Source organism: Petromyzon marinus, chromosome 2 (assembly GCF_048934315.1).
Source record: "Petromyzon marinus isolate PM22_M1 ecotype Great Lakes invasive population chromosome 2, UKy_Petmar_22M1.pri1.0, whole genome shotgun sequence".
Lineage (NCBI taxonomy): Eukaryota > Metazoa > Chordata > Hyperoartia > Petromyzontiformes > Petromyzontidae > Petromyzon > Petromyzon marinus.
Genome location: NC_133668.1, coordinates 20,941,263 through 21,085,441, shown reverse-complemented (window position 1 = coordinate 21,085,441; position 144,179 = coordinate 20,941,263). Strand labels below are relative to the sequence as shown.

Genomic DNA, 144,179 nt, shown 5'->3' with positions numbered 1-144,179 from the left:
AAGATGTTACATTAGGTGGGTGCACGTTTCGAAAGCCTAGAGAAGGGAGGGAATTACCGTGGCTGAGAAGACCTGGAGCTTCATGCGGAGCGAGAGACCAGGTAGCTTCCACACAGCATAACACAGCCGATGAAAAGATAATGGTGCTCAACTGACTTGGAGTGAGACCTCTGCTGTAAAACCGGAGCCGGTCATGAGCACACTGGGCAGGTATGGGAATCTCTGCAATCTCTCCACAACTGCTGCATCACCAATTGTGAGTTGTGGGGGTGGATTGTCTGATGGTATAAAATACCCAGGCAGGTGCTTAGTTTTGATGGGGCTGATGGTAAGGCCCAACCTCTTAGTGCCAAGCTCCAGGTTCAGCAGCAGTGCCTCCAACTCCTCCTCTGAGTGAGCAGCAATCACCAGAGCATCGGCATACAAAACATGGTTGATCAAAAGGGAGCCATCTCTTGACCGCACCTGGGCATCAATCAGCCTCCCGTTGTATCTGTAGCATATGGTAATTCCTCCGGTACAGCCATTGAAGGCTTCACAAACTACGTGGTCAAAAAATATGTTAAATAATGTGGGAGGCAGAGGACATCCCTGTCGCACCCCAAGGTGTAGAGGGAATGGCTCTGAATGATGGGCACGTAGTTTGACTTGGGGCCGCTCACCATCAGGAAGGTCCTTAAGGATCGTGAGCAAAGGGTGAGGGACTCCGAAAGCATGAAGAACAACCCAGAGACCAGGCCCTACTTATGGTACCATAGGCCTTGACCAGGTCAATAAAGCACATACATTCACTCACACGCACACATGGACCTACAGACACGCAAAGAAATGGACTGACTCACATGGAGCCACGCACACAAAGCGACAAACACAAACGCCCATGGACTGACACACACAGACATATCGACTCACACACACAAACACATGGACTTACACATACACATATGGACTCACACATGCATAGATATCCACTTTAGATACACACACATGGAGTTACACACATATATCGACGTACACACATACAGCGACTCACACACAGACATACGTGGACTAACACACATTGACGTAAACACACATATGTACTTACACACACCTATCGACTAAGACAAACACACATGGACTTAAACACACATACATAGACTGACACGCACATCGGCCTACAAATACACATATGGACTGTGACACACAGACATCTACTTTAGATACACACACATGGATAAACACACACATATCGAATCACACATACACATTGACTTACACACATCGAGTGACACACACATGTATGGACTTACACACACGTGGACTAAGACACACACATATATGGACTGACACACACATACACATCGACGTACACACACACATCGACTGCCACACATAGACACACAAACGAACATTGACTTACACACTCAGATGGAGCCATGCACACACATCAACTAACACACACCCATGGACTAACACACACACAGCGACTGATACGCACACAAATGGACTGACATGCACACTTGGACTGACACACAAACACAATCACTTGGACGTACACACACACATCGGGCGTTGTTCAATCGAAAAAGAGAGACACACACATGGACTTAAACACACGTATGGACCTATACGCACACACATATGGACTCAAACACAGACACACACATCAACGTGCACAGCAATCCCCGAAGATGGCAAAGCTATCAGTATGGCAGTACTCCGTATGAGTAAATAGCATGACATGAGCAATGGAAACAATGGAAATGCATTGAAGAAATAAGCAGAAAGTGTCAATTAAAGAGCAGCAGTACGCACAGGTAAGTTAAGAAGCAGGCTACAGTTTAGATTATAGACTGCCAGTACGCCGACTCAATGACATAAGCATTGCTACAGTCGACAAAAAGCGTCAATACGGGCAGCAGATGAAAAAGCAGAATACAGTCGACATGAAAGGCTGGCAGTACACTGAGTGAGGTAAAATTAGCAGTGTAGATAATAGATTGGTAGTGCACTGACGTCAAATAATCAGCACGCAGCAAACCACATGACAGACTGGCAGTAGACCGTCGCAGCGTGATAAAAGTATAGCTAAAAAAGGGAATATTTATCAAGCTAATAATGAAAATGTTGTTTTGTGCACACAAACATCATTATTGTAATATCTGGCAACGTATTTGTTTCATAATAGTAAACAATGAACCTGGGTTGTTATCTGCACACAAACATAATTATTGTAATATGTGGCAACTTATAAGTTTCATAATAGTAAACAATGAACGTGAATTCTTATCTGCACACAAACATTTATTTATATCTGGCAAGTTATTAGTTTCAGAATAGTAAACAATGAAGTAGAGTTCGTATATGCACACAAAAATTATTGTAATATCTGGCAACGTATTAGTTTCTTAATAGTAAACAATGAACGTGAGTTCTTATCTGCACACAAACATTATGACAGTAATCTTTGCCAACTTATTAGTTTCATAATAGTAAACAATGAAGCCGAGTTATCTGCACACAAACAAAATTATTGTAATTGTGGTGCCACAACAGCGAAGCCGCTCCGTCGAAACCGGGGCAGTCGCTGTGCTGCTGCGACCGAGAAGCCACCCGGCTCCCATCACAGCACTTCCCCCGCCACCTAAACACACACACATTCAAGTAGGGCCTCATGGGGAGGGGAGAGGGGGGGCACCTGCCCTGAGTTTTTACCCGAGAGGCCCCCTCGTGGGGGTGCTCCACGGTTTCTCAGGGTCAGGGAATTGGCAGGCCCCCCCCCCCCCCCCCCAGGCCAAATGGCACTGTGGCGCCGTGGCTTAACTTAGAATTAAATGACCACGGCGAACTCACTGAGAACCGCAGTGAGGAGATGCCCAGGACACACGCGGACCAGCAGACAGGTGGGGAGCGGGGCAGCGCGGGTTAAGCGTCTCTACCCATGGTGCACCGCGGGTTAGCGTCTCTACCCATGATGCACCGCGGATTAACGGCCCTACCCATGATGCACCGCGGATTAACAGCTCTACCCATGATGCACCGCGGATTAACGGCCTGACCCGTGATGCACCGCGGATGGGCGGTGCGAGGGCTTTGAAAGGAGCATTAAAAGGGACGCTTTGGGGAAGCACGGGGCCATTTTTATTTGACTGGAGATCAACAGGAGGGAGGGATCGAGGAGCCGTCACCTGACTGTTACTCGGTCGGTGGCACGCAATAAGTAAATAATTTAAAAAAGAATGCCACAAATTTGTTAATTAAACTACTTTAAAGTTTAGGGATGAGAAAACGGAATAGCCTACACCCACCCCGGGGCTTAGGGCGTGCTGCCTGGAAATTTTTTTGGATGTCAAGCCCATCGTCGGAGAGCCAAATCCATTGCAACCACGCATGCGCGGAAACTTTTTTTTATATAAGATGTTATTAGTTTGAAAACAACTGAAATCACATCCACCAACCTTGTGCTTTTAGAAAAAAATATTTTCACAATTTTAACTCCCATTCAAAACCCGAAAAAAGTAATAGGATAGCCCAAATAAAGCTCATTACAAAAGGAGAAAATTAATAACAGCGTAACTTCAGGAACTCTCAGCATCTATTTTAATGTTACTAGAATTTTGGCAGACCTGCTGCATGGCCACCTTATTGCAGCTCCTGCGGAGAGCTTTTCGTCAACTGATCCTTATGGCGGTACCCCGGGGTACCAAATAATAAAAAATGGCCGAGGCAATTAAATATTTAATTTCTGGGACACTATTTTTCCCAGGAGTGTACTTCACTCCGCGACTGGGGTACCAATCCAAAATCAGCGGTACTCCGTGATGTCGAAACGCAGCGAGGACGATTGCGCTGAAACCCTGAACGCTCGCGTATGCACCGTAGTGCATTGTGTACAGCTCGTCGAGATGAGTCGATTGTCGCATCGCCGACCATCGACAGACTAAAAATGACTGCATCACGGACATTATGCGAGAGCCGGGGTACTCAGCGACTGCGGCAACGAGAGACGTCAAGGCACGACTGCTCCACGTGGCACCAACATCACGAGCTCCCTGTTTGGCTTCCCCCTCGCCCTCGTCGACTATGCGGCACTGGTTGCGGCGGCGGTTCTGGCCTGCGGCCGCGGCTCCCACGGCTCCCGTCACTCAGTGGTCGCAGCGCCATCGTCGAGAAGCCGGAGCAGCGCCTGGGAGCCGTGGACACCCTCCACATTTACAAGACACCGGGCATCTGGGTGCAAGCTAGCTCTAGCTCCACACCTGGATAATGCCACCGCTCCACTCCACCGCCGACTTCCACTCAATCAATAACCACCTTCATTTGGACTGCATTGACATTCACTGAGAAACTGGACTAATTCGCCATCCGCTTCACAGAGGCACTGGTCGTATGTTCAATTACAATTACTCAACCCCAAACTCCATTCTATCCATCTGGTCCTGTTTGCGCACCACAACTTCCTCAATACGTCATCACAACATACGACACGTGCACCTAACCAATCTCCACCCATCCCTCGGTCCTCTCAATTCACCACGAAGCAAAGTCACTTGAAACTGGCTTTGCGCAACACCCGCTCACTAAACAATAAAAGCCTCATTTTTAATTAATTCATTATTGACAATAACCTAGATTTTCTCTGTATCACTGAAACTTGGCATAAACCTATGGACTAATTCGCACTCAACCAGACTACACCTACAGGATATACATACATGGACAAACCTCGATCTGAGGAGCGGGGAGGTGGTGTCGCTGCAGTGTACAGAAAGGACATTAAAAGATCCACCATCTCCATCCCTGCTGTTCAGCCCTTTGAACACATCACTTTCAAACTCTCTGGTCCCACTCCTCTGGTCACTGCCATAATCTACCGACCCCCCAAACCAAATCCTTCCTTTCTCTCTGACTTTTCTGACTTTTTAACTCAGTTATCTGCCATCTCACCTTCTGTTCTGCTCCTGGGAGATTTCAACATCCACATTGACACTGACTGTAAATTTGCTACTGAATTCCTGGAACTGCTACACTGCTTCAATTTCACCCAACATGTCAACTTTCCAACCCACAGCCGTGGTCACATTTCGGATCTGGTCTGCTCTACTGGTCTCACCATACCGCTCCTCGAGTCACACAACCTCAACATCTCTGACCACCTGGCAATCACCATGAACATTGATCTCCCTATTTCTACAACCAAGGACAAAAGGACAATTTATGTCAGAAATCTTTTTTCCATCTCTAGTCCTGCCCTTTCAGCCTCTCTTGCCAGCAAAATATCCTCCTCCCCCCCCCCACCCGTGACTGACAACCCTTCCGACCTCATCAACTACTACAATGAAACACTCTCCACCAGTCTTGATCATCTGGCTCCCATCAAAATTAAAACTGTCTCATTCACTCACTCTGCTCCCTGGTACACTCCTATTCTGCACAAAATGAGATCCCGTAAGCGTCAGCTTGAAAGACACCATAAGAAAACTGGTTTAACTGTTCATCTACAAGCTTACACAGATTACCTTCAGCAGTATAAGGAAGCTCTTAACACTACCTGGTCCACCTACTACTCACACCTCATACATTCTGGTTCTACCAACCCGAAGGCACTTTTCTACACGGTAAATAATCTTCTCAAACCCAGTGACAATATCGTCAACTCATTCACAACTGATAAATGCAACACCTTTCTATCATTCTTTCAGACCAAAATTGACACCATTTACACCAACCTGTCCTCTTCTTCTGCCACCACTGTCTGCTCTGTCATTCCATCATTTGTTCTCCCCCCCTACACCTCTCAGCCACTGTCTCAGTTCTCCCAAGTGTCGCCGGGGGAGCTGTCTAAAATATTGACAGGGATGAAAACATCAACATGTGTCCTGGACCCCATCCCATCCAACCTCATTAAAGACTGTTTACCAGCTATCTCCACACTCATCACAAAAATCATTAACTCCTCTCTCAGCTCTGCCTCAATCCCACGTTCACTCAAACTGGCTGCTGTCACCCCCATTCTCAAAAAACCTGGACTTGACCCCAACATTATGTCAAACTTTCGGCCCATTTCCAATCTCCCCTTTCTGTCTAAGATACTGGAACGCACTGTTGCCAAACAACTCAAAACCCACCTCTCCTCAAATGACCTGTTCAAACCATTTCAATCCGACTTCCGTTCACAACACAGCACTGAAACAGCCCTCCTCAGAGTTACCAACGACATCCTCCTCTCCGCAGACTCTGGTCACCTCAGCATCCTCATCCTCCTGGACCTCACTTCAGCTTTTGACACTATCAACCACACCATTCTGCTCTCTAGCCTCAAATCTTCCCTCAGCATCACTGGCACCGCCCTCTCCTGGCTCCAATCAAATCTCACCGACAGACATCAGTTCATCCACATCAACAACTGCACCTCCTCCACCGCTCCGTTGTCCCAAGGTGTCCACCAGGGCTCGGTGCTTGGTCCTTTGCTCTTCATGCTATACCTGCTTCTCCTTGGCAACGTCATTCGCCACCATGGTCTTAACTTTCACTGCTATGCCGATGATGTCCAGCTCTAAATCTCCACCAAATCTATCACCTCCGCCACCCACTCCACTCTCTCTAACTGCCTCGCTGGCATTAAATCGTGGATGCACACCAATTTCCTTAAACTTAACTGCGACAAAACAGATATGATCATCATCGGCCCCAAATCTATCACTAAATCCATTCGCAGTTTCTCCGTCACTGTCGACACCTACACCCTGTCTCCATCCCTTCAAAGTCGCAACCTTGGAGTCATTTTTGACAATAACCTCTCCTTTGAACACCACATAAAACAAATCACCAGAACTGCCTTTTTCACCTCAAAAACATCTCCAGACTTCGCCCATCACTATTTCTCCGCTGCAGAAACCCTCATCCACGCCTCCATCACCTCCAGAATCTACTACTGCAACAGCATCCTATACAGCACCTCAACCAAAACATTAAATAAACTCCAGTACATCCAGAACTCTGCTGCTCGTCTGCTCACTCACACCTGCACCGGTGACCACATTACTCCTGTCCTCCAGAACCTCAATTGGCTCCCGGTCCCACAACGAATTAAATTCAAAATCCTCCTCCTCACACATAAAGCCCTTCATAACCGGGCCCCTTCCAACCTCACTGACCTGCTCCACCGCCACAACCCATCCCATAGCCTTCGCTCATCTGACGCCAACCTCCTGACTCCACCTCTCAGGACCAAGCATCGAACCTGGGGCGACAGAGCCTTCTCTATAGCTGCCCCCTCACTTTGGAACTCTCTCCCAAAACAAATCCGTGACTGCACCGACCTTCCAGCGTTCAAATCATTGACTAAAACTCACCTTTTTAAAATTGCTTTTAATGTTTAGCTAAGTTTGATGTGTTTTTAGTGTTTTTACCATTTGATGTTGTTTTTGCTGCTTTTATGATTTTATGTAAAGTGTCTTTGAGTATTCTGAAAAGCGCTAACAAATAAAATGCATTATTATTATATATGCTTACAAAATTCATTTCTTTGTTTGTGGGGAGGGGGAATGACATTTCTTTGGGGGGTCAATAATTATTGTAAACCTGTTTAATCAACGTTTTACCCCCACATCTGAGGGGGGGGGGGTCCATTCTCTAGAACTTTTTGATTCAGGCTCTCTTAAAGGCTCTTATAGTTTAGTTGAAGGACAAATGGAACGCCGGGCTTTTATATTATAGATGCTTTTCATAGCCATTAAGCATTAAGGATGACATGTACACTACATGCTAATGAGAATAAAAAAACTAAGTCGATCTACCAGGGTGACTTACAATGCAATGCAAATTCAAAGCTCCTTTTTCTGAAACATATGTACATTAATATATATGGATATCTGCAGTCTTCACATCGACAATGACCATCATATCTCCTGCATAAGCCACCTGTCACTCACAAAGGAATTACCAGCATCTCTACCAAACCTTCTCAATATGCACATTCTGTGAGGGCAGCAGTCCCTTTGGTGCCCAATTATACATCTATACGTCTATACTTTTAAGTAAAAATGTAGGCTTTTAAAACGTTCTAATATTTGAGCCACAAACCATTTATATATAAAAGGCAAAGTTGTGAATATGTGTGTCTGTTCAAACTGTTTTGCGTACTTCCCGACATGCAACTAACTGGAAATTTGCCAAGTGGGTACTTTCCAGACTGTACACCATGCAAAAATTCAAAAAATACACTGTTTTTTTTTTGGGGGGGGGGGAGCTCAATAATGAATATATCTTTTTTGCACGGCAAGTGAGCTGTGACGTCAAATCTGTCACGTGACCCGCGCACGTGGAAGCGTAACGCATTGTAGTGTAGTGGTTAGCGCGCTGTGTATGTGTCTGTGTGTGTGTGTCTGTCTGTGTGTCTGTGTGTGTGTGTGGAAGTGTAACGCATTGTAGTGTAGTGGTTAGCGCGGTGCGCTATGAACCCGGCGACCCGAGTTCGATTCCGCTCACGGCCACCACTGGTGACGATTATTTCAACCGGTCCTGGGCCTCTCCTAGGTCAACTCAGCCTCAAACGAGTAACTGCTGTGGTGTGTGAATATTGCCACTGGGGAGACAAAGGCGGCCGGGCGTGGTGGATCCAAGTCCTGGGCGAAGCCGGGTAGTACAGCGAGTTCACATATAAAAGTTCGGGGTGACTGGGTGTTTTCCAGAATTTAGATAAAGTTGCTGTGCTACTGACCAGCTCTGTCAAAGGCAACGTATGTCTATTTTAAAGGAATTTTGATTTTACAAATGCAGTTCTTTAAGTCACCTTCCCAGGGGTGGAGGAGAGAAAGCTAGGAAGGGCAGAATCCTTCACATTTTCGCATCCACAATGCAACATGAAATGTTATATATTTATTTTATTTGCTCAAATATTTCACATGGAAACTCCCTTGAGATGGAACGCATCGTTTGAAACGGTGCCCAGTGGGTGATGAATTTACTCGTATGAAGTGGTTAAATGAATAGAGATGATTTGGAGAACAGTGGAACAAATGCGATGAGGTAAATAGCCTTGTTTTGTAAAACACTTTTACCGGGACGTATATTTTCTAGTGAATTGATTTCATGGGGATTAAACCTTCCAATACATTAAGCAGTTGAGTAAAAAAACAACCTACAGTAAAACCATGCCTTGTAGCAGTTCAAGTATTGAATTATTTGCGTGTTATTTTCCAATATTTACCCAAGTGGTTTTACCAAAATGTATAACGTTTTGAATTTTTGTTAAAATCCTGACAGGAAAGAATATTGTTGAATCAGAAAGGCATCACTATACTACAGTATTCGATTTAGATTTGTTTGTTGTAACAATCGTATAAATTTTTCAATTTAAAAAGTTTTAAACATGTTAATTGTTTACAGGATTACATGTTATTTCCATGCGACTGCATAGGGGTGTCAGATGTGGCCTTATTTTATTACTTAGAGAAGCAGTCTGTATTGTGCTTTCTCGAGTGACTTTACTGTATTAAGGAAATATATTGCAGACATGAATGTGCATTTGCTGAAGGACACGTGCATTCCAAAAAGCAAAAAACATAGTATTTTTAATGGTCAAGAACTAATGTGTGACTCATGATAATATATCTATACAGAATAACAATTGATCGCATTTGACATTGCACTACATGACTTAAAATGCTTTTGTACATCAGTTCTAATGTATACAACAAACCATTTATAAAGAACCGGCGATAACTTGGTCTAACAATTTAAAGGTTTTATGATAATTCACTATATTCTGTGATGACAGAGAATTCTGAAGGTTGCTATGTCCACATCTCCATTGTAAAAAAGCAGCATTCACACCACATATACCTCAACATATAATATTTGGCCAAAAACTAAATTTATTAGATTCAGAGCCACTGCTGGATTTAAGAGCATCCTTTCATTGAATAATCAACTGCAGTAATTTTTATTACATTATCCTATACTTGTAACACAATGATTTGCATCTACAAACTATTTTTAAATATGTTCATCCTCATTAACAACAAAGACACTGGGTAGAAAAGTGGTTAGCAATGAATTCTCCCAAATCCCACTTACTCGTTTATCCTTCAATATTAGGCATCCCTTAATGTCCACTATTCTAGCTTAGAATAATATAGCAAACCATTCTTGAAAGATGGCTGATAACTTTTGGAAGAAGGCACCTCTGTGCCAATTATTGCCTGGAGGCAGTTTTGGCCGAAAACCAATCATCAGGTTACATTTTAAAATGGTGGCAGCCGTTGTGGGCATTATTCAAGAGTCGAGACATGATCTTACTTGCAATAGCGGCACTGACTGCATACAGGACTACACTATCAGGATATCCCTCTGATAAATAATGTAGTGGAGTGACACGCTTTTACCCTACAGGAGCATAATGAACCCTTTATTAGTTAATTATCTTGCACAGTCTCTATTCCACAGCCTGCGCACTGCCTCCCGGCCCTCATGAAAGGCTTTTACACCCCCAAATATTTAGGTTAATGTAAATCGATTTGATGTGGTCAGGTTTTCTTGATTGCCTATTCCTACTCTAATAAACACTTTAACATGTAGGCTTTCGCGACCAATATTATCCATAATAGAAGTTTTTGGGTTGGATCGCGTAAATATATACATTTGTCGTTAAAACCCGCCGCCAACCGACACAGCCAACTAGTAAGGGTTGTCACGTAAACAGAACATGCCAATTCGTCACTAGTACAGCACACCGGTGTGTTAGAGAGCCAAGCCACAACATTTACAAACTGAATACGATGTTTCGCCAGTAATTACAACTAGCTTCATCAGGCGACAGCCAGATTTGTGGAGAAGTCTTACTGCTTCGTTCCTTATGTAGAGGCGTAGATATGTTGACCACTCTTCTGCAATATTGCACAATTGTGGGGGGGATTACTGAGGCAACGCACATTATGCATGTGCATTATGCGAGCCCTTTGAACTTGTCGTTGCTGTCTATTGTGTGTATTAAAATAGCCCTACCAACGGTAATACGCTGCCCTTTGTAGGCATGCATTTAAATAATGTATTACTTGATTATTCGCTTCCACGCAGCACTAAGAGGGTAGCTATCCGAACGGTTAAAGCTATTTAGATTTCTTTAAATTTCGATAGATTATCTAATTAGTCTTGGCCAGTAGTAGCTAGTTTTGCACAAAACTTCAACATTATCAAAATCAATTGAGTGTCCTTGTTGGCACGCGTGTTCTGCTACTGATGACAGTTGCATTTGGGAGAATTCAATATTTCTCTGATGTTCTTTTAGTCTCGTACTGATCATTCGTCCTATTTGTCCAACATAACATTTACCACACGTGCAGTTAATCCTGGACACACCTTCTGTTGATAGCTTCAGTAATACATCTTTTGTACCAGATATTAATTTCTGTATTTTATGTACCATGCCAAATCTGACTCGGATGTTTTGTTTTTCCAAACATCTGGCTAGTTTATCAGTTACTCCCACAATGTACGGTATTTTGATTGTTATAATTACTTGGGCAGTTTCAATGCTCTTGTTATTTGATTTGGTTTTGGTATTCAATGCCCTGTTGATGTGTGCATCATTGTAACCGTTCATTTGTAGCGCTCCTTTAACATGTTGAATTTCACTTCTCAGACTGTCACCATCTGACATTTCTTAGCACGATGAATGAGCGTCTTGATAAGAGCAGATTTCTGTGCGGGGTGATGGTGTGACTATGCATCGAGATAGGCGTCAGTATGCGTTTTCTTTCGGTAAACACTGTGTTGTTTTACCATTTCGACCCCGTCCGAGCAGAATATCCAGAAATGGTAGAGTTCTGTCAGCTTCCACTTCCATGGTGAACTGGATGGATGGGTATTGCGAATTGAGATGATTTAGAAATGCGTTCAGTGTATCTTTGCCGTGTGGCCAGACCACCAATGTGTCATCCACATATCTAAACCAAGCAAATGGTTTTGGTGTGCTTGAAGCTATTGCTTTTGTTTCAAAATCTTCCATGTACAAATTCGCTATCACAGGAGACAAAGGAAATCCCATTGCTGCACCTTCCTTTTGTTTATAGAAGTCACCTTGTCACCAGAAGGAGGAGTTCTTTCGACAGTGTTCAGCTCGTCTTGAGATATATTAGGCTAAACCGTTGTTCGTTACTGGAATGTCGAGTAATTGAATTGACTCGTTGACCTGAACCCTCGTGAACAGAGAGGTCACATCAAAATTTACGAGAATATCATTAGGATTAAGCTTAATATCTTTAATTTTATTCTTTGGGTTTTTCGGTAAAGCCACACAGATAGAAAAAAATTCACGGTTTTTTTATATTTACGTGGCTTTACCGAAAGACGCAAAGAATATGAATTCCTGTAGTCACAAAAGCTTTAAGTCAATCTTTAATTATATTTACGAGATGTTCAGAGTTTTGATGAACGAAGAGGTCCTACCGATGTAGGGCTGTATTGTTTCGTTACGTATTGTGCTAATCTGTACGTGGCAGAGGCTATTGTACTAACTATGGGTCTTAATGGGACATCAGGTTTGTGAATTTTTGGTAGCCCATAAAGTAATGTTTTTATGCCCTTGGTTTGATCAGGTGTTGCTCTTCCTTGGGAATTGATGACTTGGCAATGATTGCACCAGTGTGCTGTACTAGTGACGAATTGGCATGTTCTGTTTACGTGACAACCCTTACTAGTTGGCTGCGTCGGGTGGTGGCGGGTTTTATATATTTACGTGATCTACACCAAAAACTTCTATTATGTCTCATAAACACTGTTCGTTTGTCAAATACAGTATCTATTGTTTCTTAGGGCCATGGTGTAAACCGTAATAACCAACTTATAAGTTAGTCCATCTTCTTACCCCTGCTGATTCCCTTCTGAAGTAGGGTCGCTGCCTAAAACGTTTGGCATATCCTACATTTCACTGGTATAGCCAGTGTTAATCACCATTTACATGGGCGCTATTCCTTCCACCATTTGTGTGGGCTCAAGTTCCATAGGTTCAATCCCCATCACGCCCCAAAATTCCTGCCCATTCCCATGAGTGTCCTTCAGTTATGCCCATTCCCATTTTGCTAAAATGTTACTTCCCATTCCCCATTGATATTCCCGTGGAGAGCCTTGGGGCTTGCAAGGAATCCATCGTAATGTCACTCTCTAACCATTTCTATATTTTTGCGTGGTTCCATTTTAGTGTTATCGATCTAGGGGCATAGAATATGGCACATCGATCATTGCAGGTAATCTGATCGAAACTCTTCAAATTCATATTTTCACTCTCGTAACCTCGTCTGTTCACTAAATCACAGATACTGTCAAAATCATTATCTTTATTTATCCTGGAGAAATCACGGATACTCTATTAGCTTCCAAGCATCATGACATGTGTTAATAGGCACAATATCACTTAATATGGTTAGGATGTATAACTACAGGATGATTAAAGCCATTATTGTATATTACTAAAAGTCGTATTGAAATTGTAAAAAAATAATCGCAATCCTGAATCTTAATCAAATAATTGGGCACAGTTTAGGCAACGATATACACTTAGCCCCCCCCCACGGCCCTTCCTGGCTCCTCCCCCCTCTTAACCTGTATATAATCTCGGGTATCTTAGAGCTCTCTTCGCTTGATACAGCAATTTTGCTGTGACGGTTTCCACCTGAAGACGGAAGCTTGTGTTGCCTCCGAAACGTCGTGATTTAATTTAGTTTTCATTTATTTTACCCACGTGACTTTACCGAAAAAAACAAAGAGTAACGAATATACAATCATGAAATATAATGCAAGACAAGTATAATGATTCAATGTCAAGCCAATTTCATTGTTATGTATCAGGATCACGATTTAATGCAATGATTAATAATCTTACATTACAGTAAGTGTCGTGCCTTCTCATGGAACGTATGGGTCAGGTCAGTGGTTCTTAACCTGGGTTCGATCGAACCCCAGGGGTTCGGTGAGTCGATCTCAGGGGTTCGGCAGAGCCCCCGCCACGGAGGTCCGGACACACTTGAATTATTGTGTAAATTTGTGATGACACACACAGCCCGCTTGGCCATCACTGGCTGCAGATGATCATGCTACACTGCTTGGCCAATCAGCGCTGCGGGGAATTTAGTGCGTACTCAGTAGTCAACGTGTGACTGTTGTTGTCGTACGTCGTGTGATTTATTTAATATTTTATCCATACTAACTATGTCGGGCAAAAGAAGAAAGTGGTCGGACGAATATGTACAACATGGATTCTCATGTATCACGGAACGTGATGGGAGTGAGCGTCCTATCTGCATGATTTGCAACGCCAAGTTGAGCAACTCTAGTCTTGCACCGGCAAAACTAAAGGAACACTTCTTGAAGCTGCATGGAGACGGGGAATACAAGAACACAACACTTGCTGAATTCAGGGTGAAGAGAGCCAGATTCGATGAAAGGGCCACTCTGCCTGCTCTTGGATTTGTACCTGTTAACAAACCGATCCTGACAGCATCGTACGAAGTTGCTTACCTGATCGCAAAGCAGGGCAAGCCACACACCATTGGTGAAACACTTGTGAAACCAGCTGCATTAAAGATGGCGAATCTGATACTCGGAACAGCGGCCGAAGGTAAATTATCCCAAATTCCCCTTTCAAATGACACCGTCAGTGACAGAATAGAAGACATGAGTAAAGACATCTTGGCTCAAGTAGTCGCGGATCTGATTTCAAGCCCGGCAAAATTCAGCCTTCAACTCGACGAAACCACAGACGTTTCTGATCTAAGCCAGCTTGCTGTTTTTGTACGCTATGTGAAAGACGACATGATAAAAGAAGAGTTTTTATTTTGTAAGCCTCTTACAACAACAACGAAGGCAGCCGATGTGAAGAAGCTTGTGGATGACTTCTTCAGAGACAACAATCTTTCATGGGATATGGTTTCTGCAGTTTGTACGGACGGAGCTCCAGTCATGCTGGGAAGAAAGTCTGGTTTTGGTGCGCTAGTAAAGGCCGATGCACCACACATCATTGTGACGCATTGTATTCTGCACAGGCATGCGTTGGCAACAAAAACCTTACCTCCAAAAATGGCAGAAGTATTAAAAACTGTGGTGGAATGTGTGAACTATGTGTGAAAAAGTACTCTGAGGCACCGCATCTTCAGTGAGCTGTGTAAAGAAATGGGCTCTGAATTTGAGGTACTTCTGCTCCATTCTAATATTCGGTGGTTATCCCGGGGACAGGTGCTGAATCGTGTTTTTGCCATGCGTGTGGAATTAGCCCTGTTTTTGCAAGAGCACCAACACTGCCATGCAGATTGCTTCAAAAATCCTGAGTTCATTCTCATTTTAGCGTACATGGCTGATATATTCGCAGCTCTCAATCATCTCAATCGGCAGATGCAGGGTGGTGGAGTCAATATCATGGAAGCGGAAGAACACCTGAAGGCTTTTCAAAAAAAGCTACCGTTATGGAAACGACGAACAGAGAACAATAACTTCGCAAACTTCCCGCTTCTGGACGACTGTGCAAGTAAGATCGAAGATGTGTCTGGAATCGGAGATATTTCTGTATCCACGGAACTGAAGCAAACAATTGCCACGCACTTAGATGAGCTTGCAAAGTCTCTCGACGGATATTTCCCTACAAGAGAGTCATATCCAGCATGGGTGAGACAGCCGTTCACGTTTGCTGTTGAAACAGCAGATGTCAATGATGAATTCCTCGACGAAATCATTGAAATTCAGCAGAGCCAGGTTCAACAGCAACTCTTCAGAACAACAACGCTCTCAACGTTTTGGTGTCGACAAATGAACAAGTATCCAGTTATTGCTAAGAAAGCCCTGGATTTTTTTATACCATTTGTTACAACATATCTTTGTGAGCAATCCTTTTCGAGGATGCTGGACATAAAAACGAAGAAAAGGAACAGACTTTGCTGTGAAAATGACATGAGAGTGGCACTTGCCAAGGTGAAGCCACGCATATCTGAACTGATCTCTCAAAGGCAACAGCAGAAGTCACATTGATTTCCAGGTATGTAATTTGTTGTGAGTTTATGTATTGTGTTGGTTTTATTCTTTGAACAAGGTAATGTTCATGCACGGCTCATTTTGTGTACCAGTAAAATACATATCTATGTCTTGAATTTGAAAAAAATCACATTTTATTTTTCACTAAAGAGGGGTTCGGTGAATGCGCATATGAAACTGGTGGGGTTCGGTACCTCCAACAAGGTTAAGAACCACTGGGTCAGGTGAACCCATTACAACATTTCTGAATCGAAAGACGTTGTGAGACGAGAGAATCCAGATTAAATGACGAATCGGGGCATCGGTAGACCCTTATGACACATATGCCCTTGATTACTGGATGCAACATAAACCTTGACGTTCACTGGCTAATTAGGTTGTGACATCATATTATTGATATAACTTCCCACTAATCCTCCACGTACCTAAATGCTGTATATTGTACAGTGGTTGTAATTTTAGTAGGCTCCCTTTGCGATGATGATACAAACAATGACTGCAGACATACATCTTGCACTGGTTAATCACACACACCCTCGCTACACAGAGTGAATCACACGTCCGAAACCTTCCGTAACATCGACTTACCTGAAACCAAATTGCTTAGACACAGTGAATTGTGGTTTCATACTTATGACTAGGTAATATGTAGTTACAACTCCTATAGGTCATACTGCAATTGCAATGGACATATTAAGAATGTAACGTGGGAAAATTCTAGGGGTTCTTACCGTGCAACATATGCAGAACTCAGTTTTTCCTTCTCATTGGGTACTAATTTTAAATGAACGATGGATTAGTTAATTACATTTTTATATTCTTAGCTCTTTCGGTAAAGTCACGTTGAAGGGAATATATTTTATTGTTATATATATATTTTTATTATTTTATTGTTTCCCTTCAAAGTGACTTTACCGAAAGAGCTAAGAATATGAATTACTGCAGTCACGAAAACTTTAAATCAAAATTTACATTTTTATAATTAAATTGTTGTTCTGCAGAGGTTCACATGTTAATCACAGCCAAACAAAATTGTATCGGGCAGCAGCAATTTTTATTTATAATTAAGCATTATATCACATGCAATAATCTCGTACATTGTGTTATTTTTAACACACAAGCTGCTAATCTCGCCAAAGCCTACCGTGGTGAGGAGCCAGTTGTAGCAACAAAGATGTTAAAATGTCTAAATGCTCTTCTTTTCCAAGGGCCGATACAATTAGATCATGTGTTTCGCAATGCTGATGGCAAAGATGGATTATGCTTTTGTGTCCTACTTAAACGCATGGTCTAAGAAGCTACTCACATTGTTCTGTTCACCCAGCAGCATTGACAATGCATCTGAAATGACTCCGGACTCGAACTTTAGAGGTTTCTTTTATTTCACTTAACGTAGCTTAGGACCCCGTCATTAGATAATTCCGACGTGGAGATCGTATGACCGAGCAGACCGCGCATGTGACTTGAAGACAGTGATGACGTGAAGACAGCTACGGCGTGAAGACAGGGACGATGGCCCGAGTCCCTCTCCACCGACCCCGAACATCCCTTTTTTGTCCTGCTTTTATCCTCGTGGATTATCCGGGGGAATTTCCCGAGCTGTCTCTTTTGGACACTCTGGGGAATTCCCCAACCAAGATCCTCCAGACTCGCTGGCACCTTGTCTTTGCATCAAGCCTCGCTGACACCCTGTTTTCACCTCGAGACTTACTGACACAGTCTTTACACATTTGCACACCGAAAAAAATACCCGAATCAAGTGTTCATTATTTGAGAAACAAAAATACAATATTTTAAAGGACTCACAATTGCTCATACACAAGTCAATTGCTGTCCTACACAGTCAATAGCAAACGCTTTTACAACTATATATACAAAAAAGGTGAACATATTTAATGCAGGAGTTTGGTTTGAGTCAATGAGGCTTTTCACGTGTGCAGTTTTTTTTATGTCTGCATAAACGTGTTGACACCTCTGTCACTGTAATTTCTGTGTTAAGAGGATTGTGTCGATCGACATCAGCGCTAAAATATCGGCACTGTAAGAGCCATAAGACTGAAAGTGAATGTATTATTTCTGGGTATACATTTGATGTACATCTATCATACATTGGTTGACAGGCGGGGCATACTTGACTTGGAATATTCTGTTTAGAACCCCCCTGTGGTTAGACACTCCATTGGTTGAACCCATGACATCACTTCCGGTCTGACAGTATAAACGGGAAGCCAGGAGAAGAGCCAATCAGGAGCGAATGGACACAGTCTTTGACCGTGTGATAACGTGATCAGGGGCCGTCCATAAATTACGTCACACGATTTTGGCCGATTTTTGATCCCCTCCCCCCTCGTCACATGGCGTCACAAAAAGTCAGACTAAAATATGACGTCACAAAGCTCTGCCCCCCCCCCCAAAACCATATTTCCATTTTGAAAATAAAACGTGCTTCAAATCACTTAAAACTATTGTCATTGTAGTGCGTATTTAATGTGGCGCTGCACTCTGATGTTGTAGGAGAAAACATGTATTAAAAAGGAGGCGTTGGAAAGCTGAAATTTAGCATACAATTCACTTGCAAATATTCAACGTCTAAAGCTGCAGATGTTCAGAATATTATATGGAAATTCTCTTATAATGCAAAAATATTAAAAGCAATTATAACTATAACAATACTTGAAACTTTGTAGTAGAACGAAGCAAAATGGAGAGTACAATTATAATAATCACATATTCATTCCACAGAATGAAAAGCCCTGGTAGAATCATAAAAATCAAAATGTTTAATAACAATCATTCAAAAAATTTAGAAAATGTATGCTTCTCCATTCTCACATGGAGAAGCAAAATGCTCCTTCATGGAATAAATAAAAGGTGACCTTAGTAAATTTAAATAATCAAATAGTTAATAATGAAAATTTATCAAAATTAGTGTTTTTATAACAAATATATTGTTATTCTTAGTTCTTTGGGTAAAGTCACTTAGATTATTTTATTGTTTCCCTTCTACGTGACATTACCGAAAGAACCAAGAATATTAATCCCTGCAGTCAAGAAAGCTTTAAATCAAAATTATATTTTAATATTTATTTAAAGGTGCGCATTTTGATGTGACGTCACATTTCTCAAACCCCCCCTCCCCCCCTCGTCACACATCGTCACAAATCTCTGACCCCCTCCCCCCCCCCTAGGTGTGTGACGTCATTTATGGACGGCCCCTAAAGTACGTGGACAGGCGAAGATATAACTTTGGAAATCGCTCGTTTGTGTGCAACTAAGAAATAAAGAAACAGTTTGATTTAAGACACGTCAAACACGCATCAGACTTATTGCTCCCAAAGGTTAAGGCGTGGCTTATTTTTTGGTACAAGAAAGCTGCGCCTACAGGCACCTGTGCCAATCTCATAACCACAATTTCGAGAAAACGTCCACCTAAGAGATGGCCTATCTCTCTTTACCTATCTCACTCTACTCCTCTCTGTGTACACTTTTTTACTCACTGCCTTCGCTGTGGCTGTGAAACTCAAACTCAATCTCCACGCTGTGGGAGGTGGATGTCTCCTATGATGCCCATGGTTGTCAGCACTGCTGATTCACTCCTCCCTTTTAAGTCCAGACCTGATACCTTATCTTGTCTGCCATTGCCGAGGTAGATCCTAATATCTCTATCGCCCCTTCAATCTCCATTCAAAGGGTCACCCCTCTCAGTCTTCCACTAGTTGCATAAATTACAAATGTTGTGTTAATTGCATATAACGGTACCATTCACCATCTGTATAGGGTTATGGTGGTTGACAGAAGCTGTGCACACTGTGTCGCACCACTGCTCTGTCTGCCTCGTGCACTTGTTTTGATCTGTTTTAGCTGAATTTACTGGTCACACTTGTGTTGCTTGTTCTGTACAGGGTTTGTGAGATGTATTTAGATACTATATGAATGCAAATTATCGTGGATGTGCATCACGCTTCATAATCATAAAAACACTGAGACAATTTCAACCGAGAAGATTGATTCTGGCTTAGCAATCATTGGAAGGATTTGATAAACCATTTCGGGTCTTAATTGATTGTTCACGCTTACGGTGGCTTTCAGACCGCATCCATTATTTTCGTCTCCCCCCTCTTCTTTTCCGAACATAGATGGACTCGTCCATCTGAATAACTGCCAAATCGCTCTCCATGGTGCTAACGTAAAAAAAAATCACTTTTTTCAAATTTTCTTGTTGTGGTTTTCACACCTGATGGTGATTTCTTGTTTTGCAGTCGAAACGTCGTGATAATTTAATTGTTTTATATTTTTATTATTTTATTGTTTCCCTTTTACGTGACTTTACCAAAAGAACCAAGAACATAAAAACATAATTAGTCATCCTCACAATATATATGGTAATACTAATATTTTAGTGAGTCTAAATCCCATTGCAATACCAAATTATCTTGTGTGATTGTGTAATGTATCTCATTAAACAAGAGTGTGGGGGCTAATGCCCCCCTCCCCACTCCCCATTAGGTGGGGGCTGATCTCCCCCTCCCTCACCACGAGCAGGGGGGGGGCGCCACGTCTACTTGGTGGGGGCTGATGCCCCCCCTTCACTCCCCATTAGGTGGGGGCTGATGCCCTCCCCCCCACCTGCCATAGGGGGGGGGGGTCCATCACCTCCTCCCCCTCCTCCCCCTCCTCGCGCGGGGGGGGGGTGGCATTTGCCTCCCACCCCCATCCCCTCCGCGTTTGTGTCGCTCGTGCCCCCCCCCCGCCCCATCGAGCGGGTGACCGCCCCCCCCCCCCGTCCCAGGGTCCTCTCGGACCAACATAGCCAGCGGCTGGCCGACACCGCCTAGGGGTTCATTACGCGCGTGCCCTCCCCCACTCGCGTGTCCTAACCGCGTGGATTACGTAATGGTTTGACTCGCCGCTGTGTGGGGTTTAATTAATAATCAACAAGGCGAACGCTACCGCGCGGTCCGGATATTAATAAATTAAACAGCGCTCGCGCGGCCCCCCACCCACCCACCCACGCGTGTCTCACCGTTAACACTGTGGTGCACACACAGACACTAGTGGCACGTGTGTCTCACCGTTAACACTGCGGTGCACACACAGACACACGTGACACCCACGTGTGTCTCACCGTTAACACTGTGGTGCACACACAGACACTAGTGACACTCACGTGTGTCTCACCGTTAACACTGTGGTGCACACACAGACACACTAGTGACACTCGCGTGTGTCTCACCGTTAACACTGTGGTGCACACACAGACACTAGTGACACTCGCGAGTGTCTCACCGTTAACACTGTGGTGCACGCACAGACACACTAGTGACACTCGCGCGTGTCTCACCGTTAACACTGTGGTGCACGCACAGACACACTAGTGACACTCACGTGTGTCTCACCGTTAACACTGTGGTGCACACACAGACACACTAGTGACACTCGCGTGTGTCTCACCGTTAACACTGCGGTGCACGCACAGACACTAGTGACACTCACGTGTGTCTCACCGTTAACACTGTGGTGCACACACAGACACTAGTGACACTCGCGTGTGTCTCACCGTTAACACTGTGGTGCACACACAGACACACTAGTGACACTCGCGTGTGTCTCACCGTTAACACTGTGGTGCACGTACAGACACACTAGTGACACTCGCGTGTCTCACCGTTAACACTGTGGTGCACACACAGACACACGTGACACTCGCGTGTGTCTCACCGTGAACACTGTGGTGCACGTACAGACACACTAGTGACACTCGCGTGTGTCTCACCGTTAACACTGTGGTGCACACACAGACACTAGTGACACTCACGTGTGTCTCACCGTTAACACTGTGGTGCACACACAGACACACTAGTGACACTCACGTGTGTCTCACCGTTAACACTGTGGTGCACACACAGACACACTAGTGACACTCGCGTGTGTCTCACCGTTAACACCGCGGTGCGCGTATAGACACACTAGTGACACTCACGTGTGTCTCACCGTTAACACCGTGGTGCACGTACAGACACACTAGTGACACTCGCGTGTGTCTCACCGTTAACACTGTGGTGCACGCACAGACACTAGTGACACTCACGTGTGTCTCACCGTTAACACTGTGGTGCACACACAGACACTAGTGACACTCACGTGTGTCTCACCGTTAACACTGTGGTGCACACACAGACACTAGTGACACTCACGTGTGTCTCACCGTTAACACTGTGGTGCACGCACAGACACACGTGACACTCGCGAGTGTCTCACCGTTAACACTGTGGTGCACACACAGACACTAGTGACACTCACGTGTGTCTCACCGTTAACACTGTGGTGCACGCACAGACACACGTGACACTCACGTGTGTCTCACCGTTAACACTGTGGTGCACACACAGACACTAGTGACACTCGCGTGTGTCTCACCGTTAACACCGCGGTGCGCGTATAGACACACTAGTGACACTCACGTGTGTCTCACCGTTAACACTGTGGTGCACACACAGACACTAGTGACACTCACGTGTGTCTCACCGTTAACACTGTGGTGCACACACAGACACTAGTGACACTCACGTGTGTCTCACCGTTAACACTGTGGTGCACACACAGACACTAGTGACACTCGCGAGTGTCTCACCGTTAACACTGTGGTGCACACACAGACACACTAGTGACACTCGCGCGTGTCTCACCGTTAACACTGTGGTGCACACATAGACACACTAGTGACACTCACGTGTGTCTCACCGTTAACACTGTGGTGCACGCACAGACACACTAGTGACACTCGCGTGTGTCTCACCGTTAACACTGTGGTGCACACACAGACACTAGTGACACTCGCGTGTGTCTCACCGTTAACACTGTGGTGCACACACAGACACACTAGTGACACTCGCGCGTGTCTCACCGTTAACACTGCGGTGCACACATAGACACACTAGTGACACTCGCGTGTGTCTCACCGTTAACACTGTGGTGCACGCACAGACACACGTGACACTCGCGCGTGTCTCACCGTTAACACCGCGGTGTGCACGCATAGACACTAGTGACACTCGCGCGTGTCTCACTGTTAACACTGTGGTGCACGCACAGACACACTAGTGACACTCGCGCGTGTCTCACTGTTAACACTGTGGTGCACGCACAGACACACGTGACACTCGCGCGTGTCTCACCGTTAACACCGCGGTGTGCACGCATAGACACTAGTGACACTCGCGTGTGTCTCACCGTTAACACTGTGGTGCACGCACAGACACACTAGTGACACTCGCGTGTGTCTCACCGTTAACACTGTGGTGCACACACAGACACACGTGGGCGATGGGAAACCGTCGGTATTTGAATATGCGCGCGCGTCACACCCACACTGATTTATAGTCACCCACACACCGTCGTACGCCGATCGCTGTCCCACCGCTCTTCACACGCACACATGCACCACGCGTCACAACGTCAGTCTGTGCTAAGATTGATTTCCCGGAGCGAATAGGGGACCCCCTGTTTATGGCCCCCTCCAGCCAGCACCCTTCGGACAGCGCCTAACCTCCTATCACCTGGCCGTCGCAGAGTGTGTCTATCCCCCAAGCTCGAGCTGACTGCGAGCTGGGCTGAATTGGCCCCCTTTCCCGTACCTACTCACCTCTTCAGCTGCCCGATGGAGGGCTGGGGAAGATGCTCGCCTTGGGGACTTTTTCTGGCAGGTAATTTCCAGCTCCACCCTGCATGCGTTGCACGGACGCTGAGGACGGCTGGTCTCTCCCGCCGCTCCGGCCCCCTTATGTCCTCAAAGCCCCTTAACCCCCGGGTCATATGACGTCATTCTGCGCATTCAATCGAATCCTCTTTGCGGCCGTTTTGAGCGCTCTGGCCGTTGGGGGGGGGGTCACGTCATCCCCCCCCTTCCCATTGTCTCTGTACCTGCGTCTCTCGCCGTTGACTCATCGATAATCCCCTCGCTCCCTCCAACTTAAATCAACTCTTATCTGCCTAGGGGCTTTTCCCTCCCACCCCACTTTTTACCTTGCCGCTGGGTGCTGGCTGAAGGTCCCATCCCCCCGTGTTGTGTATGCTTCATCGCGGCCGGCCTATAAAGCTCTATGCCCCCCTTTTTGGGGGGGGGGGCCGCCATGTAATCCGGTCTGGGGGGCACAGCCAATGTCCTGGTCCGGGGAAACCGTGGAACGTCCCTGCTGGTGGGGTCCTCGGGTGAAAACCCATCGTACCAGATGATCCCTCCTCGAGACCCTACGGGGGTGCATGTGAGTGTTGAGTGGGGCGTGCGTGCGTTCGTGGCGGGGGGGGGTGCAAGGAGAGGGTAGCGTCGGCCGAGCTGCTCCACTGCGGTGGCACCACAAGAGCGTGTACTCTATACTATATTACATTGACTGAAAATATTCACATAAATCGGAGCCTAACTTCAAATCAAGTGCCTTTTTGATCTAATATAAGGTGTGCACATCTAAACTAGTAGCTGTGAGCAAGCGATGGACATTCTACATTTTTATGGCAGAGGCCATGTCAATAGTACATTCATTATACTCACAAAGTTGAAGAGGTATGGTTAGTTAAACTTAGTTCAATACTTTGCACCAAGAGGCATATAAACACTTGCGAAACCAATGTGGCTTCATGCAGTGCTCTTAAAAAGGATGAAATGCTGAAAGAGATCACTTTAAGGTCATGTTGCTATGTACGTGCATTTGACCGAATACAGAAATGTTAAGCCTCAGTCCTAACCCACTTTCTTTACAATTAAACGTGAGTTATTTTGATCGTCACTGCTGAGGAAACGGACACTATAGGTTCAATAAAAAAAAATCTAAGTCAACGACAGGCAATAGGTAAGTTCATGTTGAAGGCCCTGCCATGTGAATGTAGAATTTCTAAAGTTGGCGTAGGGCTACTGTCGCAAAAGAGCACTACGCCACGTGCATTTTAGCAGCAACATAGATTGACTGGAAAGAGAGACAGCTCATGAAATAAATTCCGTACATTTTGTAAATTTGAATAAACCAGCAAATCATACGTTAAATGGTAGATCGTTTAATTAAGAGTTATAAGGACACTACCGACATTGATTTCAAATAATTGGATAACATTTAAAAATATAATTTAATCTGCAGCAAAACGTGTAATGCACCACTAACCAGTACAAATGAATAAAGTTTAATTCATATGTAACTAAAAGGTGACATCAAAATAAAAATAATACATAATTTAGCATGCGGGTTTGGTACATGATCTGTCTTAACGTATTCGCATTAATACACCTTTCAATTCAACAGGTTCGTGTAATGATTAAACAATATAAAACAATATACATTTTCAACAAAATTGCGACAGATTCTTTATTGTTGCATTAATGTCATGTATGTACATTTACGTCTTACTAGTGAAATGTAGATGGTTTGCCATATTCAAAACGCCTTTGTACATTAACATAGGGAAACACATTTGCAATTGCAGCACGAGAAGAATATCGACATTATAATTGGTACTTTTGGGCAATAAATGCAAAAACACATGGACAAACATCAAGGGCTGTTAGAAATTAGTCACCAACTTAACACACAGTACACACTGTATCTTTCTATATATGTCATTTGGATCACTGAAGCTCACTTATTGTACATATAAGTTAGTTGTTTTCCCTGCACCTCTAAAACATGGCCAGCAAAACGTTCAGATTTCCAAGACAGCAACAGTCAAGTTAATATGGTGATGCGGGTCTACGCTCGCCTGTTCGCTGCTTTGTTGCAGAGGTTCATGGTTTGAATCCGGCAGGCCACCCTGTTTAGTAATGTGGGTATATTAAGCATGCAAATACCTGTCGTCTGTTTCTAGTGGATGTTAAAAAATCCCCTGACGTAATTCAAAATGAGTAGGCCCTTTTGCGCTGGCGCCATGGTTCAAATTTGGTAAATTACCCACCAATTATTCAATTGCGATTACACATTGCAACATCGCCCCCTACTTGCAGACTACACCCATCCGTGAAATGTACTACCTTCGTGACGGCACCTGTGCTCAGAACGGTGCAAATACCAAATGTGTTTAATTTATAATAATGATTACTAATAATGATTATTAGTTAGTATCATTGTTTTATATATAATAGTTTTAATTACAGCCCTGGGATCTGTCCACGTATTTAATATAGGTTTTGAGCCATTTTAGAGCTGTATATCTCAAGAGTAATATTCTTCATCCATAGCACTGCGTTTGCCAAAGTCCATCCAGCCGATGTAATCCCGGTCTGTGAGCCTGTGACCCACGTCGCGGGGAGGAACCCTCACTGGCACCAGCTGAGCCGCCCCTGTAAAGCAAAACACATGGCAATAAAAAATAAGCTGGTTGGTGCATGTGTACTTACGGAGATAATTTAAACAGAATTTAAAAGTGCAACTCGTGTATTTGCCATATATCTCATGAGTGGGAATTTAAGCTCAGCATTATATGTGGTTCCTTGTTGCTGCAGTAACCGAGATAGAGTATTAATTACGTGCATGTACTGTTTCGTGACACTGGATTCAATGTTCTCTTTGTTACAAGTCCCATTGCAATATCACAGTGAACAAGTGAATTTCAATAATGACAAACATAATTAACTCGATAAATAACAATCATGGGGGTGATAAAGCCACAATTTGATAAGGATTATGCTCACATCGGCATCCTTGCTGGAGGTAAATGATGATGCCTTGCTGCGGGTAGATGATGATGATGATGAAGATAATAACCTTGTTAAAAGTTAGTAATAATATTGATGACACCTTGCTGCAGGCATACACTATACACTACACTACTACACAATACGCTACAATACATTATACACTACACCACTATACTAAATTTTTAACTAATTTCTTTAGAACAGTTTTTTTGTTTTTCCTCACGGCAGATGTGGGGGTGTATGTAAACAGGAATTTCCTGTTTTGAGGTTGAGTTTTGTCACATGAACAGGAAGATTAGATTTAAGATTCCCTCTCAACCACGCGGGTGTCAGCCATTACACAGAGTACAAAATGGAGGTACAAATAACGTCTCGGTGAACACAGGTGCATCTGTTCATTGTGGGACTTTAAGAAGCATTGTCTGTAAGTTCGTTTATGATCTTATAATACTGGAAATGCTGTTATAATGTTAGAATGACCGTTATAATGCTGTAAAGGCCTTTATTATGCTGTTAAATTGTTATGATAAATATAAGGCCTAGTTAACAACGAAGCCTGCCACTTGCCTTATTGTGAATGTTACTTGTAATTGAATAAGTCGAGTCAGACTTGTACCCATGTAACTTTAATGCGATCTTGAGAGCAAGGATGACGAAATATATCATCCACAGTTCATTGTTATGTGTAGTGCTGTACGTTTAGGCTGCAGCATGGTGATAACACGATGTGCCCTTAGATCCATCCAAGATCTATTGTTGAGTTCATGTTATCTAAGACAATGTTAAGATGCTGTAGTGTTCATTAATTGTATTGATATTACCAACTATTAACAGATGCTGTATTTGTGCTGTGTTTTTTCCATCAGTTTTACCTCTTTCAGTTCATTAAATACGTTTGGAGTCGGATGTTCACCCTGGCTCTGAAGGTTTATTGAATGCGAGGTTATCTACTCGGATAGTGGTGCAATGCAGCGCACAGCGAGGCCGAGACATTTTTTGTGTTCATTATATTTTGTTATTTCGGAAAAGTAACGCAGATATAAAAAGAATAATACAAAATAAAGTGAATAAAAAAATGTGTTTGTTATGTTGTCCTTCCCCCGCACCTCCGATTAGCACTGTGCGAAATAAGTCCTACATACATACAGGTACTATAGATGATGATGATGGTGGTGATGATGATGATGAGCAAGATCACCTTGCTGCAGGTAGGCACGCATGCGGTCACGCAGCAGACGGAACTGCGGGGAGTTGTCAGACTCCTGCAGAGGATCCTGGGCAGCCAGGCTCAGCGATTGTCGCAAGGGCAGGAAGTGGCGCTCCCCAGCCTCCTCCGTCTCGTCCGCCAGGTGCACGAGTGCACCGGGCATGGGCATGTCGTCTCTCGCCAGCTCCGCGTGGAGCCTCTCGCGCTCCCTCGGAGCCCCCGAGCGGATCATGGGCAGCGCCAGACAGCCAGAGATGCTCAGGGCGGCCAGCAGCAGCCAGCCCAGGTAGAGAGAGTTGCGCATGGCTGGAGATGGTGGTGGTGGTGGTGGTCGAGTGGGTAGGTGTTAGTGATCGGTGATGGGGTGTGCCCCGTACGCAATTCTATACAGTACAGGCTGGTTCAGATTTATTGTGACTCCAATTTAATTATCTGCAACGCAATATATTTACAAGGTTTATTTAAAACAGTCATGAATATGCAAAGATAAAAATGTTGGGTCAATTAAGTAGGGTCACAAGATATCTAGACCACCCCGTACATCACATGGTTAGCACCTTTCGCTAACTGATTAGCACGGTTGGCTACGTACGGTGCGGAAGAAGTTCAGCATACATGATTGTGATAGATCAGGCAGGCTCGTGATCATACAGTGATGAGTTTATATCCTGAGCACAGCTGACAGGGTGGTGCCACGTGCTTGTGGTCCAAAAACTTGGAGGTGGGTTTAACAGATTTGCACCATAGCAGGGGCCGGCAACCTCTGGCCCCGGGGGCTGCATTATGGCTCTTTAGGGACTGCTTTGTGACATCATACCGACTATAATCACCCAGGAATGTCTCTCCTTAAGGCTTGTGGCATCACTCCACATCGACCAGCCCCCTCATTAATATTCATGAGCAGGTGACGTCCTCCAAATGGACACCCCCCTCATTAATAATAATTTGCGGCTGACGTCACTCCACATGGGGGGCCGAGGCGCCTCCTCCCCCCTCCTCTGCGTCAACTTAAAACCCTCACTACAAAGGCAGAACCCTCACGTCACGCGATCTCCGTAATGCTATTGAGACATCAGAGTAAAAAAGACGTCATGATGAATAAGGGATTATAACCTTAAAATAAAATAGGTCTGTGTCACATGCGCCCTTACAAATTGCACACGCATCCATGCAATGAATATCACATCGTGGTCTGCTTTTCGCTTGCAAGTTTCAGATTACTGCAATACACTCTTTCTTGGACGGGCAAAAGGCTAGTTTATTAAGGACCACCGTCTTGTATCCACATGCATTACGCCTCTTGAAATGTTGAAGGTTTTTCTATTTTACTGAATTCTAAAAATGGCTCCTCTTGTTATTTTCATTTCCGACCCCTGCACTATAGTGAGCACAACATACAGTGACTCATGTATAATCTCATTCATATTCAAACTTAAATTATAAAATGTTGCTGGCACATTGCATGGTCAGACAGCTTATTCTTGTAAGAACGTTGAGTCCCCAAAGCAATCCATTCGTTTCAATTAAAATATTTTAACTGCCCTACATTTCAGAGGCAGAGAAGTCTGATACGTAAAATGGTGAAAGGGGACGACGACACATGACGCTAACATAAATAAGATGGCACGGAAAATGGATAAGGTTTGTCTAGCACTCAATAATAATGTTTGGAAAGGTCATTCTAAGTATTGTAGTCATTGTGACTCATAGTGAATACATTTTTTATTGAAGGCCATTGCTAGATGTGTATTTTTTTATATACGCTATTGAACGGATAATGATTGTGACATACAACCTTGAGTTTTTTGTATTGGCAGGAAAGAACAAGTTAATCGTTTTGACTTAAAGCTCGCCAACAGATTCACCGACTTTTTCATCTCGGGCACATCTATTGATTATTTTTATACGTACGTGACTTTACTGAAAGAACCACAGAGTATAGAGGATAGGCTGATTAGACATCTTAATTCGCATATCACTCTGGATTGTGAGCCTGCATGCGGCTCACAATCCAATGGTTCTAAGATCATATCATTTCAGTCTCGATATCAGTACCACTCTGTGGGGAACTCGACAGTGGTTGTACTGTGGAAAGATTACTTTTACTGTTATTTTTATTTTTCCAGGTAAGGTCCACTGAGGTATATAGCTCTTTTCAGAAGGCACCTGGCCACAAATGATAGCTCAACGAAGTTGTTTATCATCATGTGGTAATTTATATCAGTCAAATAATCTTAAACGCATGTTTATAAATGAGGAGGGGGAAACCGGAGGACCCGGACAAAAATCTATGCAACCACGGGGAGAATGTACAAGCTCCAAATATACAGGTGTCATGGTCAGGATCAAACCCACTACGTCCTTTATACCAGGCGAGGTAGTTAACATCTCGCCACCGTGGTACCCAATTTGGGAATTTTCACCACTGGCTCAGCCCTGTAAACATGAGATGAGTGCTAATTCAATGCTCATTTGAACAATAAAACACTTTCAATATAGTATGGCTGCATGACTTGTTTGTTTTATTTGCTCAAATATTTTCCAATTGTGCTTTCAACATCACGATATGAGGAAATTCCCATTTCAAACTTGTGTTGCGAGCAGTGGACCATGCCGTGTTAGAGAATGATCCCTGGGACATGATGTCACAGAACTACGTATGAAGGGTAACATTTTTTTAAAGCATTCAGCACCATTCATCTACAGCATGAAGTTATTCCATCCCTACTGCAAATGTCTAGGATTGCCATTAAATACAATGCAGCTGCTGAGGCTGCAGACGAAATTAACGACTGGGAAATTACATTGGTAGTATTCACGGTGTCTGTATCAACATCGCATTGCTATGGAGCACTTATGGCATTGAGGTACATGTTGTGTAATAACCAGACTGCAGACTTAAATTACAGTCTATTAAACTAAAAATGTCGTCAATACTAATATTTGCCCATCATTGAGAGGAAAGGAAGAATGTTTATTGGCTTATTGGCCTTCTTTAGTTTGGTGGACGAGCATTTAATAAAGTGTTCATTTTGATGAATTACTGTGTTGTATATCAAATACGTGTATTTAACATCAAGGTATGCACATAATTGCACATATTTAAGGTGTCCAGGTATAGCTTATAGAAAAAAATGCCAATCTGAAAGTCAAATTGTGTTGCTTCAGTGAAGTAACATAATAAATACCACATTCATCTAAATACTGTAGCAGTTTAACTGATTTTCCTGCACAAGCCGCTTCAGCTTGAATATCAATATTTTCTAGATACCGCTCACCACTGATGATAGCCGTGGCCAGGAATTGAACTCAGGTCACAAGGTTCATCTCGCAGTGTGATAATTACTGCATCACCACTCCACCTCTATTTTGTGTAAATGTTAACCATAATAATTATACTTATCCACATTACATGAAAAAACTTGCTGCATCTCAAATTGTGTTAATCCAATGACAAACAATACAAGTGTAGTGACACAGCGACGACTGCTGTTCAGCAGCGGCAACTGCGGTGGACAGCGCACACGCCGTTGAGCATATACACGGGTGTGTCGGCAGAGCGGAGGAACTGGGGCAAGGGTCACAGAAGACCTCATCGGGAAGCCTCTGGAACCCGCTCGTGGGTTCGAGAAGGGCGGCGTGGCCAGGGCAGAACCAGGCCACGCCGAGTAGAATAAAAGAAGCGGAGAGCGAGAGCTCGGGGCTGCCGGCTGTGGGAGTGGACTCATCTCGCCGTCGCTGTCGTCTACGCTGCCTTCGTCGCTTCCGCCTTCACTCGATAATTGCGTGGCCAGACAGTTGTTGGCTGTGTCGGTCGACGCCGTCGGTGTAACGCGGTTAGGGTTATGTCTAGGCTGGGCCGTACGCCAACGAGAATTTAGGAGGCGAGCCTGTGCGTGAACCTAAAGAGTGTTACAATAAAGAAGGTGCCTCCTGCAACTACCTCGTCTCCGACTTGTGTTACACTACACAAGCACTATGCAATGCCTCTGCCAACATCGATTTTATTTCATGTGTAAGCCTTGGCTGTTCATTGTGGCTATAGCTGTGGACTGATAAGGCTCAAGAGTGAAGTTGTTGCTTCTCTCAATCAAATTATAAGCACCAATACAATTGTATTGGTGAAAATATCAATGCAAACTTAACCCGTGGTGAGTGTAGACCAGGGGTCAACAACCTGCGGCTCTGGAGCCGCATGCGGCTATTTTCGTGACGTTATTTATTAAGGACCACCACCTCGTATTCACCATGTACATTGCGGCTCTTTAAATATAGATTTTTTTTTCGTGCCGAATTCGAACGAAAAATTGTTCTTGTTATTTTGGCTGCCTACCCCTGGTCGAGAGCAAAGTTTCTTAACCGTTGTTTTGGCCCCAGGACCACTGAGCCAATGCAACATTTCTGTGGACCACCCAGCTCCCCCCCGTCGCCCCCAACCCTGGTGAAAAAACGCATTCACTTCTCTCTCTAATTACCAGTTATACAAAAATATTAATATTACCGGAACGTAAAAAAGGTTTTTTTTACGCAGCTATACTTTTTTTAGGGGTGGCATTTAGATCTGAGGGTTAGGGTAGTTTAATTATTGTATTTTGCCTAACTTCATTTTTTTATTAATTATCATGAGCAAAATATTAATTCATGTCCGAAACAGAAGGTTATTGTCATTATTTCCTGATCAACCTGCATTTGCATGAAAGCCCGTGGACCACCTGGAGGTCCATTGCGCACTACTGGTGGTCCAGGGCCCACACTTTCAGAACCACTGATAGGCAACACAAGTGCCCCCTTTCTGTGAGGTTCAACAACAGAAGCGGCGTTTAAGCAGCTTTTGTATACGTATTTCCCATTCTCTTTCATATTAAAAATAAATACGTTTCACCTGCAGTCTGACATACCTACAGTATAAAGTGAAAAGCAGAATTCAGGGATAAAAATCGATATACATATAATTTATCCGCATACACCGTCCGTTAATATATATTTGTTAAGTGTATTGTGAAGTTTCATTACCTCTGCTTAGCACTGTGCGAAAGAAGTTCAACATACATTTGTTTACCGCATTGCTATAATGTATTGCACTTGTGCTTCCTTTGTGCTGTATTTGTTTTAACCTACGGTCTCCCTTAAAAAGTAACTATTAGTCTGAGCAAGTGCTTACCTTGTTATAAATAAAGCTCGTTATCTTTAATATGTGAGAATAGGTTTTCCTCTTTTTTTCTGGCAACAAAACAGGTGTTAAGATGTTAAAACACAAAACTGAAACCTTTTACAAGGAATCATGTCTACATTAGCCACAATACTTAATGGTCAGAATGTAAACACAAAAACATACTCTGATAATATATGCATTGTATTTTGAACTGATTGGTCCACACCAGAGACAGCTTTCTTTTGAGCCTAGTCTCAAATGGTGTTAGACAAGAGGACGCCATTTCCATCCATGATTGAATCCGTTAAACAGCTCGAACCTCGCAGCACTTGTCTCAATTGTTTTCAGTAAATTGAGTCACTGCGTTGGTGGATATTGTTTTTTTTTAAAGCTGTAATCAGATAACCGGAAGAATGCAGGATCCGTAATGTTCAGGGTAAAGCGTTTACTACTTTCTGCCCAGAAAAACTCGATCGTTCGGATCCGTCAAATATGGTCTTCCAGGGTTAGTTTTTATTTTGATATACTTTGGTTAAGGAGTAGTAATTATTTATTGGCTTAACATATACGTATTTTATAATACCTCCAATAACTGTACGTGCAGTGGATAAATTGTAAAAACAAAAGTTTGAGAATATGGTTTGTGTCCTGAGCGATACAGATGTCAATTTGGTGTATAACAAATAAAGCTTCCTGACATTTTGATTTAAAGCACTTGTACTCACATGGGACAGTATTTGACTTCTATACAGTCCATTACATAAGCTACAATAGGTATCTCCATCTGAACGCTTACAGAATATAAATTGGATAATTACATTTCATTTGGCCACAGTTAATTTTTAATCACAATATTTTTTTAAAAAATATCGTGTGTGGTATTTGAATGCGAATATTTTAGAGACCTCTAGTAATCTTTCTTATTAATAAATAAGAAAGTGATTCTTTACACGAAGAAACAACTGCTGGAAGGAGGTACGTTCGTTACGATACCTGACTGTCTTACCACAAATTGGTACAAATTTTAATAACCCCAAATAGATGATGGTTCAGGTCAGTGCCTTTAATGTTTTTACTTTTTTGTGGAAATATATCCGTCTAATCCAAGACTAAAATAAAATTGTCTATTGAGAAATTTGGTTTTGGATGCGCTCGTTTAAACAAAATAGGTAGTTTTAAATGGCTTTACAGTCTCTAATTAAAATATAAATGTTCCACTATATATCCATAATGCTAACATTGTTAACGTACATATTGTGCAAAAAGTTAAATATTCCTATCTGCACAAGTGATATATCATGAATGCTATAATGACAGTGCATGTGTCTACGGTGGGAAAACAGACTGTTTCACACCCTAGTGGCTAATTAATATGCATTAATCTAAAATAAACGAGTGGATATGCTGTTATCACGTCTTAACACAATACCCGTGAGCGGTGAACATCAAGGTTAAAATGTGTTCGACCTTTTAGAATAGGCATTCCAATGAATGTGTTAAATGTTATATACTTTTACATAATATTGTTGTATATTTATCCTGGCAAAATTACAGTATATATAATTGTAAATGTTTGTAAGTGGTTGTGCATAACAGATTATAATTTGTTTATTTGCAATTGATGTAACTGAAAAATGTGTCTGTGTGTGTGGTGTGAAGTCATACAATCTTTACACAAAGTAAAATGCATACCAAGGATATTTATTTTCTGCGTGGATATATTCATAGCACAGTGGGGTTTAATTAAAAAAGTACAAATTTCTGCATTTATTTTAGAGATGTCTATCAAAAGCAGCACAGCGGTTAGTATCTCATATTAACGCGACCCTGGTGCACACAGCGAAAGTAATACAATCGAAATCTTACAGCTATGGAGGTTAAAAACTGAACCCAAGTGGAAATATATATCTCGCTGCTCAAGTGCGCAATAGGGTAACCCCCAATTGCTCGCTATGTAAACTAATATGTTATACGAAGAAATAACCAAGGTGTATCAAATTAAATAAGATAAACTTTTTAAATGCAGGCTCTGTTCGAGTCGGGCAGCAAGAACTTTAGGATACATTTCAGTCCAATTTAGAAAATGAGGAATTGCATTAAACTAACTTAGCAAGGCAAATAATGCGCACAGACATTAATGCATTTAGTAGCACCGGCGACGGCTTACCTCGTCTGAGGCTCTTGCCAAGTCCTGGACACAGACAGCTTATTTGCTGTCAGCCACTCGCCTGCACTACTCCTGTCCTGTGGCACAAGCGGTTTATATAGTCGATCATCATTGGGACGGGGTGGGTGGGTCGATGGATGGGTGCGGTAACGCCAGATTGTCCCCTGCGTCTGAAATAGGTGCAAGTCAGTGTTGAGGGTGCAAGGGGCAGGGTGTGAGGGGGTGGGGGTCACCTTTTGAGTGATTGTGTGCGTGTTTGTGTACAGGATGTAGGCTAAGGCTGATGTGCGTGGGCATTGAGAGCTCCGATACGGGTGGGAGTTAAGAAAATAGAAAATGTGTGTCATTGCTGATGAAGCCAGAATTCGGCTGAAATTCTGAGGCGCATACGGAGGAGGCAAAATACACATTTGTCAATGCGTACAACTAACGGCGTAGATGTTTAGGTTCTTGCTGCTGAAGAAAGCGACTGAGAGTTCGATATTTTGCTCTTTTTAACAAGCCCTGCAACCTGAATCGCAACGCAAGACAGCTGGTTCAACGTGGATGGACACCCGAGTCAAACATTTTATTTATCACCAATTAGTGCCCATGAATGACGATTATGTTGTTGAATATGCTGCAATGTGTAATTACATATGTCTGTTTATAACGTGAGGGTAAAGTTTCGGTGAGTTAGTAATAGAAAAAACATATTTCGTATTTAAGATAACACACACGCATAATTAATTTGCTTCTACCGATATTCATCCATGTCCATTCACTTTCCCCAGTCAGCACTCAGGCAGCAGCAGCAGCAGCAGCAGCCAGTTGCCACCTGTCCCGCTCTGAGCTCTCGGGCTGGACGAGGTACGGGATCATGGGGTCAAGTCTCGGGACTATTGCACGAGATTCAATATCAGAGCGGTGGGGGTCTGAAAGTCTTCCACAAAAGGCGGAAGCGAAGTGATGGTTGGTGTGGTTGCACTGCGAGTATTCACCGCTGAAATACAATTTGCAGGTTCCTACACTAATATAAGCGGTATCAATCACGCATTATTTGTAAGATTGAAGACACATTTGGCAATGCTGTAGTAAGGCAATAATAATGCTCATTAATAAATACCGCATATATTCATAATATCATTTCTTAATAACCATCTGAGAAGCCATTGAGACTAAAGTTACGTTTCAAGGGAGACCTCAGTAAATACGGATCACCAATAATACATTTCAAAATTACTAAAAGGACGATTGCTTGTCTAACAATAAAGGGTATAACATCGAAGCTTCACATCAAAACAGAACAGATTATTAAAATGAATATATGTATAAGTAAATAATTAAACTGAAAGTACAAGTCAGGTATAAACGACAGAGGCCAAAATTAAGAAAAGATTACAACAATTGTATATATGGTATAGTAATAATAAGGCAGTAATGTGCATGAAAGGTTAATAGCCAGGTGCAAACATTTGACGTGCAATTTAAAAGCAACTGTGTACATTTATCATACCGTACTCGTGACAATACAGTATATGAGAATAGGTTTTCCCCTTTTTTTCTGGCAACAAAACAGCTGTGTTAAGATGTTAAAACACCAAACTGAAACCTTTTACAAGGAATCATGCCTGCATTAATCACAATACTTGTGGTTAAAATGCAAACAAAAAACACACTGATAGTATATGCATTGTCTTTGAAACTGATTGGTCCACACCAGAGACAGCTTTCCTTTGAGCCTAGTCTCAAAACGGTGTTAGACCAGAGGACGCCAAACGGCGTAAAGCACAAAGACAAGCAATACAGTTCATGTAAATTACATGTCATAACATTGCACCAAAATTAAACAACACGCCCCTGGCTAAATTGCTAGAATACACCAAGATCTCGTCAAATCTCAGAAGCTCGGCAGCTTTGATCCTGGAGAGGCAAGTCAGTTAATTGTAGGCTGCTGCAGTAGACAGCAGAGGGTGGTGCATCGAAATCCATCGTTGCACCGTGTATAGTATATTCTATGCTCCCACAAAATGTTATTCTTGCCTTCACTAAACCACACTGACCAGCGTGGTGAAGTATGATCGAAATAATCCCACGACCCATACGGCATGGGGAATTGCTCATCGAGCAGGGGCTTGACAAAAGTGATGTTCAAAAAAAGAATGCACGCATAATAAGGTGGTGCGATTGCGAATTAAATTCATTAGAAACCATCCACTGGCAGTGCCACTGACAGCGGCTAGCTCTTGAGCGAGCACAGCGCAGGAGTACCTGCTGTGTAGGCACATTCGACAGCACGGATGTCTTCTCGCACAATAGTTTTATTTTTTTTTCCAGCGCGGTAACAAAAGCTGTAGGTAGGTGGGAGATTTCAAATGATATCACTCCGGCTGAGCGAGTTTACAGAGCGAGCACCTGAACGTGAAGACGAGTTTTTTTTCGAGTCGGTATTGAAACGCAACAATATGTATCGGCTTTAGTTTACCATGCCTAGATTCCAACATCTGAATGTGCTTTGTTCCATTCGTGCGAGATATACCTTCGTGCAGCTTATGGACCGCATAAGAGTTACATTTGCAAAACTGAAGTAATGTAATGGGTTGTGGTTGCTCCCAGTCTGCTTTTTCCTGATAATTACCATGCCGATAATTGCACGATAACGTCATTTTGCAAAATTGATATATATAAATGCGGTGCCCATTTCAACTTTGGTGAATGTTTTTCTTTCAACGTCAAGTATTATCAATACTCAATATAGAAAAGGCATGAACACACATCGTGTCATCAACCTTGATATATATATTAATTTGCAATGTAATACAACAATGTGTTTTTTTTATACATTGGCTGCACAAAAGTTTAATTAAGTTAATTGTGTACAATGTTAATTAAACCATACAAACAGCTTTTACATCACTAACATTTTCCATCAAGAGCAAGCTTTTGTTTGTCATTTTTCGCAAATGACCATGAAAATTTGCAAAGCATGATTTAAAACAGATTTTTGGAATTGTGTTTACAAATAGTTTGAGGTTCGTGGCTTTTTAAAAGCATTACAATAATCTTATTACATACATTGCTTGCTTTAGCTGTGCATGGAAATGGCACACATTCCAATATTTTAATGTTTACATTTATTTAAATAAATAACCAATATAGCCACGCATTATTTAAGTTGCAAACAGTAACCTGGGTCATAACGAATTCAAAAACGTAAGGAAGACGCAACACAAGAAAATTAAGAGCTCCATTATTGAAGATCAATACCTTGACTGTGCATCCCAGGTGAGCCAACCACAAGTTGAAAACTTATTTGGTCAGGAAAAGAAACACTCAAATGTATGTATACAATGTTTCTTTACAGAATGTCTGTATATACCTCCATCTGAAGATACCGTACAAAACAGGGTGAAATGGGCATCACGGGGGAAATGTCGAATGATTTATTTTATAAAAGATAAAGAGCCAAAGATGTTGAGGCTGCCCTTGAACAGGGGTAAGGGAGTCTACAGCAGAGAGGGTGGGTGAAAAGGAGTTCCAGGCCCAGGGGGGCAGCAGATGAGAACGAGTGACCTTCCACTAAGTGAATGTTTTAAGTGATATTCAACAGAGCTGAGGGTGCACATAGAGTTGTTGTGCATGATACAACAGGGGGTATGTAGGTTACAGTGAGTTCATATAGGATCTTCAAACGGTATGACCTTGAAGTTTATCTGGGATTGGATTGGGAGCGAGTGGAGAGAGGAGTAGTCTGTTTCAGGCCTTTATTATTGGAGAGTAAAAATACATAGACGTTCGTGGTTGGGGATTTGTCATGGTATGTAAACAGACTGTTTCCTTGACACGTTATATATGCACCCTCTTCTTCTATCTGTATCGATCCTCAGAAATTTACGTTTTTACCGCTTCAGTCTGGGTTGCCTAGTTTCTGCTTACTGATTCCGAATTCAGCCCTACGTTCTGAAAGACAATTAGTTTGCAACTCGTTTAAATATAAACACTCGTCAGAATGCAGAATGAGTCTGCCTCATATTTGGATCGTGGTGAGTAGGGGTTTTGTAACACTGACCGCGCCTCTTAATCGCTTAAGAAAAGCAACTTGTACTTATTGATCCACAACCCATCTCATCCATCACATGCAGTAATAATGACCTGTGCCATCACATGCAGCAATACATTACATTATAGCTACACGTTATACAATAGTTAACCTGCAATCAAAGATCCATGTGAACAGTTTGACATAACCACTAACATTTCTAACCATTAAGATTCTAAATAATAACAAAATAAACAATTGCCACAATGTATTTGTGGTTTCACTGTACATTTTTTGTTCGTGATTTTGATTACGTTTAGAAACATGTTTAATTTACTTTCACGATTTCCATCTTGTGATAGGTCACTGCCATCTAGTGGACAAATGTGATCACACTGAAAATCATCATTTATAAGGAGAGTAATTCCAATGAAGTGGCATAACAAGCCATAAAAAAGCCTCGAAAATGTTTTCAGATGAGACAGCTATAAATATGGTTTAACTACTGGTCGCGAAGAAGTCGTTGTGATGGCATTTTCTGAGGAAGTTCCCTGACACAAGGTGATGCAACTCTTGTCCCCTTTCCAAATGGAAATGTCCTTTTTATCGTGTAAATAATGTAAATCTCCCAAACGTTTCATGAGTGCATTTCACTGTCACACGACTTCAAACCAGCACGTAACAGAGTGCATGTTTGCATTGCTTGGGAGAGCAGTAATATAGGCCAATGTAAATAAGAGCTGCACTCCATGCAGCTCCGAGTATATTATAACAGTTCCTCCAGCACCTGTCACCAGATTGTGTGTGAACTGCATATTGACGAGCATAAAGGTCCGAGCTGCCACAAAGTGACTAATTTGGCTGTCTGCGCATATTGTATCTGCTACGATGTATGAGCATACATGTGAGCATTCAAGTGAGCATGTTTGCAGAGCAAGGTTACATTCTTGAGACGTGAAGTCTTATTCCCTGGAAACAATGGCAGCTGCCCGTGTTCGTGGTGCGATCAGCGGTGTCCTCAATAGTAGTAGTGGCATCAGTTCTACGTAAATAAACGTGGACACATTATCAAAGTAGTCGATTAGCACCGCCGACAGAGTGAGTAAAATGTGAACTGCAGCGGAAAGGAGGAAACAAACCGTGCGATAGCAGAAACACATGTCTAGTGGCATAGAATCGTGAGTCCAGCACTCCTGGCATTACATTAATATTAATGCCTGGTGGTCCGAGGCTATCTGATGCACTCGTCGATCAATGTTGGTGCAGTGTATGTATCAGTATCACTGCGTATCAAATGATTGTGGGGGTAAATAATCTCAGTGAACCTGACATGCTCATAACTTCTTTTAAAATCATCTGGTGTAGTCACTTAAGATGATTATTCAGTATTGACAATACACATCATGCTGTATACAGACACTTGCTTCGAATCCATTATCATTCCCTCCATCATATGATCTTAAGTGTGCATATACTGTACTGCTATTGGAAATGCCAGAGGCATTGAAGCTTAGAGCTTCAGCAAGGCGAGCAGCAATTCAAGCATTTTTATACGAATTCATAAAGCCCGTCTTCGCCAGACATTTTCAAAGTTTAATTAGTTATCGCCAAATATCAGTCAATAAAGATTTGTATAAAAAAAATGTTGAAATACAAAAAGTAGTTCATGTTTAAGTAACATTCCACTAAATAAATCTGACAGAGTATTGTATATATTGCATTGCATAAATGTACCATATAGTGAGAGCTGTATTAAACTTTTAAGATGTTTTAAATAGGCTCCTGCACATTTTTAAAAATATAAATATGAATCGTACACTTATCTACGGTCTACGATCAGACACTAACGACTCCAAAAATTAAATTGTTGACGACTTAATTCCACTTATATTTAAAGACGTACCCATCGAAACCCGCTCAATTTAAAGATTCCATTGTCTATTAGAAAGAATAAAACAAACTGAACGTAATACTCTGAGAGGAAGCTCCTATCTTTTACCGTTTCCGAAATATTCAGATTTGAACGTCATAAAATGTGTACTGTTTTCGTTTAAACCCACTTTAATCGGAAATATATTAAAAAAACAAGAAAAGCTAAAACAATGGTTCTCGCTTTAATTTCATTCGCTGTTTAACGCTCTATCAAACGAAACAATCAGAATTACACGCACAAACATGTTTATGGGGCACTTAAAATCGAGATTTAGGGGCGAAAAATCTCAAGATTGTTCCTGTTGTTTGTGTCCTAAAATCTAAATACCAAATTTCAGCTTTCTAACTTGTCGGGAAGTACCCTAGAAGTTTTGAGACATATATACAGATTAAGGTCTTTATTTACATATATACTGTATATATAAAGGAACAAGCCCCTTTGTGTGCTTGTGTGAAATACTGTACATAACTGTGGTGGAGGCACGAAAGCCCACGTTTACACTGTAATATGCACTTGGTTTATTTTGACACATTGTTTGTGGGGGTTGTAGTACCACTTCGCGGGGAGGTTAACGGTGGTTGTCCTATTGATAAACTCACCGCCGCCATACGAATGTGTAATTTCAATCACTAGCCTCCGGGCTATCAAGAAGAATTGAGCACCAGGTCAGTGCTCATTTGAGTAGGAAGTCACTTTTGGGGTTTTCGACTTGAACGTAAAATCCAAGTGTCCTGTTGGCCTGAAGACGTCCTCTAACTGCAACATTTCCATGGCCACTGGGAAGCGAGACGGCTTGGATCGTGGACCGATCAACTGCGTTCGGGTCAGATTCTCAAGGCAGTCTTATCGAGCTGACTGGACTCGGGTGCTAAGCCCACTTGTCCACGTGTATAACCGCACACGTTTACCCGACCCGCCGCCGGTAACAGTAGTGGCATAATAGGGTCAATGTGCAAGAATAATATCAGGCATGCAACGATTTGACTTTCTAGAAATGTTCTGAATTGCCAATTTGCGGTTGTGATTCGATTTAACATCTGGACTATTTCTGCCCCTCCTACCCCCTTACATAATTCACCAATCTGAATTGATAATTGGAGAAGTATGTATGATCAATGTATGTATGATTAACCCCAATAGCCATAATTGACAAAGGGATCCAAATTCGTTTTATTATTGTTGTTCTTGTATATGGGATAGCTCACACTGATGCCCACCAATGGATATTCCAGTCTTGATAAGAAGCTCTGCCCTTTCGGTGGGCTCGGGAGATTGGGAAGGCCCTCTCCATCTCTGGAGCATCACCTGTGTGTGCACGTTACAGCCACTGGGCAGCAGAGGGCGCCCTTCACTTTGCCATTGCCCTACACCCCAAGGTCTAACACGTCGCCCCTAACATGCTTATTTGTACTTTTCTCAACAGTCAACATTGTCTTAAAACTAATCAGTGTGTTCCTCTTTCCGTGTGTCGTCTCGGTCGTGGGTCTTTGATAGGACTGTTTTTAAAACGTGGAATATAGACCAATACGGTCTCTTCTTTCGTATGGCTGGAGGGAAAAGCAAGTTTTTGAAACGTATTATAGTGCATTTTTTTCCAACCAATCCAAGAAGGCAGTAAACGCTGTGCGGATTGCAGCGACACCGCCCGGATGGTGAATGCATGGCGCAGTCGACAGTAAGTATAGTATGTACTGCACTGCATACAACGTATTTACTGAACGTAAATATTTAATTAAGGGTAAAAAAACAATAAATCAGACGGTAAACATTAGACGAATACGTACCTATCCATGCACTTATGACATTTTACGAATTTGGAGTTACAGTACAGTGTTGTACATGTTAGGATAACGTAACTTACTCTTTGCAAATCTATATTGACTGTTTAATGCTCTTCTAGTTTTTACTTTTTTCCAATGTAGTTTCTGCATAATGCAAAGGTTTTGATGCTTATTTTACACGTTTGGTGTGATTGGATGCTCCTGCCTACGATTTGCAGATGCTGATCTTAAAACGTATAGTCTTGCAATATGGATCGTGACTTCAATAAATTATTATTTTAATTCCGATCAGTTCTGATTGTTGAAACTGTGAATTCGATCTCCTGCACTGTCAGATGGGGTGGTCTGGAAATAATGCATTCTGGTCTTGGTTCTTTTGGTAAAGTCACGTAGAAGGGAAACAATAAAATAATAAAAATATAAAACAATAAATTCTCACGACGTTTCGACTGCAACACAAGCAATCATCATCAGGTGTTAAAACCACAGCAATATATTTTTTTCAAATTTTCTTGCTGTGGTTTTCACACCTGATGATGCTTGCTTGTGTTGCAGTCGAAGCGTCGTGAGAATTTTATTGTTTTATATTGTTATTATTTTATTGTTTCCGTTCTACGTGACTTTACCGAAAGAACCAAGAACATGAATCCCTGCAGTCACGAAAGCTTTAAATCAAAATCTAATGCATTCTGGTCATAATTTTCACCAGTCATGATCTGCCATGAACCAAATACACATAGAGATGGGACAATTAGTCGATTAAAAGTTGTAATCAAATAATGTTTGCGGTCATTTATTCAGACGTTCTGCCTCCAGAAGTTGGGAAACCCCTTTAAACCCACGCCCACCAGAATGCGGCCGACGATACTCGTGGCGTCTCACAAGCCTCGCTCATCACCCCCCGTCCAATGGCACCCATGGCAAGCGAGGTGAGATACATTTTACAAACTATTTTCGTGTTATCTGATAATTCGAACTAAACCGATGAGCGATAGCGCAGTCATCCATTACTCGCGTAATCGGATATCCCAGGTTTACTTCCCAGAGCAACTTACCAACGTAGCTTACAGATATGTTTTAGGGACGCATTAATAACTAGATTATGGTTGTGAAATCGATGCAGTAATTAAAACTCACACTTCAAGACCTAAATACAGTAATTAGAATACCGCATATTCACATGGCACAAGACAGAGCAAAGTGGAAACAAACTACGAAATGTGAAGTGGACACCTACGGGTTATTTGCCCATGGATCGTGACGATGATGCTATTCCATGACAGTAAATTGTAAATGTTGTGGGTTTACTCTCCAACACAACGGGGTGCTGAAGTAGTAACTAAATAATGGCACGTTTTGTTTAGGTGATAACCCTTACTAATTGGCCTTGGTGGGTTAACGACAACATTACATTTACGCCAACCCCAAACAATCCTTGATTATGAATATGAAAACAACAATAGGTTTTACCCTTTTTGAGAATAAAACAGGTGTTAAGATGTTCAAACACCGGATATAAACATTTCGCAAGGAATCACGTCTGCATTAACCACACGTACTTGTTGGTGAACATGAACACGTTTACTGTTCACCTTGTGGCGTTCTCTGGCCTGACACTGGTGAGACTAGGCTCTAAAGAGGACTGCTGTCTCTGGCGTAGCCCAATCAGTTTCAAAGACAAGTAAATATATTATCAGAGCATGATTGTTCGCATGTTCACCAAAAGTACGTGTAGTTAATGCAGACGTGATTCCTTGCAAAATGTTTCTATTTGGTTTGAACATCTTGACAACTGTTTTATTCTTGATTTGAAGCTTTCGTGACTGCGGGAATCCATACTCTTTGGTTCTTTCGGTAAAGTCACGTAGGTAGAAAAAATATAATAGATCACGACGTTTCGATCGCCTCACAAATCACACGAGCAATCGTCCTCGGGACGATTGCTCGTCCTCGGGACGATTGCTTGTGTGGCGATCGAAACGTCGTGATCTCAAATATGACGTCACAAAGCTCTGCCCCCCCCCTCCCCCCCCCCCCAAAAAAATAAAACATGCTTCAAATCGCTTTAAACTATTGTCATTGTAGTGCGTATTTAATGTGGCGCTGCACTCTGATGTTGTAGGAGAAAACATTTAATAAAAAATCTATTTAATTAAGTAGAACGTGTTGTCTATATTTATTTAAAGTTGCGCATTTTGATGTGACGTCACATTTCTCAACCCCTCCCCTCGTCACACATCGTCACAAATGTCTGATCCCCCCCCCTCCCCCCCTAGGTGCGTGACGTCATTTTTGGACGGCCCTTAAAGGGTAAAACCTATTTTTTCATACTTTTATACTGGCAAAAAGGTCCCATTATGAATAATATTGAACGCGAAAGCTTATGTGTTAAACTCACACGACCGGAGTTCGTGATGCCACAAAGGAAACTTTGGACCAATCAGAGACACGAATCCTATGGTCCGCGTGCAACCCTTTTGACCAATCGCGTCACCCGATGGATTGTCGCTCATTATGACGTGCTTATCTCCGACAAACCGGCGTCCAACCGCGAGCGGGAATTACGGTCACGTGTCCACCTCATTCGCGCGCCAATCGGTGCCGGATGCGGGGGAGTTGGAGGGGGCTGAAGAGGAGGGGAGGGGGGTTCGGGGACAAAGGTGGTTGGGGGGAGGGTTGTGGTGGGGGGGGGGGTTGGGGGGAGGGTTTTGGTGGAGGGGGGGGTTGGGGAGGGGTTGGGGGGAAGGTTTTGGTGGAGGGGGGGTTGGGGGGAGGGTTTTGGTGGAGGGGGGGTTGGGGAGGGGTTGGGGGGAGGGTTTTGGTGGAGGGGGGGGTTGGGGAGGGGTTGGGGGGAAGGTTTTGGTGGAGGGGGGGTTGGGGGGAGGGTTTTGGTGGAGGGGGGTTGGGGAGGGGTTGGGGGGAGGGTTTTGGTGGAGGGGGGGTTGGGGGGGGGTTGGGGGGAGGGTTGTGATGGGGGGGGAGGGGTTGGGGGGAGGGTTGTGGTGGAGGGGGGTTGGGGGGGTTAGGGGGAGGGTTTTGGTGGAGGGGGGGTTGGGGGGGAGGGTTTTGGTGGGGGGGAGGGGTTGGGTGGAGGGTTGTGGTGGAGGGGGGGTTGAGGGGGGGTTGTAGTGGAGGGGGGGTTGGGGGGGGAGGGTTGTGGTGGAGGGTTGTAGTGGAGGGGGGGGTTGGGGGGAGGGTTGTAGTGGAGGGGGGGGGTTGGGGGGGAGGGGTTGGGGGGAGGGTTGTGGTGGAGGGTTGTAGTGGAGGGGGGGGGTTGGGGGGGGTTGGGGGGAGGGTTGTAGTGGGGGGGGGTTGGTGGGGGAGGGGTGGGGTGCAACCCGAAACCAAACGTCGCACGTGGACGAATCATCGCGATCCTACGGAGCTCGTCACGACGCGAATTTTTCACAACGCTAATCGTCACGGCAAATGGGGTTTGCTTAGTTCGAGTGAATTCTAACGACACATCATCTGTGACCAACTGGAAATATAAGAGCTTTAAATAGCTCGCCGGATTACCTCCGATAGAGGCACATATTCTCACTCGTTCTCACGTAGTTTTTTTCTCTCATGCCCACTCTCAACCCACACCCCGCCGCACAAAGCCCGCTCCTCCTACGACAAAGGCCCGGATGCGATGACATCACCACGGCAAAGCGTCCCCGCCCCTCCCCCCGGGCCGCAATTGCATTTCCTAGAGCGCCCGTGGCGACTCCGCGCTCGGCGATTGGGTCCGGGGGCAGGGGGGGCGGGGTTCGGGGCGGGTCGGGGGGGGGGTGTGGGGGCGCGGGTCGGGGGGGGTGTGGGGGCGGGTCGGGGGGGGTGTGGGGGCGCGGGTCGGGGGGGGTGTGGGGGCGGGTCGGGGGGGGGGTGTGGGGGCGGGTCGCGGGGCGGGGGGGGGCGGGTCGCGGGGGGGGGTGTGGGGGCGGGTCGCGGGGCGGGGGGGGTGTGGGGGCGGGTCGCGGGGCGGGGGGGGTGTGGGGGCGGGTCGCGGGGCGGGGGGGGGCGGGTCGCGGGGCGGGGGGGGTGTGGGGGCGGGTCGCGGGGCGGGGGCTCCGCGGGTGGGGGGGGGGTCTGGGGGAGGGGAGACGGGGATCCGGTGGCGGGGGATCCGGGGGCGGGGGGATCCGGGGGCGGGCCACGTGACCGGCGGTTCGGGTCCTCGTCGCCTCCGACGAGCGGCGGTCGTGGCCCCCGCGTCTCGCGTTGCTGGCAAGGGGGGGGCGGCGGCGCGCGATCGCTCGCGTTAGCGTCGGCGGTGTCTTTCGCGTCTCGCTCTCTCGCCTCCCGCCCGCTGCTTCGCTACCTTTGGGTGAGGTGAGTTGAGTGTGCGCTCACAGGGTTCGTTGATTCGTGTAGGTCGTTTGCTGCGCGGAGCCGAGCGCGGCGGGCGGGGGGGAGACGAGAAGGGGGAGATCTTGGAGCAAACAAGGGGAGGGAGGGAGGCGAGGAGACACGAGCGTGGGTAGGAGACGCTGATACAGCAACACGTGCACTGCAGGCGCAGGGCCACCAGCAACACGTGCACTGCGGACACGGGGACACTGACAACACGTGCACTGCGGACACGGGGACACTGACAACACGTGTACTGCGGGCACGGGGACACTGACAACACGTGTCGTACACGGACTGATTCACACCGATGCACATGGACACTTTAAACGCGCTTCAAGCGCAGGGATACCGATACAGACACTGTTGCTCGCGCACACACGGGCAGTGTCAAATGTTGGCACGTGTATACACGTAGCGTATACGAATTATACCTGTAGTGCCACAGTCACTCTTGCACCTGCACCCTCCTTCGAGAGAGTTGATTCTGCACAGTATTCAATGAGTACTCGTTCACACACCGAGATGCTACTGCCTGCACCGGTACAGTACGCTCATTACAAACTACTGTACCTGCATAATAATAGGGTTTTTTTTTCTCTGGCAACAAAACTGAAACCTTCATACAAGGATTCGTGTCTGCATTAACCACAATACCTGCAGTCAAAATGCAAACAAAAAAACATACTATGATAATATATGATGCATTGTCCTTGAAACTGATTGGTCCACACCAAGGGACGGCTTTCTTTTGAGCCTATTATTATATTTTGGTACTGGCAAAGGAGGTCTGATGATACTGTACCTGCACTTTGCAATCACAAATGCACACGTACAAGTCGAAATAATATGCATCCTCACTTGCATTAATTCACGATGCATACACGTTGAAAATATGCCCAATTTATGTGACACTTCATCAGAGTGCGCTCTTCCCCCCTTGTGAATAGCTTTAACCAAAAAAAAACCCATTTAAGATGTGTAACGTTCCAACTCTGAGTGGAAAAAAAACCCAAAAGCTATGCACAGTAATTGCTGCTTAAATACATTGGCGGGATATCGCCCTTGCTGAGTGGAAGGGAAAGGTTACGTTTTCGAGGGCAGGACATTAATGGCACTGCTTTTACACTGGCTGTGTCGGCACACGACCTTCTAATGTTATGTGTTTGTGTGCCGGTTGTCCCCCATACAATCGTGAACGCATTGGGTAACTTTAAAAGTCACCGCAGTATACACTGGAGTGGCCCGGCCATCATCACCTTACCTGGTTACCTTATGCCGAGGGCCGATGTTCACACTGCAGCAGTTACGCCTTCATTACTTAAATATCTCATCATTACAGACATGTTATTCATAACGTGTTCGCTTGCAAGGATGTTGTTACTCAAGTAGATTAAATTACCTTGATAATTAGCATTTGATTATTTCAGCTTCAGTTGGCTCAAAGAATGAATGTATATAAATGTTTATTTTTAAGTGCTGAAATAATTGAGAGGTTTATAATTATCTTTGAAAATAAATGTCCTTCATATTCAGTTTCATTTACGAAAGGCCTACATTTATTGCACAACATGTATGAGGTATTTAAGTTCCAATAAATTAAATGTATTATTGCATAATGTAGCGAGCTATAGCCCTATATTGTGGTAACACGACTATACTGATCCTGTACCTAGAAACAGTGAAACTGACCTCCAGGTGACTTTTTAACATCACCGTTAAGGCTCAGAGGTTTAATTCCAAGCTGCATCACCATGAGACACATGGATAATCCATTTGCTTTCAGGACTACATAGTTTGTCTCCCAATTCTTGTGCTGAGGAATACAAGGCATTTTCCCGACTGTGCTCATTTTGTAGATTGCAACACAGTTGCTTGAAGCTTATGAGTTGGAGTGGTTCCTGGGTAAAATATACTCTTATATAATCGCGCAACTTTTATCTATCTGTGATGAACGCTGCACTTTCCATCGTTTTCATGCAGGGGGCTCTGCAAACCTACGCGCCCCCTGCATGAACGACGTTAGGCGCTGGGACAGACGTTCGATTACGTTGGCATCGATCTGCAGACGGCGGTCTTCTCGCACGGCCAGCTCCGTGTCGCCTTATCTCGATCCCGCAATCCCAAACAGGTGAAAGTCCGCATCGAACCGAACCCCCAGCAAGGCCATCTACTTAACGACGAGAGAAAATTCACACGAAATGTCGTTTTCAATTAAGTCTTCCAGATGTAAAATGATATGAGCTTTTAACGAAGAAATACAATTATCTAATTCAAAACATAATACAATTCTAAGATGTTTCATTTTAAAACTTCAAAACGGAGCATCGGGTGCTTGCATGAATGCGTCGTTCGTGTTAAAATTTTTGTGACTTTCCTGGCCGAAGGCCGTAAATGGTTGTGAGGGGGCACCATGGGCGCCCCCAAACAACCCCTAGTACTATATTCTTAGTTCTTCAACGTGACTTTACCGAAAGAACTAAGAATATGAATTACTGCAGTCACGAAAGCTTTAAATCAAAATTTAACCCCTAGTACTCTTATATTTGCGCGTAACTTTACCTGTGATGAACGCTGCACTTTCCATCGTTTTTATGAAAGGGGCGCTGCAAAGCTACACGCCCCCTGCATGAACGATGGAGACGCAGGGACAGACGTTCGATTACGTTGGAATAGATCTGCAGACGGCGTTCTTCTCGCACGGCCAGCTCTATGTCGCCTTATCTTGATCCCGCAATACCAAACAGGTAAAAGTTCGCATCGAACCGAACCCCCCTACATAACGAGAGAAAATTCACACGAAATGTCGTTTTCAATTAAGTCTTCCAGATGTAAAATTATATTAACTTTTAATGAAGAGTTATCTAATTCAAAAACATAATACAATTCAAAGATATTCTTGGTTCTTTCGGTAAAGTCACGTAAAAGGGAAACAATAAAATAACAAAATATAAAACAAAATTCTCACGACGTTTCGACTGCAACACAAGCAATCATCATCAGGTGTGAAAACCACAAGACAATTGTCTTGATGATGATTGCTTGCATTGCAGTTGAAACGTCGTGATAATTTTATTGTTTAATATTTTTATTATTTCCCTTCTACGTGACTTTACCGAAAGAACCAAGAATATGAATCCCTGCAGTCACGAAAGCTTTAAATCAAAATTCAATTCAAAGATGTTTCATTTTAAAACTTCAAAACGGAGCATCGGGTGTTTGCGTGAATGCGTAGTTCGTGTGCAATTTTTTTCGTGACTTTCCTGGCCGAAGGCCATAAATGGTTGAGTGAGCGCCGCAGGCACCCCCGAACAACCCCTAGTGTCTTATTATTGGATCTTCTGCACATAAACTCTTGACCGATTGCATTGCACAATTTTCCACGTGCAAGCAAAGACAAACAACTGAACGGAAAATCACGATCTAAAACCTCACAGTATTGTTGTAAATCAGTCTTAACTGGCCGTTTGGTCCAGGCAAGCAATATATGAAAAAATAATATATTTTATATACAGTAATGTGTTACAAATGTGCAAAAATTGCAAATGTCACATTCCTGAAGTTGAATATACCTTTTAGAAACAAATGCATTGCCCTTATATTTCCTTGTCAAAATTGAATGATTGCTTCGCCAGAGCCACAATAATTGAATGTTGCTTAAACATGGCAAGCAAAATATGCAGACCATCGCTCTTATGGCTATAACAGTGCTTCCGAGACACCCATAAAAATATTACCATTTCTATGAAGACACACCACCTCCATTGCAAATGTTTCAGGTCTGAAGCTTGGTAGGAAATAAGTCATGAGTTATATGTTCATACTTATTACAGTCCATATTGTGTATTTTATTTCATAATTCCTGATGAGTAGAATGCTTTTTTATGTATTTAGTTCACTGTCCTTGCATTAGCCTGTTTTCAGTCATCTGACGTGCTGGAGAATGTGCTAAATCCAGATTAGTGTTGCGTGTCAAGCAAATGTTACCAGGCTGTTAGACCAGATATAATTTCATCCTTCCTTTTGGTTATCATTAGCTGCATTGTAGGGGGCATGTATAGCTAATAGATGTTGTACACGCTGTACATTTTCTGTTGCTTATTTTGTTTAATGAATGAGTATATAATATGCATATAGTTCAATCTTGATTTGAAGCTTTCGTGACCACAGGAATCCATACTCTTTGGTTCTTTCGGTAAAGTCACGTAGGTAGAAAAATAATAGATCACGACGTTTCGATCGCAACACAAGCAATCGTCATCAGGTGGGACAACCACAGCAAGAAGACAGACGACTAAAAATGCCCTACCAGTATTGACCTCAGCTAGCAGTGTTTTGAGCCAAATGTTCCATGCTGACTTAGATCAGTATTACTGGTAAAACGTTCTGCACTTGAAGTCCATTTTTCTATTTATTTTTGCATTATATGTAGTGGATGAATATATCATGCATCACGTCCAGCCCTTTTGTCAAATGTCAAAAAGTAAATACCTTTATTGGTAGGTCCACCTGTTAAACTCTCGCAATGCACATTGTGCAAATCCTTGAAGTTGTTCATCCTGAGCTCTTGTTCTCTTCATGTATTCTCAGCCATGCAAAACCCCAGAGCTCGGTCTGCTCTGCATCAGCCACATCCACCATTTCTTTACCAAAGTTGTTGCTGAGACTTCCATCAGACTTTGTCGCCGCCCCTAATCAATCTTAGTTTAGTGAGAGGTTGCTCATTTTCATGTGCTGCCCTCATAGTCTGGAACACACTTCCCTCCCAACATCATGTGCTGTTGATTCCTTACCCATATTAATGTGCAGGCTCAGGATACAGGTATTATGTTTTACTATGCTGTGTTTTTTTCAGAATTTCTTGTGTTGTTGCATTTGTATGGATACAAATTATAGTTTATAGCATACTTGCTGACTAATATTAATTTGCATTTTAATCCTTAAAATGCATGTAAAGGCAATTCATTGCTCACAAACCAGATGATGCAATACGATGCAATAAGGTTAATTCATAATACATACAGTGAGGGAAAAAAGTATTTGATCCTCTGCTGATTTTGTATGTTTGCCCACTGGCAAAGAAATGATCAGTCTAGAATTTAATGGTAGGTTTATTTGAACAGTGAGAGACAGAATAACAAGAACGCATGTCAAAAAAAATAAAAACGCATGTCAACAATGTTATAAATTGATTGGCATTTTAATAAGGGAAATAAGTATTTGACCCCCTCTTAATCAGAAAGGTTTCTGGCTCCCAGGTGTCTTTTATACAGGTAACGAGCCGAGATTAGGAGCATACTCTTAAAGGGAGTGCTCCGAATCTCAGCTTGTTACCTGTATAAAAGACACCTGTCCACAGAAGCAATCAATCAATCAGATTCCAAACTCTCCACCATGGCCAAGACCAAAGAGCTCTCCAATGATGTCAGGGACAAGATTATAGACCTACACAAGCCTGGAATGGGCTACAAGACCATTGCCAAGCAGCTTGGTGAGAAGGTGACAACAGTTGGTGCGATTATTCGCAAATAGAAGAAACACAAAAGAACTGTCAATCTCCCTCGTCCTGGGGCTCCTTGCAAGGTCTCACCTCGTGGAGTTGCAATGATCATGAGAACGATGAGGAATCAGCCCAGAACTACACGGGAGGATCTTGTCAATGATCTCAAGGCAGCTGGGACCATAGTCACCAAGAAAACAATTGGTAACACACTACACCGTGAAGGACTGAAATCCTGCAGCGCCCTCAAGGTCCCCCTGCTCAAGAAAGCACATATACATGCCCATCTGAAGTTTGCCAATGAACATCTGAATGATTCAGAGGACAACTGGGTGAAAGTGTTGTGGTCAGATGAGTCCAAAATGGAGCTGTTTGGCATCAATTCAACTCTCCGTGTTTGGAGGAGGAGGAATGCTGCCTATGACCCCAAGAACACCATCCCCACCGTCAAACATGGAGGTGTAAACATGCTTTGGGGGTGTTTTTCTGCTAAGGGGACAGGACAACTTCACCGCATCAAAGGGACGATGGAGGGGCCATGTACCGTCAAATCTTGGGTGAGAACCTCCTTCCCTCAGCCAGGACATTGAAAATTGGTCGTGGATGGGTATTCCAGCATGACAATGACCCAAAACACACGGCCAAGGCAACAAAAAGGAGTGGCTCAAGAAGAAGCACATTAAGGTCCTGGAGTGGCCTAGCCAGTCTCCAGACCTTAATCCCATAGAAAATCTGTGGAGGGAGCTGAAGGTTCGAGTTGCCAAACGTCAGCCTCGAAACCTTGACTTGGAGAAGATCTGCAAAGAGGAGTGGGACAAAATCCCTCCTGAGATGTGTGCAAACCTGGTGGCCAACTACAAGAAACGTCTGACCTCTGTGATTGCCAACAAGGGTTTTGCCACCAAGTACTAAGTCATGTTTTGCAGAGGGGTCAAATACTTATTTCCCTCATTAAAATGCAAATCAATTTATAACATTTTTGACATGCGTTTTTCTGGATTTTGTTGTTGTTATTCTGTCTCTCACTGTTCAAATAAACCTACCATTAAAATTATAGACAAATCCTTTCTTTGTCGGTGGGCAAACGTACAAAATCAGCAGGGGATCAAATACTCTTTTCCCTCACTGTATCTCAGTCCGATTAGCTTTACACTTAGACATGTGTTTATGCATCAGTCAAAATTTATTCCAATGCTCATGCATACAATCTATATATATAAAAGGGAAATTTGCGAATTTGTGTCTGTTCGAAATGTTTAGCATACTTCCTGACATGCAACAAACTTGAAATTTGGCATGTGGGTAGCTTCCAGACTGAACACAATGCAAAAGTATAAAAAATAGACTTTTGTATTTTGGGGGGGGGGGCGCAATAATCGTTATATTTTGCACGGCAAGTGAGCGGTGACGTCACAACTGTGATGTCACACGCATGCGGTAGCGTTACACAGTGTGCCTGTTGATGTCACGCATCCCCCCCACCAACCCTCCGCATAGGCCTGTGTTTCCCGCACAAATGCGCGGCGTAGCTGTCTCGATTTTCTAAGTCTACGCGACTATTTTCAGCTCGCTCTTCAATATAAAGCAGAAAATACATCTGTTTGTGTGAAGCAGCAAAAACTCGAATGCTGAGCTCTGATGTCATGAAATTTGCACAGCTTAACGCTGTCTGGAATTTCAAAGGGAACGTGACTATTTTCAGCTCGCCACGTCATTCCCTTCCCCAGTTGCCTTGCTTAAGGTTCAATTTCCTTAAGTGAAAAACATCCGATTTAGTTAAATTGATTTGTTTCGGATTTTTTCTTTCTTGCAAGCATCAATTTTTTTCAGGGTTTTCCCACTCAAATATAAGGGCATATTCAATTAATCCAAGGCAAGAATCCAAGTCCCGGGCAAAGCCGGGTAGAAATGCTAGTTTACTATAAATAATTAATCGTTCTCAATGTATGCAAACGCTATGTTCATGTTGTGATGCTACATTCAGAATATAAGAGCATAACCAAGAATGGAATGTTACACAATGCAATCGCACCTTGATTTATGAAAATTCACATTACAGTTAGAAGAGAGTGATTGAATAATTAAACAACTTGGTTTCTTAACTGCTCAATCACTCACAATTACGTGTACAACATATGCATTACTACGTTTGTAGAGGTTAACTTGATTTTCTTAGAGTGTAATTATACACATGAGTAATTATACTTATGAGTAAATCACTGAGTTATATAGCATTGTGGGGACTGAGAGTTATTCATGGTATGTTTATGTCTGTTCCAATGGCAGGCCATAACAAGTTTATGCTTTGACCTTTATGGAGTTTGGAAAGAAGCATTTCTGTTGATATTGACAGTGTACCACACTTGAGTTGCTCTTGGAGTTGGTGAGCTTATACCAAAGCACTTTTTTGCAAGAGGGTAATTTAATTTATTTCAGGAAAGGACAAAAATGTAAAACTATCACCTGAAATAAAACGCACACCTTTTGCGTTCAACGCTGAGCTTTTTATACATTCCTTTCATGGCCTTTTTAATCTTAGTGTTCTCAGTTCTGCCACTAAACAGAGATAAGTGCCATTTTTATTTGTGGCTTTTTTATGATCTCCCTGTTCTTACCATCTTTCCCCCTTGACCAGTGCACTGCTGCCTTTGTTTTACTTGATTTAAAAGTTTGAATGTAAAGCAGTGGAATAGTCTCCCTCTTGTTCTGACGTGCTCATTTGTGTGTCAAGTGCTCGCTTCTGTACCTCAGTGGCCTTTCTCTTGCCTTCCTTGCACAGAATTGTACTTCAGTGTTCAACATGCTGTGGATGCTCTCACCCCTTTGACCGGATAGTCTGGGGCAACAAATCACATCACAATTATTGCCGCGTTTGTAGTTTTTCTTGTCAGTCTTATGAAATTCCAAAGGTGGGTTTAGAGATGTACAACGAGCATATGTTTGCATGTTGTACTTTTTTTACGCCGTACGTAGCCAACTGTGCTAATTGAAGGCAATCATCATTTCTAGATTTAAAGCTTTCGTGTGACTGCAAGGATCCATACTCTTTGGTTCTATTCGGTAAAGTTACGTAGGTAAAAAATAAAACAACAAAAATCACGACGTTTTGGCCACAACACAAGCGGCCTTCATCAGGTGAAGGGACCAGACTGTCTCGAGGACAGCGCTGGAGTGAAACACAGCCACGCTCAGACCGCGACCTTTAAGCTGTGTGCGAGGAAACAAGGTGCCTTGACAAAGGAATTAGCATAAAAATTAGCATTTCATTGGCCGACTTAACATGATGTCATCAGCCATGTTCAAGCGACTTTTTGATAAAGGCTGTCACCTAAATTTCTCAGGATTTCATATTCCACCTAGTCCCTGCTCATTAACTGATTTCATCACTTCATCTCTTTGGAGACTGTCCTCTCGGATGCATTCTGTTCCTTGGTTGCAACACACTGCTTTTTGTCCAATTGTGTTGGTATATCCCACGAAAATTCACTTTGCTCAGGTTAATCTAAAGTTTATATTCTTCCAGCTGTGTGGTCGATGTTGCTCATTAAGTTGTCTGGTCTGCACCAAGTTAACTTCAAAAGCCCTGTAATATTATTGACAAAAGATGTCCATTGTGTGCCAGTAGCATGGAGCATCTGTGTCAGATTAAAAAATGAGTGTGCGGAACAGTTACATTTTAAATGATTCCCCTGTGGGGACCTCACATTCGTATTATTGGGACATATGAGTGTATTTCTACTGCAAAAAACATTTATTTATCTTTAAGATTAATACAAATGACAACTATTTATGAAATTGCCCCTATAAATAAGTATATTGTGTACCAGAAATGGCATGTTCACTGAATGGCTCAATGCTGTGCTGACTTAAGTTACAAGAATTTGTCAGCTGTGCAGGGTGAGGAGTTTGTTTGGAATGCATTGGCTTCTTTGGAGTATGGAAGGCCTGTGGATTTATAAATGAGTCGTGGAGTATCCAGGAAGCAGCTGCCTTTTGAAGTTGTGTTGTTTTATTGTTACTCTCGATATACCAATTGCTGCCCCGCAGCAGTTTCAACCTCAAGGGATTCCTCCTCCTAAGCCCATCATGGTTAGCGTGTTGTTCTACGAACCCGGCGCCCCGAGTTCACTACCCACTCATGGCCAACACCATTTACGATTATCTTAGCCAGTCCTGGGCCTCCCCTAGGTTGACTCAACCACATGAGTACCTGGTGCGATGAATAAAAACATTTCCACAAGGGAAATAGCCAACCTGGCATGGTGTTGGCCACCCACCCCCTCATGTATCGTTCCGGCCTTCATAGGTGCTCGCTAACAGCACTTGCCCCAACAGTCTGTTAAGGCTATACTGTTGGATCTTTGTCTTTGGAGCTCACAAATCCTTGAAAAATCTGGACGCATTCAATGAGCTCCTCCAGCTGGCAAGGCTGTGTTGTCTGGGTCATGTGGCCCGCATTCCCAGCTACCGCATGCCCAAGCAGCTTCTGTTTGGCCAGATAGAGGGGGCTAAACGGGCACGTCACGGGCTGGAGAAGAAATAGACTCATGCGGTACGGGAGAATGTGGAGCGGAGTGGACTTGCTGAACACTGGTACCAGCGGTGTCACGATTGACTTCTATGGAGGAGGCTCGTAAAGGATGCTACTGGGTGGTTGGAGGCAGTCGCCATCCAACAACAATGGAGAGCAGAGGAGCGATGCTCACAATAATAAGCAGAAAGCTGGGTGGTTAAATTGCAGCAGGTTGGCATTGTAGGCGACGCAGGTTATGCATCTGCCCGTCATCTCAGTCAACCCATAGCACCTCGGTCTGTCCCGTGACCTCCTGTCAGCGATCCTTCGACACTTCACGTGGCCTCGGAGTGCACCTGGCCTGGCTCAAGCGCCTTTGTGACGTCACCGCTACTTAGTGGCGATTGGCAGCTGTTATACCCCAAATAACATAGGATTCCCAGAATTAAAGAGATGGGTTTCTCTTTAACATAATTGGTTTTCATGAAGGAGTATTAGTGCAGCACTATTCATGACACCTTGACAGACAGTCTTTAGTGGTGAGAACAATGGGTTATATGCACTCTGGATTGCATGAGTCACCCATCTGTTGATGTGTATTTCGGTTGCTTTGTGTGTTCCACAGCATCATTAATCAGTGCTCGGGTTTCAAATTAAACCTTTGTGTGTGTCCTGCTGAGCAGGCCAGAAGGTGTTGTATTCCTTGATAGATGAGAGGCATGGCATAATTATAATCGTTTGCGTAAAGATTTGGGTTATGATAAACGGTTGTGAATGAACTCTTCTGATAATAATTTACCTAATAATTTATCTCCGTTTTTATTTCATTGTGTCTTGTTACAGTGCTATCCATTTGGGTGGTGCTATTTATATCGTGCTCGACCTATATTCAGAAATTCAGGAGTTCAGTCACGGCCATGGGTAGGGCACACCGGTATTGTCTGATGTTAATAATTTAAGTACTCATTGATGGGATGTCAATAATAGTCAACTCTAGGATAGACTGGCCCCTGTCGTTTATGTACAGTTTATCCTGCTGGCTCAGAGCCATAGAGAGAGAGATGAGCACCAACAAATCTGAATTTGAGCATTGCAACTCTTTGACTTGACGTATTATTCTTTAACAAGTTAGATTTCTGATTTACAATACACTCTAAATGTTGGTGTGTAAAATTAAGTGCACTTATTGCTCACGGTAAATATTTTTTTTTGGTTAGATAGCATAATTATAAATGTCGTTAACCCCCCTGGTTGTAATCACCAGCGAAACGTACTCAATTGTAAATATTGTGGATTTACTTGCCATTACACCAGTGTGATGAAGTAATAGCTAATTGGTACATTTTGTTCACGTGACAAACCTTCCTAATTGCCTGTCGGGTGTTGATGGGTCAATAACACATTTATATTTACGCGATTTTACTCAAAAACCTGTATTATGAATAATATTGGTTGCAAAAGCCTACGTATCAAAATAGCATTTTGATATTTTATAGGAATTAAAGTAAAGCAATGTATTGCGAATGCACAAAGGGCGTTGACTCTGTTTTGTTAGTCTGTGTTGAATATCTTGACTTAAAGCTTTCGTGACTGCAGGAATTCATATTTTTTGGGTCTTTCTGTAAAGCCACGTAAATAGAAAAAATAATAAAAAATATATATCACGACGTTTTGATCACAAAACAAGTAATCATCATCAGGTGAAAAAATAGCGGGAGAGCTGCTGAGGCAGGTGTTATAAAGGTTTGAGATGGGTGTATCCCAAGGGTCATAAGCGAAGTGGGCGGGGCTAGTGGTGAAATTTGCATGTCAATGTAAGATCGGGTAAATCGGAGAGCCACCTCCACGACGACGAAGCTGCGGAGGTGGCCATTGTATTGTGAGAGGTTAGCATGTCAATGTAAGATTGTAGAGCCACCGCCACATCGAGGAAAACGAGCAACGGTAGCTGTGTTAGTGAGACATTTAACCTGTTAATGTAAAGAAATTTGACCTGTTAATGTAACACCAGAGAGTCGAAAATAACTACTAACATTGGCAGGTAGGATGGAAACATCACAGCCAATTATGAATTAAAATGGTTAATAACGTCCTTCCAATGATTGCTCAGTTTGTACCCATCTTCTCGGTTTAAATTGTATCTGCTTATATATCTGAACTAGCTTGACTACTCGGCATCGCCCGAGACTTGGATTCTTGTCTTGGATTAATACACGGCCCAGTAAGAGGGTGGGGGGGGGGGATGCGTGACGTCAGCATGCACACTGCATAATGCTGCCGCATGCGGGTGACATCACAGATGTGACGTCACCGCTCACTTGCCGAGCAAAATATATAAATATATGCATTATTGCGCCCCCCCAAAATACAAAAGTATATTTTTTATACTTTTTGCATTGTGTACAGTCTGGAAGCAACCAACATGCCAAATTTCAAGTTTGTTGCATGTCGGGAAGTATGCTAAACATTTTGAACAGACACACATTCACAAATTTCCCTTTTATATATATCTGGCTTCATGAACAAATCTTTGCTGACAGCCAGTGGGTTTGCAGAGTACCTTTGTCGTGGAAAAATAAATTTTGTGTGTGCCCACAGCGTTAAAACAATGATCAGCCACGGCTGAGGTATTGGTCCTACCGTGTTTCAGATCTTCCTTATGTTCACGCACACTGTCCGAGATATGGAACTACTGCCGCAGACACAGCTTAGTTTGTAGAGGTCGGGGTATTGCATGTCAGGGATCACATCTTTCACAGATGGGATCAGATCGCACATTTTATGTCCTGTGTTGAATCGAACCTGGATCTTGTGTTTGCTCATGATTTTGGAAATCTTTTTTGTGACCCCTGCTATGTATGGCAAGGTGATGGTTTTGATTGTGATGTTTCCATCCTACCTGCCGATGTTCGTAGTTATTTTCGACTCTTTGGTGTTACATTAACAGGTTAAATGCCTTTACATTAACAGGTTAAATGTCTCACTAACACCATTGCTCGTTTTCTTCGATGTGGCGGTGGCTCTACGATCTTCCATTGACATGCTAACCTCTCACAATACAATGGCCACCTCCGCAGCTTCGTCGTCGTGGAGGTGGCTCTCCGATTTACCCAATCTTACATTGACATGCAAATTTAATCACTAGCCGAGCCCACTTCGCTTATGACCCTTGGGTTACACCCATCTCAAACCTTTATTATACCCTGCCTCAGCAGCTCTCCCGCTATTTTTTCACCTGATGACGTTTGCTTGTGTTGCGATCGAAACGTCGTGATATTTGTATTCTTTTTTTCAATCTACGTGGCTTTACCGAAAGACCCAAAGAATGTGTTGAATATGTCAATTGATGTAGTTTTCTTGGATTCTGTGGATACGCCTGACCTATAAATCTGGTACCAATGCTTGCTTGCAGTCACGCACAGCTGCCCAGCCCTGCTTTCTGTCCAGCTGTTGGCTCTGGAAAAACGAGTAAATCTTTTTATTATGTGCTGTCTCGATGGTGGGTCACACGATTAGATTATCTTGCTTTTTCCTGTCCCATTTATATTGTCTCTCATTCATTATTTTGCGTCAAAGCTCACCTTTACATTCGTGTATAATTATAATTAAAAATGATTATAAGATTTTCAATTTAATCCAGATATTGCGAATGTATTCATTTTATTCAATGGCTCATCCCAACAACTAATAGCCACACATGCTGCTGTGTTGGTAATATGCATATTAAGGGACAATACAGCTATGTAGCAGTTGTCAATGTCAACCTATCATTGCTGTGTGTTCTGACAGTTACCCCTTAATCTTTAAGGCACCTCTATTATTTATGAGTTAGATAATAATTTGTAAGCCTTGGCAGTAGTGCTGAGCTACAGTGTTGGGTAGGCTGCAATAACAGGATTTTGGACCTCCAAATCCATGATTGCTTATTGTATAAGCAGAAATCACATACCTGCGTCCTGTGGGTTTTCGTAATGCAACTGTCTCATAGGTTTAGGCTTATGGGACTTAAAGGGGTCTTACTGCTCATTGCATTATAGTGAATTATCCTCCATGTACAGTGCAGTTTGTCTGCATTTCCTTCAAAAAATGCGTATTGGTGATTGAAATTATCTTAATTTTATATGAACATCAATATAACAAGAAGGCTGCTTAGTAGTAGTGCAATTTTAAAGAGGCTCCTGCATTATGATGATTCCTCAGTGAATTTGACGCAATTATGTCATGTTATATAGTCTACACTACAGCATTCTCAAATACACCCATCTGTTTTGAAGCAATATTAATTTAATTGTAACACTGCGGCAAAATTCTGTTGTATGATTGGTAATTTATTTTCATAAATATAACTTAAAATAATGGTCAATCATCTATAGTGAACACCATTACCTCATGGACCAAACATCGTGTATAGAAATATCGGGTTTTATTTAGCAGCTGAATTCTGAGCTTATTTTTCTGTTACCTATAATGTTGGTGTTAAATAACTTTTGAATTATTCTAAGCTCCTTACGACAAATTGTGTCAGCGTCTACTGAAGTTAATTATAGCTCAACACGCATGAAAGAGATAAATCTTCACTTCCATCTCAAAAGGATGAATAATGCAGGATGCAGCTGTTACATGGCATTGAGCTATTGTCTTAGTTCAATTAACTCATCAAGCCGTACTGTAATAGGGCGGCACTCATTTATGATGGCATCCCTGAGCCAGCTCGGACACATTCCCATGCCGAGGACATACATCTTCATAGGATGACATGGACTTCTCACAAAGCGATATAAATGTTTATAGACCGTGGGAATGATGGGCTGAGTTGACTCATCAGCAGTGACTTATCTCAACAACCTTCCGATTGTTAACTGCTCCAACCACAGCTGCACCCAGCTGAACAACGAGTTGTGTACATACAAATGATGATCGTAGTGTACAAATTACCATGATCAAAATCTATTTTTTTGTACAATGTATGGTTGTAATATTGTTATGAACTGAAACGGTGTGCAAGTAGGTAAAAATGCAGTATTAGTATACAATTTAAACAATTAATTTTACCTAAAAAAGGGAAATTTTGTAGTTGCATTATACAAATGATGTACACACATGATGGAAACTAACATTTTTGCGATTTTTCTAGTGGTGCAAAATTGCAATTGTGCTATCAACATCATGTCTCTTAAGCACTCCAGATCAGTGCAGCATGTGGAATATATCAGACTTCTGACACCCTTTCAAGTGAATTTGTTTTGTTTACCCACACAGTGGGGGGGGGGGGGGCTTTTCCACATGCCCTGTTACAGAGAAATGTTTGTCAACATGTTTTACTGATCTAGTCCAGGGTATCAGTGGTTCTGGCTCAGTGCTCCGATGACCCCTGAGCAACCTGACCACCTCCCACTTATTCTTGGTTCTTTCGGTAAAGTCACGTATGTGACTTTACCGAAAGAACTGAGAATATGAATCCCTGCAGTCACGAAAGCTTTAAATCAAAATTTCACCTCCCACTTATTCATACATTTCAAAAGGTCTTTTAAGAACCCAGAATGCAGTGGGAATATCAAAAGGAGGGAGGAACGTGTAACAGGCCCAGGCGTAGTGCACCCTCGCAATTAGCGAACGGACAAGGGCATCCGGGCTAACTGCCCTACCATTTAAGGGGGGAGGGGGAAAAAGGGGGTATATACTTTTTTTAAAATCAACCTTGAACGCAGAAATGAGTGCCACACTTAAAGTGTTTCCTTTAGCATTTGCGTTTTCAAATGCGCTTATAATAAATTGCTTTGAGAAAAAGTGTTAAAGGTAAATGGGCCCTCAGAGATTATTTGCTGAATTACCATTTAGATGGAAAAGAAGCTACCTTCTCTTGATTTTCTTGGAGCAAAACAGGGATTTATTGGCTTGGCTAGTAGTACTCGACTTGATTGCAACGTCAAAGACAACAACAGCTATATGAATACAATTGTGGTGTTTGCTTCATGCAAAACTCTGATTTACTTGGTATCAAATGGCAGCCTTTCAGATCAGGCATTCGCCTGTGGAGATGTTAATGAGCATCCATTATGTATTAACATGAAATAGCAGGACTGTTAACACTTGGCACTGAGATACAATCTCTCCGTTGCTCATTCAAATATCAGGCTTGTCCAGATTCCACCTGCCTGGCTAATTGTCAACTATACATTTCACCTTGTTGAGACATGGCCGAGTCTGCATTTTTATGAAAGCATCTATGCAAAATAAGCATATTCAAACTGAGAAAGTATGACCTTTAATCAACATTTATTTTTTCACGGAAATGTGGATTGAAGGTCAAGCCAGAATGTACTTGAAGTAGAACTGAAAATCTGTTGGGATCATTCCAACTAGGCTGAATCCTGTTACAAATGTACCTTCAGGTGTTGGCACAATGTAATGTTGAATGTGTGAAATATCAACATTTTGCTTTTATATATAGACTAGCTTTACTACCCGGCTTCACCCGGGACTTGGATTCACCACGCCCGGCAGCCTTTGTCTCCTCAGTGGTGATGTTCACACACCACACCACTTATTCGTTTGAGGCTGAGTCGACCTAGGGGAGGCCCGGGACCGGTTCAAATAATCGTCACTGGTGGTGGCCGTGAGCGGAAAACAAACTCGGGTTGCTGGGTTCATAGTGCAGCGCGCTAACCACCACTACCGCTCCCCACACACACAGAAGCGCGCGCGTCCATAGGTACACATACACGCGCTTGCTGCAGACACACACACAACTGTCAGGATGCGTACGGCAGTAAACGACTCAAATAATAAACCAATGCTGCGCGAAGAACGCCTTAGACCTGCAACACATTTGTATGGCACTTTACTCGCGGAGGGTTGGTGGGGGGATGCGTGACATCAGCAGACACACTGCGTAACGTTTCCGCATGCGGGTAACATTACAGATGTGACGTCACAGCTCACTTGCCATGCAAAATATATCCATTATTGTGCCCCTCCCCCCTCAAAAAATACAAAAGTCTATTTTTATACTTTTTGCATGGTGTACAGTCTGGAAACTACCCACATGCCAAATTTAAAGTTTGTTGCATTTTGAGAAGTATGCGAAACATTTCGAACAGACACATTTTCACAAATTTCCATTTTATATATATAGATATGTGGAAATGATTGTCCACACAAGAACTAAAATTACTTGACTTATCTTCACAAAATTAGATCCGCAATGCTATTGGGAGAGAAAAGGCTTAATTGGATGTAATTTAAATTGGATATCTTTCCAATTCCATGAACCACATGTTTATCTGCATAACACTTCACCGGTAAACCCTCTCAGCATTGAAGGTTGGGCAGGCAGGGTGGAGCTTTGGCACAACATGCTCTTATTCGGATATGCAAGGGCATTTTCAAAGCAGTAGGCTGTGTGGCTGACTACACTTATCGGTTCATGTGATGCAATTGTCATTTGAATGGAATATAACAGACATTGGTACGGTTTTTTGCTTTTCTAATGACCTTGTCTCCATTATTACGTTTCAGTATGATTTTAGTCATGGCTAATGTCACCCCTAAAAAGAGTAACAAAACATTACCATGTAAGCACGTATATAATTATAAATTATATTTTCATTCTCTTTGGTTCTATTGGGTAAAGTCACGTAGGTAAAAAATAAAATAACAAAAATCACTAGAATATATTTTCATTCTAAACTATTGTTTGCATTGTAACAATCCAGTGTATCATTAGCATGGCAATGCTGATAGGAGCATGCTTTCAATACAAATAAAATTCGAACATTTTCTGCTAACACGTGACCGTGTGTTATCGTGCACAGCCGTTAAGAATTTATTTTAATTTGACAAGACACACGCCACAGTATATACTGCTGATTTTTCTTCATTCTCGGTTTCTCAGCAATGTCCCATTTCATTGTCAGACAGAATACCAATGCCCAATGTTGTATTATGTTGCAGTATTATTATTTTTCTATCTACGTGGCTTTATCAAAAGACCCAAAGAATATGAATTCCTGCAGTCACGAAAGCTTTAAGTCAAGATATTCAACATAGACTAACAAAACAGAGTCAACGCCCTTTGTGCATTCGCAATACATTGCTTTACTCTCATTCCTATAAAATATCAAAATGCTATTTTGATACGTAGGCTTTTGCAACCAATATTATTCATAAAACAGGTTTTTTTAATGGCTTACCAAAAATCCATAAAGAAGGTATACCACTCCGTCCTATCGTCTCCACCATTATCTCGCCCACCTACAAACTGGCCCGATTTCTGTCTGAGACCTTGCAACCATTCACTGGTAAGACCACCTCAGCTGTACTTAACTCAGCTCACTTGATATGTTCAATGAAGGACATCTCACTATCTCCAGGTGATTTGCTTGTCAGTTTAGATGTGGTATCTTTGTTTACCAAAGTCCCTGTGCCTGACACCATTGCAATCATTGAAGATTTGGTCCAACAAGGACTGAATGCTGATGTACCGGCCCTGGTTAGACACTGCCTCATCAACACTTACTTTACCTGGAATGGAACATTCTACAAACAAGTTGAAGGTACCCCAATGGGTTCTCCCTTATCTCCAGTTGTAGCCAATGTTTTCATGGATAAATTTGAGACCGATGCCAGGCATCCACCCTATGTTCTTCCTTGTGGAAGAGATATGTAGATGATATGTTAATCATCTGGCCACATGGCCTACCAGCTCTGGGCCAATTATTCAACCACATCAATTCCATACACCCAGTCATCAAATTCACCATGGAGGTGGAAAAGGATGGCAAGTTACCATTCTTGGATGTTTTAATTGAAAAGAGACCTGATGGCTCAATGGGATGCTGTCTACAGGAAAGCCACCCATATGGATGCCTACCTAAAACCTGACTCCCACCACCATCCATCCCAGAAGAATTCCTCATCAAAACTCTCTATCATAGAGCTCGTATTTACAACCATCACCACCTAGCCAGTGAACTGGAGCATCTACACCAAGCCCTCAAGATGAATGGATATTCAGACTACACAATCCATAAAGCTATCACCCCAACCTTTGGGAAATAACCATCTGAGGACCCAATCAAAACCATCACCTTGCCATACATAGCATGGGTCACCAAAAATATTTCCAAAATCATGAGCAAACACAAGATCCAGGTACGATTCAACACAGTACATACAATTTGTGATTTGATCCCAACTGTGAAGGATGTGATCCTTGACATGCAGTACCCTGGTGTCTTCAAACTAACTGTGTCTGCGGCAGCAGTTACATTGGGGAAACTCAGCGACATGTCTTAGACCGGGTTCGTGAACATAAGGCAGATCTGAAACACGGTATGGCCAATGCCTCAGCCGTGGCTGATCATTATTGTAATGCTGTGGGCACACACGAAATTGATTTTGCCAAGACGAAGGTACTCTGCAAACCCACTGGCTATCAGCAAAGATTCGTCCATGAAGCCATCCAGATATATAAACACAGACACAATTTCAACCGAGAAGATGGGTACAAACTCAGCAATCATTGGAAGGACGTTATAAACCAGTTTAGATCATAACTTGCTGTGTTGTTCCCTTCCTACCTACCTATGTTAGCAGTTATTTTCGACTCTCTGAGTTACATTCACGAACACAGCCACCGTTAGCTTTGTTAGTAAATGGCGGCTTGCCATCCATTTCTACCTCGATGTGGCGATGTTCCTTTCTGAGCTCTCTCTAGCTTACATTTACAAGCAAATTTCTTACATTGACATGCTAATCTCTCACAATACAATGACCACCCCCACAGGGGCTTGCCATCCTTTTCCACCTCCGTGGCTATGTTTCTTTCCGAGCTCTAGCTTACATTTACAAGCAAATTTTTTACATTGACATACTAATCTCTCACAATACAATGGCCACCCCCACAGCTTCTTTTATCAAGATTTCTCCTATCTTACATGTACATGCAAATGTAATCTCTAGCTCCGTCCACTGACCCTTGGGCTACACCCATCTCAAACCTTTATAACTCCCTGCCTTAGCAGCGCTCCCGCTATATATTTTTTTCCTGCTTCAGCAGCTCTCACTTGATGACGATTGCTTGTGTTGCGATCGAAACGTCGTGATATTGTGATTATTTTTATTATTTTTAAAAATGATTTTTCTATCTACATGGCTTTACCGAAAGACCCAAAGAATATGTTTCAGTATTGCGATAGCATGCAATATAAATGTTGACTTAAAGCTTTCGTGACTTCAGGAATTCATATTCTTTGGGTCTTTCGGTAAAGTCACGTAGATGCTTAAAAAAAAATAACAAAAAACTACGACTTTTCGATCACAACATAAGCGATCGTCATCATGAGGAGTTTTTTGTTATTTTCTTTAAACCATCTACATGACTTTACCAAAAGATCCAAAGAATATAGCATGCAGAATAGATTAAATGATGATGCAACTGTTTATGTAACAGCATGTTGTACAATTGACTGCTCAATAATGAAAATGTATAACACGCACAATGGAAGAGTTGTTTTTCTAAGCTGTGTTTAATAGTGCCAATAGATTAATCATGGCCATGCCTATGAAGTGTTATGTTCATCCATCCATTTATCTGAAGACATTTTACATGTGTTCGTGAAAATGACAAAATCCATGCACTATTTACAATAAATTTTTGAATGTTTATACATGGATGTCATCATTCTTGTACATGAGCATTAGCTCGTTGGTTAGTGTGTGTGTTTTAAGCTTGTGTAAAGACGACTTGATACTTGTCTTGAGATGGTTTCTTTATTGAAGACGCGTTCACTTGAACAGGCGGAGACCCCACTGCAACTGCCCCAAGTCTCCCGCGCATCTCCCTTATGTAAAGACCGAGGCCACGCCCCCCTTCCTGAACCTTCTCGCTGACTCTGGAAGCTCGCTCCACCAGCAGACTCTACCCTCCTCTTCCGTCACCTGACCACGCTCCCTTCTCGATCATTCCCGTTGCCACCAGTCCCTTCGTACTCACAGCTAGCACCCCTCTCTTTACCTCCCGTGGCCACTAGTGCATTCGCACCAGCAACGCGAAGAGTACCGCTGACTTGGTTTACCATTGTGCACAACAAATTATTCATAGTGCACAACAACTGGTATTGGTTCAGATGTACGTATTGCCATGTATTTTCAATGAATTGAGTGACTTATGTTTTACATTGGCAATGTGGAATTATAATTATTACACCTCTGCCAGTCATGTGAAAATATGTACGTGCCATTTTTACTCGCACAATGAGTCTATAGCGTATGTGGCAACATACTGTCTTTACATTTTGAATCATCCACGTTCAAAGAGAAGTAGAAGTCTCTTCGTGTATTGTGCTTGCATTCATTGTGCTGTGTGTGGAATATGAAATACGACACTTCTTAGAATGTGCATTCCACACATGATAGCTTTAAAAGCACTGAGCGTTCGTTGTTAGTCTAGCAGATAATCTGGGTGGAAATATTTAAATGTTGAAATGGTAAGATTCCATTCACGAATATGGCATCGCAAGCAGATGCGGTGATTTTGTTTGGAAATGCTGTGGCATTCCATTGTCCATGCCAAGGCCACATACTCATTTCTTGTGGTAAACATATATTGAATCCACCTAGAATTGCTTTGCCATATACTGTTGCCTTTATTTTTATGGTTTGTGATGGGCAAATTAAATGCACCAGTTGCCCATATTACCCTTGTCTTTTTCCTTGTGCTGTAATAGAGGCTACTGCAGTGACTAGTGTTTCCAAGGGGACTTGCAGAATCAATCGGTGATCACGCCCCCACAGGCCTTCAAGTGATGAATGTAGCACCATCAAAAGGTCTTGAAAATTACAAGCTGTAATCCCACTTCTGACAACATTGTCGGGGATGCTGCCCTCCGTCTCCCCGCTCCCTTGAGATCCGAGGCTCTCCGCTCCCGTACTCGGGGGAGGGTTACTGCCCTCCTGCTCTCCTACCCTCACCGTTGCTGCTCGAGGCATGGTCCGCGGCTGGCGCTTAGCCACCGGGGTCAGTCCACACACGTGTACTCAACGTAACCAGGCACCAAGAAATCCAACGTCGCTACCTGCCCGGCGCCGCACACCAATTGCACGCGCGGGACTCGGGGGTCAGAGGGCAGGGGCGTCCCCCGTGCGCGCGCACAGCCGACTGGAGGAGGTACCCCGGAGCCGATTTAAAGGCCGCGTAAAGAACCGCGCGTGCGCGCCGCCCGTGCCCCCCTCGCTAACCACGAGCTACACCGTCAATCTTGCGTACGCGATGTTCGTCTACCTCGCATACACGTTAGCTACGAGTCTCACGTAGCGGCGAGCGTACCCAAACGGGTAGAATACCCGCTGGTGCGCGAACACAGGGCACTCCACCGAACAGTTGGGTGTAAATACAGTGCACCCCGGCAACCTGACTCATGACACCCCAACCTCCTCTTCGCACACACACACAGAGAGACCACACGACACGGTTTATACTCTACTGACAATTTATTCCCCGCGAATAAAAAACTAAACTACGCGTGTCAGTGTGGGCCAGCAGAGCAGGTATAGCCTATCCCCCCGGTGGTCTGGGACTCAGTCAATCTTGCCTCTCGCTCCACTTACTCTCCCCTAACTTGTTAAGCCCAAACTCACCTCTCTCTTACGTATTCGCGGCTCTACTCCCGTTTGTGCAGGAAGCCGTGGAAGGGCAATGCTGCACGTAGTCTTCGTGGGGAACGGGGCCTGGCTGCGCTGGGACTCGTTTCACGGACGATCCAGTGGCTGGCGCGATCACTCCTCCGATCTTGACCCCTTGAAGAACACCACTGATCCTCACTACCTGGTCCGCCCCTTTTATTGACCTTATATCAAAGGCAATGCGCCGCTGATCCCCTGGCCTCTCGTCCAATCAGGAGCCCCGGATTTTCCGCTCTTTTGATAATCGGATTAGTGCTTTCTCCGACGTCCGTTTTTTGCCCCTTTGAACAAGCGCATACGTCCTACACGGAGAGGAGGGCCCCATGTCTTCCCCGCCGCTCGTTACTCTGCCCAACCCTCTACCTGCCTGCTGACCCGTGTTGAGTGTGGATGTTTTCTATCCGTGGTGGCTCAGCAGCCCCCGTCGTGACCACGTGATTACAACCCAGGTAACGGCGCCGCGGTGCACGTTAGCCTCGGGGTAGGTCACCCAATTCTCTGGTCGCAGGAAACCATGAAGCTTGGTCCCATGAGGGGCTTCTGGGTGAAAACCTGCCTGCCAGGTGACCTCCCCTCGGGGCTCTATGTGGAGGGTATGCGTGTGTTCAGGTGGGGGTTGGTGACAGACGAGCAGCGTCGGCCCCGTCACTCGGAGGTGGCGGCGTCTCGGCCACTGGGTCAGCAGAACGGCTTTGCTGCTGCGGCATCACAGCGGCGGGCCCGGCCTCGGCGGAGCGGCTTCGCTGCCGTGGCACCACATAGCCCCCCGAGGTGCCAGTCCCCGTCCCGGGTTGACTGGAGCACCTCGCCTGGGTTGCCCCCACGAGGTAGTGCCGTGGGGTCCGCGGGACTCGCCCGGCCCTCGTGGCCGGCCTCGGGGGTGGTGGCTCCGTCTCCGGGGGTTCCGGCGGCAGTCTCCTCCTACACTCCCAACGGCTCTCCTTGGCCCTCGGAACCTGCGGGCTGGGGGACGAACTCAGAGGCAGCAGGGTTTAAGGGCCGTCGTCCCCGTCCCCCCCGGCCCGGGCTGTGACCCCTCGGGGTCCGGGGCCCCGTGGGGCCCATATACCGTGCGAGGCCCCCGAGTATGGGGGGTGGGGGGACCCCGGGATTTCGGGGTACTCGAACGGCGGGGTTCCCCCCCGCGGGAGCTGCCCTCCATGGTTTTAATCAGCGGACGTTGACCACCATCTCCCGGCCCCTCTCTCCTCCCTGAATCAGCACCGTCCAGGGGGAGATCTGCCATCCCACGGTCCAAGGTCCCCGCCAGTAGGTGGTCAGTTTCCCCACCTGGCCGGCCCCGACGCGAGGAGTGTGCAGCCACACCTTAGAGCCCGCCGAGTAGAAGGGGGGCTACATACGGGGTCGGGCGCCCTGTTCTTGCCGCTGGTGTGCGGCCTCTCCTTGCGGGTAGTCCCGGCCCCGGGCCCCTCACAGAGTCTCCATCAGGTGTTCCACGGGGCGGCTCCCCTCCTCCCGTTGCAGCGGGGGGACACCGAACAGCAGATCTGCGGGTAGACGAGCCTCACGGCCACACATCATTAGGAACGGGGTCTGTCCCGTAGATGTGTGTACCGTGGTAGTGTAGGTGAACAGGGCGTAGGGGAGGTATTCGTCCCAGTCCTGCTGATATGCGGCCGCCATGCGTTTGAGCTTCCCGGCTAGGGTCTGGTTCATCCGCTCCACCATACCGTTCGCTTGGGGGTGGTACGCCTTGGTTCGGTCCTTCTGGATTCCGAACTCGCGGCACAGCGCCTGAAACAGCTCGGCCTCGAACTCACTCCCTCGGTCGGTAATGACCCGTTCGGGGATCCCGTGCTTAAGTACGTAGTGCTCCACGAACGCTCGGGCTACCACAAGGGCTGTCTTATCGGGGATTGCCACCGCTACGGGATAGCGCGTGAAGTACTCTACCGCCACGAGAATATATCGGTTGCCACGGTGGGATCGCGGGAATGGCCCTTGTAGGTCGATCCCAAGCAGCTGGTTCGTTGGACTGACGCGGAACGGTCTCAGGGGTACCTGATATCGCGCCGGTTTCGGCCCGCATTGCTGACACGTGCGGCAGCCCTGTACCGAGGCGGCCACGTCTTGTGCTAATTTGGGCCAGATATACTGGCGACGCAGGGTCTTCCGAGTGCGCCGTTCCCCGTCATGGCCCTCGAGCGGGTGGTCGTGCACCAGTCTCAGCAGCTGGGGTCGCACCTGGGCGGGAACACAGATGCACCCCGGCTGGCCGGCTTCGGTTAGCTCTCGTACCACCCCGTTCTGCACGCACAACCGGGTATACAAACCACTCCAGGGTCCCGGTAGGGCGCTCTTCTTCTCTCTTAGGGCCGCTGCCACCGCTGCCAGATCCGCGTCCCGCTGCTGGGTCAGTCTCAGCTGTTCGTCGTCCAGGCCCGGGAAGGCGCAGCCGACGTCCCCTTGGATCCGCCCGGTCAGGGTGGGGTGGTCTGTTGGGTCCCCTGCTCCTTCTGCCGGGGTCTTTGTGGCGCATATCGCACTCTCTCGGGGGAGGGGGTTTAGTTTCAGCGCGCTCCCGGGGGCCCGCCGCCTGTCGGCAACGTCCCCCTGTGAAGCACGGGCAGGCTTCCTCCGCCCTCGTCTCGGCGCACACCGCAGGCCGCCTCGACAAGGTGTCCGCGTTAGCGTGCGTCCGCCTTGCTCGGTACTCGATCTGCAGGTTGTACTCCTGAAACTGCGCCAGCCATCGGGCCATCTGCCCTCGCGGTTCCTTGAATGTAAGGAGGAACTGCAGGGCATAATGGTCAGTGCGTACCCGACATTTCCTGCCGTACAAATACGGCCGGAACTGTTTACACGCGAAGATCACGGCATACAGTTCTTGACGGGTCACGCAATAGTTCAGCTCAGCCCCGCTCAGAGTCCGACTGGCGTATGCGATGACCTGCTCCGTCCCACTCTGCCTGTTAGAACTTAGGGAATTGAGTTGTAGAAACAGCAACAGTAATCGAGGCTTTGCAGAGTGCGATTAAATATATTTTGACACGTTTCTAAAAACAAAAACCTAGAAAATGTCGTGGACGATAGAAACAGAAATTGATTCTTGCACTGTGCTCCTTTTACTGTTATCTTTGCAGGTACAGTGGTGAAGGAACTCATTTACTGATTTCACAAAGCAAATAACAGGAAGAATAATGCAATAAATGACCCAGCTGGCCTTTAATAGATCACAGGAATTTTAAATGAAATGGCTCTAGATAAGACCCATTACAATGAGGTAACTGTTTTACAATTGTAATTAAGTTTTATCACATCCAATATAACCTTTGAAATCTTTTTATGGTCTCTTTTATAGTAAACAAATAATTCCCATCACAAACAATAGCTAACCAAAAATAGTATCCATCTGCTCTTAACCATCATGACCTCTTCCACAAGGGTATGCGACATCACAGGAAGCAGCATATAAATTACTGCAGCAGCAATGGTCAGCCACTACTGGTTGGTTACTGTATATACCAATTAGTGTGGAGGTCAGTTATGCTTAGGTGGTTACTATACACGGAACCTATTAAATGAGCTTTGAATGTAAATAGGTGAAAACTGTTTTTTTTCTTTGTTTAAATTTTTTTTCATCCCATGGGGATGTGGATGTCAATGAAGGAAGCGGGAATGTTTCACCCTTTCATCTGTCGTGCCTTCTGCCTGCCTTTTTTTTTAAACAGCCCTATTATTTGTACAATTATTTCACAGCTATGAGCAACACACATTGTCATCCCTGCTGCCAGTCCTGCTGTGCAGAGCAATCTTCCTGCCTAAATAACACATACCAATAATGATTACAAAATCATCCTCTCGATATAGAAGGTCATGAGTTCAAATCCTGCTCAAAAGTAGATTTGCTTCATCATTCTTCTGGAATCAATAATATAATGACCGATCTTTTGTAACATCAGCAATCATCCTTTGGCTAGACAGGACCGAGTCATAATAATGCGGAGCTTTCGCATCAAGATTAGGACTGCCAACGAATCTGAGAACAATCAAACGTCCTTTTGAGCTTTGAGTCACATTGCCATTAAAAATTAACGTATTAAAATACCTTTATCTGGCTAAAAAACGATTACACTTTTTCAAATTATAGAGCCCATCACAGTGAACGAATTAAGTCACAGTGTTTTGTGCTGAGCAAGTAACACAACACGATAATTCTAGCTAGGTCTATTCGTCTATTTTCGGAGCCCTGTTTTGCTTATTTTCACAAAGCTGCTCGGTGTGTTTTCCACACAACCACCGTAACACACAAATGTCTCTCGTAGGTGGAAATAGAAGTGGACTGTATCGTATTACTTTTAGCCGTTGCACCGGTTGGTCTGGTGCAGTGGCCGCTGTCGCCTCTGTAATTTGAGTTGCGTGCACACACATCAGGAAACTGAAATGCTAAGCAGCATCTGCCGATGTTCACGCTAATGCGCTCTGAATGACCTAGGCTCACGACAGTGGCTTTCCCGGAGTTTAAATGGCACAGCGCTTGGAAAAAATCCATGGCATTTCGGGTACTGTACATCTGCTGGAGAATATTTATCATTCGTAAAAGTGATTTACACGTATATGTACATGTACCGCCCGTTATTGTCAATCCAATGTTGGATGGGCCCTGAGGGTTATTTGACTTTACTTCACCACACAGAGAAGTGTGAATTTGTGAATATAGGAGTAGAGAGAGTGCATTTTCTCCACTTTTGCCAACTTCCCACAAAGCCTATTACACCTGTATTTTTGCACATGGTGGTGGTTACTCATCAAAACACTATCCAGGCTCAAAGCTTACTTATCTTTTAAGGTATGATGGGATTGGGTCGTTCCAGACGATTTTGTAATCATCTTTCACTTCCATGGGTTGTGAATGTTATTGTTGCATAATTTATATAAGTCTGGTTTTGTATGCATACATTTTTTTCAAGACTTGTTAAAAGTAGTTTTTGTTTTAATGTAATCAATTTCTTTATTTAGAAATGTTACATTTAAGTGAATGTAGAACTTTAAAAAATCCCATTCACACCAAGGAGAATAATCAAATATCCAGAAGAAGCCGACTCATCAACTGCTTGCTGTACTTCCAGCGAGATAGTGATAATATGTATTTGAAGCTGCCTTAATACCAATACATGATGCAGGTGCCTACCACCTTTGTCCTTGCTGCGTGGCCTTGTTATCCCATGCATGTATAACATCAGGGACCTGCAGACCACGCACGGATGCATGTGAACACCATGTATTATTAAAAACACCTGATTTGTATGTTGTGGAAATGGCTTTTGCTAATTATCTCTCCATAAAAAGAAAACAATATACCAACATAACAGAATGTATATGTGATTTGGCCATTTTCACATCGTTTTTCAATATGTGTGCTTACACGTGAATAACCAACGTCTTGATAAATACGTGAATTAATTATGTAATTCAATCATTATTTGCACGTACATTCGTACACAAATGTTTCATATATATGATCTGTTCACATTGTACTTTAGATGGACAAAATGGAGGGGCCATTGTGTTACGAGGGGAATGATGAGCAGGAGTCAAAGAGATGGACACTAGTGCCCCATCTGCGTACTGAGGGGGGAATTCATTATCGCGCGCCGTTAATCTCGGGTTTTGGCTGCCGTAAGGGACCCCTGGTGCCATTTAGTCCCATGTGCCTTGTGCATTCTTGTGTTTGGTTGTGTGTGCATGCATGCTTGATATATGTGTACAGTGTTTGAAATGTTAAGTGTAACTGAATCTAATTTGAATTTCAGGGGGTGGGGGGGGGTGGACAATATAAGTAATGATTGACAACTTTTAGAAGTTGAAAAATTACTTAACTTGGAATGATCATTCGTATCATGACAGAAATACTGAACTTTTTTGTGCATCATGGCAAATAAAGGTAGTATATATACATGATTAGATATGTATATCAATTATGCGGTATAGGTTAGAGTACACTGATATTTGTGTACATGCTTTGCCGCAGGACATTTGTGACATTTGCATCCTTGCTTGCAAATCCTTACCTGTAAATAAAAATATCTGCCAATGTCTTGCTTTTAACCATGTGTTTCAGTATAGAATATAAAAAAAAAATCCTACATTTGGAGGAATTGAGAGATGGGTAGGGTGTTAATTACTGATTAGTTTCTCAGAGTAACCCTCAAGTTAATGTGTTTAATCCTCTCATTAGCTTTACAACTGTAAACATTTTCTCGTAGAACTGTCCCATGATTCAGGCCTACAACTAAAAGTAATTGCAATTAGTGGAATGTCACATGGCAAAAAATGGTAATGATAGTTCATCATTTAAAGTGATGATCACCATTATTTCCAAATTCCAACCACAACCCTGTCGTGCTGTCTTTGTGTCTCTGTGGGTCACAGTGAGGCAGGCAGCTGTGATGGTGTGATGTGGCCTGGGGGGGCGCTTGCTGATGAACGTACGCGAGAAGCGTCAGGTGTTGCTGTGATTGACGCGGAGTTCTCGTAACAAGTTCCATCTTGTTGTCTGTGCCAGCACCGGAGCCTCGTGCATGCCCGACTCGGCAGGGGCCGGAATGCCAGCACTGTCGGCCACGCCAAGGAACGGAGGTTAGCCGAGCAGAGCGGTCGTTTTTGAGATCTTTTAGTCATTGCAAGACTTATTTAGTTCATTTAGTTTGTGAACTCAATTGGCCCAATTCATCTGTTAGCTGTTGATCCATTATCTGGATAAAATGGACAAATCTACAAAACTATATATACCAAACATCTGCTGGTACATTGTGATGTAAATACATTTTAAATAATTACATGTTTAGGAGCCTGGTCAGATTTACTTCAAATGGGCTTTCACCTACCCTGCGAGGTGAGAACATGGATGTGCATGTTTTGTTCATTGTTCCCCCAGCGATGAGCGACGTCCTGGCCACCCTCCCATCGCAACTTCAGGAGCACGGGGGCAGCCCGGAGGACATGACCTTCTTACGGGATATCTGTGGAGATGCCAGCCTGCAGTCCCTCGTGAAGGCACTGCTTCACCTCTACCAAACACACCCTCATCAGCGTAGTGCCCTCCTATAAGCTGACTGATACTCTTCTCTAGACAAGTAACCATCACAGCCATTCATGACTTGGTTGTCACTCTTAGCCGCACCTGTGACCTTTTAGAAACCCTATACCCCAGTTTGCACACCTAACCTCAGTTCCTACATAACCTTGCAGCCCACGTTATTTTTAATCGATGTTCCATGAACACTCAAACCTTTAACTATGACCTTTTCTACACCCACTACATACCGGGATCTGCAAACTCAACTTACATAACATTTACTACATCGCATTTTGAAAAGTTGTTAAAAAAAGCATTTCCTTTGCAACTCATTTGTGAATAAATCAAACATTTCAGTAAATTCGTTCTTGAAGAAAAACATACGATATACAATGCAGTAATTGTAAATCGATGTCAAGTGTTTGTGCGGTGGGTCTTAGAATTTTGGGCCACGTAGAAAATTTGCTTTCATCCTTTATTGCACCATAAAAATTTTTATTGTGTTTCATCAGTTAGCTGACTTAAAGCTGAGAAAGCCAATACAAATACAGTATAGCTTTTTAAAATCACGGATCGTTGTATTTGCATTTCCTGTTATCCATGGGGAAGGGGTAGCTGATCTGAAATCCTTCCTGTTGTTTTCAGACCACTTGGGTTGTCATTGTTGAGCTTTGTGAACAATGGCCTGAAATGCTGGCCACCTCTGTCTTGGAAAACATTTCTGCAAACAAATGCAAAATGTTTTCCTCTTCCTGCTTTATTTAAGGAAGATTCCTTTTCTCTTTCAACAATTAATTTGTTTAGATCCTGGGTCTTTTTTTAAACTCTTTAAGAGTGGCACAGACTGCACAATATTAGATAACCGTAACTAATAAATACATGTGGAAGCATTCACAGAGTATTTTTTTTAATTCTTTATCTAAAAATAAATGTGTGCATATTTAGTTTGTATGTACAGTGAGGGAAAAAAAGTATTTGATCCCCTGCTGATTTTGTACGTTTGCCCACTGACAAAGAAATTATCAGTCTATAATTTTAATGGTAGGTTTATTTGAACAGTGAGAGACAGAATAACAACAAAAAAATCCAGAAAAACGCATGTCAAAAATGTTATAACTTGATTTGCATTTTAATGAGGGACATAAGTATTTGACCCCTCTGCAAAACATGACTTAGTACTTGGTGACAAAACCCTTGTTGGCAATCACAGAGGTCAGACGTTTGTTGTAGTTGGCCACCAGGTTTGCACACATCTCAGGAGGGATTTTGTCCCACTCCTCTTTGCAGATCTTCTCCAAGTCATTAAGGTTTCCAGGCTGACGTTTGGCAACTCGAACCTTCAGCTCCCTCCACAGATTTTCTATGGGATTAAGGTCTGGAGACTGGCTAGGCCACTCCAGGACCTTAATGTGCTTCTTCTTGAGCCACTCCTTTGTTGCCTTGGCCATGTGTTTTGGGTCATTGTCATGCTGGAATACCCATCCACGACCCATTTTCAATGCCCTGGCTGAGGGAAGGAGGTTCACACCCAAGATTTGATGGTACATGTCCCCGTCCATCGTCCCTTTGATGCGGTGAAGTTGTCCTGTCCCCTTAGCAGAAAAACACCCCCAAAGCATAATGTTTCCACCTCCATGTTTGACGGTGGGGTTGGTGTTCTTGGGGTCATAGGCAGGATTCCTCCTCCTCCAAACACGGCGAGTTGAGTTGATGCCAAAGAGCTCCATTTTGGTCTCATCTAACCACAACACTTTCACCCAGTTGTCCTCTGAATCATTCAGATGTTCATTGGCAAACTTCAGACGGGCATGTATATGTGCTTTCTTGAGCAGGGGGACCTTGCGGGCGCTGCAGGATTTCAGTCCTTCGCGGCGTAGTGTTACCAATTGTTTTCTTGGTGACTATGGTCCCAGCTGCCTTGAGATCATTGACAAGATCCTCCCGTGTAGTTCTGGGCTGATTCCTCACCGTTCTCATGATCATTGCAACTCCACGAGGTGAGATCTTGCATGGAGCCCCAGGCCGAGGGAGATTGACAGTTCTTTTGTGTTTCTTCCATTTGTGAATAATCGCACCAACTGTTGTCACCTTCTCACCAAGCTGCTGGGCAATGGTCTTGTAGCCCATTCCAGCCTTGTGTAGGTCTACAATCTTGTCCCTGACATCCTTGGAGAGCTCTTTGGTCTTGGCCCTGGTGGAGAGTTTGGAATCTGATTGATTGATTGCTTCTGTGGACAGGTGTCTTTTGTACAGGTAACAAGCTGAGATTAGGAGCACTCCCTTTAAGAGTGTGCTCCTAATCTCAGCTCGTTACCTGTATAAAAGACACCTGGGAGCCATAATTCTTTCTGATTTGAGAGGGGGTCAAATACTTATTTCCGTCATTAAAATGCAAATGAATTTATAACATTTTGACATGCGTTTTTCTGGATTTTCTTGTTGTTTTTCTGTCTCTCACTGTTCAAATAAGCCTTCCATTAAAATTATAGACTGATCATTTCTTTGTCAGTGGTCAAACGTACAAAATCAGCAGGGGATCAAATACTTTTTTCCGTCACTGTATCCAAAACTGCACTATTAAACTCCATACATACTTTACAAGGATATCCCTAACCTTGCTGTTGGAAGTTGGGCCCTGCAGATGTAGACTTAAAATGGTGAATAATTCAGAAAATGCAACGTGGGACGCATGCTTATTCATAACGTTTATGTTAAACATCATGGCAGCCCAGATGGTAGCTGGAGATTGAAAACTGAATGCATGTACAAATGGCTATAGTTATTGTTATTGCTGTTGTGTCTGTTTTATTTTCAGGTTCATGACAAATTAAAGAGCTACATTAAGATCAGCCCTGCTCCCATGCTGGCCAATTCTGCTACTCTTACTGATGATGTAAGCCTTTCCCACTGATTTTTCTTGTGTGCTTACTTCATATATTGGTAACTTAATTTTGTGCACTTCAGTCTTAAGTACCCTGGACAGGTACACTGTGCGGACGTTTGAGTGTTTGCCATTATGAGTAGTATGTATGTTGAACTTCTTTCGCACCGTACGTAGCCAACTGCTAATTAGAGGTGTTAAACTGACTGCTATGTGCAGCTGCTGCTATGAACACCAAACCATGGGCCATACAACTGTGCTTGGCCCAAAACATTTGAATGTGGTGTATCAGCAATTGACCAACTCTCATACAGCAATTGAATAGCTAAATCACTGAGCACTGAAATTATAATCATTGCTTTTGATTTGGTCATACGAAAGTAGTGTTCAACTAAGATTTGGAGTAATGCTTGTTATATCTTTGTTTTCAGTTGACAGAGGAACTACAAGGTCAACCGACAAACAGTGATGTCAGGGAACTCTTAACACTTCTTTCTAAGCCACATGTCAAGGTGAGGCACAAGTTGTCGCCATGAACTTCACACTTGGAAAGGCAGAAAAAAGGACTTCCATAGCTAAGTTATTCGTGGCTTGAACGCTCCTAGAAAACTTCTATCCTGCAATTGCATTGGATTTTTCAAACGTGAAACTAGTGTTCAGAAAAGTTATTGGCATCAATTCATTTTTTTATCAAATCGATTTGTAATCTCTTATAATGAATCCTAATCTCATTGCGACCATTTGTTTTACAGTGCCGGCATGAACGTGGCTAAATTTAGCCTACATGAATAAAGCCTGAGCATTAATACATTGAATCGCCACTTGAGCCCATTGGACATCATTATTTCCAAGAGAAACCTGGGTAGTTTTTATAGTTGGGATTTTTGCAGTTTTCAAATACATCTATATACAAAGTTACTGATAATAACATTCTATCTATTATCTGAGGAAAATGGCACACCTTGGTATTGTACACATATACGCAACAGAGTGGCAGCAGGAATTGAAATGTTGAGGTCGTTATAAAATGCTAATGCACTATTCAACAGGCTATTCCCAATGAAGAAGCCGTGTTTAACTTTTTGTATTTACATGAAAAGGGTTGCATGTGTTTTATCCATAGAGGGTTTAAATCGTAGCTGAGATGTTCGTGATTGTTGAAGGGATGTTTCAGAAGGCTTCTAACAATGCAGATAATAATATTTTTCTTTTTTTATATAAATGTAAGAACTGAGTAATTAGTACATCAAACCGGGAGGCTTTTAAAACCATTTGAGTGGCCGTGTTGTCAGTGATCAACAAGCTACCGGATTAGTCTGCTATATTTGGTGTGCCTTGTTCTCAGAATGCTAATGCTGCCCTTTGTACAAATGTAATGCACGCTGAATCCCAAAAGGAAATTATGTAAACATTGGGTGCTAATGAATGTGTTGGCATTACTCTATAGGTTATATTACTGTATGCAGCAATAAAAAAAACTGTAATTCCCATTCCACTCAATGTAATTGGAAGCTCTGTTGTTTGAATACATTTTTAACAAATGAGAGATTTTTAAATAATCAGTAAATAGTTCCTCATCTCTTGCCTGATATGCATTCTTTATATATGTGCAATGGAAATAATGTGAACGTTGAGATGACTACAGTGGAATAGCTAATAATAAGGTTTTTCCCCTTTTTTCTGGCAACAAAACTGAAACCTTTTTACAAGGATTCATGTCTGCATTACCACAATACCTCCAGTCAATGCAAACAAAAAACATACTATGATAATATATGCATTGTCCTTGAAACTGATTGGTCCACACCAAGGAACGGCTTTCTTTTGAGCCTCGACCCAATTGGTGCTCGACCAGATGACGCCAAAAGGCGTACAGCTCAAAGACAATGCACTATCAAAGTTATGAGGGCTCGGGGTGAGCATCTACATCATTAGACCTCTTGCCAGTACCAAAATATAATAATAAGGTTTTTCCACTTTTTTCTGACAACAAAACTGAAACCTTTTTGCAAGGATTCTTGTTTGCATTTTGACTGCAGGTATTGTGGTTAATGCAGACATGAATCCTTGTAAAAAGGTTTCAGTTGTGTTGCCAGAAAAAAGGGGAAAAACCTTATTATATTTTGGTACTGGCAAAAGAGGTCTAATGAAGTGGAATAGCTGTTTACTTCCACAGATGCGGAAGAGATAGTTAATGACAGAGGTTCAGTTTGCATTACTGATATTTCTGCTAAGTGACAATGTTTCACAGTGAGTAGTGTTGGTTCATGGTGACCGAATAATGGGCTGCAAGGTAAATTACTTGGGTACATGCTAAATAACTGGACCTTGCCATTATTAACTTGGATTTATGGCAATTGGCCAAAATTCATGGTGTTGACTGAGGTTTCAGGGAAATGATGGGTTCGTAGTCGGTAGATTGTGTTAATGGGGAGGGAACAAAGTTTATTACTAAGCTTAAGGTGAGTGACTGAGGGAATATGGGGATTAACTACACTTCATTGTCAGTAGCTTTGGATGATGATGAGTGAATAGGTTTATTGTGAATTTACTACATTTCAAGTTCAGTTACTGTGGCTCGTAGGGAATGACGAGTGTTCATTGCGAGTCGCTTTGACGAATGCCGATTGAATGGGTTCAAGGTCAGTGACTGAGGCTCAAGAGGAATGACTGGCGTTCACGGTTGGGTACATGGGATTTGCCGTGAGCGACGAGGCTCCTCCCACAATTGGAGTTCACGATAAGCAATGTGCTATCACTCTGTGGCTATTTCGCAGGCAGTGCTGTCTGCGCACGATTCTGTGGCACAAAAAGACTTTGTCCCGGTTCTGCCACCACTGCCCGATGATCTTGATGACGATGAAGAGTCGGTCAAAATTATCCGGCTCGTCAAGAACAAGGAGCCCCTGGTAAGAGCAGAAAGATATGGCTGCAGTGGAGGCCGTCTGGCCCTGCATTGCCATTCATAGTCGGCCAATTGCAGTCACTACGTCTTAAGAATGATGTACCACATTTATTTTTCATGACCCATACAGTGCATCCATTTGACTCTGCGGAATTCTAAGTGTTGTTTCCACATTCTTTGTGGATTGTTGTTATCTCATTATTTAATTTGCTCTACAGTTGCCTATGTTTTTGGTGCAATAAAATGCACATAATATTCTGGAAAATATTTTCTCCTTGTTATTTAACTCGTACATTGAAACCTCATATTTTGTGTCCTAATGAAAAATGGTTCCCCAAATGTAACAAAACAATGTCTAAAATATTTGGTTCATACATGATACTAAAAATATTATACCACATAATTTTAGCATAATATAAAGTATGCACGTGAGTATATTCAAATCCATGCTCCACAAGTAATTATATCCTAGACATATGTTTCATACCTAGCCACAGCATGCATGGGCAGAGCTGAATTGCAATAAAATATGTTTCTCAGGCTGCGAAAGAGGGCTATTGTAGACAGCATTAATTGGCATCCGCAGACCTGACGAAACAATGTGTATGGGAAAATGATTAAGGTGAGATTATTAGCAACACATTTTGCGAAGTAAAATTATATTAATTTGCTCATTTTAAAGATGTTATAGCATTTATCATTTTATTAACTTTACTGAGCCATTGAAAAACATTATTAATGTTTGGATTGTGTATAAGTAGTGATCTTCAAGTAATTTCATAATCTGAACATGTCACCTCAAGCAGCCAATGGATCTGGTCACTGATTTCATTATAGGACCCTGTTGAAGATCCATCTTAAGAATCACTAAGGAGTTTCTGTCAAGTCAGTGTTATTCTTAAAACCAGTATTGGGTCAACACACTTTCCCATTCGTAACCATGAACGAACAATTGAAATTCTACTTGCCCATGGCAGGGTCCAATCTTTTCATAAGATGACCACTGGTAAGTTTCTTCAGACTGGTGTGCATATCAGTGACCTCCCAGCATTGATTAGCCATGTTAACTCCCAACTGAGCTCACAGACCATCCCGATTGTGAGTGAAATACATCAGGCAGCACTACTTGGCCCAAACAAAGAATTATTCTACAATATCAGGTGGCTAATTTAATGTAATAAATATAACAAGCAATTAAATTAGATGAAAAGGAGTTGTTTTTAATAGCAGCTTTATATATGAAAATTAAATGTACCATATAAGCATGCGCACTAATGGAAACACTACAAATGGTAGGTGCAGTGTAATCTTCTCTGGCGCTTAATAAAAACGGTTTTTGACTTCTCTGCTGTGGACTAGGGTGCTACCATCCGACGGCACGAGGAGACGGGAGCGATCGTGGTGGCACGGATCATGAGGGGTGGTGCGGCGGATCGCAGTGGTGAGCAATGCAGGGCGCGCCCTCACCGGGAATCGGCGTCCAACCCACAGCACGTCTATGCCGCTTGACAAACACTCCTGTGTGATTTCTCATATTAGCACGGGTTTTACCTTATTGTGTTTGGCCAGGCTGCTAGATAGTCTCGTAGTCAGCATGCTCACCACTGAACCAGTTTGCTGACACTTGTAATTTGTGGCATTTTAAAGAGACAACACCATTGTTGGGATTCAGACCATATATATATAAAACTGCAGATAGAATATGAAAAATAAGTAATAGTATTAATTAGTTACACTGTTTAATATTGGACATTGAAATATAAAATTCAATGTCTTACCACCATAACCAATGAGTTTTGTGTGCATCTACCTATTTTTTTATCCGTTATTTTAAACATGATTTGTGATTTGTAACGCTCAGAAATGTAGGAAAATTTAAAGTTGAATGTCTTTAAGCAAATACCTTTCAATTTCTTCAGCTGGATCACTCTCAGATCATGTGTTTGAAATCCCTTACAAAAGGTTTCTTGATATGTGTCTTACTCGTCAAACGTATTGCCTCATAAGTAAATCATGATTGAAATTGTACTTACCGGTATAGTCTGGATAAACCTGTCGGCAGATATTGTCTATACCTGACCCCTAACAATTTAACTGATAAACAGTGTATTTTTAATGTGTTGTTTGTTTGACTTTGATTATTTAATTGATATGGAAGAGTGCAGGGTGAATGAGCTGCACGAACTTGTCAGTGCTCGCATAGTGGACGCTGTTCGTCAACATTTTTCACAATTACATCATCACTTGTGTGTGATACACTTAACTTGCAGGGCATGTTTGCCCTGCAAGTCATGTTTAATCTCACAGTAACAATCTTACATTGGTATGCTGAAATCGCGGGCAGGCTTGTCCTGCATGTTGTGGAATTCAGCTTGAGACCTGCATTGCGTGACAGCAAAACAACCTTGGTTGTTGTAAAGATCCATTTCACACTGGGCGTAATGGCCTCGGCTCACTTGCTACCGATTGGAGTAAAATAAATTGTTGTGTAAGCAGGTGATGGAGGGAAACTGCATATTGATTCATTAGTAATGGAAAGCTAAATGATCGTTGGTATTATTTTGAACCACAGCTGCTGCCTACTAGTGTTTTCGTGGTTTAGGAATGGGCTGTTGTAGAATGTACATTTCTATATGATTATATTATTTTTGAGGCTGTGAGTTGAATAGTGATGGTACTAAGCGCTTTTCTGTCTCCATTTGATAATCTGGTGTCTCAATACGATTGAATGTTTCTTGTGGGGAATATAATGCAGCTATAGAAAATAATAGCATAGCGGGCAATGAATACTAATATAACGTATGTTCTTTAAATCAAATTACTGTACATGATATGTATGACTAATAATAGACTAAGATTAATTATTGTTATCTCTAAAGACTGACAAGTCAAGGTGCCCCATTTTGGAGGCATCATCATCAGGGTCTTTATGACTTGTACAATTTTACAGATTTTTACATCCAAAAGCTCCACCTCGTGATGGCGTGTACTCTCACTGTGCATGCATTTTCAGCCCCACATGTGATTGGCAAATTGAGTAGGCTATGTGTACGATTAATCTTTTACTGGATGCATTAATGCAGGGCCGAACGTGGGTTGTGTTCCGAGCAGGGCTCATCAATGTAGGTGATGAGCTGAAGGAGGTCAACGGGGTTCGCGTTGACAACAAGGAGCCTGAAGAGGTCATTCAGATCCTGGTAAGCATATATACTGTCAAACTAATACCATAATTCAATTTATTTTATACTTAATTTGCTGCCCGATTTGAAACATCTCTTAACTCTTACCCGTTCCAAGACGTTGACAAGTTGTACGGTGGGTCGTGTTCACCGTTGAATCTCGGAATGCGCGAGCGGTTGGCATTAATTTAAATTAGAGAGGCATAGCTCTGCTGTTTTTATAGACATTGTATTGTACTCACCGCAGGGAACTGTTGCGACACGACCGCACTTTATGATAGCTAGCACCAAACTGTGCCACGCCCTTCCACATGGCCTTGTGGGAGCCTCGGTACCATTAACGCTATTGTTTTTTCTTCCGGTTGCATTCCGATGACTTCCGGAAGGAAAACGAATAGGAATGGGAAAGAGTTAATATATCTGTGGATGACAAATTGTGCACCACTGTGCGGGGAAGTCAACTGATTGTTCTACAGAGTTACTGCCTCCCTCATAGAAACGTGGAATTTCTACCAATAGCACTGGACTGTCATTGGAGATGAGCATCATACATGTTTAAACGTAAAGAGGGTTTGATTTAGGTTTGAAAATTGTCTGTCCGGTTTTAATTATGTGTCGTTGAGCATTACAACAATTAAATATGAGCATTATAAATATTAAACCGCGAATTGATAAAGGCATCTCCCATTCCATGTTGGCCATGGCGGATTGTTTGATTGTACTTCACCATGCTGATTAGTATGGTATTGGTGAGGGAGGTTGGCGGCCACAACTAATTCAGATATTACACGCGGTAGCGATGGGTCGGAAATACAAAAATATTAACGTCCTTTTTAAAAAATTTGAGCACCCAAAATAATTTGCCATTGTATCATTATTTTAATTATCGTGATTTTATTTTCCTATCAAGAAAATGTATAGATAAAATGTTTCTTTATAGGTATTTTACATTTTTGCTTTGGATACGTGTATATATATACTTAATGTGTTACCGCAGCAAAATTCTTTTATTGTTCTACAGGCACAGTCGCAGAGTGCAATAACATTCAAGATTGTGCCAGCCTTTAAAGATGAATCCCAAAGCAAAGACACCAAGGTATGGCCACATGAGGTCCAGCATATGAACAATTTTTTTTATCTCCAAACATTCGGAGTAATTTAGTTGGCCTAACAGGCCAAAAAAAATTACACATCAGTCCCAAGAAATGGTTTTAAACCAAATACCATGAACTTACTATACTGGTTTCATTATAAATAACTGAAATCCAGACTCATACCAAGAAAATCAATGATGTCGGTACATTGTCCGCGACAGGCATTTTGAAACCCCAGAGCCACTCTCCCACCTCCAATTTTTACTATTTTGCTGTCGATTCTCTTCGCAGATTTACCTGCGCACATTCTTTGACTACAACCCGCGGGGTGACGTGGCGATCCCATGCAAGGAGGCGGGGTTACCATTTTTGCGTGGCGAGGTGCTTCAAGTGGTGAGCCAGGATGACAGCATGTGGTGGCAGGCCAAGCGCACGGAGCAGAGCAACATGCGTGCCGGCCTCATCCCTTCCAAGCACTACATGGAGAGGTCTGAGAGGCGCCCCTTACACATCGCGGCCTCACCATTGGCAGTCGCTCAGTCCAGTTCGTAGTTCCTCCCAGCTTAAATGAGATATAGGGGATGATAACACTTATAGTAGTGTTATCAACGGTGCCCAACACAGTACAAGTGTTACCAACAGTGGCCAAACGTGTGCTTTGCAGCAGGAAGGGCCTGGGTTTGATTCCAGACTTATGGTGCCTTTGTGTGGAATTTGTATGTTCTTCCCTCTGTTCTGCATTGGCTTCCTCCAGGTCCCTGATTACCTCCCATATCTAAAAAAAAACATACAATGTATGAATTCCAATAGCAGCATCGCCCCCTTGTGCGAAAACTTGGCAGTATCAGCCTGAGAGTCTTGGTAAAATGAGAAATAATAATAGTAGTACAACTTCTTGATTTGAAGCTTTCATGACTGCAGGAATCCATACTCTTTGGTTCTTTCGGTAAAGTCACTTTGGTAGAAAAATAAAATAAAACAAAAAATAATAAATCATGACGTTTCGATCGCAACACAAGCGGTCGTCCTCAGGCAGAAAGAATAATCCAGCAGTGGAACTGCTGAACCAGCGGGCTTTCCAGCTCAGACCCCACTTGCTTGCCCATCGCCACATAAATAACCTCTTATTGTAACAGCTCTCTCACTGGTTCAGCAGTTCCACTGCTGGATTATTCTTTCTGCCTGAGGACGACCGCTTGTGTTGCGATCGAAACGTCATGATATATTTTTTTTTATTTTATTTTTCTACTTACGTGACTTTACCGAAAGAACCAGAGTATCGTACAACTTATTGATTTTCCACGAATTTTTACTTATTTTATTTACCCCCAAATGTATAATTGGCTTAGTCTAGCGCTCACTAAAATGGTTATTGTAGTGGAGCACTCTATAAAGCAACGCTACCCAGCTTCATCTCTAGAAATAATGTTGTGCAATTCTTGTTGACCTTGATATGGTGTCCTTGGTGTGATTTCATGTGACAAAGATTTCAGTTTAAGTCGCCATCTTGCACTGAAGGCTATTGTATTTTCCGGGATAGTAAATGACTTGACGTAATGAAATCGCCATTTTAAATTACATCCGTACTGAGACGGTGCCAGAAGTAGCGACATTGTGTTCTGTGGTCTGCTGATGTTATCTGCAGGATAATGAGCAAGTTCCAATGCAAACAGAACAGCATGCATTTTACGGTTCTCTTGTCTTGGCATTTAAATTACAACCATGCTTCTGAATATTTTACGAATAAGCATACAAGTTTATTTTATTATAAAGTACAATTTGTTTTGCAGTGATGATAATAGTGTACATTTCTTCATTATATCCACGCTCAAAATCCATTGTTGTTCCATACTCCCCTCACCAACCTGCACTGACCTGCATGGTGAAGTAAGATCAAATAACCCTCATGGCTGGTGGGGCATGGGTGTAGTCCCTTATCCAGAAGTGAATTAACAAATGGTCTGTGTATGTACATGTTAATCGACTATTGGATGAAGGCTCCCATGCTTTACATCAGTCATGGAGGTTTGGTTGACGATACTCTTCACTAACCAGTGTGGTTTGTAAGTTGGAGCCCAGAACTACTTCAAATATTGCTCGCCACGAATGTTAACCATGGCGATTCAATGTAATTCCCCTTGAACATGCGTATCCTGTCTTCTCTGTTCGGCCAGTTATTGCAACACTTTGACTATGGTCACATCTTTTGATTTAAAGCTTTCGTGACTGCAGGGATTCATATTCTTGGTTCTTTCGGTAAAGTCACCACGTAGAAGGGAAACAATAAAATAATAAAAATATAAAACAATAAAATTCTGACGACGTTTCGACTGCAACACAAGCAATCATCATCAGGTGTGAAAACCACAGCAAGAAACATTTTGAAAAAAGTTGTTTTTTTTCTTCCTGCGGTTTTAATTCACCGCTGCTGTCCTGTCGTAGTAAAGAAGTATACAAATGCTCTTCTTTGGTTCTTTCGGTAAAGTCACGTAGAATGAGAATAAAATAATAAATTGATAAAATAAAATAACACAATAAAATTCTCACGACGTTTCGGCCACAACACAAGCAGCCTTCATCAGGTGAAGGGACGAGACTGACTGGAGGACAGCGCTGGAGCGAACACAGCCAAGCTCAGACCACGACCTTTAAGCCTCAACTTTAGCAGGCTTAAAGGTCGTGGTCGGAGCTTGGCTGTGTTTTCGCTCCAGCACTGTCCTCCAGATAGTCTCGTCCCTTCACCTGATGAAGGCCGCTTGTGTTATGGCCGAAACGTCGTTAGAATTTTATTGTGTCATTTTATTTTATCAATTTATTATTTTATTCTCATTCTACGTGACTTTACCGAAAGAACCAAAGAAGATTAATCCTTGCAGTCACGAAAGCTTTAAATCGAAATATAAAAATGCTGATGCATCGGCTATAAAAGAGCACAGAGGCACAGTTTGTCCAGGAGGGGTCAGTGTGCACCACGAAAGCTTAAGGAGACCGCGCGGCATTTTTGCATGAACAAGAAAGCTGTATCATTAGACCTCCTTTGCCAGTACCAAAATATAATAATAAGGTTTTTCCCCTTTTCTCTGGCAACAAAACTGAAACCTTTTACGAGGATTCTTGTTTGCATTTTGACTGCAAGGTATTGTGGTTAATGCAGACATGAATCCTTGTAAAAAGGTTTCAGTTTTGTTGCCAGAAAAAAGGGGAAAAACCTTATTATATTTTGGTACTGGCAAAAGAGGTCTAATGAAGTGGAATAGCTGTTTACTTCCACAGATGCGGAAGAGATAGTTAATGACAGAGGTTCAGTTTGCATTACTGATATTTCTGCTAAGTGACAATGTTTCACAGTGAGTAGTGCTGGTTCATGGTGACCGAATAATGGGCTGCAAGGTAAATTACTTGGGTACATGCTAAATAACTGGAACTTGCCATTATTAACTTGGATTTATGGCAATTGGCCAAAATTCATGGTGTTAACTGCACTTCATTGTCAGTAGCTTTGGGTGATGATGAGTGAATAGGTTTATTGTGAATTTACTACATTTCAAGTTTGGTTACTGGGGCTCGTAGGGAATGCCAAGTGTTCATATATTATCATAGTATGTTATTTGTTTGCATTTTGACTGCAGGTATTGTGGTTAATGCAGACATGAATCCTTGTAAAAAGGTTTCGGTTTTGTTGCCAGAAAAAAGGGGAAAAACCCTATTATTAAGAAAGCTGTATTTTACCCAAGGACATGTGCTGCTAACAACATGTGGTCATGGAACTGGCCATTTGAGGGTGCTTTAGATCGGACATTGTTGACTCGTATGAAATGCATGGTTGTGCATGTCAATATGTATGTGTGAGTCTGGTGGTTCTGCAATACTTTGAAAAGTTGGTTGTTCACGGCAAAATTTTAATGGGTTCCAGGCAAAACATAAATTAATTGCAGTTAACCACGAGGGTGCACCCCGTGCATTAATTGGTTAGTGTTATATCACTTGCTCTAACAATATAAAAAATATATAATAGTTGTCATTTGCTTTCTACAATGGCAACAATCTGCGTGGGATTGCACGTAACAAAGTAAAGTTCATCAGCATTTTGCAACAAATTTTAACGATTACATTTAGTAACATGCATTTACTCATGCCTTGGAGAATATTTGCTCACAGCTTAATTGCCCTACAGAGGTCCTAAAAGTGAAACGCCTTGTTAATAAATGTTAGTTATTCTAAAGGCCAGGTGTCAAAATGTTCAAATCATGTATTTATTAAAATTATGAATAGCTTCTTTTGATTTACCAAGCTTTTGAACAACCTAGAACGTTTTTTTAAAGTATCTTTGCACATTCCTAATCACCTGTACAGCAATTCTTAACACATTTTTGAAAATATAGCATATCTTGAAATGTCAGTCGTGTTAAAACACATAATAGCAATAACTTGCCTGTAGTTTTTAAGGAGTTGTTAAAACTCTTTCGTTTACAGTCAGGGGGAAGGTGGAGGATAGACTAATCGATAAGGAGAGTTGTTCGATCTGCAACCAAGGAACAACTGCAATATTCTAACACATTTGGCACGTGATTATTTTTTATTGGCATACAATAAGCAAGAAAATACCATTATAAATTGGTAAAAATAATTCACAACTTCATAAAGTTAATAATGTAATGAGCAAACCAACTTATGTATGGAGTTTGCTAGAGTTGTACTGTTTATGCATTATGGAAGGGTGTGCTAGTGGTACTGGTGTAGGGTGTACAGGTGGTTGCATAGTCTTGTTTGGCATCAGTTGTACATTTACTATAGTCATTCACTTGGTGTGTGTTTGCTTTTCATCAGTATTTTTTTATTAAATAAGTGTAAATACATTATTGGACTGGTTCCTAAAATTCCCCGGAGCATAGAGCCACTGCTGCATGTTCGGCTGTGTTGATCCTTTGTCTATTTCTAAAAATAATCAGTTTGTCTGTTGTAGGCGGCTTGCAGCCAGACAGCCGGCATCACCACCCATCGTCCAGAAGAGCAGTAAATCAAGATTGTGTAAGTCATGGCCACGGCTCAGGCTCTGGCCACACATCTATGAAAGCTGTCACGGCGTTTTACCGCACATAACGGTTGCTGTTCCTTTTGGGTCACGTTCTTCCACGGCACGCGTTTGAATTGCCTGCCTCCTGTCACGCCAATGTTCCCTTTTATCCTCTTATGCTCACCACCAAATCCCTTGTTCCTTTGCATGCCTCTCAGTAAGCACGGTTGAAGAAGGTATGTCCGTTTGTGTGTGTGTGTGGTCCAACTCCATTCATCTGGTGTGTAATCAGGAACATTCTATTGAGCATTCGATTCACTTTTTCCCACTATTACAATAATGCTCATTTAACACCCTCTTTAATGCCATGCATGTTTGCCTTTACCAACATACAGGTATAGCTATGCAATGCTAGTAAGGTGGGACCAAGCAAAAATGGGCGTTTGGCAAATAGGTCCTGAGAATCGTTCTGCTACGGCTAATGCTGATGTGAAGCTGAGAGCACTGTCGATGATACTTGTTCCAACAATGAGATTATTGTAAAACAGCTGATGGTATTTGGCAGTGGTCTGGAGCGTGTTTATTTTATGTGGCTTTTGAGTGCACTTGTTTTGGATAGAATATAAAGTTTTTTTGAGAAACGACTACATTGTTTTTTTACATAGTAATTTTCATGCTCCACAATTAAATAGGTATTTGTAGTAAAATGAAAATGCTATTTTATTTGTGGTTTTGTTTTTTGTAGTGGGCTTATATTTTTAAACATTTCAATACCTTTAACATTTCCAATATGGGCTGTATATCACTTACTCGTGTAATACCACGCTGCCCGATTCATGGTAAAGTAAGGTGTGCAGATAGTTTGAAGTGAGAACAGAACAAGCTGTGAAGTGGTGCCAGCTACAGTCACAACAGGTTCGATTATAGGAGTGATGCAGACAGGGCTGTCCCAATTCGGTACAGATGGGGCAAAATCTGTGTTAGTATGGGCCTCTGAAAATCACATTTTGTCTTGTTTGGTGTCAGGAAAACTGCATTTTTATACGTTATCCTCCCACTCTTGTGTCTTGTGTTCATTCCTATCTCTGTAACTAACCTTTCAACTCATACCCCAACTAATGCAGTTTCCTCATTAATAATGAATTGTTTGCTTTCATCTGACGATAAATTTTACTGACACTTAAAGGAAAACTAAATTTTAATGATGGTATTTGGCAGTGGTGTGAATTTCCAATATGGGCTAAACTTTTAGGAATGTAATATTTGAGACGAAAATATTAAAGATCTTATCACCAACATTGATGTTTGAATTGCAAATATTTATGCAATCGTGGCAGTTAATACTAAAATGAGTTCATCAAATTTGCAACATTGGTTAATGAGTTATTTTCCTTATTGAGTACATCTCTGAGGCCATATTATTTCACAACTAATTAGTTTTGCATATGATAGTGCTTCAGTTTTATGTGCATTCTTATGGAACATTGGCGATGACTCTTGTGTGTCAAATCGTATTAGAGCTTGCCTCTGGTATATTTTCATTAAAAACTCTTGGAACTTCCCTTTCTCCTGATGGCTTCCGTAGGTGAGGAGTCCTATGCATGTGGTAGGTGCCTAACGTCTACATTTCTGTAATGCACCAAGACGAACAGCGTTGCAGTTATGTTCTTATTATTTAGCAGTTATAACAGCGAGATAACAGCCTGTCAGAATCACTGACACCTCTTTCCTCTTCCCATGCTTGTCTTCAGAGGATTTAAAAACAGGTATTTCCATATTTTAAAGCGTATAAACAAACATGTGAAAATCAGTGAATATACTTAAAAGTACATAAACCTTATACATTATTTTTTAAGGGAATAAGTTGGACCTTACCAGCTGCAATAAACCAGAATATTTGTGTTCCCGTAACGTGTTTCAGTAATATAACTGGGTAGGGTTATGTATAGTGTTGCAGTTGTTGGCCACATCACTAGTATGTTCCTTGGCATTCATATGACTATACCCATTGCCATGGACTGGCAGGCATTAAGTGGGTGTCCTCATCATTTGCTGCTTGATTTATACTTTTGGTGTTTCATTTATGGTTTTCATTTTAAATCTTAAGTCTCCTTAACTGCTGGCTGCTGGCTGTCTGTGCAAAGTCTGCATTGGTGGTTATTTTTTTGTTTCTCACGCACACTCTGTCTCTTTCTGCATGACAGGCTTGGTGTCTAACTCTGCTTTTTTTCTCCTCCTGTACTTTGTTACTGCTCGGTGTGCTTGTTGATATGTCCAGAAGATCCAGGGTATGATGGCCACGGAGTTTATATCGGTGAGAGCTTTATCGCCACTCGTGCATGCGTGTGCCTCCCCGCTGTCCTCAGTGCCCCCACCGACGCTCCACCTCCCATTCTCCCTCACGGCCGGTCATCACATTGGCCATCGCTTCCATGCTTTTGTAGAGAAGGACAGAAGTCCCAAGGTGGCCAGGTAGCTCTGACCTAACAATGGCTGTCAGATGACTGGACCGGCACTGCTGAGATCCTGCATTCAAATCTGGCTTTTCGATAACTGATTAAGCCAGTTTCTCGAGGGTAGTGATGACTCATTTCCACAGCCAGTCGGCACCATGCTGATGTGCTCACACTGGGATGGGTCCAAAAACCTGTGTTTCTATGTCAGCCTAGCCTATATAAACGAATCTCATGGTGTCCCAAAACCAAACCACTGGACTAATTTATTAGCCCACAAACGTTTACTGCTACTCCAGAACAAGTTGCAACATCACAAAGTCAGCTCAGAAACGAGACCTGTATGTATTGACATCGCCGACTTGGTTTAACTTCCTGGATCTGTGTAAAAATACAAAATGAATATATTCTTACTTAAATTAGTGTAATACTTGTGTTACTCCTTGTACTTATAACATTTAAGAATATAGATGTGGGTCGTAGGGGTGGGGTGGAGTCTGAGGAGCCAAACTCCATGGGGCTTCGTGGTGCATTGTTTTTGTAGACCTTGTACAGAAACCTGGGCCCTTGTGCTGTTCCTCGGCAGCTCCTGGGCAGCTCCTGGGTGACAGCATCTGGTTCCCAGTGGTCTGGGAAGTGGTACATACGTTTATGCTTTTAGCCCAGTCTCCAATGACCGTACAAAAAAGTTATAGAAATACAGTTTTCCACCTAATTCAATATATTCCATCTCTTAGGATTTAAAACGTTGGCTTGATTCTCATGCAGCAAACTATTTTTGCCCTAAAGACCTTCTCGAGTGACTCAATAATTATTTGTATAATGCCATTCTGGGGTAATCATATCAGGCAGCATAATTGTTACTTGGTAACCTTTAACAGGTGTGACCTATGCTTGTGCAATTGTATTAAATAATTAAACAAAGCAATCCAATATATCCCAATAATCGAGAGCCTTTGTGTGTTTACGTGTGTTATTTAAAACGATCATGAATCCTTATTGGACATTCCTATATATATAGTAATATCACGATTTATGTCTCCCCATTTTATATCGTTTCACAAATACGTCATCACTTTATTAATACAACATCCTGATTTGCGTTGCCTCAACCCACACGTCGCTGACAGCATCATCCGTCCTTTCTCGTATCCATCGCCTCAGCCTTCACCTCCACCTACCCTCTAAATTGCTTTGATTGACGTCGTTTCGATATTCGTCGCACCTTAATGAACGCATCCCCGACGTACAGTGAGGGAAAAAAAGTATTTGATCCCCTGCTGATTTTGTACGTTTGCCCACTGACAAAGAAATGATCAGTCTATAATTTTAATGGTAGGTTTATTTGAACAGTGAGAGACAGAATAACAACAAAATCCAGAAAAACGCATTTCAAAAATGTTATAAATTGATTTGCATTTTAATGAGGGAAATAAGTATTTGACCCCTCTGCAAAACATGACTTAGTACTTGGTGGCAAAACCCTTGTTGGCAATCACAGTGGTCAGACGTTTCTTGTAGTTGGCCACCAAGTTTGCACACTTCTCAGGGGGGATTTTGTCCCACTTCACTTTGCAGATCTTCTCCAAGTCATTAAGGTTTCGAGGCTGACGTTTGGCAACTCGAACCTTTAGCTCCCTCCACAGATTTTCTATGGGATTAAGGTCTGGCGACTGGCTAGGCCACTCCAGGACCTTAATGTGCTTCTTCTTGAGCCACTCCTTTGTTGCCTTGGCCGTGTGTTTTGGGTCATTGTCATGCTGGAATACCCATCCACGACCCATTTTCAATGCCCTGGCTGAGGGAAGGAGGTTCTCACCCAAGATTTGACGGTACATGGCCCCGTCCATCGTCCCTTTGATGCGGTGAAGTTGTCCTGTTCCCTTAGCAGAAAAACACCCCCAAAGCATAATGTGTCCACCTCCATGCTTGACGGTTGGGGCCATCGGCAGCATTCCTCCTCCTCCAAACACGGCGAGTTGAGTTGATGCCAAAGAGCTCCATTTTGGTCTCATCTGACCACAACACTTTCGCCCAGTTGTCCTCTGAATCATTCAGATGTTCATTGGCAAACTTCAGATGGGCATGTATATGTGCTTTCTTGAGCAGGGGGACCTTGCGGGCACTGCAGGATTTCAGTCCTTCACGGCGTAGTGTGTTACCAATTGTTTTCTTGGTGACTATTGTCCCAGCTGCCTTGAGATCATTGAGAAGATCCTCCCGTGTAGTTCTGGGCTGATTCCTCACCGTTCTCATGATCATTGCAACTCCACGAGGTGAGATCTTGCATGGAGCCCCAGGCCGAGGGAGATTGACAGTTCTTTTGTGTTCCATTTGCTAATAATTGCACCAACTGTTGTCACCTTCTCACCAAGCTGCTTGGCAATGGTCTTGTAGCCCATTCTAGCCTTGTGTAGGTCTACAATCTTGTCCCTGACATCCTTGGAGAGCTCTTTGGTCTTGGCCATGGTGGAGAGTTTGGAATCTGATTGATTGCTTCTGTGGACAGGTGTCTTTTATACAGGTAACAAGCTGAGATTATGAGCACTCCCTTTAAGAGTGTGCTCCTAATCTCAGCTCGTTACCTGTATAAAAGACACCTGGGAGCCAGAAATCTTTCTGAGAGGGTGTCAAATACTTATTTCACTCATTAAAATGCAAATCAATTTATAACATTTTTGACATGCGTTTTTCCGGATTTTTTTGTTATTCTGTCTCTCACTGTTCAAATAAACCTAGCATAAAAATTATAGAGTGATCATTTCTTTGTCAGTGGGCAAACGTACAAAAAGCAGCAGGGGATCAAATGCTTTTTTTCCCTCACTGTACGACATTTTTCTGAGTTATTGTCACAACCTTCCAGATATGTCATACAGAGTAATCATATTATGGGATGTACACATCGCGTTTGATCAACAATGTAAATTGTCATTCCTACACTGAAAAATCCAACTTTGTAAACAGTATAATTCATTTTCTTAGATCTATATGAGCCAACTTGAAAAATTATGAAACCTGCAATATGAGGCCAACATTGTTTTTTTTGTAATCTATGAAAGCCATTTTATAAAATCGTGGGAATGTACAACCTTTATTTCACAATATACCAGCCATCATGTTATGTAATCCACATTTATAATGAGTTTTATAAAATAAGTATACAATTTCTTTAAATTTCACTTTTTTTTTCATAACAGCAATACTTCGAAAATAATTGGGTTATTCAGCGTGAGAATCTTACACAGCAATATGTGGTTTCATCTTTTTTGATCTAGTGAAAGTAACAATGTAGCCAACAACATTGCCAGAGTAAGCACACTCGAGGGGATATATGCTTTTACAGAGGAAAAACAGCTGTTTATGTTTTGGAAATCATGTAACCAATGGAAATAAAAAGAGATTGTTAAAATCAGTTGTTCCTCAACTTCCTTAACTTGTAAAATCTCACTCTCAACCCCAATCTGAAAAAAGAACTCAACAGTTAACACAGATTCTTGGTCTGCATATCCTGGTTATCAGTGCAATCGTCACTAAACTATTGCATAATTAATCAACAATTTTATTTGCTGCCAGATTATTTTTACTTCATAATATAATTGCTAATTATATTACTATGTAATGATAATTTCCATTGAGTGTTTATTTTAAGATGTTTTCAGCCAATTAATGTTAAGTGTTTATATGTGTGGGAGGAAAACCGGAGCATCCGGAGAAAACGCGAGGGGGCAACACCCTATTGCCGTAGAGGTGGAAACAGATGGCGATTGGTCTACTTGCTGTACCATCCTCTCCTGGCGAGCCAGAGAATGGCAACTTGATGCCTACAGGAAGGGAGTTTCACAACATATGTGCGATCCACCAACCCTCACTGCCTCTAGTGTTGGATTACAGATGTGCGCCACCACCGCCCAGCTGTATTAAACACCTTGCAAATCAATTATTAAAGATGCAGTAATATATTTAGTAGTAATAGACCAGTGTGTGGCCTTGGCACAGCAATGTCTTAATGAACAAACTGCCTTTGTTATATTTTAAAAGGAAATAACTGTAGTATGTTTTTGAAAATTAAGAACGCAGTTTTTGCTTGCAAGAGAGTTCATAGTTGTCATTGGTGCTTCAACAAGTAAAATAAATGTCGCGGATTTTTCTCCAAGGACGAGGCGTGTTTTTTTGACTACAACAGGTCATATGCCACTATAAGTGAAACATTTAAAGGCACTTGCCTTCGTTGATTGACACCTGTCCATCTCTATGCCATGGTGAATACGCAATGCTAACGATTTATTCGCTTGTGTCCATGTGTCAATGTGGACGCCTCTGTAGCCGGTCTCCGCCGGAGCTTCCGGCTCAGCCGCCAGAGCAGGAAGACGAGCAAATTGATGTACGAGAGCAAGCGCAGTGCCGAGTATGATGCCTCGGAGGTCTCCACCTACGAGGAGGTGCTGCAGTACCAGCACCAGCCAGGTGACAAGTATCGAGTCATCGTGCTCGTCGGTGAGCAGTCGCACAAGTGCCCACAGGGCTGCATTAAAGCTGGCCTGGTCATGGAAATTAGTGCTAAGAGACGGTTGTCGAAGTTGGAGTAATATCTGTGTTACTGTGCAGGTCTTAGTCGGAGAGTGGGACTCAAGCAAAGCAAGCAACTTCAGAAGCTTCTAGCTTAATGATATGTACTTGCACATTTAAATGTGACAGTCATTTTGAAATTATGCTTTTGATCGTATAACCATGTAAGACACACTTTAACAGATCTGAATGGAATATTACATTCTTAAGATGTCTTTTACATGAAATGTTCCAATGCTGCCAAAGGTAATCACATGCTTTAAAAGCTGTGGCTGTTGTACTTTGTCTTCATATCTGGCCGTTGCACTTTGTCTTGTCACACATGACTGCATCTCTGTGTGTAGAGTGTGCTTGGTATGTGCCTGGCCTTAACACAGGTCTTGGCCAATGCCTGCTGGGAGAACGCACAGTGCGATGACACGGTTGCATTGCGCTGGTTTGTTTTCAGCCTGTTTTTGGAAACTCCTTTAGATTATTGTTAACATAGCATCCTTCACAGGGCCACCTGGGGTTGGAATTAATGAGCTCAAAAGAAGACTCATCGCCAGCGACCCAAGCCTCTACAGCGGAACTGTTCCAAGTGCGTATTACTCATCCAGAGACAATGCTGAAATTGCTCTGCACATTAATCGCAATTGAGAAGTCTTGTGTTTTCTCGCTGTTGGAATTTAATTGTTTTAAACTGCGGAGCTACTTTTATTTGCCACGTATATAAATCTTGACTTTTTCCTAAAAGCTCCATTGCTTAACTGGCATATTAAATTTGCAGCAACTACACGGCAAAAGAAGAGCCACGAGAAAGACAGCAAGGAGTATTACTTTGTGTCTCGGCACCTATTCGAGGCAGATCTGCACAACAACAGGTGATTGCATCAGAGGTGATGCTGCCAACGTGCATTACTTCTGACTCCCTTCACTCTTGGTACAAAGCCGGCCAGACGAGTGAGGGAACTTATTCACGCTGGGGCCAGTCGTTGCCTGGCGTGTTTAACATTCACCATTTAAACCAACCGCATTCGAGACCAGTACGTTTTCAAATGCAGAAACGCAGCTCTCGACAAGCTGCTTGGGGCATTTCTTCCAGGCGTGTTTTTTATTTTACAAAACACTGTTTTTCCTTTGAGGAGACTGGCCCCCACCGTAGGAATGTGTCATTTCCACCACTGGCTCAGAAGAAATTACGGAGATGAGCACTGACCCACACTCGCTCGAGCAAGGAGACACTTTGATCGCACATTACCTTAGACGCCCGGTATTTTGGCTTTCATTCAGTTATACACGTGCTGTCATAAACGTACACTCTTTGGACAATACGAACATTAATATTTGGATCGAGCATTTAAAAGTTAAAGGCGGTTTAGTTGAAGCGAGGTGTGAGTGAACCCCCAAGCGTTTGATGCCCTATCCAGGTTTGTGGAGTACGGCGAGTTCAAGGGGAACTTGTACGGCACAAGCGTGGACGCTATTCGCTCGGTGGTGAATGCTGGCAAGGTGTGCCTGCTGGACGTGAGCCCCCCGGTGAGGAGGAGCAGCCATTTGTGCCCACCTTTGGTTATTTACACGAGTTTTACTTGATGTTTCAATTGGCATGCTGCAAGTACATTTCTTTATGTGAACTGGGGAGAAATGATCGTGCTTTTTTTACACTTGGCTTAAACTTGTAAGGAATAATAACAGGCATTTATCCAGCCTCAATCTTATTTTTGAAGAACATCCTACACTCGGATGTTTGGTTAATGTCTTAATGAGTATTTTGCTTATGGAATGAAAAGTGATAATCTGCAGAGCCCATGCATATGAGAGGAGAGCACTTAAACTGCGAATAGATATGTTGGCAGCCTGCTTGTGTTACTGCCGTTACTGGTGCCTAGTTGCCAATTGTAGAAACTGCCTAATTATTTCAGACAACCTTGCTTATCAGAGGTGCAGGGGAAAGAGATAACAAAATAAAACACCAAAGGCAGTTCTAAAGAATTGAGGCATCACCATGAACCTTGATGGATGCTGTAAATAGAGTAACATGTTAACTCTACCAGAAATTAAATGTATGCGCATGCATAACAATCACTCGCACTAATCCCGCACCATGCTCTGGCACATACGACTGCTGAGGCTGATAAAGTGCTTAAATTTTGATGAACAGCAACCACATTTGCCATGTGATTGACCTTTGCCCCTGCCAGGCTATCAAGTCCATTCGGACGCCAGAGTTCAAGCCTTTTGTGATCTTTGTGAAGCCGCCTTCTCTTGAGCGTCTCCGACAGACGAGAGGGGCAGCCAAGTCCAGCGGAGACAAAAACCCGGCCCGTAATTTCACGGTGAGTGCTTTACCAAATAACTGCATGGGTGCTTTGAGTAGTCTGTAAAAGGGCATTTGTTCAAGGTATAGTTATGATATAGCAAATTATGGTATCATGTACAATAGATCTTGACCAAGATAGAATAAGAAGGTTCTTGTTTTGGTCATGCGTTTATCTAAATGAGCTCTTCTGTGTCAACTGCAGTTGCTTGCACGTTCAGCCTTGGTTTTTTTGCATTATATTTATATGTTTCATAGTTTCAGCATATTCCTCCGAAATTACTCTGCATTTGTACTGTCAACCTCGGGGTAAGATGCTAAGTATTTGCATACTATTTTAGAATTCCTCGCCAGGAGAACCACACTTTACTTACTTAACATTGGTGAATGACCCTGGAAGACATTACCAATCGCTCTTTAATTCACCTATTAACACGATGAAAATGTTGACCTCCTTCAGGTGTGCATATTCATATATTATTCCTTATCTTCCAATATTTATATTTCTCGATAGTTGGGTCAAATTAAGTGTGGTGTCATTTTTATTTTACTTTGGTAGGTTTTTTTATCTCCATATATATAAAAGGCAAAGTTGTGAAAATGTGTGTCTGTTCAAAATGTTTAGCGTACTTCCCGAAATGCAACAAACTTGAAATTTGCCACGTGGGTACTTTCCACCATGCAAAAATAAAAAAAAACTTTTTTTGGGGAGGGGGGGGGGTCAATAATGAATATATATTTTTAGCACGGCAAATGAGCTGTGACGTCAAATCTGTCATGTGACCCGTGCACGTGGAAGCGTAACGCATTGTAGTGGAGCGGTTAGCGCTACGCTGCGCTACGAACCCGGCGACCCGAGTTCGATTCCCGCTCACGGCCACCACCGGTGACGATTATTTCATACTGCTCCTGGGCCTCCCCTAGGTCGACTCGGCCTCAAACGGGTAACTGCTGTGGTGTGTGAACATCGCCACTGGGGAGACAAAGGCGGCCGCGCGTGGTGGATCCAAGTTCCGGGTGTAGCCGGGTAGTACAGCTAGTTGTTCATATATCTTTGGCAATGTCGAGACTGGAATGTAGAGTCCTCTTAATTTCTAGTGACTACCCACATCTCAAATGTCAAGCAGTAAACTCATCAGTGCTTTGAGAGATGCTATCCCACTGAGCCACTTGGTCACCTCAAATTTTTATAAACTCAAACCTGAACAATTAAAGAAAACAGAAGAAAATGTATAACCATGAAAAAAAACGTTGTGTAATTGCTCCACATGGTTCTGAAATGGAATGCTTGAATATGACAGTAAAATTAATGACATTTAAATTGGCATAGATTTACACAACTGTGGAGTAGATTGAATAAATATAGCTGGTGTTTACCAGGCCTTATCATTAGCACATAGTAAAATGAACCATGCTCAAAGCACGTTTCTGGATCTTTGTTGTTTGCTACTGATGGATCACCAGGGAATAATCCCCACTCACATTCCTCTTCACACACAACAGTGGAAGTGAATTAATGTAATTTACGTATGCAAGCCTCAGCCTGTGCTAGTGTATTCTTAAGTACAATATATTTTGGATTCGTTCAGCAACTGGCAGGTTTTGTATTATTTATTTCTTAAAATGCTCCCTTTCCTTGCTGCCAATCGAATGTCTGTCACAATCCCAAGAGCTGGACAGAGGAATGCTTTAATGCAAAATGCACGCCAGTCTCATGGAATAATAATCTAGTTCCGGAAATTCTCAGCCCTGTATTTTGTCTTTGTAATGTGGGGTATGTGTTTTTTTCACACTCATTGCCAATGAGGTCCGAACCACTGGGAGGTCAGTCTGGTCTATGCATTTTTACTGCTGCAGTGATGGCATACCTTACCGAATGCACGCTACTTGTATTATCCTAATAAAGGATGACTGTGCTGCATCCAAGTTCTAAGAAGTGCCTCCTTGCTTGAAATTCAAATAGCTTGGCAAGAAGGGGAAAAACACTTCAGTGAATTCCAAGCTTCAGTAAATGTATTTAGCGGAGGCTGCATGTGGAGGGAAGAACGTGTGGGTGATGTCAGAGAGTTGTGCAAAATAAAAGGACACTCAAAATTATCATGGTCGGGGAGCATATGTGGAAACAATGTTTAACATGTATTTTACGCCACACAAGTGGAAAAGCTTCGTGGGTTTTTTGTTGCATTCATACTTGGCCACTGTACACAAGTCAAGTAAAAGTGTCTCCTTCGTTAAAAATGCACTGGGGCAATCCTTGTCACGTTTGGTGATCTTAGTGGTAGAAATTCCAAATGTATATGCCAGGTGGCAGTCTCTCCAAAGAGATGACCACTGTTGACGTCTGACCAAGTAGTGTGCTCATTTTTATAGATGCTAGAGGGATGATGCTCTGAGTTGACACCGATTGGGATTTTAACGTGTAACTTTCCATTGAAAAACAAATAACCACCGTGCCAACGGGTCAGAATGGCATGTAGAACAAATCCATGTTTATTTTTCAAAGAAAACCTGGGAATCTATAACAAGTCAGATAGCTATAACAATGTTGTTGTAGGGCATTTAAAAATTTAGGATTATGTACTCCTGAACTACCATACAATTATATATAGCAACTTAATCTGTAAATTGCATCAGTGCGAAAACTGCTATGAAATGACATTCTTCACAGGAGCAGCCCATGCATGTGTATGTGCATGTGTGCATAGATGAACCTAAGCATAATCTGTGCTGAAATGGGGTGAGGATAAGCAAATATTTTGGATAATTGGATAGGCCGATAATGGATTATGTGAGTTAACAAAGCGCATAATTGGAAGTCCCTTGATTTATGAGTTATTTATCATGCTCTAGTTCTGTGTTTTGCACGTGCTCACATGCCATATTATGCTCTGTGCAATGTTGTATGCATGTTTTTGATTGTGTTTGATGCTATTGTTTGGAGAATTATATATCTAATTAATTATTTCAACTCTGTACCCTTAGTCCAATGTTTATTTTCCAATCCAAAAGACAAAATGTGAACGCAGTTACTTTTTTTTCTTTCCCCTCTTGGAAACATAGTGGTCCAATTTTCTGAAATGGAATTGGAAATACATTTGTTGTTGGGAGTGCAGAATTTTAGCAAATAGTTTTGACATTTAGTATTTTAAATAAATCTCTTCGCACGATGTTCAGCCTTGATGGGTAACAAATGGGGTGTCTTAGGTTAATGGAAGACAGCGTTTCATTGGTGGAGGCTCTTTTGAGATCTCGTAGAATTAAATAAATGCGTACACACTTAGCACACCCTTGCAGCCTACACAGATGCCGGTGACTCCGACACCGATGGTTTTGTGACGTAGTAGAAATATGCAGGAAGCAGGACAACTCACACAGAATCCTACCTATATCCCTACCCGCTCCCCCACTCGGGTGCAGGATGAGGACTTCCAGGAAATGCTGGGCACGGCGGCACGGATGGAGGCTCAGTTTGGCTACCTGTTTGACAAGACGGTGGTGAACGACGAGCTGGCAGCGGCGTATCGCGAGCTGCGCGCCGCCGCAGACTCGCTGGAGAGGGAGACCATGTGGGTGCCGCTGAGCTGGGTGCTCTCATAGCCCCGCGCCACTGCACCGTCGCACAGTAGCAAGTACACGGCGGAAACAAGCTCAAGAGGTCGTCACGGCCATTACCATCGATGCCAATGCTCCTCGCCACTCCTAGATCCCGCAGCTGTTGTGCAGTTGACAACCTGACCACCAAAATCTGCTCTTGCAGTAATCTCACAATCTGGCTTTTAGGTATTTCCCTTGGCCTCTGACCTTTGAGTGCCCACTCCATTGTTTGCCTCGGTAACCTGTCCCCATCGTCTTACACCAATTGCAACATCCTTTTCTTGATTAAACTTACTTGGCTTTATTGCCACATTCTATTTTAAAATTCCTTACCTAATTCTGCATGCACATATAATCTAAGGCAAAAAGGTATTCTCATTGCTGTATTACAGTTTATCAGTTTGACTTGCACAGCAGCACGGGCGTTACTTCTGCTGGCCACTTAACGCTAAAGTTGATATGTTTACTTAAAAAGTAACACGCTCAAATTAAACACAACCTGAATTGGCTTGCAGTAAAAACAGTCCGGCGTGCTCTAGTATCGCAGAATGGTCAACAGGCATTTCTTCCACAGCACTGTGCTTTGTGTCACATTCCCTTTTTTGCGATGTTCCTTCTGCAGAAAAGGATGTGTTACACTTCACAGAAACATTGGGCACAAGAGGTAAGATGAGCTGTCTGGGGGAAACCCCTTTTGACCTTGCGTGCCCCTATCTGCTGGTCAGGAATTGGTCCGAGTGCTGTAATGGGTGACGAAGCATCCCATGGTGTGCCGTGGTTGGCTGGACCGCATGCTCTCATCAGTGCTGTCATTGCAGTTGCCACCCACACCTTGATAGTGTTTTTTGGTCATCTAAACTTTGTACACGTTTGTTTTCTTGGTGAATGTAAGGTTTCACTCAACAATTCCCATGCAAATAACACAGGATGCACACATAGTAAGGTGCGCATATAAATTTGGGTGTTTTTTTGCTGTGGCTTGTATTAAAATGGAACCAAACCAAATAATTCTGACATGTATCTTAAGTCATTTAACCAGGTTACATTTATTATTATTGCTATTGAAGCATGCTTTGTGTTATCCACTGCTGCTAAATAAATCCAGGTTATTTAAAAAAAAAAATTGATACCACATAATTCAAGAGCAGTATCACATTATGCACCATATGATTAAACAGGATATTTTATTCATTTAACAGCATTTTTATATGTTGAGGCCAGATTTGAGGCCTTGTACAGTTGTGTAGGGTTTATTGGTTTCCAAATGCTGGTGTTTTCACTCGTATCTGCCATTGGTTTGCAGCCATTGTCTCACAAATTCATGGAATCATGAACGATCCTTTAAACAACCATTGTTTACACTGCTGAATGATTGCCCAATGATGGCCTCATCCAAGATGCTTGGAATTACATTCTGTGTTGCCTGTACCAAACCAGTTTAAGACAATTCAGTGAAATCATAACTGAGCATTGTAATGTATTGAGCGATTTAGTAATTATTGTAGACGGCTGTATTGTGTGCGAATAGCAGTTAGCGGAATATATTTCTCACCGATGATGGCTCATATGTCTTGCATGTTGTAGTGTAGTGCTAGTTTTTAGGACGAACATGCTAAAAATACAGTATTGTGACATTGTCAGGATTTCTTAAATTATTTCTTCTTGACATTGAAACCACTTGTGGAAAATGATTGTCTAATGTTTGATTAGCTTACTATACGTAATTGAATTGGCAGTTCTAAATAATGTCCTGTAAAATGTGTTGCTGTAAAAACAATCCTTAAAAGTGTAAAAGACCAAAATCTAATGTTAGTAATACAGTATTTGATTAGCTTTCTCCATACTGGACTGTGTATGGGTTATGTTGTATGGCTATCAGTCGTAGTTAGGTTTTGTAATGTTGATGTCTTTTTGAACAAACTTGACGTAGTGTTGAATTCGAGATCTCTGTGCACATATCCTAATGTGTACTACGGCGAGCGCTAGTTTATCTTGAGTTGGGATTTGCTCGTGTGCTTAGGTTAGAGAGAGCATTTTTTATATAGCTTTTTATTTTAATATAAGAATTTGCATTGCCCTTGCATTGCCCTAAAGTTACTGCATGTGACGAAGCGCTGTACTTCCAAGTTGGAAACTCATGGATTCAAAGTTTGGTCAGGAGTCTACATAATTCGTTGTCTCTCCAGGGTCGGTTGAGAAGTTTCTACTATGTGCGATGTCCAAACTTGTCCTATGGAGAGACTGATCTTCATTATACAAATTTGGAATAACCATTCCTGGTTTAGAGCCTCAACTTATGAGAATTGCCCAACCACTCTTGGGGCATATGGTGCTAAATAAATTATGAAGTAGCTAATATCAGAATGCACCAAAATAGGACATCTCATTGGGTATTTGCTAACGATTGGAATTACAAAAGTGGCTGGTTGTCTTTGTGGGTTAATGCTTTGCCTATGTTTGAGCACTTAGGCCAAAACCATGGTTCATGACTTGTGTGCCCACCTCAGGTGGTCATGTAATCATCTTTTAAATTTGATGATGACTTGATTGGCTCAAACCTGGCTCCTGAAAAGCTTAATTGTCAAATAATGTACGATACACTGACTTATCCATTTAGCTTTGAGCACTTGCCACTCTGTATTGTTTAAAAAAAATGCATGCAACTTTGCATAGTTTAAAGAATACAGGAAAATGCTTCGTGATTTCACATGCAGGTCATTCAGAATGACATGGTTCAGATGCTATGAAACGGAATAATGTGCTGCATTCGTATAGAAAGCCAAACAGCACAGCTTGGAGTAGAACCTAAATTCGAACTTGAGAGAGTAGAACCTAAAGTCCAAGTAAAGGTGTGCATCAGGCTCGCCGTAGTGGACACGATGGTGGGTGATTGCTGTATGTGAGAGGCATCATCCTGGGAGCAGGTTTAACCTACTGTAATTTTGGCTACTGAGAGGTCTCCACTTATCCCATGAATTGTGTAAAATGTGCATTTCTGTAAATATACGTTATTTAAGTTTCAGTAGACACTGTCCGTTGGTGTATATCTGTGGGAAATAAAGAGAGAACTGTGCAATTGTCTATTTTTCCCATCTACAAATGCGTGTGACGCGGGTGGTTTTCTGTATACCTTTATAGGCATAAGGGGTGTAATGATGCATCGATTAAGATACTTTTTTTACACTTGCAAGGCATGCATCAAATAGTGTGCAATAACTCTTATTTTTTTTCCATTCATATGTTTTGTAATTGGTTTGTACGGCCCCTGCTACCACCACGTTTTGCTAAATTCACATAAAGAGAGGATGTTTTGAATTGCACCATGATCCTAAATTGTGACAATTCATCAAATGCATACTCATTAAAGACCAAATACAGGATAGGCATTCGTCATCAGGAGGGCTCGGTTGGTAATGTTGAGCTCACGACTAAAGACATGTATTATAATCCTGATCGGGGATGACCCATCCCATCGGGCCTATAAAATAGCTACCACATTTTAAGCACCACTTGATTGGAAGTCGTGACTTTTTTATTGAAAGACTGAACTTTGTCAAGATAAAATGGAATTTCCTTCACTGGCTTCAAACCGCAAAGATAAGCATTGTCCAATAAATATTCTTTCAGAACTTGGTGACTTGTTTGAAAGTTTCAACACAAGCTTTTTAACTATATTAGTACATCGATGGCTATAGGCAGCACACATGAAATAATGCATTTGACAAACATGGGTTCAACTTTGTCTCTCTTTGACAATCATTTGCAAGTACAGTTAATGTAAGCTATGTTATCATCTAAAGTTGCTTTATTTAACCTAGATAATATTTTTCCCCTTTTTTCTGGCAACAAAACAGGTGTTAAGATGTTAAAACACCAAACTCACACCTTTTACAATGAATCATGTCTGCATTAAACACAATGCCTGTGGTCAGAATGCAAACAAAAAGCATACTCTGATAATATATCGAATGTTTATAGCCGAGTTAAACAATTGGCTCTGGAGAGCGTTGTTAAGAACTCGCGAACAAAAACATTCATTGTATTGTAAGTTTAAGTGATGGTGAGTAGACGGCTTGGCTCAATATATGCAGATGAATACAACGAAGTCAACAGGGCTTGTACATAATAAAGGTTCTTGGGTTAGATCGCGTAAGTATAAATGCGTCGTAACCCTCCACCCGACACAGCCAATTAGTAAGGGATTTGTCACGTAAACAAAATTACAAAGTTACTACTTCAGCCCACCGGTGTGTCGGAGAGTAAATCGGGCGATGATGCTGGATGTAATTACCAGCGAAATGTACTCAAATTGTAAATGTGTATTTACTCTCCAACACACCGGTGGGCTGAAGTAGTGGCGAAGATAAATGTTTGTGCAGCATTTAGCACACCATTCTTATTCCGTGATTAACCCGGCACGCGCGTTGGTCTTCTGTCTATACCGGCAAACATTTTCCGAGTTGAGTTTATTTTTTTTATGCAGACTTTTTTTTTCATTTTTAGATGTGCGTTCCTTTTGCCGTATTGATTTTTCCTCAACCGCGTGCATCGGCCGTGGAAAAATCGTGACGGTGTAAAGGTCAACGCGTGACTCGAGGCAGATGCACAGCTGCCGGCGTGAGCGCGAAGGGGCCGGCAGGTGTCAGCCAGCTTCGGGGATGTGCCATTGCTAATGGACTTGAAAGCCGTGCGAGCCTTGTGCACCGAGCCATGTGTGCAGCTTCCAAAAAAAAGCCTCCAATTAGTGGCATGAGGCCATCCAAATCAAAGCCCCCTTTTCGCAGAGTTTAACTTTAAACACACGGTGGGTTTTTTTCACCGTTTGCTCCACGCCCTCCAGAAACATCCGACGCAAATGATCCACCGCTAAGCGCCACTAAAGCGTAACGCGGCCGCTTTATACATTGTGATTCCATCAGTCAGATGAACTAGGCAGACTGCCTCGAGAGCAAGGATAGCTGCATGGATCCACGGGTGCATCCAGTTTTGCCGAGACAAAAAATAAGCAGGTTCCATGCACTGTACGGGGTAACCCAGATGTCTTGTGACCCCCATTTAATTATCTAAAACTATTCTTTTAAGTAAGGTTTATTTAGAACATAAATGACGATGCCGAGGGACAAAATGTTAGAAAACAATTGGTGGGTCACAAGACATCTGGGCCACTCTGTACTTATGGGCCTATTTTATGAGGGTGGCATCTACATCCTAATCTTCTGCAGGCTCAGATTCAGTTCCCTGCTGCAGAGGAAGCACTTCGGCTTCCCCGCGGGAACTTTGCTCATGCAGTGCAGGCTTCACACTAACACCTCCATGAAGGCAAGGTTTGACAGCTCGTGTAAAGTGGTGCTATCTGCTGTTGTTTCGTCACTGGTGTGCAGTCACGGATGACCACATTGAGAACATCAAAGTAACTCACACGAGCGAGGCTTCTTCACTCTCATCTGGCTGCTTGCATTCAGATCCAGGATCTCAGTCAGCAGGGGCGGCTTAGCGTTCTGACACGCAATAATATTCACCCAGAGCCACCCTGCCACCTCTAATATTGGGGCCATATAACATCCAACCCATGCCTAAAACCCCAATTGTTATCGTAAAACATAAATATCGTAGATATGGAGATATTTTTTTTTCAGGGGGTGGGTAGGTTTGTGGAGAGGTAATAATTTTCTATAAAAACATGTAAATATTTTCAAAGGATTCCAACAATTAAATTTGATGGCGTGTACAGAGTTGTAATGCCTTTGTGTTAGATTGCAACCAGATGTGAACAAACACAACTTACCATCCCCCTGAACCCACTTACAATTGCAGCAGATGGAAAAGTGATTCTTCTCTTGGTCCTCAGTTATTGTTCTGTTTGCTATTTGTGGTCCGTGTGAGTTTAAGATTGATGGCTAAAACAGGGTTGTTGCAGTCAATCAAAAAGTAACTGTCCTTTATTTAACCGAGGGAAATTATATCAAGATGTTCAATGATAAGAACACAAGCAATCACTAAATGAAGTACAATTTACTCTTTGTTTTAATTGCAGATTGATTTACCCTGCACTGGGGAAAAGTAAGTATCATCGCTAAGCCAAGCTTAGCAATAGCGACACTGCCCTCTCGTCACCAGCCGGCCTTAGTCGGTGCGAACACAATATGCTTTAGCAAAACACGCAAGATCGCAAGTGTAATCTTGCATGCTCTTCTGTACTCAGTTATTTTTTTTCTCAGAATAATAAAAAAGTACCACTTGGTGGAAAGTTACCAGTAGTTTCGTTTGGATCGACTGGGCCACACCATACGAATGTGGAATTTTGGCAGTAAATCAGAACCACCAACATGTAAGCCCTGTCAGACAAATATCCCCCATATAGCCTTAACATATTTTTGGGGCAAGTGCTCTTTGCGAGGACTTATGAAGGCCGGCACAACACGCGAGAAGGTGGGTGGCCAGCACCACGTCCTTTGTCTCCCCAGCGGCGATGTTTGCACACCACACCAGGTAATCATTTGAGGCTGAGTCGACCTAGGGTATGTGCTGAACCGGTTCAGATAATCATCACTGATATCGGAATCGAACTCGGGTCGCCGGGTTTGTATCGCTGCACAGCGCTAACCACTATCCTACTGCCCCCACCCCCCTGCACTCGTGCCCTGTCAGACACACATGTGAGCAGACACCAGCTTTTTAGCTGCTTCCATCAAAATGTATGCAAAATATTTTACAAGTGCGCAATAATATATATGATTGGACATATGTTAAGACAATCGTGCTTTCATCAATGCCGTATATTTTTCATTTAAGTGTGAGTGGAAAGAATGTGTAATTTATGAGGTACACATTCTTTCCAACAACAAAAAAATCCCCTCTTTATGAGTTTACATAAATGTAAAATTGGTCCCACCAATAAATATATCAAATCCTTTTTAACTAAGGACGATGCCAGCAAGGCAACGGATCTGCTTTGCAAGAAATCTAGCTTCAAGTCAAAGCATCATCAAATACAAGTGCTTATCAACATCTTTCATGAAACGGCACACTCAATCAAGCGGCCGCGATGGATCTTCATCCAGGAGTGGTTTCGTCAAGTCTGTCTTTCTCAAAGTGATACACCGCGCTACGAACTTGGTGCCATCATGGAAATGTGGAATTTCACAATAGCTTGAGTCGCTGTCCGGTGTATTACCCCCAGGCCTCATTGCGGACTCGATTGAGAAACGAAGATTTGCGAGGCACCTGGGTTTAATCTCTCACCCGGAGGGCACCTGGCTCAGCCAAATCGCTAAGAGGGGGACGTGTGTTTTGTGTGCATCGGTCAGTCTTTCTGTTTAACTTGTAACTGTTAGGATGGTTGTCTTTTAATCTATTTCGTGGTTTTATGTGGGCTTCTGTGTCTGCTGGGTTCATTTCAATGTCTGTGTCCATTTTATGGTTTTGTTTGTGTCCGTGTGTTAGTTAATTAATTATTTAATTTAACTCTGTGTGTCTGTTAATTAATAACAATTCTAAGAATTATTGTTTACTTATTTATGCAGGAAATCCACACTGAGTCGTATGACTGTTTCCTGAGGCCCCTGCATTGTGTTTTTATTTTAAGATGGTTTCAGTCAATTAATGATGAGAGTTTATACACGTGGGAGGAAGTCGGAGCACCCGGAGGAAAACCATGTGCACGAGTGGGGGGGGACACTATCACCATAGAGATGGAAACAGATGACGATTGGTCTGCTAGCTACATGTACTCCCTTCTCAGAATTGTTTCATTTCAATGTCCGTCTACTTAATTGTTTCACATTTATTTACGTGTGTTTGAGTGTCTTGTCAGTTATTTATTTCCTTGTCTGTTGTTCAATTCGAAAATACCGCGGCGCACCTGAGACTTGATTGTGAATCACTGAGTTACAACACACAATGCGCTATATAGTGTTCACGACATTGCATCCTTACACTGCACCTTACATCTCAAATCGACAGGAATCTGAGCACAACACAGTGGAAAGTGCAAAGAAGTCAGTGCATCATTTGTACGAATTGTGGACTGAAAGGAATGGAATATCATTGCATATCTTGCCATAAATATGTTATAAAAGTCTCATACATTGCATATTCCCTTAAATGTACGCAGAGTCGTTTTTTTAGCAAACCCTATTTATTTTAAAAGGTATTGTGTTCCGTGATGTCCAAAGCCAACCATCCCTTGTTTAGGATTTTAACTTCCGACCGTCCAATTGTTCGATGAACACTCAAAGTGTAAACACCTCCACCCGGAGGGAACCGAGAGGCTTGGTGCGTTGTTGATATTGTTGATAGCTTTGTGAGACGTCAACAGTGGTTGCTGTACAGAAAGTCTGGTCCCTTGCTCTTTTGAGTAGACACTTTAATTGTTTTTATGTACTTTTCTGACTTGATGTCAAATGATGGTAAAACAGAACGTAAAATTTAACGTGAGATTTTTGTTTTACTTCGGATAAAAAAAAGTGTTCGTTCAGCACCATTGAGATTCTGCATTCAAAACTTGTTTCATCCACCTGTTGTGAAACTACATTCTCAATAGTTTAACCATTTCAGCCTGGTCACTATTGACTGTATAAAAAAAAAACCGTTGGTACAATGAGGCGAGCCCGGTAAATATATTTTTCGTAAAACAGAGGCAATGCGACAGCGGCGGCATATTGGGTAAACACGATGCAACGGTGATCTCATGCCCTGTGAAGTGTGCGCCCACACGCTGAACTAATCACATGTTCGCTTAGCGCCGCTGTATTGACAGCAGATGTCCTCTGTGCTCATGCGTGCAGCTGGTTTGGGGCCAAACACATCTTTAATACAGCACGGGCGGCATTGCACTCACCAAAACTCTTGCAGATCCAGTGTTCGTGGTTGTGAAATCAATGCGCCACTTAGCAGTCCAGGTGGCAGGTTTTATTTTTTCCTGCCTCCAACCATCTGCGCCATTGGTCGGTTCACAGAGCAACAGTAAGTGTAGGTTAAATCTTGATTTGAAGCTTTCGTGACTGCAGGGATCCATCATCTTTGGTTCTTTCGGGAAAGTCACGTAGATAGAAAATTTTAAATTAATAGATCACGACGTTTCGATCGCAACACAAGCGACCGTCTTCAGATGAGAGAGAGAAAGCTACTAAAACACAAGGTCTTGTGTAGGCCTGAGATGGGTGCAGCCTCAGGGTAAGAGGGCGGGGCTAGAGATGGTCTGCCTGAGGCTGTGGAAGTGGATATTGAATTGTGAGAGATTATCATGTCAATGCACGAGCTTAGGATGTGATTCTGTAAAGGATGTGATTCCTGACATGCAATATCGTGGTGTCTACAAACTAAGTTGTGGCTGCGGCAGCAGTTACATGGCAGATCTGAAGCACGGTAGGACCAATACCTCTGCCTTTGCGGATCATTGTTTTAACGCTGTGGGCACACACGGAATTTATTATTCCAAGACGAAGGTATTCTACAAACCCACTGGCTATCATCAGAGATGTGTTCATGAAGCCGTCCAGATATATAAACACAGATACAACTTCAACCGAGAAGATGGGTACAAATTGAGCAATCATTGGAAGGACGTGAATAACCAAGTAAAGTCTTAATTTGCTGTGAGGTTTCCATCCTTCCTGCCATTTTAGCTGACTCTCTGAGTTGCATTATTAGGTTGGATGTCTTTGTATTGACGGGCTGGATGTCCTCGCTCAGTCACCGATGCTGCGGCATACTAATCTCGTGCATTGATATGCTAATCTCTCACAATACACTAGCCACTTCCACAGCCTCATGCAGACCATCTCTAGCCCCGCCTTATTACGCTGAGGCTGCACCCATCTCAGGCCTATATAAGACCTTGTTTCAGTGGCTTTCTCTCTCTCACCTGAAGACGGTCGTTTGTGTTGCGATCAAAACGTGGTGATAAATTAATGTTCTATCTACGTGACTTTACCGAAAGAACCAAAGAGTGTAGGTTAAATGTAGACCCAAAGAATGTGTAGGTAGGTGGTTGACTACATTTCAATAAATTATGCCATTAGGAGGATATTGAATGCAGAAACAAATATTATCAAAAACAGAATTAGTCAAATATAAATTACGAAAAAAACCTGAGATGTTAAAAAATATAAAATTAATTTCATGATACATCATTGGTATAAATATTTAGAAATATATGTTGTAACTCATTGAAAGAATGTTAGATTTGATTTTGTAAAAACACATGTAAAAGTTGTCATAATGGGGATTTTGCGAGTTGCAGGATTTCTCGGCTTTCTGTATTAACGACAGCAGGTCAAGCACGAGTGAATTCGGACATTACCATGCGCCTAAGTGGATGCTGTATTGAGACAACGAAACACTTCCATGAACATTGTAACTGATGTTTTTTTTTTCAGGTAGATGGCACAGTGGCAGAAGAACTCGTGACTCACCGTCAGAAGATTCCATCTCAGTCAAAGTTTGACCCAGCTCAACCTCTCTACATTTAGTGATAAACCAACAGTGGTTGTCCTATGCTATATGAGAGTTGAATTTCTACCGCTGGTTGAGGACTGACGATGGAGTTGAGTATTGCCCAATGCATGTTTCATCAAGGAAATTAAACACTGCTGCTTTAAATGTGCTTCATGATCCTCAAAACACTTTAAAATTCCACACAGCCGACTATAAATTGGCACAAGAATGTTTATTTAATTACAGCCTACAGTCTGTTGGTTGAGAATACAATATAAAACATTTGCTTCTGAGCAATAAATGGAGTGCACAAGGCCTCGGGAGGTCAGGCCATGCTGGGAAAATCAAATGGACACAATTCAGATCCACTTCCCATCTGCTAGACTCCCTTGGGCTTGTGGAGTTGGACTCGTTCTCTTGTCTGCTGTAGATCAAGGAGTTCCCACGAGCCTTCGTTAACTGCCCAAAGTTACTGGGCAGGAGATACCTGCAATTCTGTCAGAACCTTATCGCTGTCTGAGCCGAAAACCTCAGATGAAATCCAAGCCAGATCTCCTGTCTGCTTCATTCTCTGACAATAGACAGACTCATTGTGCATGAATGATTCCACAAATATCAATTTGTCTGCCTTACTGCCTGAATGTGAGTCGCATCAATCACTCGATGAACTCTCTGTAGACTCTGGTAAGGACCCAATGAGATATCGGTCTCTATTGCAGAGGAGACCTAGGAGAAGTCAAATAAAAGTCTGTGAAGCAACAAAAACATCCGTTAAATTAATTTTAAAAAGTAAAAAAACGCCATCAGTATAAATTTACATTGCAAAATAAAAAAAATTATGGTATAACAACAAAATATATTTAAATGCAGAAATATAAAAATGCAATTTGTGTAAAATAACATTATTTAACTAATGATGTGCAAAGCAAAACAATGCTAAATTTAAATTGATATTAACTTGAAATTAACTGTAATAATACCATGTTTCGTTAAATATCATATAGCAATCAAACAGAATCAATTACAATTGGATTTAAAAAGATTTGCCTGCAGTTTTAATTCCAAAAACAATTACATTTGTAGTGGACCTCAAAGAGGTGACGGGAAGTGAACTTTACAAAGGGCATTGGGAAACCAGTTACGGAAAAATACGCAGTCAACCAATGAGTATGTTTGGCTACGTACGGTGAGAAAGAAGTTCTACACACATACATACTTGTAACCTCTGACCATTGACCCTCAACTTACCACTGTCAGCAGACTGGGATTGACTTAAGGGTTCAATTGGCCAAGTAGCAAGCACATAGACGCGCTTTACACGCTGTACGCACTTTCCAGGTGACTGATTTTTTCAGATGTCCACTTGCAGTGTGTATGTCAACACGTACGCGGAAAAACAGTAAAAGGACATAGTTAATTTAATCTTATGAACGGCCCTCATTACATCCCCTCGCAATGGTGACGTATCCTACATACATGAAGAAGTTGATAAGCAGAGCTATCGATATGCAAATTGTTTTTTGGTGCAGTGGATCACGGAGTGGATCATTGCCTGAGGGATTGGCCATAAAACGTTATAAAACAAATTTACTCAGAATATCTGTATGGGACACCGAGAAGTCAGATTTTCTGCCAAGATTGGTTATCTATTTTCATAGACTAGCCCAGTAAACATGGACATTTGGGCCAAGGTTGAGCCAACGGTTCCAAACACATGCCAATGTTAGCCCAAAATTGCATGTTTACTTGGTGGTCTCTGTCATAAAGATATGTAATTTAAAAGAATGAGACAGGGCTGTTATTGTGATTGGTAGTCTGCACTTAATATATTAGAGATGTTTTAATTCCAAAAATGCCTAAACTGACGTAGCAAATCTGACCGACTGTGCGTTTTGTTTTATGTAAATTCTGTAAACACAAATTGAGGTCATGGCAGTATTTATGCTCAAGGGAAAAACAAAGAGTTTCCATTTCAGAAATATGCACCAAAGGATCGAGTTTTGGTCAGAAAACAACGCGGATAGCTCCGCATTACAACGGTTGTCCATTCACGTTGAAATCGAAGGGAAGCGTGGCTGTGAACTGGGTAAGTGCTTGGGGCCTCACCATTACGTGTACATATGTGTCGGAAGTTCCAGGATTTACACTGGAGTTGTTGTTTCTTCGAATTAATCTCATTGTTCCTACTTGGTTCTGGCACAAGCAATAAAGCTGACTTGTGTTTTTTACAATATATATTTTTTTTACCAGTTAAGGCCCACTGAGCTATATAGTTCTTTTTCAGAAGCGACCTGGCCACAAATGGTAGCTCACCGAAGTGGCTTATCACGTGGAAAATGTAACGCAGCCAAATACTGGGAAAGCATGCTTTTAAATGTGGAGGGAAAATTCGTGAGGACCCAGATAAAACTCGATGCTACCACAGGGAGAACATGGAAACTCCAAATATATAACTTAAAATTTTCGTGACTGCAGGAATTCATATTCTTTGGTTCTTTCGGTAAAGTCACGTAGATAAAAAAGTATATTATAAAGTGAATACATAAATAACACGACGTTTCGATCGCGACACAATCACAACACATCGTGGTTTTTATTTTTATTATTTGTATTCACTATATATATTTTTCAATCTACGTGACTTTACCGAAAGAACCAAAGAATATCCAAATATATAGGTGTCAAGGTCGGGATCGAACCCACGTCCTCCTGTATACCAGGCAAGGTATTTAACATCTCACCACGGCAGCACCCCACACCTCTTGATTCAGATTGATGAACCCTTGGGTAACGGAATCCATGTCAATATGGTTCATATTTTACAGACAATCTGTTTAAAACTCATTCTTATTGAGACATTTTATATTCCATTACATTGGACAGAAAATCCGCAATCACAAATTCCGTGGGGCCACCAAGGCACCGTCAATATTGGCGCTGGCGTACAGGTAAGTGTATGGCGGCAAACACCTGTAATCCAGTGCTTTAGAGGAGAGGTTGGTGAACTGCGCAGCCATCATCATTTACTGTAAGACTCCCAACTTGCTGGTGGCCAGAGAATTGTGCTCGAGAACTCTATTTGATCTGTCAATTATTAACTAACGTGCCCATTATTGTCCCAGAAAAAACCTCATTGAGTCCTCAAAACTCTCTTTCAGGAGGGTCCTGGATAAAGAGAAATGATTGGACGATGCCATTCATGAGCGTGTGACATGTGGAAGGAAACCTGAGTACCCGGAGCATACCAAAACGCACAACAGGCAACACTCGACACTGTCATGTCTTGGCCACCTCACACCCCACACCTACGGTACCTGGCGAGCCCTGGTGGTCACCCACCCATGCCCTAACCAGGCTCACCCACGCGGTAGCTTCCGTGATCCATAACTCAATTGAACCCTTTCCCATTCCGAAACGTCTGCAAGTTCCTGGGAGGATCCCATTCACTGCTGAATCTCGGAACTAGCAATTGGTTAGTGTTAATTTCATTTAGAGAGGCATAGCGCCGCTGTTTTGAAAGACATTGTACTCACCACAGAGAACTGTAGCGACACGACCGCACTCCATGACAGCGGGCGCCAAACTGCCACACGCACTCCTGCATTGCCTTTCACTTCCGATTTCAGAATCGGAATAAAAACTGATCACGGACACGTACGTCATCGAAATGGGAAAGGGGTTAATGAATTGTCAAAACATTGACTATGATTTTTTAAAGTAATTTTGCCCAATTTAACTTGCATTAAAGGGAAAATATATATTGAATAATGTGTTTGTGCACTGTTTTTTTATTACTTGCGCAACGCAGTTATTTTTGCTTCGATTTAATATTTGCTTCATTCGTTGCACTTTGTTTTATGTAACAGATTTTGTCATTTTGGTCGGCCGGGTCACTCTTACAAATGAGACGATTTTGGTCTCTTGAGTTCTTAATTGGTGAAACAAATCAACTTGGAACTTGACGAGATTTCAGTAGATTTGGTGATGGGCAGCAGACCGTTATCCTACCTCATTAATAGCACGTGCAGAGTTACATGATATGCACTCACATATTTTGTATTCAAGGCAATCCATGAAGTTAGTATCTATGTTTATTGAACTTCTTTCGCACTATACGTAGCCAACCATGCTAATTGAAGGTGTGGGGGAAGGACAACAAACTAAACGCATAAAAATATAGTATGGTACGCTGTTGTAGCAATTCAAGTTCTACAAAATCAATGCAAGCTTTGAGTGAGCAAATGCATGCAAAAAAACATTCCAAGCTCCGATAGCAAAAGAATGCATGGAAACTCTCTTGGAAAATCAGGCACTACAGTGTTAGGCTACGGTGTTTCAATTTCACGAATGCCAGGCTTTAGGTTTAACTCCCGGTTGTACTTCACAGTAACCTCATTGGCCATTGTTAACAATAATTGGCCATGAAGCTGAAATGCGTATGCGCAAATTCCACATCTGCAGCGACGATCAACTTGTCCTGTATGTAGGATCAAATGCTCAGGCTCCATCATAATGTTTTTTAGCATTACCTTTATGTTCTGTGGACAGAATGCTGCAGTTATTTTATTGATTTTTCCAACCTCTGCACCTGACCTTAGGGGCCGTCCATAAATGACGTCACGCACCTGGGGGGGGGGGGTCAAACATTTGTGACGATGTGTGACGAGGGTGGGGGGGGTTGAGAAATGTGACGTCAGATCAAAATGCGCAACTTTAAATAAATATAAACATGTTCTACTTACTTAAATATACTTTTTTTATGAATGTTTTTTCCTACAACATCAGAGTGCAGCGCCACATTAAATACACACTACAATGAAAATAGTTTAAAGCGATTTGAAGCATGTTTTTTTTTGGGGGGGGGGGGCAGAGCTTTGTGACGTCATAGTTGAGGGAGGGTCTGACGCCGTTTGACGAAGGGGGGGGGTAAAAAATCGTCCAAAATCGCGTGACGTCATTTATGGACGGCCTCTTATCTTATCTCAGAAGCCAAACAAGGTTCAGCCTGGAGAGTGCTTTGATGGGTGACCACAATGCACAAAATACGGATGTGATAGGCATTGCGGGCAGTGCAGTGGCAAAATCCATTGAGGTTTTTCACACTCCCCCCCCCCCCCCCCCACATTTTCAACCCACACTGGCTAGCCTCATGAAGTATGGTAAAAGATCTCACGTCTCACAAGATGTCGTGGGGAGACCCTCATTGAGCAACAGATTCTCCAAATGAGCTCTGCACGTGTCTGTGTATTAACCTACCAATATTATCTTGTTATTAAATTGTGAGTGGTTTTCTGTGATCGATAGTTATGTGTTAATCTAATTTGAGTATAACTAACACCACCTCCTGAGACAACTAGTACCAAAAGAGCTCATTAAAGTTTTGGTTCAATATTTAAGTGGAGTGTCGCTAAGGCAGAGGGCTCTCGAATCACAATCAGGAGGAATATAAAAAAAGTCTTCATCCTGTGGGAAAATTTGGGCCTGTTGCATGAAAACAAAATTTACAACAATAGTTAATCGGTTCCTTTGAGCAGGGAGACTGTTGGGTTTTTTGTAAGCGTAAATCCTCATTGCATTTGGATTTGCAGCACTAAATAAATTAGCACACATTCACCTGCAGTCCGATGCACACGGTATCATAATTTGTCACTCAAAAGCACAACATGAAGACGTATTTTGCCTACGATTATTAAATCGATGCTGCTCCTTTCTATGTGAGCTTTCATTGTGTATAAAGTTGTCTTAGCCATAAAGTATCCACTGTTCTTGTTGTCCTCTGTCTACTTCGATGCCAGGAAGTGGCCAGGAAATGGCAGCACAGGAATTAATTATTCAATCAATCTGTAGTGGGTTTACTTGAGAGACACACTTGACTTAGGAGGAAACACGTTTATTCTATGACCACAACGGGGTAACTACATTAACGTAACAACGGGATAACTATATAGTGGTAACCACGGGGTAACTACATAACCGGGTCAGGTCAGTTAACACACGGCCTGACCCACAATGCCGAGCGTGAAGACCGAAGAGACGTAGCACGGCGGGTTCCATTCCAGCAGACAGCCCAACTCGGACCTCGGGACCTCCCTTTTATGCCCCTCAGCGTGGCCTGGCTCCGCCTCGGCCACGCCCCCTTCTTGAACTCACCAGAAGACTCTGGGCCTTACATCACATGTCCCTTCTGTCACCTTTGGCCCACATCTTTACCCTGTCCTGTCACGTGCCCTTGCCAGCCAATCGGGCTGCTACGTCCTCACACGCTCTCTCTCTCTCTTCCCGCCGCGAGAAGCATGCTCCTTCGGGACCATTTACCATGGCATAGCACACCCTGCTGGCAGACAGGGCTAATTACACTCCAGTTCCTGGCGCCGTAGTGACCCAATATATGTCACTACAAATATGTGCAGAGTTTTAGTTGCTACCCCATGATATTTGAGAGTCTTCTCCAGATATTTTGGTTTAAACTTGCAAAACACTAGTAAATGGAATCCATCATATATCCTAAGCACGACCCTCTTGAAAACGAGTCTTGAGAATTGGTGAGGCTTTTCTGGGTATATTTAGGGCAACAATGCATTTATTATATTTCAGAAGCGTTACGATTGAGGCTTAAGATTTTAAGTCCAATGACCCTGGGCACGGATTGACTCCATAACACTGGTCTACAGCCAAAATGTTTACGAAATAAATGTAGTCCAACTTTACTAATTCTGGGTCACTGAGAATGAAAATTATGCTCCTCCTATGAACCAGACCTCATAACACAAGGTTAACTGAAAGACCTTGTCATGGATTTGGAATTACCAAAGAGTAAGGCAGAGCTGTTGGGCTCCAGACTGCAGCAGTGGCATCTCCTGGCAGGTGATGTTAGGGTTTCCATGTCCGTGACCGTCAATGGATTTTGTCTCATTCTTATTCATGGAAGGTGATCTTGTAGCCTGCAACAACATCGATGGTGTGATGGCAGCCCTCAACATCGCCCATGATCCAGATGAGTGGAGACTGCTCATTGATTCATCGAAGATGAGTCATAAAGCTGTTGTGCTGCATAATGGCAATATTTTGCCATTAATTCCAGTTGGTCATGCAGTCCATATGAAGGGAAGCTATGACAACATGAAACAACTTTTTGAGGCGCATAAACTATGACCAACAACAGTGACAGCTTTGTGGCGATTTGAAGGTTGTTGCTCTCTTGCTTGGTCTGCAGACTGGATACACAAAGTACTGCTGTTTTCTCTGCGAATGGGATAGTTGTGCAAGAGATTCCCACTACATCAAGATAGATTGGCCACTCCGACTGTTATTGGAGCCTGGGAGAAAAAGTGTTCAGCATCCACCACTTGTTGAATCAAGGAACATTTTGTTACAACCCTTACACATCAAGCTGGGTCTGATGAAGAACTTTGTCAAAACCATGGACAAAACACAAGCAGCTTTCAAGTACCTCCGTGGAAAATTTCCAAGGTTAGGTGAAGCTAAGATAAAGGAAGGTGTCTTTGTTGGTCCTCAGAATCGTGAACTTCTTCGAGATGATGCATTTGACAGTGCACTGCGTGGCAAGGAAAAGACGGAATGGAAAGCCTTCCAGTTAGTGGAAACACTTTTTCGGAAACAACAAGGTAGACAACTACAAGGAGTTGGTGGAAAACCTCATCAAGGCATACAAAGGCCTTGGTTACAACATGTCACTAAAGATACACTTTTTTGCACTCTCATCTGGATTTTTTTTCCCAACGAACTGCGGAACAGCGAGCGACGAGCATGGCGAGCGATGTCGCCACGACACTGCAACAAAGGAGAAACGCTATCTGGGCAAATGGAGCCCATCAATGCTTGCAGACTATTGCTGGACAGTGACAAGAGATGCTTCATTTAATGAAAACAATAGACAAGCCTAGAAGCGCCGAGTAGACACTGAATCAGGACTAAACGATGTACTTATATATACATAATAGTGGTTTGCCTTTTGTTTCATAATACATTTTATTTATATAACCCTTTTGCTGATTTTTAAAGTGTTACATGAACAGGATAGGTGACGTGTTATTATGTAAAGCAACCATAAAGACATGACAAGACCTAGTTTTACAATGTATGAGTAAAACTCATAAATAGTAAAATGTAAAAAATTTCATGTCTTGGGAACAGTAGCCAATCAGTTGTTTTAATTGTCATATTTTAATTCAGCACATCAAAATCCATAATAAACAGCACATTTGCACATTTGCGTTATGGTCGAAATGTCGTGAGAATTTTTATTGTTTTATCTATATTTTATTATTTTATTGTTTCCCTTCAACGTGACTTTACCGAAAGAGCTAAGCATATAGCACATTTCATCTCTGAAGCAGACGACGTCTAAAAAATTGTAGACCAGTGTAACCTGCTAGGTGTTGAGCATACGACTCTGCTGGTGTCTTAGATTATTTGATTGCTGGGCGAATAATTTGTACCAAGTTGGGTTGTGAAAAAAAGAGTAACAGCTTTATCCCTGCTGAAAGTGCTTTGGTATCAGTTTGCTTTTGACATGTTGGCAGTTTGTCATGTAGAATTGACTATTGCTTATGACAGTGGAAAATAAAACAGTCCACATGGAGGAGAGATTTGCACATGGCACTTAATCGTGCATGCATGGATCTCGTGGCCAAAAGCAATAACCCCAGAGCATTCCTACCTGAAACGATGGAATTGCTTTTCTTGTGCAGGTTTCATTTCAAGCATATGGCAAAGGCATAAGGTTGCCAAAGTTCTCTTGTGGCACTTAGACAAACAACATCTCACCCCATTGACCCGAACTGCGTGTGTGTACATGTGCATATGCACACATGTTTTGTGTGTGTGCATGTACACACGTTTGTGTGTGTCTGTGTGTATATCTTTGTTGGTGGAACGGTAGTGTAGTGATTAGCACACTGCGCAACGAACTCGGCGAGTGCAATGCCTTGCCACAGCTAAGGTCAGTGGTGAATATCTCGACTGGTCCTGGGTCATCCCTATGTCGACTCTGTATAAGCATTAAGACTGGAGAGACAAAGGTGGACAGGCATGGTACTAACTACACCATCACACCGTGTGCTGTGCTGGCCTGAACAGGCAACCACTAATAGCACTTGCCTAAGCAGTCTGTAGGTTATACAGGGCAAAGGAAGTCTAATGATGTAGATGCTCACCCCGAGCCCTCATTACTTTGATAGTGCATTGTCTTTGAGCTGTACGCCTTTTGGCATCATCTGGTCGAACACCAATTGGGTCGAGGCTCAAAAGAAAGCCGTCCCTTGGTGTTGACCAATCAGTTTCAAGGACAATGCATATATTATCATAGTATGCTTTTTGTTTGCATTTTGACTGCAGGTATTGTGGTTAATGCAGACATGAATCATTGTAAAGAAAGGTTTCAGTTTTGTTGCCAGAAAAAAAGGGGAAAAACCCTATTATTACATTTTGGTACTGGCAAAGGAGGTCTAATGATTTACAGGGGTTATTTGCCTTTTGTTGTATCGGTGCCCTGTGGAGAGCAGAAGTGAATTGGTCCGCGCTGCTATCACAGCAACCGGCGTTAGATTCCTGACCATTGACAACATCAGCAGCAATTTGCATCTGAATCAGGATCTGTTCTGAATTTCCCCCCAGGTCAACTCAGCCATAAATGTGTAGTGTTGTAATTATGAAGAATAAACTTCTTTATGAGGCACACGTTGTTTATTGTCCTTCACTACAGGGTCTCTAGCATGAAGGGTATATCGGTCCCTTCACCCGATACCTGGGCGCTATGGACTCCGAACTATACGGGACCTAACTCTGGTCACCCGTTCCCTATCGTCCTCCGGCTGGGACCTAGGGGAGGCTAACTGACCCCGACCTCCTGGTCCGTGGGTCCTAACCACTGGCCTCACTGAGCTCCAGCCCTTAGAAGGTCTGTAGAGCTTGGGGTCCGGGCTCCTATTCTCCAGCCCGGTCTTCTGTCTTCGGCGTGTAGATAACTGTTATCTGAGCTCTGGCTTATATACCCGAAGGCGTGGCTGGCTCCGCCCTGGCCACGCCTTCCTTCTGGAGCCTTCTGGGCCATTCTGGAAGGTGACATCATTCCCCCGGTCCCCCCCCCCCCCCCGTCCCCGGGGGCCCAGGGAATGTCTCCTAGGATCCGTTTACCAGGATCCACCGTTGGTCTCTCTCTGGCCCATGGCATTTGCCCTGGCGAGGTAACACCTCTGCACTCTATTGACAGTAAGTGGAACTGCAGGGCTGTTGAATGGTGAGTGACAAGCACTCCTACAAATGAATATCTGATGTGGTTTGTAAACATTGGCACTGCAAAGACATTGGCACTGGGAAGACAGAGGCAAACTGGGTGTGGTTCTGGCTACGCCACTCCTTTGAGCCCAAATGTTAGTCTTAATAGGTGCTATCTAACAATCAGAGAGTAAAATACCAGGGAAATGGATCTCTACCGCATCTGGTAGGATCGAGTTGAATAGTGGCATCAGGAGACCATGAAAAATGGGGGAGGGGCCTTCATCCAGCAATGGAGAGACTGTATATTAGGCTATACAGGGTTTATTTGTATTGGTCTGTGTATTTGTTTTTTAATGGAAATGCGGCACATTTCTAAGTTCCACTGCATAACATCTTCGTGGTACATGAGTCTGTTTCCTGGCCATGGTAACAGTGGCATGTGGGATGTCTTGAGCCTCCCCCAAGTTGATTTAACCTGAACATAGTACCTGGTGTACTGAATGACTACTCCAAACAAGTGACACAAATGATGGAGGCGTGGCATTCTGGCGATAGCATCGCCTTGATTGGTGTGCTGACCTTACTAGGTGCTAGCCAACAGGACTTGCCTCTATAGTCTACAGGTGATTTTGTTTCAGTGCGTACGATTAATTAGAAAACAACACGAGTATTTAAATATATCTACAACTATTAATACAAACGGTTTGTAGGTGCACTAGGATTAACCATTCTCACTTAAAAAAAACGTGTAACATTAATAATGGTTGTGCATTGTTAAGTAAAGCAACGCTAAACATGTAGGTTAACCCAACACATGTTTAAAAAAAAAGCTGTTTGATGTACTGACGCAGACGATAAGTCATACAAAAACTGAAAGCGTAATGACACCAGAATACAAACTCGGATGGCAGTGCTGGTGGCAATCAAATGAGGCCTTATTTGAAAACAATTCACGAGAAAACATTTGTGGAGACAGTAAAATATTTTTTAAGTCCTGCCAGGTTTTTCAGCCACTTTTCTTGTGCTGCTGGAAAGCATTTTCACTGGCTTGGAATGCACATAACACGCAGGCAGGTTTTATTATAATGTTCTTTATTTACTCAAGAAAGCTTCATTGATTCGCAAGACTTTTTCTGAGATTTCTGCACTGCGATGTTTGACCAAATCCTCTCTTTTCTTTTCTCGAAACACGTGTTTTGATTGTCGAAGAATATCGGGAGCACCTCGAGAAAATCAATTCATACAAGGGGATAATACTTTAAAAAGTTCACTCACGGGAGTTACAATCCCACTTGCTGCACTGCGATCTCTTTGCCATCTTGGACCAAAACTTTTTAAACATCTAACCGCACGGCGAGATGTTAACTACCTCTCCTGGTGTGTCGGAGGTCATGGGTTCGATCGTGACCCTGACGCCTGTATATAGATTGCATGTTCTCCCCGTGGCCATGTGGATTTTTCTCCGAGTGCTCCGATTTTTCCCTCCACATTTAGAAACATTCGTTTCGAGTGTTTGGCTGCAACGTGATAAGCTACCTTGTTGAGCTATTATTTGTGAGAGCCAGGTCGCTTCTTAAAGAGAGCTATATAGCTCAGTGGGCCTTACCTGGTTTTAAAAAAAAAATGGTTGAGTTTTATTTGAGTGTGTTTCACCCACCCCCACCTTCACAGCACCAGACGTGCTTCCACAATGTTCGTATCAACATTCCTCAGGGGCCCGGCACTCTGGACCCTGCACGTGCGCAACACAGAAGAGGCGACAGCAGCTGCCGAGTTCGTCGTTCTCTTTCTTCTCTTTAAATCGCGTATCAACTCCAAATCCTACGCACGTTGAACATTTGTGTCGGCTACGATTACACGGGAACCTCCTCGGGCCGTGAATGCATTGTGGGAACCCATAAAAAGGCCTCCGCATAAGGCCCTGTCATCACCAGCACCGGCTGCAAAACAAACCCAGCAGCCAGCAGCAGAAGCAGCATAAAGCCGTACATCAAACAAGAGGCATCACTCCTCGCACGCGGCCGGCCAGCTGTCGGCACGCAGTGTGTGTGATTATTTGGCCGCTTTGCTGGCAATAATAATAAAATGAAATGAAAAGTCAAAATAAAACAGGCAGCCAGTTCGCTGGGGTGTGGTATGGACATTTTTGCCATGTTAGTTTCACCCGTGGGGCTGAAGAATTTACAGTCGTGGGGGGAGGGGGCTGGTAGACGTAAGAATTTGTGTATTTACAGGGCTGTGGTAATAAAACAATTTGAATATGATCGCTTAAAGGAAAATAAGTAAACGTTATGCCAACGGCCTTTCAAGACCAACATTTTACACTGGGAATGTGTGTAACACAAAAGATGTGGAGCTCTTTGGTGCTGTGAGCAGTCATCCACAAATCATTGTAAACCTCCAACACTTTAACAGGCGACGGCGGCCTACACGCGCACAAAGCAGAGAGTGAGAGAGTTGCACAATTTGAGCCATCAGTCGTCATGTTTAACATCTGAAGAACATTTTACAGACTGTATCGCAGAGTTTCAATCGTGAATGTAGATGTTTTAAAAGGTCGTAACACAGGCATCAGCGGCACATTGTTTATTTATGGTGAAACGTAACAACGACCAGCTCTCAATAAAATATATACTAGTTAATTTTGCACATTTCTTCGTATTTCATACTGGTTTTTGAAAATGTTAACATTTTATGCTTTTAAATATAAATGTGTAATTACATTTTAGTATTCTCTACACTCTATGTTTTTCTTTTGGATTGATACATTTTTGTCATGCACCAAGTTTAGTCTGTTCCCTGTTTCTCCAATTCCATATTTATTTCGTTTTATTCATCACAGCTCTGCCATGCAAACGCAGATTGCTTCATGAATCGGCTTTCACCTGGAAACACGAAAAAGCTGATCACAGACTGAAATGTCTTTATTTTCAAGGAAAGCTTATTCTGGGAATGGTGTGGGAGTAACAACCGCTTTAGAGGTGCGTGTGGCTGATTGTTCTTCTTCAGTTTGGAACTGAGACTGCTGCTTTTTTGCATGACAGCTCGCCTTCGTCATCAGCTCGCCTTCGTCATCAGCTCGCCGTCGTCAGGCTGTAACAGCAGACAGCGTGGTGACCTCCGCTGATGAAACATGGCCCCCATGGGCGAGTTTCTAACAGGGCCTCTATGTGCTTCAGTGTTAAATAAATTCACACGTGCAGATTTTCTCTCTCGTTCATCATTACAATGCAGAGCTTACCAGTAATCTTCTCAGCTTTCCTCTGTTTACATTCCTTTGCATTAAAGTCAACGTTATGGAATTGTGTGTTTTGCCCTCATTTAGAAGTTGTTTAGTTTGTTTAGGTCTACTTCTACAATTTCATATCTTGTTGTTGGAGCATATATATGAATTATCTTCAACTTGTAATGGTTTTAGTGGTTTATGTTAGCTGAGCAACTCTATCAGAAGTGCTTTTCAATTATAACGCGCTTTGTTTGATTCCCAGATAATCTAAAACTACGAATGTTTCATAATACTGTCAACTCTCCTTCTATGATAGAAAAGGCTACTAATATTTAAATGTCTGGCAAGGTTTGACTTGCTAGACAGTTTGCTTGTTGTACATAGAAATTCTGAATTCCAGAAGGATGATTATTTGTACATTATTGTAAAATAAAATGCCTGTAATAAAGGCCTCCTGGTCTACTCGAACTGCCTTTAAAGCTGTTGATCCTAAAAAAATAGAGTGTCCCAAGTTTTTCGGATTATGTCTGTATGTATGTTGAACTTCTTTCGCACCGTACATTGTCAACCGCGCGAATCAAAGGTGCGGGAGAATGACAACAAACTCCACATACAAAGCGGGTTCTTAAGAAATTTATTTTCAATCTAGATTTAAAAATGCACAGCTCCAGCGGTTTCCTAATATCGCTAGGAAGAGCGTTCCAGGTGGCCGCAGAAGCGCATCTGAAAGCGTCAGATGCAGTGACCGTCTTTGTTCGATGCCTAGCAGAAAGCCAATGCATAACATCACCATTTTGTGCAGTAAAAGAAGGCTTCATGCTTTGACTCGAGTAAGTGTGGCATGGGTGGGGGCAATATCCCATACTCCCTGGCCTCACCTTCACCCGGCTTCACCCATCACAGCCATGTAGAACCAGGTGTCCCATGCGATGGTAATTTACTATTCCCTCTCAGAGGGTCAAGCGGTAACAACAAACAGATCTGCGCACAAACCTATCAAACAATATCTGGTGATGAAGGCGGTCACAGCATTGGAGTGTTCCTTTCATGAGTTATATATAGCGACGCCATGCCTGTCCTTGTAATGGTTAGTGCCTCAGTAATGGATATCGCTTAAGTAGCAATAACCATTACAAATGTATAGTGCAATAACAATGCTACGTTTCAGTGTACAGTGTTGCCTGATATAGATATTATAAAGGTATTTCCTCACGTCGCTCAATGTATACAATGCTTTATTTTGGGCATTGGAAAGGTATTTCCCATTGCAATTCCTGGAATTGGGCAAAACATATTTAGTATTCCTCATGGAGTAACGTTTTGTGGTATGGACCGCCTGAGGGCAATGTGATCCTGCAACCGCAAGTCAACATCAAAATGAATAATGATATTTTGAATAATTCAACTTATAACCCTGGTATTACTCTGGTTCTTTCGGTAAAGTCACGTAGGTATAAAATCAAATAAATTAAATCACGACGTTTCTATTGCAACACAAGCAATCATCATCAGGTGGGAAAACCACTGCAAGAAAAAAAATATGTGGTTTCCCACCTGATGATGATTGCTTGTGTTGCAATCGAAACGTCGTGATTTGATTCATTTTATTTTATACCTACGTGACTTTACCGAGAGTACCAAAGAGTACGGATCCCTGCAGTCACAAACGCTTCAAATCTAGATTGAACCCTGGTATTGTCACACCTGCAGTTATCTCAAGCTGGTGTCACACTGCGAACTAATGTGTGTGACACGTGTGCGCACATGAGCTGTGTGCGGGTGTGTGCTTGTGGCCCCTGCTCTCTCCTCATATGCACCTTGTCTGAGCCGGCAGGTTTCAGCATCACTGTAGTAGGCTGACTACTTGGGCGAATGCACTTCTTGCCAGAGCACCCCCCCAATGCAATATAAAGTGAACCACTTTCGCCTTGTCGCCTTGTGCCGTCAGGTCGAGTACGACCTCTGGTGACATCCACGACCAGACTCCGCCCTCCACACCTGTCTCTCCGCTGCCTCTCGTAGCTGCGTTAGTGTATAAGGCCAGCGGTGTTCTTGATGTCGTCCATCCACCTCCTCCGAGGTCGACCTCTGCCCCTGCTACCTTCTCCATACCCATGCAAGACCGATTCCTCTAGTCCAGAGGTCCTCAAAACTTGTCCAAAGTTTGTCAATTCTTGCTTCACGAATAAGGCCTCGAGTTGAAGAGCAGGACCAATCTCTCTCAGGGTGGACATGTTTGATATTTTTGCTGTCCATGGTATACGTATAATTCTTCTCCAGCATGACATCTCAAATGCACTGACCCTCTTTCACTCACTCAATTTCGGTGTCCACGACTCACATCCATATAGGGCAAGAGGGAATACCAGAGCTTCGACAATCCTCTTCTTGGTGTGTATGGTAATGCCCTTGTCTCTCCATATCGTATTGAGCCGTGATATGGCTGTTCTACCACGAACTAGCCCACTTCTGATCTCGTGGCTACACTCCCCGTCTTCAGAAATCATGGAGCCCAGGAATACAACGTTCTTCACAACTTCGATTGGTTCATTTTCCAGACTAGATGAGTTTAGGTGCTGTGTCGCCATCACCTTCGTCTTTTCCAGATCGAGGCAGAGTCCAGCCTTTTCACAACCTTCTTTAACATTTACCAACGGGGTCATAATTTCAGCTTGGCTATTTCCTAGTAGGGTGGTATCATCAGCATATCTAATGTTATTTTTTATTCTGCCTCCAATCTTCATGCCTGCTTCGATGGAATCCAGGCCTGCCTCTCGCATAATTTGAATAGGTAAGGAGACAGTATACATCCCTATCCTACTCCTTTTCCAATGTCAAATTCTTACGTGCTCCCCATACTCTGTTCTAACCGTTGCAACAAATACACTTTTGCAAGGTATTATGTTTTGTTACAGATGTCAAGGCAAAGGGAAAATAAAAACACAATGTGCTGCAAATAAATACTGCTCAATGTGCCCCAGTTGGGAGTGTTTATATGTTCTCCTTTTATTGAACACAATTGTCACAAACAACAGCCACAACCAGTTGTTTCAATATCGCACGTCTTAGTGCGGAGTTGGCATATGTAGATTGAAGCTGTAACAATTTGATCTATGAGTCTAACGGGCGTTTGTGAGCATACTGTGACACTTCGGCTCATGTGAGATACAAACCAACGTTTATTAGACGTTCCAAGAGGTGTAATGAAGTGTGCTCAACAAATGGTGCATGTGATCAGGATTATATTCTTACTAAATAAATCATGGTCACGAAATGGATGGTGAAAATGTGTCTATCAGCGATTTTAATGCATCTGTGAAACAGATTATAAGAAAGATATTGTCCCTTAGAACAGTTTTTTGTGACATTACCATATGTGCACCACGTGTGCAGTGACACAGGAATGAATATCCATGCCTCAGCTGTCATAATTTGCAAAGCTTTATCAGATAAAATAAACAAAGTCCCTTTATTGTCAAAATTATTCCATTATTCTGCTCTTATGTTAGATCACCATCACAATATGATTTTACACTCATTCTAGCAAGAGATTACAAATGTGCCAATAAATGTGAATTGTAAATTATATATGGGCAGGTGAGATTGGTTAGAGACCCCGACTCACAGTTAGAAGGTCATGAGTTGAACTCCCAATCAGGGAAAAACTCAGCCCATCATCGCTCCTGGGTCAATGTTGACCACTTTACAGAAAGTCAAGAGTGATTTACCTCTAAATAAAACCGGCCCTAAAATAGGAATGTGGAATTTCCATCAGTGCCTGAAAATGCTCCAAGTTCATATGGCCAGGGAAACACTTACTGTATTGATATGTAGATGATATGCTGTTATTGGTTTGTTGAAAGCCCTTTATCTGTAAATTAATTAATGTTACCAAGGTATGCAAAAAACATTTGTCTTGATGGTTTCTAATCTGGCATAAAGTGTTTGATGCATTGATTCATACATAGTGAAATGTAATATTCCCACAAGGGGAGGTTGTGCAGAAGAAGGCTGGTACCAGTAGTCTGGGCCACATCCCTGTAATTCCAAATTTAGTTTAGCAAAAAACTCTCAAAGCCAAACTTGAGGAAGCCAGAATTCTGGGTAGGGTAGAAGGCTGTCTGAAATAAATAAAACATAATAAAAAATAACCAAGAAACTTTGACTGGAACACTATTTCGCATTCTAATGAGGCTGCACACGGTCGGAATTAGCATGCGTATTTGCACGACAGTATTTATGTCTTGTATGCAATTAAAAAAATCTGTACCTTTAATGCTAGTGTGGTCTATTAGTGCTTTCTCAGTTTTTGTTTCCATATTTATTTAGCATTTATTTTATGAATAAACAATATTGATTATTTCTTTTCTAGATTTAAAGCTTTCGTGACTGCTAGGATCCATACTCTTTGGTTCTATTGGGTAAAGTCACGTAGGTAAAAAATAAAATAACAAAAATCACGACGTTTCGGCCACAACACAAGCGGCCTTCATCAGGTGAAGGGACGAGACTGTCTGGAGGACAGCGCTGGAGTGAAAAAAGCCACGCTTAGATCACGACCTTTAAGCTGTGTGAGAAGAAAACAAAGCGCCTTGACAAAGGAATTAGCATATAATTTAGCATTGAAATGGCTCATTGAAATAGCTAAGTTAAAGTATACACATCCGCAGAGGCAAACAAGGTGTCCTGACACCTTGTTTGCTCGCACACAGTTTAAAGGTCTGCGGTCTGAGCATGGTTGTGTTTCGCTAAATTCTCCTGTTTGATTTGTACTAGGTGCCTCGGTAAATGTATATGCTCTGCCTTTAACATAGCTATTTCTGTGACCAGTTACAAGCTAATCACTCAGCTATTTCAATGCTAAATTCTATGCTAATTCCTTTGTCAAGGGGTGCCTCTGCAGATGTGTATACTTTAACTTAGCTATTTCAATGAGCCATTTCAATGCTAAATTATATGCTAATTCCTTTGTCAAGGCGCTTTGTTTTCTTCTCACACAGCTTAAAGGTCGTGATCTAAGCGTGGCTTTTTTCACTCCAGCGCTGTCCTCCAGACAGTCTCGTCCTTTCACCTGATGAAGGCCGCTTGTGTTGTGGCCGAAACGTCGTGATTTTTGTTATGTTATTTTTTACCTACGTGACTTTACCCAATGGAACCAAAGAGTACATTTATTGTGGTCAATCTGCAAGATGCAACAGCACGTGGTGTCACAGCAATCTTCACTGAGTCGCCATTAACCACGTGACTGGTGTACACGTCCGGTTAATCAATTAGTTTTCTTCAACCCAATTCTACTACTGATAAGCTATCTTTTTGCACTTCAATATTCGAATATTACTTTAATCCTAAGCTGTATGTCTATCTATACCATCCACTTATACCGGTATCTTACACCCATTATCTGTACTGTATGTGTACAATATTCGTACTTGTCACCATTGTACAACTTACTACTTTACATGTGTTCTATTCTCAATAGCATTGCAAGTAGTCATGGGCATGGCTATAGACTAAACAGTATCAGGGTTAGAGAACTACACGTATTAACTACAGTGCATCATCCTTTACAATGCACAGTGCTAAAACCCCTTACAATTGAATATATCACAAACTAACAATTCAAATCCAAGCTTGAAGTTTAGAACAAGTCTAGAACATTTCTATAACGATCAAAAACAACCTCTGGGTCCTTTACCTGTAAGATGCAACAGCACGTGTGTCACACACAGCAATTATTGAACCGAGTCGCCATTAACCACGTGACTGGTGTCCAAGTGCGGTTAATAAATAATCCTGCCAGCCACCTACAGGCCCAACTCAGTCATCACATGCTGCTGTACATACATGCATTGATGCACTGCACAGCACATCAGGACTTTCACAGAACCACACTTTAACTCCCTTGCTGCACAAGGAAATATTTAAAAGAGTGGTCCCTTCCTAATTACAACTAGCTTCATCAGGCGACAGCCAGATTTGTGCGCTCGTGCGCCACGTGGGGGGGGGGGGGGGGATTAATGAGTCAACGAACATTATGCATGTGCATTATGCGAGCCCTTTGAACTTGTCCTTCCTGTGTATCCATTGTGTGTATTAAAATAGCCGTACCAACGATAATCCCTATTGAAGTATGCTGCCCTTCGTAGGCATGTATTTAATAATGTATTATTTGATGATTCACTTCCACGCAGCAGTAGCTATCCGAACGGTTAAAGTAATATTTATTTATTTCAATTTCGATAGATTGTCTAATTAGTCTTGGCCAGTAGTAGCTAGTTTTGCACAGAACTTCAACATTGTCCAAATCAATTGAGTGTCATTGTTGGCACACGTGTTCTGCTACTGCTGACAGTTGTATTTGCGATAATTTAATATTTCTCTGATGTTCTTTTAGTCTCGTGCTGATCATTCGTCCTGTTTGCCCAACATAGCATTTACCACACGTGCAGTTATTTCTGTACACACCTTCTGTTGATAGCTTCGGTAGTACATCTTTTGTACCAGATATAAATTTCTGTATTTTATGTACCGTGCCAAATCTGACTCAGATGTTTTGTTTTTCCAAACATCTAGCTAGTTTATCAGTTGCTCCCGCAATGTACGGCATTTTGATCGTTTTAATTACTTGGGCAGTTTCAATGCTCTTATTATTTCATTTGGTTTTGGAATTCAATGCCCTGTTGATTTGTGCATAATTGTAACCAGCCGCTCATTCATGGAGCTAAGAAAGTGTCAGATGGTGACAGTCTCAAAAGTGAAATTCAACATATTAAAGAAGTGCTGCATACTGTAAATAATTTAGATATTACATTTTTAAATATATGTAATTGCACATTTACACGTAATTAACAACTAATATAATTATCCATGAATAACAGCCAACATTTTTTTAACATAAAACATTTATAAACCAAAGTCACTACAGCACTTTTGGCTGTGATGCCACCCTGACCCCCGACTGTGCGTGCACTCCCCGAACCCCTTCCACCACCTCCACCACTACCGGAAGAGGCGTGGCCTAAAAAGGAAAGGAGCAGAGCCTAGAGGAAGGGGCGGGGTCCTCATCAGGAAGAGGCGGCGTCCTCATGAAGAGAAAGGAGGTGGGGCCTAAAGAGGTTAACATTCTCTGTTGATGTAAGGTAATAAAAAGCATTGACTTAAAGCTTTCGTGGCTGCAGGAATTCATATTATTTGGGTCTTTCGGTAAAGTCACGTACATAGGTTATTATTTTCTTTGCACCTATCTAAGTGACTTTACTGAAAAACCCAAAGAATAATAAAAAGCATGTAGTCAAACATGTGCAGCAGGCAGGATAGCATATGCTGCCACAGGCCAACTAGTACAGTTGAATGTCATCATCCCCTTGAAGCAAAGGATGAAGGCTGAAGTTCACAATATATGGGAGGCTGAAGAGGTTTTTAAAAATATATAATTAGATAATCAATATTCTCTTTGGTTCTATTGGGTAAAGTCACGTAGGTAAAAAATAAAATAACAAAAATCACGACGTTTCGGCCACAACACAAGCGGCCTTCATCAGGTGAAGGGACGAGACTGTCTGGAGGACAGCGCTGGAGTGAAAAAAGCCACGCTTAGATCACGACCTTTAAGCTGTGTGAGAAGAAAACAAAGCGCCTTGACAAAGGAATTAGCATATAATTTAGCATTGAAATGGCTCATTGAAATAGCTAAGTTAAAGTATACACATCTGCAGAGGCACCCCTTGACAAAGGAATTAGCATAGAATTTAGCATTGAAATAGCTGAGTGATTAGCTTGTAACTGGTCACAGAAATAGCTATGTTAAAGGCAGAGCATATACATTTACCGAGGCACCTAGTACAAATCAAACAGGAGAATTTAGCGAAACACAACCATGCTCAGACCGCAGACCTTTAAACTGTGTGCGAGCAAACAAGGTGTCAGGACACCTTGTTTGCCTCTGCGGATGTGTATACTTTAACTTAGCTATTTCAATGAGCCATTTCAATGCTAAATTATATGCTAATTCCTTTGTCAAGGCGCTTTGTTTTCTTCTCACACAGCTTAAAGGTCGTGATCTAAGCGTGGCTTTTTTCACTCCAGCGCTGTCCTCCAGACAGTCTCGTCCCTTCACCTGATGAAGGCCGCTTGTGTTGTGGCCGAAACGTCGTGATTTTTGTTATTTTATTTTTTACCTACGTGACTTTACCCAATAGAACCAAAGAGAATATTGATTATCTAATTATATATTTTTAAAAACCTCTTCAGCCTCCCATATATTGTGAACTTCAGCCTTCATCCTTTGCTTCAAGGGGATGATGACATTCAACTGTACTAGTTGGCCTGTGGCAGCATATGCTATCCTGCCTGCTGCACATGTTTGACTACATGCTTTTTATTATTCTTTGGGTTTTTCAGTAAAGTCACTTAGATAGGTGCAAAGAAAATAATAACCTATGTACGTGACTTTACCGAAAGACCCAAATAATATGAATTCCTGCAGCCACGAAAGCTTTAAGTCAATGCTTTTTATTACCTTACATCAACAGAGAATGTTAACCTCTTTAGGCCCCACCTCCTTTCTCTTCATGAGGACGCCGCCTCTTCCTGATGAGGACCCCGCCCCTTCCTCTAGGCTCTGCTCCTTTCCTTTTTAGGCCACGCCTCTTCCGGTAGCGGTGGAGGTGGTGGAAGGGGTTCGGGGAGTGCACGCACAGTCGGGGGTCAGGGTGGCATCACAGCCAAAAGTGCTGTAGTGACTTTGGTTTATAAATGTTTTATGTTAAAAAAATGTTGGCTGTTATTCATGGATAATTATATTAGTTGTTAATTACGTGTAAATGTGCAATTACATATATTTAAAAATGTAATATCTAAATTATTTACAGTATGCAGCACTTCTTTAATATGTTGAATTTCACTTTTGAGACTGTCACCATCTGACACTTTCTTAGCTCCATGAATGAGCGGCTGGTTACAATTATGCACAAATCAACAGGGCATTGAATTCCAAAACCAAATGAAATAATAAGAGCATTGAAACTGCCCAAGTAATTAAAACGATCAAAATGCCGTACATTGCGGGAGTAACTGATAAACTAGCCAGATGTTTGGAAAAACAAAACATCTGAGTCAGATTTGGCACGGTACATAAAATACAGAAATTTATATCTGGTACAAAAGATGTACTACCGAAGCTATCAACAGAAGGTGTGTACAGAAATAACTGCACGTGTGGTAAATGCTATGTTGGGCAAACAGGACGAATGATCAGCACGAGACTAAAAAAACATCAGAGAAATATTAAATTATCGCAAATACAACTGTCAGTAGTAGCAGAACACGTGTGCCAACAATGACACTCAATTGATTTGGACAATGTTGAAGTTCTGTGCAAAACTAGCTACTACTGGCCAAGACTAATTAGACAATCTATCGAAATTGAAATAAATAAATATTACTTTAACCGTTCGGATAGCTACTGCTGCGTGGAAGTGAATCATCAAATAATACATTATTAAATACATGCCTACGAAGGGCAGCATACTTCAATAGGGATTATCGTTGGTACGGCTATTTTAATACACACAATGGATACACAGGAAGGACAAGTTCAAAGGGCTCGCATAATGCACATGCATAATGTTCGTTGACTCATTAATCCCCCCCCCCCCACGTGGCGCACGAGCGCACAAATCTGGCTGTCGCCTGATGAAGCTAGTTGTAATTAGGAAGGGACCACTCTTTTAATTATTTCCTTGTGCAGCAAGGGAGTTAAAGTGTGGTTCTGTGAAAGTCCTGATGTGCTGTGCAGTGCATCAATGCATGTATGTACAGCAGCATGTGATGACTGAGTTGGGCCTGTAGGTGGCTGGCAGGATTATTGATTAACCGCACTTGGACACCAGTCACGTGGTTAATGGCGACTCGGTTCAATAATTGCTGTGTGTGACACACGTGCTGTTGCATCTTACAGGTAAAGGACCCAGAGGTTGTTTTTGATCGTTATAGAAATGTTCTAGACTTGTTCTAAACTTCAAGCTTGGATTTGAATTGTTAGTTTGTGATATATTTAATTGGAAGGGATTTTAGCACTGTGCATTGTAAAGGATGACGCACTGTAGTTAATACTTGTAGTTCTCTAACCCTAATACTGTTTAGTCTATAACCATGCCCATGCACCCAGAGTATGACTACTTGCAATGCTATTGAGAATAGAACACATGTAAAGTAGTAAGTTGTACAATGGTGACAAGTACGAATATTGTACACATACAGTACAGATAATGGGTGTAAGATACCGGTATAAGTGGATGGTATAGATAGACATACAGCTTAGGATTAAAGTAATATTCGAATATTGAAGTGCAAAAAGATAGCTCATCAGTAGTAGAATTGGGTTGAAGAAAACTAATTGATTAACCGGACGTGTACACCAGTCACGTGGTTAATGGCGACTCAGTGAAGATTGCTGTGACACCACGTGCTGTTGCATCTTGCAGATTGACCACAATAAATGTACTCTTTGGTTCTATTGGGTAAAGTCACGTAGGTGAAAATAAAATAACAAAAAATCACGACGTTTCGGCCACAACACAAGCGGCCGAAACGTCGTGTTTTTTTGTTATTTTAATTTCACCTACGTGACTTTACCCAATATAACCAAAGAGTATGGATCCTAGCAGTCACGAAAGCTTTAAATCCACAATAAATGTGTTTGCCATCGATTTGGAGCACCTGCCCACGTCCTTAATTTCGAGTGTGCAACAGTTATACTTGAGTTTCTGTTGAAAACAAAAACAGTGTCCGTATGCAAACAACACATCTGTCAGTGCAGCTTCTTCGAACACATACTATAATGGAAGAAACACATCGTCACTTATACGTGTTCTCAGGCTCCCTATTCAACTCGGCCCTCAGAAAATAATCATTTCTTAAAGTGCACCATCCCTTTTCTGAGCAGGAGGTCACAATTATAATGGCTGCATACCACTTGCACTCGGTATGCGCGGCGACTTTATTGACCGCACCTGTGCTGGAGGCCTTTGTGAAATACATTTTGCCGATCGCTTTCCCCGGATCTAAAAGGCAAGGAACTGAGTGAGCAAGCTCTTGATTTTTATTGCTGTTAATGTTCGAGAGCCGGAGACGAGGGAGCACGCTCCACAAGATGTTAGCGTTTTTCCCCCGCTGATTAACGCTTACCGCCGAGGGCCTGTTTGCGGTTCCTGCAAATTGGCCAATCGGCCATGGGGGCAGCCGTGGCGGCGTGCAGAGTGACGCACGGCGGCTTGGCCAGCCCTGAAAGTCCTCATCACGGCACGGGGGGGGGGGAGGAGGGGACACTCTGCACGCACGCTCTCCTAATTCCACTTTTTCCACCCGTCCCACCCACCACCACCCGCCCTAATGAGCCCCAAATTCTGGATGCCACCCTGCCCAACCCAACCCAACCCACCCACCGACCCAGCCGCTCGCCCACCCGGCTCATTCAATGGGGCTAAATATAATCCTGCTGGTATATACACTTGGGGGCAGAAAATGTGCTTGTGGTGGAGAGTCGATTTGGGTTCATTAGGACAGGGGCCAGCATATTGAGGGCTCACCTGTAAATGTTTGTGCAGGGCTGTGCCTACAGCTGAGGCTGTGTCTGGGTCCATACATTAGAGCTGCACTGGGAAGACTTGGTGAATCATGGCATCTCATTGAAGATAGTGTGGCACCGTCAGATGCCTTCTACACAGGGATGTCCTATCAATCTTCTACCAATTCACCCGTTGCCACTCCCAAGAAACAGCACGAGTGACTTGCATCTTAAGTCGAATTGCTTTAAAAGTAAAATAATATTCATAAGATATTTTTCTGCAACAGGTCACTGGCCTGTATATGTCTACATATCGTCCTCCAAATATGGTTGGTACATCTACACCTGTTATCATAGCCAATCAGTATTGTATGTATGTTGAACTTATTTCGCACTGTACGTAGCCAACTGCTAATCGGAGGTGCAGGGGAAGGACAATCTGCAGCTTAATTTCCAAGTTGTTGCGTTATATACGTGTGCCTCCACATGTATTAACGACACATCCTTTATTATCTCATCTTAAGACCCATGGTGATGTTCTCTGGATAAACACTCGGCGTTCATCATCGGCAACGATAATCAACTGCCACACAAAGGCCTCCCCAAGCTGTTCCATCTCTTACGGTCGTGCGATCCATAAAGCACCTGCACACGATCTAGTTTCCTCACTCCATCTCCATGGTGCACATACTCTTGGGCACATTTCCCCCTTTGACTGCCTCTCAATCGTGAATTTTGATCACCGGCCATTGCACCTTTTAGCGACGTATCCTGCCCAAGCCCACTTATTTTTCTTCACTGCCAGTGTGATTTCTCAAGCTGGCATACGTTCTCTCAACAATACTCTCATTGTGCTTTCTCTAATTGCGTTTTCGAGCATGCATTCATACATATACTATTATCGTTAAACTGTTCTTAAAATTACTTCCTCATATTCTAATCGATTAAGTTATACTCTGCTATAAATCAATATTCACCTGTAACAATAAAATGTAGCAAACAGCGCCCAACACAAAGACCTCACGTGGTGAGGTCCACCTAAGATTTTGGAATCTAATTCAGGAGCGTGGACGCTTTGAGACACCAGGCTCAAGTGAATGGAGGTTAACTCAAGCAATTGCTACATCCCGACATGGAACACGGGGATCAGACAAAGTGGAGGGGTTTGTCTTCAAGAGGACCGGCGTAATACAAAACAGACGCACGGAGAACAGAGCTGACCGCAGAAACATATAATAGTTACACGCATTATGCATGATTCCATTTAAATGACTGTGCAAAATACGTTTGCGATAATGATGATGATAATGACGTACGAATTAAAGCAGTATGTTTTACAGAGAAAGCTTGAGAGTGGAGAGAGTTGTGGGGGGGCGGCGGGGCAGGGGGGTAAGGAATTGTAAAGGAATGAAAAACGAAGCTGGAGAAGCAGAACATTCAACAAATTGGAAGCAGTTAGCTCCTGCGCAGCCATGAACAACTCTGCAGTGTTTGCGAACACTCATAGAGTTCCTCGGTCTCTCCCCACTGTGCCGCGGACAAGCGTCCATCCCGCCGGAGACGTGTGCGCAGCCATGAACAACTCTGCAGTGTTTGCGAACACTCATAGAGTTCCTCGGTCTCTCCCCACTGTGCTGCGGACAAGCGTCCATCCCGCCGGAGACGTGTGTTTGTACATCTCCCTGCGTCCACATCGCCGCTGTGCAGCGGCAAGATACAGATGCGGCCACAAGCACGTTCAATGTATACTCTTTGGTTCTATTGGGTAAAGTCACGTAGGTAACAAAAATAACTTTACCCAATAGAGCCAAAGAGTATGGATCCTAGCAGGCACGAAAGCTTTAAATCTAGAACGTTCAATGTAACAACCCTTCGTCTGAGCAAGTTGTCACCCAATACACCTGCATTGGCCACGGTGTGATTATTTTCCTAAAATGGGACCAACAAGTGGAAGATTTGGTTTGGGAACGCAGTTTATTAGTAAAGAAGCAACTTTGCAAGCCTGAGAGAAGAGGCAGCACAGACGTGAGGGCTGGCTTTCTGTCACGTGGCTGTCTTGTGTCAGTGCAGGTTGAGTATGTGGCCGCTATAAATGTTCACATGATAAGCCACTTTTTTGAGCTCTAAATTGTGGCCAGGTCCATTCTGAAAAAAAAATAACTGTATAGCTCAGTGGGCCTTACCTGGTAAAATAAAATAAAAATAGTTAAAATAGCTCAGGCAGTATGCCACTGCAGCTCTGAACATGAGCTGTGGATGCCAGCTATGTATGGCATGAACCTGAAAATGTGCATCATACATCTAGCACGGGCTCTCTCAGCACTATAACATATTGGCTAGTGCTTTCATTCATGATAAACTACTGTATCAATCTTGATTTGAAGTTTTCGTGACTGCAGGAATCCATACTCTTTGGTTCTTTCGGTAAAGTCGCGTGATTTTACCGAAAATAACCAAAGAGTACTGTATCAATATTGCTCTTATAATCTGGAATGTTTGGTTCGATCAATTAAATACCACAGCTTTTTAGTTTATAAATGTGTCGTTAAAACCCGCCACCACCCGACACAGCCAACTTGTAAAGGTAGTAACAACCCCTACGAGTTGGCTGTGTCGGGTGGTGGCGGGTTTTAACGACACATTTATATATTTACGCGATCTAACCCAAAAACCTCTATTATGGATGATATTGGTCGCGAAAGCCTACGTGTTAAAGTGAGCTTTTTAAGTTGTGGTACGTAAATGAGAATATGGCTATGAGGAATAAGCATATGACTGTGATATTAAAAACAATGCTTTTTTCATGACGGACTTTTTCAAACACATCAGTACATGAAATCTAAGAACAAAATAATCATTGTAAATATTAAGGATGGCAATATATGTGGTTCTAAAGCAGACCCTGGCCAATGCTGTAACCAAGTTTGGGTTGGCTGCTGTGTTTAATTATAATGTAATTACATTACACAGTTAATTCAATATCTTATCTTTTTTGTTTACTTTTAATATCTGGAATACAACTCCTGGTCACCAATAATGATAATGTCCTATTTTAAGGTATACAAATATGAAAAAGCGACCTTTGAACTAACATGTTTAACACAGATGTGTGCACGCACGAAGAATTCTGCTTCATGTAAGCTGCTGCCTATTGAATGCATGATCGTGTAAGGAGTATTTTATTTTTAAACGAGACACCTCTTTCTTTTCTAGCACAACTTACGAACATTGATCAATTGTTATAATTTCATGCTATATTCATAGTTGCTCAACTTGGATACATGCTTATTAGGGAGTCATTGTCTGCATATATATTCTGCTTATGATAAATGTGGCCAAGACCGAGCCAGAACCTGGGTCCCAAAGCAATGAAGTGTGGGCTTGTAAGTGAGCTCCCAGAAGCTCAAAGCCACCCAGCCACAACTGAACCTGTTAACTGTTAGTCGTGTGGCCCTGTGCCACATGCCTAGCGAAACATGCCACGTGCATCGCGCATCATCGCTTTGGTTTGCTATAGCTCTGCACCTTGGTGGTCCAAGCTTCAAGGCATTTTCGTTGACTCACAAGAGCTGAGAGTCACAATGCTCACCGGCAATGCGTGAGTTGAGAGACAACAGGGAAGACAGGAACAGAGAGATCGAGAGGAGGGGGAGGAAGGAGAAGTAGACAGGGAATTCAAAGGTGAGCTGCACTCCTCCTAACGGTGGGGTTCCTCAAATG

The 144,179-nt window shown here is 42.7% G+C and overlaps 2 protein-coding genes across 16 annotated transcripts; one reads left to right on the top strand and one right to left on the bottom strand.

The window, feature by feature from the left end:
- Nucleotides 1–25,031: 25,031 nt before the first annotated feature.
- Nucleotides 25,032–35,280, bottom strand: CCK (cholecystokinin). 2 transcript variants are annotated; one of them, XM_032959343.2, is made up of 4 exons: nucleotides 35,204–35,280; nucleotides 33,046–33,104; nucleotides 27,876–28,190; nucleotides 25,032–26,320 (listed from the first exon to the last, which is right to left on the bottom strand). In XM_032959343.2, the coding sequence occupies exons 3-4, from the start codon at nucleotides 28,186–28,188 to the stop codon at nucleotides 26,193–26,195; spliced, it is 441 nt and encodes a 146-aa protein (XP_032815234.2). In that variant the 5' UTR covers nucleotides 28,189–28,190; nucleotides 33,046–33,104; nucleotides 35,204–35,280; the 3' UTR covers nucleotides 25,032–26,192. The 2 variants fall into 2 exon arrangements, with proteins under 2 accessions (XP_032815234.2, XP_032815223.2); XM_032959332.2 differs by lacking the exon at nucleotides 33,046–33,104.
- An 11,780-nt stretch (nucleotides 35,281–47,060) lies between these two features.
- Nucleotides 47,061–108,067, top strand: LOC116945156 (MAGUK p55 scaffold protein 7). 14 transcript variants are annotated; one of them, XM_032959373.2, is made up of 21 exons: nucleotides 47,061–47,252; nucleotides 76,494–76,567; nucleotides 76,866–76,984; nucleotides 79,822–79,899; nucleotides 80,319–80,399; nucleotides 82,665–82,796; nucleotides 84,152–84,233; nucleotides 85,904–85,989; nucleotides 86,993–87,067; nucleotides 87,357–87,553; nucleotides 92,029–92,093; nucleotides 92,298–92,315; nucleotides 93,665–93,685; nucleotides 93,831–93,845; nucleotides 94,361–94,393; nucleotides 98,856–99,026; nucleotides 99,598–99,678; nucleotides 99,868–99,961; nucleotides 100,508–100,616; nucleotides 101,282–101,416; nucleotides 104,815–108,067. In XM_032959373.2, the coding sequence occupies exons 2-21, from the start codon at nucleotides 76,510–76,512 to the stop codon at nucleotides 104,992–104,994; spliced, it is 1,830 nt and encodes a 609-aa protein (XP_032815264.1). In that variant the 5' UTR covers nucleotides 47,061–47,252; nucleotides 76,494–76,509; the 3' UTR covers nucleotides 104,995–108,067. The 14 variants fall into 14 exon arrangements, with proteins under 14 accessions (XP_032815264.1, XP_032815245.1, XP_032815328.1 ...); XM_032959354.2 differs by having other exon boundaries at nucleotides 94,358–94,393; XM_032959437.2 differs by lacking the exon at nucleotides 104,815–108,067 and adding an exon at nucleotides 103,205–104,786 and having other exon boundaries at nucleotides 94,358–94,393.
- The last annotated feature ends 36,112 nt before the right edge of the window (nucleotides 108,068–144,179 follow it).

Excerpts from the sequence above, each read along its gene's own strand:
- CCK (XM_032959343.2), bottom strand. The coding sequence starts at position 28,188 with ATGCGCAACTCTCTCTACCTGGGCTGGCTGCTGCTGGCCGCCCTGAGC. Across the intron at positions 26,321-27,875 it reads GCGTGCCTACCTGCAGCAAG|GGGCGGCTCAGCTGGTGCCA; the intron begins GTGATCTTGCTC and ends TTTGCTTTACAG.
- LOC116945156 (XM_032959354.2), top strand. The coding sequence starts at position 76,510 with ATGCCCGACTCGGCAGGGGCCGGAATGCCAGCACTGTCGGCCACGCCA. Across the intron at positions 82,797-84,151 it reads TCAAGAACAAGGAGCCCCTG|GGTGCTACCATCCGACGGCA; the intron begins GTAAGAGCAGAA and ends GCTGTGGACTAG. Across the intron at positions 87,068-87,356 it reads CCCAAAGCAAAGACACCAAG|ATTTACCTGCGCACATTCTT; the intron begins GTATGGCCACAT and ends TTCTCTTCGCAG.